Here is a 141,714-nt window from a genome sequence, read left to right as displayed (position 1 = left end):
CAGTGCTTGGGGTGGTGCCTGGGAAGGAGACAGACAGGGCACACTGTGAATCCCTAGATCTGTGCACTCAAGAAATTAGAGGAGGGATGGATCCTCTGCCAGCTCTGTCCTTCATGAGTCCAAGGGGCAGCAACAGTCACCCTCCTCCGCAGAAGAGCTACACTAGGGTGGGGCCCTACACAGGCCTCCTCTCTCCTGCTCTGTTACCCACTGAGTAGGGGCTAGGAAGGTTCCTGGGAAATATATGGAAGCCTCTGGGGGCAAACATGGCTTAGTCTTCCAACAGGCCATACACCTTTATCTCAGGCAGGCCAGCCATTCTTGGAGAGCCTCTTCCCTTCAGTGCAAGCCATGGGGGAAAGAGTGGTACCCACCATGAATGTGAAGATATTCCTCTGCTTAAAGGATGCTGCTCAGGGCTTGGGCGTGGCTCAGTGGAACTCAAAAGGACCTGCTATCCATCCTTGGAAGAAAGAGGGTGGAAGAAGAAAAGAAGGCAGGAGAGGGAAAGGGAGATAGACAGCTAAGTATAAGTACCTGAAATTCTAGTAGTTGGGAGGTAGAAGCATGAGGATTAGGAGTACAAGGCCAGACTAGGCTACAAGAAACCATGCAGAGAAGAAGGAAGAGGGGAAGGGAAGAGAAAAAGGCTATCTTTAAGTCAATATTTATAGGGGCAACTCAGCGATAGAGGACATGCTTCCCATACAAAAGGTCTTAGGTTCCTTCCCCTCTACCAACAAAAAGAAAATGTCACCAGGTAGAGATCTTTAGCAACCGGTGAATACAGACAGACTGCAGTCACATCAGGCAGAACACCAAGACTGCTCCCGAGACAGCAGCAGAAAAGAGACATCGAAGGGATATGAGGGCTTCAGCGAGCTCCACTCTGAGGCTCTTAACTCACTCATCTGCCAGGAGGTGGAGGAACCAGTAGGGTCTGGACCCACGCCCGTTGTGGGAATGCTCATCCTCATTCTGAGCCAGGGCCTGGCCTGTCCTGGCAGCACAATGACTCACACTAGCAGGTCCACCGCCGGAGGAATCCGGGCCAGCAGGAAACAGGTGGCCACCCTGTCGCAAGGGAGACACTGATTCTGCTGGATGGTGGTAACATTTGAGCCAGACCTTAGGACCGAGTGCGTTTCTGCAGAGCCAGGGAGAACCATCAAGCTCCCTGCCCAGGAACTGCAAGACCTCCCTCCTGGGGAGCCTAGGAGATAAAAGAGAGGATGGGAGGCACATAGGGGCTCCCACTGTGTAGCAGTGCAGGCCGAGGGGGCCTTATCATTACCTACTGACTGTTAGAAGCAATATATGTTCATCATTAAAATAAAATGGAGCACAACACGGGGTGAGTTGCAGCTCAGCTGGGAGAGTGGCTGGCTGCTTAGCATGAAGACCTGGGTCTGACCCCCACTGTCACACAAGCTGGCATGGTGACACAGTCTGTGATCACACCTTATAGAAAATGCAAGAGAAACCTAGGGTGCATGAGCTTTTGTCTAAAAGAGGTTGCGGAGGAGGGGGAGAGAAGAAAACAAAAATCACTGTTACTCATGTGCTGCATTCCCATAGTTAATCGTTGCCAGTAGACACCTGTACTCTTTGCTTTCAGACTTTTATAAACATTACACTAAAAAGAATACACAAAATCTGGCTTGGTGGCACAGACCCTCAATCCCAGCACTCAGGAGGCAGACGCAGATGGATCTCTCTGGGAGTTCCAGGCCAGTTAGGACTACGTAGTTAGATCCTGTCTCAGGACAAAACAAACGAACGAACAAACAAAAAAAGAAAACCCACCACAATAAGAGTCTGGAGCGCGCACACCTCCAAGACTCACGGTCGTTCCTGAAGACGAAGTGAAAAATGACAAGAGCCACAAGTAGCAGGCATCTGGTTCCAAACATTATCTGCTGGACCAGCCGGGGCCACTGCATGAGAACAAGCCAGCCCAAATCTCAGCATGAGCAGGGGCAAGGCTCATAACATCCCACCCTAGCTGAGACGATATGGCTGCCCAGGGAGAGAGCGGTAAGTTTTCTTCAGGGGTGTGGCCCTTGGAGGTTTCCCATCCTCTTGTAGATGGCCCCACACCTAGGTACATAGTACAGCACTAAGCAGACTTAGTGGGGGAGAGGAAGAGGGAGAGGGAGAGAGAGAGAGAGAGAAAGAGAGAGAGAGAGAGAGAGAGGAGGGGGGGGAGGGAGGGAGAGGGAAAGAGAGAGAGAGAGAGAGAGAGAGAGAGAGAGAGAGAGGAGGTAACACGGGTGGATTTGATCAAAATGTATTGCCTGTGTGTACGAAAGTCTCAGTTCAAAAAGTGTACGAGGACTGAAAAGATGGCTCAGTGGTTAAGAGCACTTGCTGCTCTTCCCAGAGGAACCAAATGTAGTTCCCAGGTCTCACATCAGATGGCTCACAGCCACCTGTAACTCTGGGTCCAAGAAATCTGATACTATTTGGGTACTGCTTGCACACGGTATGCATATATATATACTAAGGTACACACACACATAAAATAAACAAATAAAAGTTTTCAAATATATGCAAAGGGGGATGGAGAGATTTCTCAGTCTGTAAACCTTGCAGACCTGAGTTTGGATCCCTAGTGCCAGGTAAAAGGGCCAGCATAGTGGTACCCACCTGGAAAGAAAGCCAGGCTACCGCCTCAAAAAACAAGATGAGGAACAACAGAGAATGACATGCATTGTTGACCCCTGACCTCCACACGCATGCTTACACAGTGTATCAGAATGCAGGTGCACACAAACATCAAGACACATATAACACATACACACACAATACATACTGATAAGTGTAATAACGCCCACCTGGAGACCCAGTGACTCCAGAGTTTGAGAAGGCTGAAAGAAAATTTCTCAAGTTTCAAGTCATCCTATGACTCAGTGGTGTGTGTTCCTCAGCATGACACAGGCCCTGGGTTTATCCCTAATACCATATGCTAAATTATAGGCATGTACTATAGGTAGCTAGGGAGATGGCTCCATGGGTAACAACACTTGCTGAGCAAACATACAGACTTGGGTTCAAATCCCCAGGACCCATGTGAGAAGACAGGCATGGCTGTGTGAGTCTGTAACCTCAACACTGGGGATAAAGACAGGTGGATCCTGGGAGCTCAATGGTGCCAGCCTACTTGAATAGGCAAGTTCCCAATCCAGGAAGAGACCCTTGATGCCTCTTGATGCCTATGCACAGATTGTGTAGGTATGTACATATCTTTCTCTCATACACACACACACACACACACACACACACACCACATACACAGAACTAGAACAACATGCATTGCATAGGCAGTGTGTATTTTTATTTGTTTTGTTTTGTGGTGCTGGTGATGAACCCAGGACCTCCCACATGAGAGGCCAGTGCTCTATCACAGAACTGTAACACCTGATCCTATAAGCATATTAGTGTAGCAAAATCCACATTTTATAACCAAGATTATGCTACGCCAGTTGAGCGTCCTTAAACTGCAGCTCCAAAATACTCCACAATCTGGAACTTTGGAAGCCCCGACTGACATTACAAGTAGAAAGAAAAGTCCACACTTGCTCTCATGTGGCAAGTTGCGGTTACATGCAAGTGCGCTAAAACATAAGATTGTCTTCTGGCAAGGAATATAATCCCATGGTGGAACGTGTGCTCAGTGTGCGCAATGCTTTGGGTTCACTCATCATCATCATCATTATCATCGTCATCATCATCACCATCATCACCACCACCACCACCATCATCATCATCACCATCATCACCATCATCACCATCATCATCATCACCATCATCATCATCATCATCACCATCATCATCATCGTCGTCGTCATCATCATCACCATCATCATCATCACCATCATCATCGTCGTCGTCATCATCACCACCATCATCATCATCGTCATCATCATCACCATCATCATCATCGTCGTCATCATCATCACCATCATCACCATCACCATCATCATCATCATCATCGTCGTCACCATCATCACCATCATCACCATCACCATCATCATCATCACCATCATCACCATCATCATCATCACCATCACCATCATCACCATCATCATCACCATCATCATCATCATCATCATCACCATCACCATCATCATCATCATCATCGTCATCATCATCACCATCATCACCATCACCATCATCATCATCGTCATCATCATCATCACCATCATCACCATCACCATCATCATCATCACCCTCATCACCATCATCATCATCACCATCATCACCATCATCACCATCACCATCATCATCATCATCATCATCACCATCATCATCATCATCATCGTCATCATCATCACCATCATCACCATCACCATCATCATCATCATCACCATCACCATCATCACCATCATCATCATCATCATCACCATCATCATCATCATCATCACCATCATCATCATCGTCATCATCATCACCATCATCATCATCATCGTCGTCGTCATCATCATCATCATCATCACCATCATCATCATCATCGTCGTCGTCATCATCATCACCATCATCACCATCACCATCATCACCATCATCATCATCACCATCACCATCATCATCATCACCACCATCATCATCATCATCACCATCATCATCATCATCATCACCATCATCATCATCATCATCATCACCATCACCATCATCACCATCATCATCATCATCATCACCACCATCATCATCATCATCACCATCATCATCATCGTCATCATCATCACCATCATCATCATCATTGTCGTCGTCATCATCATCACCATCATCACCATCACCATCATCATCATCATCGTCGTCGTCATCATCATCACCATCATCACCATCACCATCATCACCATCATCATCATCACCATCACCATCATCATCATCACCACCATCATCATCATCATCACCATCATCATCATCATCACCATCATCATCATCATCATCGTCATCATCATCATCATCATCACCATCATCACCATCACCATCATCACCATCATCATCATCACCATCACCATCATCATCATCACCACCACCATCATCATCATCACCATCATCATCATCATCACCATCATCATCATCATCATCGTCATCATCATCACCATCATCATCATCATCGTCGTCGTCATCGTCATCACCATCATCATCACCACCATGATCATTACCATCATCATCATCGTCATCATCATATTGGTGATAATAGAAGGAAGAGGAGGAGAAACGGCAGCAGCAGCCACCACTGCCTTCAGGCAATGCGTGTAAAGTGTACATTAAACATAAGTAAGCTACAATCCCATCCACAAGACATCCCTTTAGACATGTATGCTGATATCCTAAAATACAGAAACAGCTTAAACTTGAAACTCTTCTGGTTCTCCAAGCATTACCTCTAAGGTATATCCAACCTGTATTAAAATAGTTTCTGAATTCAGGGTGTATATAGATTAACATATGAGTTATTTGAAATATTATACTTAGCAGAATACTGTTCTTTTAAATAGTAACTTAGGAGGGGCTGGAGAGTGGCTCAGGGGTTAAAAGCATTGACTCCTCTTCCAGAACACCCAGGCTTAGTTCTCAGCACCCACATGGTGGCCCACAACTGTCTGTAAACTCCAGTTCCAGGGGATCTGATGCCCCCTTCTGGTCTCCTCAGGCACTGCATGCAGATAGTGCACGACATACATGCAAGCAAAATACTCATGGACACATTTAAAAAAAAAGAAAAGAAAAAGAATTAGCAACTTGGCCTCAGGAGTCTGATTAGAAAAGGCCAGAAAATGCCTTCAGCTTGCTGAGGGCTGCTGTTTTAAACCAAGAGTATTCAGCTGTCCAAACTACCATTCAGGCTGGGTGACACACACCCGCAATCAGCACTCCAGAAGCTGAGCCAGGAGGATGGAGATTTTGAGGGCAGCCAGGGTCATGCAGGGTGATTGTCAAGAATAAAAAATAATTAAAAAATTACCATTTTGGTGTGAGGGTAGAGCAACACCACTTTGAGACCAAAAGGACTCAGAAAACCTGCAGACCACTAACCCTAGAGATGGCAGGGCTACACGAACAAGGCAAAGAACAGAAAAAGGAAGAGAAGGAAAGAGAAGTAGGGGAGCTGGGCCTGAGTGTCAAAAAGTTTGGGGGTATGTCTCAGAGAGTAGGGGAATGTCACAGAGAATGGGGGGTGTCTCAGAGAGTGGGATATATCTCAGAGAGTGGGGGATGTCTCAGAGAGTGGGAGGTGTCTCAGAGAGTAGGGGATGTCTCAGAGAGTGGGGGATGTCTCAGAGAGTGGGGGTGTCTCAGAGAGTGTGGGGGGTGTCACAGAAACTGGGGGGATGTCACAGAAAGTGGGGGGTTATCTTATAGAGTGGGGCGTCTCAGAGAGTGGGGGATGTCTCAGGCAAAGTACAGGGCAGAAAAGCACTGAGCCTAGAGGAAAGGGGAAGGGCAGGGCTCTGTATGCCAAGTTAGGAGAGGGGACCAGCTCAGAGCTCAGACCAAAGTAGTCTGTCTCAGGGGGTGGGACCTCTCGGAAGTAGTTAGGGTTTAGTTCTTGAGGGGATTAATCCAATCATTGAATTAATGGATTAAGGGATTATTTTAGTCACAGACATCATGACCAAGGCAACTCTTATGAAAGAAAACATTTAACTGGAGGTTGGCTTACAGTTTCAGAGGTTTAGTCCATCACCATGGGGGCAGGGGGCATGGCCGTGTGCGGGCAAATGCTGGAGCGGTAGCTGAGAACCACACCCTGATTCACGGGTGGAGAGTAAGACTGGCATGGGCTTCTGAAACCTCAAAGCACAATCAGTGGCACACTTCCTCCGACAAGGACACACCCCCTAATCCTTATAATCTTGTCAAACAGTTCTACTCCCTGATGACTAAACTCTCAAATAAAAGAGCCTATGGGGGCCAGTCTCATTCAGCTGGCCGCAGGGATTCATGGGTTGATAGGATCTCTGGCGATGAAGTCCCCTATAAAAGCTGAAAGACCACAAACAGATGCAGCCCTGACCTTGGACCAGAACTGTGAGCAAAACAAACCCCTCTATTGTATAACCCACCAGCCTGGCAGTCCATTATTAGCAATAAAAGTACTCTAAGACACCGAGCAAAAGGCTGAGGTGCGTAATGAAGGAGAGACAAAGGGAAGGGAGGGAATGGTGTCTGAAACTGTGAAACACTACAGAAACAGAAGAAAGGAAACGGATAACAGACCATTGGGTGGCTCTGCAATAGTCTATAGTTACACAAATATTCACAAAAATGTAAACCTTGTACTGGATTTAATCTTCAAGAACTAATCCATTAATAAAGCATGGAAGACCTGATTATGCTTAGAAAATTAAAATACAAATGTTATTTTTTTAAAAAAGGACAGGGCAGGTGAGACGGGTCCGTGGGTATAGGAACTTGCCATACAAGCCCAACAGCTTGGGCAGATCCCAGGGGGAACTGCGGAACTCAAAAAAATGAGCACTGACCCCCAAAAGTTCTCTCTCCCTCCCTCACCCCTCACACACAATGAGATATATATACTATATATAATATATATAGTATAATGTGTGCATATATATACTTACATAAAATAAAATTTAAAGTGAAAAACCTTTAGGAGTGAGAGTACACATCTGTAATCCCAGAATTTAAGGGGTGGAGGCAGAAGAATGGCAAGTTTAAGGTCATCCTCAGCTACATAGTGAATTGGAGGCCAGCCTGGGCTGTGAGACCCTATCTCAAAAGAGAGAGAGAGATTCAAGTGTATTACTTGAAGTGACAAAGATAATTAACATATTTATTTTAATTTTATTTAGAGGAACTAAATAAAGACAGCCATCTAGTCACATGGTGAGTGGGGGCTGTTGTTTGGACGGTGCGTGTAAGCTCAACCTTCAGTCTCATAGACACAAATCAGTGCAGAATATTTAAGTATGAGAAGACAGGGAACAGCAGCAAGAGCCTGTCTTGGAGACCTGCAAGTCATCACTAGCAGTTACCCCCAATGCTAGACCCTTTAACACAGTTCCACATGTTTCAGTGACCCCCATAAATTATTTTTGTTTCTACATTATTACTGTAATTTTGCTACTGTTGTGAACCATAATGCATATTTCTGTGCTTCCCAATGATCTTAGGTGACCCCTGTGAAAGGGTCGTTTGATCCCCAAAGAGGTTGGGACCCACAGGTTGAGAACAATTGCCCTAACGTAAGCACTGAGAATTGAGAACAGTTGGGAAACAGAGAGGGTGGGCAGGACGGGCGGGACTTGTTTGGTGAGCTCTTCTGTTCTGATATATTTTTAACCATGTGCATGCATGACGTTGATATTAAAATGAAGGAACACTATGAGACAGAGGAGAAGGCGGAGGTGAGAGCTTGGGGCTGTGGCTCAGCCTGGGGGCTAGATTCACATGAATCACACGCCAGACTCAGGAAAGACCAGGCCAGGCGGAAAGGCGATTCAGGAGGACCCTGGGCGAGCAAACGCTCTGGTGGGGGTACTGGGCGAGCAAATGCTCTGGTTTTTACAAGGAGATGGAAGGTATTTCTGGAAACTATAGACCAAGTGGCTCAATATAGAATCCTGGCAAAATTCTCGCACAGATTATTAAACAGATGGTTCGGGAGTTGTTGAGGGTTTATTTTTATTTATACTCTGCCTTATTCCAAAAAGAGACTTTTGCAGTAGCTTATAGAGCTATACACAGTACAACAAGACAGAAAAATTAGTGAGCACAGGGTCTCAAAAAAGCTAAACACGCGCCCACAATGACAACACTGGGGACATAAGGCAGTAGCATAGCCATGAGTTCGAATGTGGCCTAGGCCACATAATGAGAGCCTATTTCAGAGAAGAAAGGAAAGAAAGAAGGAGAGAGGAAGGAAGGAAAAGAGGGAGGGAGGGAGGGACAAGGGAAGAAAGGAAGGAAGGAGGGAGGAAGGGAGAGAGGGAGGGAGGAAGGAAGGAAGGAAGGAAGGAAGGCAGGCAGGCAGGCAGGCAGGCAGGCAGGCCCAGGTGTGGAGCTGCATGCCTGCAACCTCAACAGTTGTGAAGCAAATGCAGTAGGATCACAAGTTCATATCATCCTTGGCTATACAGTGAGTTTGAGGCCAGTCTGGGCTGCATAAAACCCTGTTTCCAAAAGCAGAAAAAAAATGAGGGGTGTAGTTCATGCTATAACATGGAGGAAATGTGGAAACATTAGGCTGAGTAAGATAAACTGGGCCTGAAAAGCTGCGTGCTATTTGGTTCCACTTCTGTGAGACTCTCAGATCAGGGACTGGAGAGATGCTTCTTCAGTCAGTAAAATGATTGCACCTCACGCATAAGGACCTGAGTTCAGATCCCCAGGACCCGGGTAAAAGGCCAGATGCTGTGATGCACACCTGTAATGCCAGTCCTGGGGAGGAAGAGCCAGGAGGATCCCTGGGACTTATCAGCCAGCCAGCCAGCCTAGTCAAATAGGAAGCTCTAGGTATAGCGAGAGGCTCTACCTCAAGAAACAATGTGGAGAGTTACTGAACTGAAGAGCACACCTACCATCAACCTGTGACCTATACACACACACATATTCACACATACACACATACACACACTCACACACACTGTCACACACAGACACATACACACATACTCTCACACACACTCACACACACTGTCACACACAGACACATACACACATACTCTCACACACACATACACACATACTCTCACACACACTCATACACACATGCACACACACTCACACCACATACACTCCAAAATCATGACAGAAAATAAGGCTAGGTAGTGGGAATAGATCACTCAATCTTACAAATATAATCAAACTCATGACTCTAGACACTTTAAAAGGTGAATTTTGTGATGTGTGAATTATCTGAACCCAAAAGAAGCAATCAAACAAACAAAAAAACTACCACTACATTGAAGGGGGGAAAGAAGGGCAGAAATAAGGAGAACTAACTTGATATGCAGGGCATATATCATAAAGTGCTGCGCAAGTGATTGAGAGGGTCCACAGCTTTGACTGTGAGCAGTTACTACACGGTTGGAAAACAGCATGAGTTAAATGATTCCCAGAATCCTTTAGTTAAACACCAACTGGTTGCTCAGGGGACCGCAGTTTTCTCTGGTCCTTATGCCCAATGGAAATCTCTCTATGTGCTTTCCTAAGGAGAACCCATTGCAGTGACATCCCTAGAATTCCAGGAGCCACACAGCTAGCTCTACCCTGGGGACACTCAAGCTAGACATAAATTCCTAGGGTAATTCACTGAAGACATCTAATGTGGGACCTTAATGGTATGAGACCCACAAGCAGGTCTCTCGACATGACTGTGGATCTGAAGCTTAGGTACGGCTCTAACCCCAGCAGCATCGGCTCCTGCCAGTTGTTCTCAACCTGTGGGTCGTGACCCCCTTGGGGTCAACCGCCCTTTCCACAAGGGCCACCTAGGACCATTGGAAACATCAGATATTTACATCACCATTCATAACAGTAGCAAATTACAGTTATGAAGCTGCAATGAGAATAATTTTATGATTGGGAGGGTCACCACGACACGAGGAACTGTGTTAAAGGGTTGCAGCATCAGAAAGGTTGAGAATCACTGGACCTAGACTGTGCAGAGGAGCATTGAAGGGCTCCAAAAGTAACACCCAAGGAGCCTCCGCTGACCTTCACAGTAGAACGGAAAAGGGTAATTTAGAGCCACTTACTCAGTCTGGAACACGCTCAGGTAAAATCCTGGTGTCATACACAGCAGGGGAGCCACACTGAATCAGAGACAGGGCTCTAACAGCCACACCAGCTGTCAACAAAGGATCTATTCAGAGCTGGGAGAACAGCTGACAAATTCTTACAACTTTCAGCCACACCCGTAGCTTCTTAACTGGCAGCCACAGAAGTCCTGATTCCAAGCAGCCCCAGCTCCTGCAGAAGGCATCCAGCAGGTAGTCTCGGCAAACTGCCGTGATGCCATTTCATTGTGCATTCAAGTACATAGATCTCCGAACAAAGATCTGGCTTCTCATGGGGGTGTCTACCTATGGGACAAAAATGCCAGTATAAGTCTAGCCACTAAATGTTGCTTGTTTTGAGCTACAGCCCATCTGGTGTCCTCCCAAACCTTGTACACCGGAGTTACTCAAAGCCAGTCACCGTTATGACGTTCTCTAGGTGTATCAAGTCAAGGCCGGATGCCAGGTCCGTAATCAGGGCTCTAGCAAGCGCAACGCCTAAACAATCCAATAGCCAGATGGTGACACACACACAAAAAGACAGCTTTGTGTGGTTTCCCGTCAAACTGGATACCTGTCTATACTCCTCTCTATGGTTTATAATACTTTCTTATTCCAGGATTAAACGCCGGACCTCTTCTGAAATTGTTTTTATATAAACACCAGTGAAGCAATAAAACAAGGAACCCATAGGCTCTTACAAATACAACCTAAGCCCAAGACGAGAGTAAACTGCCCCACCCAAGTGCACCGGAGCTAGAGAGACCATCAGCTCCCCTCTCTGGGGCAACTCCACAGAGGTCCGTGAAGGAAACAATAGCACAGTGAGTCACTGGCTGGCCTAAGGCTCATTAAGACCCTTGGCCCATGTCTAATTTCATTGACAAAACAGAGAAGGTCTGTCTGTTCCTGTTAACCTCCACTTGTTATGACTGGCTGAAGACCCCTCGCAGACAAAGGTTAACACCAAGGGAGAAATAGAGAAGCTAAAAGTCATTGTACATATAACCAAAAGGGATGCCATAGAAGACGAAAGATTTGTGCCAAACCTTGCTCAAATTCTCTTTGCTGCCACCACTTTGGGAACTGTTAGTCACCATTCTCTAACTTTTGTTTTATGTCTCTTGTCAGTTTGATTGGTCTGTGTATGTCTGGTGTATGGGTTTGCATGTTAGTGTGCACATGTGTGTGTGGTGGATGGATGCGGATATGGAGGCCAGAGATGTTTTGCTTTTGTTTTTTTTAATTTTATTTTTATTTTATATGCACTGGTGTTTTGCCTGCATGTCTGCCTGTGTGAGGATGTCTGATCCCCTGGAACTGGAGTTACAGACAGTGTGAGCTGCCATGTGGGTGCTGGGAATCGAACCTTCTCCTCTGGAGTACTCTTAGCTGATGAACCCTCTCTCCAGCCTCCTCTTTTTGCTTTGTAAGACAAGGCCTCACACTGTAGTTCAGGCTGGCCTAGAACTCATTGTGTAGCCCCAAATTTTCGGCAACCCCACTGCCTCGGCCTCCTGAGTTCCAGGGTTACAGCTGTAAGCCACAACACTCATCCTCTTTCAGTGCTAAAACACTTACAAGTTCATGTCTTCCTGACTCCACCAGTTCCAAGTCAAACTAATGCTCACCGGGGTTTTTATTTATTTATTTCACCTCCCATTTCCCTCCCCTTCCCCCAATCAACTCCCCCTCCCTCATCAGGCCAAAGAGCAGTCTGGGTTCCCTGCCCTGTGGGAAGTCCAAGGACCTCCCACCTTCTTCCAGGTCTAGTAAGGTGAGCATCCAAACAGCCTAGGCTCCCACAAAGCCAAAGCAAAGGACACTGTCACTAAGACAAAAAGGCAACCCACTGACTGGGATAAGATCTTCACCAACCCCACAACTGACAAAGGTCTGATCTCCAAAATATATAAAGAACTCAAGAAACTAGACTGCGAAAGGCTAATCAACCCAATTATAAAATGGGGCACTGAGCTGAACAGAGAATTCTCAACAGAAGAAGTTCCAATGGCCAAAAGACACTTAAAGTCATGCTCAACTCACTGGGGGTTTTCAATGCTTAATGCCGTCAGTCTGGTCCCCAGGTGAAGAGAAATCACTGTCTCCAAGGAAAAATATGGGCAATGTCCATCTATTAACAACATGGACGATGTCCATCTATTAGAGACATGGGTGATATCCATCTATGTTGCTATCCATATATTAGCAACATGGGCAATGTCCATCTGTTAGCGACATGGGCAATGTTTGCTTATTAGCGACATGGACGATGCCCATCTATTCGTGACATGGACGATGTCCATATATTAGCGACATGGGCAATGTCTATCTGTTAGCGACATGGGCAATGTCCATATATTAGCAACATGGACAATGTCCATATATTAGCGACATGGGCAATGTCCATCTGTTAGCGACATGGGCGATGTCCATCTATTTGCGAATGGGCAATGTCTATGTGTTAGCGACATGGGCAATGTCCATCTGTTAGCAACATGGGCGATGTCCACCTATCAGCGACATGGACGATGTCCATCTATTCGCGACAGCCACAAAAGGCTAGAGACCTGCGCTTCTTTGTGTCCTTTAAGATTAAGGAGGAAGAACTCTGAGGTGTGAATGAAGAGGCAAAGATGCTCGCAGGGACCGTTCTAGTTTGAAGTCTACTTCTATGATAAACACCATGACCAAAATCAGTCCTGGGAGGGAAGGGTTTATTGTACCTTTTAGTCTTCTAGTCCTTCACTGAGGGAAGCTGAGGCAAGAACTGAAGTAGAGACCATGAAGGAACGTTGCTTTCTGGCTTGCTCCCTCTAGCTTGCTCAGCTTGCCTACACAGCTAGCTTAGGTCTGACACCACCCATAGTGTGCTGGGCCCTCCTACATCAGTTAGCAATGAAGGAAATGCCCTCCAGACATGCTCAGAGGCAAATGTGATGGAGGCCGTTCCTCACTTCCCAGATGTATAAAGTTGACAACCAAGATTAGCCATCATGGGTGCCTCTGAGTTCTTAACTCATATTCTGTAAAAGGAAGATATGTCTGCCCGCCTCTCCGGTTGACAGTGTATTATGAACTATGTCTTTCCTAGACTCCTGCTCTTATTGTGAGGTCGAAATTCTTCCAGAAGCAGGATGATGCTATTCGGTCCTTAAAGAACTGGTCTGTGTCTTACACAAGCCAATCTTAAAATGTAAGGAAAGAAATGTCTTAAGATGCCATCCTGGGGTCGGAGAGATGGCTCAGTGCTTAAGAATACTGGCTGCTCTTCTAGAGGACCCAGGTTCAATTCCCAGCACCTACATTCCTGTAACTCCAGCTCCAAGTGATTTGACACCCTCACGCAGACACACATGTAGGCAAATCACCAATGCACATAAAAATAAATAAGTCATGTTGAAAAAAATATGCTGGTCTTGTTATTCTTAGAAAAATGTGCGGGACTCCAGGCCATCACAGAAACCTGACAATGGGCCTGTTTTTCTGTTGATGTGCAGCAGACTGAGCCCATCAGACTGATGTGCAGAGGCTAGACCCAAGCCTCTCACCCACTCAGAAAAAAGTGTGCTAGGGTCATACTCTGTAGCCTAGGCTGGTCTAGAACTCACTGTGAAGCCCAGGCTGACCCAGTGATCCTTCTGCCTCAGTTTTCTGAGCATTGAGCCCCCCATGTCAAGCCTCCTTTTTCATTTCTGTTACTACCAGGACAGAAGGTCTTTGTCTCCCTGGATCACCAGGGGCTTTCCAAATACCAACACAGGGCCACACCGAGTGACTGCCGCCAAGTTCTGAGCCTACCAGGTCATAGATAAATGCAGCTCAGCCCACTAAATCCTCCATGATGAATATGGGACCTCACTCTGTTGTCATGGACACAGCAAATGGTCAATACAGGAAAGGGCAGTGAGGGGCTGGAGGGAACACAGGCAGGCATCAAGGCAGCCCTGTGCTGAGGTGGAGGCTCCCAGATCTCCTACATCAGCACAAAAGCAGAGAGGAGAATACACTGCTCTGTTCAGCGTTTCCTCAGAACTTGGATGAGTAACAGTTCCATCCCCCAGGCCTGTGAGGTACCATCCTCACTCCAGAGCAGCTGGAAGGGCACCCACTGATGCATGGCTGACTGGCAGAGGAGAGGAGCCCTAAACTAGACGAGGCTGGAACCGGGCAAGGTGTTAAGGACAGGAGCCGGAGAAGCCGAGTGCTTCCAAAGCACATACTCTTCTTCATCCCCCACCAACGGTCAGAGATGAGCAACTAGGCTCCTGATGCCAAAGTGGCAGCCCCGAGTTGGCACAGCAAGTGTCTGGCCACCCAAACTCCATCCCACCTCATTCCATTGCTCCACATGGGTCAAACCCTGCGCTTTGATTGAAAACATGGGCTGTATATAGACCAGGCAAGAAGGCTGATTCCATGGCAACTCCTGAGGAGGATGTGCTAGCGGCTACCACTTGCTGTAGGTTTGTAAACTGGGGCAGACTGAGAGGCAGACGGGCTCCTGGGAAATATCTAGATTTGGAGGCAGATCTGGTCTCAATACACAGCTTCAGTACTATCTGGTTATGTGACTGCGGGCAAGGCACTCTGCCTTCCTGAGCCTCACTTTCCTTGTCTATGATAGCGATAATGATTGCTACCTCACAGAATCACTGTGAGGATTAAAGATCGTATTTGTGCAGACAAGAAGACATTTGTGATACGTGTGTTCTGGCTGGTTTTAACTGTCAGTTTCACAACCTAGAATCATCTGACAAAATCCTTAATGAGGCATCATCCGGATCAGGTTGGCCTGTAGGCATGTCTTCAGAGAACTGTCTTGATTGTTAATTGATGTAGGAAGACCCAGCCCATTGTGAGTGGCACCATTCCCTAGGCAGGAAGTCCTGACCAGCATAAGAGAGAAAGCTAGCTGGAGCAAGCAAGCAAGCAGCATACTTGGTTCTATTTCTCTCTCTGTTCATGACTGTCAGGGTGCAAGTTAAGTTCCTGCTTTGACTTCGCCACAATGAAGGGTTTATAAGCCAAATAAATCCCTTCTCTCCTGAGTTGCTTTTCCTCAGGGTGTATTATCGTAGAAACAGAAATGAAATTGGAACATGTGAATTTCTCAGAGCAAGAATATATCACAAATTAAAGTAGATATCAAAGGGGCAGGTGCTGTTGACATATATTTGTCGAAGGCTCATGTATTAAGGGCAGTGTTGGAGGCATGGCTTTAGAGACAGGGTTGAGTCATAAGGGTTCTGCCCTTATCAAAGTATTCATCAACTGATAGACTCAAGATTAGAACAGACAATGGGCATGTGTTGGAAATACGGAAAAAAGGTCACTGGGAATGTGCCCTGGACAGACATGTCTTGTTTCCAATCACTGCCTGGCCTTACAAGGTAAAAAAACTTTGCTTTTGCACAACCTTTAGAAATGATGCTCTGCTCCACCTTAGGCTTGAAGCCCCAGAGCCATCTGGCCACAGACAGAGACCTCCAAGACCATGAACCAAGTAATCACAGAGACCCCCAAAATCACGAGCCAGGTGACCACAGACAGAGACCTCCAAGACTGTGAGCCAAGTGATCATAGACAGAGACCTCCAAGACCATGAACCAAGATAAACATTTTCTGTTCTGGATTGTTTCTCTTGGGTGTTTATTACAGCCACAAAAATACAACTAACACATACAGTCTGATTTTAAAACTATGCAAAATGTTTAGCCCAGACTGGCAACACGTATTACAGTCTGAGAATCTGGATGAAGCAGGAGGCTCATGAGGTCAAGTCACTCTGGACTACATAACAAAACCCTGGTTTTTTATTTGCTTGTTTAAAAAAATCAAGCAAGCGGGTGGTGGTGGCTCACACCTTTAATCCCAGCACTTGGGAGGCAGAGGCAGGCGGATCTCTGTGAGTTTGAGGCCAGCCTGGTCTACAAGAGCTAGTTCCAGAACAGGAACCAAAAAGCTACGGAGAAACCTTGCCTTGAAAAATCAAAAAAAAAAAAAATCAAGCAAAAGCAATTTCTATAAAAATACCAATGGCATTCTTTAGAGATATGAAAACACTCCTAAAATTCATATAAAACCATGAAGACCTTCCCAAAGACAAAGCAATCCTGAGCAAAGATAATAAAGGGGAGAATCAAAGCCCGACTTCAAACCATACAGCAGAGGAATGACTTTTCTACCAGCATGTGGAAGCCGGAGCTAAAAGATAATTAGTTTAAGGCTATAAAGCAAGAACCTCTTTCATCAAACACCTCAAAACAAATTACAAAGCCATAAAAAGCCAAACAGCATGACCTTGCCATAAAAATGGGTACGTAAGTGAAGTGTGGTAAACATACGCTTATAACCCTAGCCCTTGGGAGGCTGAAACAGGAGGATTGCCAGAAGTTCAAGATGCCTTTGGATTACCTACACAGTAGTAAGTTCCAGGCCTGCCAGGACTATAGAGAAAAATGAGATCCTGTATCTCTAAATAAAGAAAGAAAAATATTTTTTAAAAGGTTATGCACAGAAATTTCACATGTGTGGCATAGCATGCACACACCAGCATTCTCTCCAACACACAAATAAATAAATATAATATAATATTACCTTTTTAAAAAAGACCAAAGAGCTTATAGTCCATTGTGAAAGGAAGATGGCACAGTCGTTCAACGCAGAGGATTGGAGGTGGGGCCTAGAGCAGAACTGCATAGCACACTGAGCTTGTTTCACTGGACCAGGCTGGCCTCAAACTCATCTCTCGATGCTTGCCTCTGCCTCCTAAATGTGAGGGTTAAAGGTGTGCATTCCTATACACAGCCTCCAGCTTGCTTTTTCATTCAACCCAACATCACCTACCCAGGGGTGGCACCACCCATAGACTGGACTTCTCACATCAATCATCAGTCAGGAAAATGTCCCACAGACTTACCTGCAGACCAACCTGATAGTAGAGGCTCCCTTCTCCCAGATGACCCTACTTTATGATAAGTAAACCAAAAACTATGCAGCACACTACATTGAAATATCACAGCATACCTTATAGCCATGATACTTAAAACAGAAATTGAAGATTCTCACGTGCAAAGAAGAAGTAGGTAGACGTCTTTAAGGAGCATTTCCTAAGAGATGTACAAATAGCTAATATGCACAGAAAGGCACTTAGTCTTATGAGCAGAAGGAAAATGAACACAAAGAGCCCTGAGACTTCAGTGCTCCCCCAGAAAAGCAGCTAATGTTAACATGACTTCAAATGACAAACGTTGAGAAGCCCATGGGGTACCAATAAGCCATGACAATCTTCACATTAGTATAGCCACTTGGAAAAACATGGTGGTATCTGACTAGGCTGAATATTCTGACCTAACAACTCCATTTCTGGGCATACCGTTCTGTTGTAGGAGAGAGGCTGCTAGTTAGTTCCTGGCCACTTAGCCCCAAAATAACCATACAGAAACTGTATCAATTAAATCACTGCTTGGCCCATTAGCTCTAGCTTCTTATTGGCTAACACTGATATATTAATTTAACCCATTTCTGGTAATCAGGGTATTCCCATGTGGCTGTAGCTTACCGGGTAAAGTTCCCAGCATCTGTCTCTGGTGGTGGCTCCATGGCTTCTCTCTGACTCTACCCTTCTTCCGCCCAGCATTCAGCTTAGTTTTCCCCGCCTATCTAAGTTCTGCCCTGCTACAGGTCCAAAGCAGTTTCTTTATTCACTAATGGTAATCATACCATACAGAGGGAAATCCCACATCACCTCCCCTTTTCTATTTAAATAAAAAAGGAAGGTTTTAACTTTAACATAGTAAAATTACATAAAACAAAACAGCTATCAAGCAAGAATTACAGTTACAATATTTATATCTATTTTATCTTTTATCATGAAAACTATAACTATAAATTCTTCAACTCCATCAAAGACTCTAGAAGGATGTAATGTTACTGAAGAAAACAGGAAGTGCATTATAAACAACTTCCAAAACTCTAGAATTGACAGAGACATCTCACTGCCTGGACAGTCACCCAAAGTTCTTCTGTATTGTTGGGGCATCAATCTTCAGCCTACAGGCCCATTGTATCTATCAGACTTTTCCATGAAGCAGGAAATTTTAAAGATAGTTCCGCCTATATTGGCAGTTTGTCAGTCACTTTCTTCTGTGTCCTGCATAATGTCTTGCAGACCCTTTCATGAAGCAGGAACCCTGAAGGATGGTCTCACCTTTAGGCAAGTTCAACAGTCATTTCTCTGTGGGTCCTGCATGTCCAGTTCATCAAACAGTCCAAGCAAGAACACTTTCTTTCCCAAATGGCTAACCAACTCCATAAGGAGCCTCTTTAATGCCCATCATCCTCTTGAAGTAGCTTGGTGCTGCCAGGAACAGATGTGTCTCACTGTCATGAAAAGTCTTAAGTTCCTAAACAATTTAAATGCCATATTCTGTAGACTTTGGAAGGTTTGAAGAATACCTATCTAACTGAAATTTATCTGTATATATCTAGAAAACCTAACTAACATGACTACAAGCTTGACTATTATAGATGACTCTCTATTTACCTGTATTTCTTAATTATACACTATATTTTTTAAATGAGCTGCACAAACACAATACCTTAATCAAGAGCAGAAATATATATATAACAAAATTGACCTTAAGTTTGTATCAATAAACCAAGATCCATACCAATGCAAATCTCTATAGCATATCCTCCTTTAAATGTAAAGAAACATTTACAAACAATATTTGAGAATATGTGCGTAGTTATTCTCCAAACTGCTTCCTGCTGTTTATTGGGAGAAGTAATTTATTAAGGGTGTTCAAGGCAACCTTTCAGGGAGTCTTGGTCCATCAAACCATATTAGTCTAGAAGCAATCCACATGTTCTCATCCTCTGTGGAAACAAAAGAAGAATCTCTTTTCCAAAGCAACATATCCTTAGACTCAAATTTTGAATTCAAAATACCTTTGATATATATATATGTTGGCTTAGTTTAGCAGTCCCCAGAATCAAATGTCTCTCTGCAGTCAAAAAATTCAAATAAAACACAATGGTATACATAATCCAGATTCTCTGTGAATTTTCCATCTTTACATGGCTTGTTTTTACTCTATTACTTTTTCTTTTTTTAAAAAATATTTATTTATTATGTATACAATATTCTGTCTGTGTGTATGTCTGCAGGCCAGAAGAGGGCACCAGACCTCATTACAGATGGTTGTGAGCCACCATGTGGTTGCTGGGAATTGAACTCAGGACCTTAGGAAGAGCAGGCAATGCTCTTAACCACTGAGCCATCTCTCCAGCCCCTCTATTACTTTTTCTACAAGTTTAACATTTATTTTATTATCTTTACTCCTTTAATCTATGACTGTCTGTACTCTGTCTTTCTTTAAAGACTTTGATTTACTTTTAAAACAAAACATTTCCTTCTTTTTATAACCCTCTCGTCTTTTTCTTCTCTCTCCCAAGCCTACGTACATTTATTCAACACTGTGACCCATTTAGATGTCTTTTATGTCTGAATCTGTCCTATTGTGTACCTGTAATTCTTTATTGTCTTGAAGAGCTTTTAAAATGTTAAGCAGCTTGGTTGCAGTGGCCCTATATGCTGGCTCCACCTCTCTCCACTTTCAATATGGTGGAGCTACCAATACTGCCAGCTCTGGGACCACCAGGTAGGAGCCCTGATTCTAAACCTCAGCCACCTCCATGCTCCTGGAAGGCTGCTGAGGCACGACTACTGAGTCCATCCTGTTTCTAACTCAACAAGACCTAGAATCTGCATTTCTGGCAAGTTCTTTGGGCATGCTTCTGCTGCTAGGCCGTGAATGCACTTTGCTAGTCTTTAGTATGCCAAACCAGTAGGGCTGTTTGTGATGCTGTTGACAGTAAGAATTCACAGGGATTGCTGGAGATATAGCCCCAGTAGCAGAGTGCTAGCCTAACACACACAAAGCCTTGAGTTCAGTCCCTAGCATTGTTTAAACCAGGTGCAGTGGTATAAGCTGCAATCTTAGCATTCAGGAGGCGGAGCAGGAAAATCAGAAGGTCAAGGTCATCCTTGGCTAAGTGTTAAAAAAAAAGAAACAAACAAACAAAAAAAAAACTAGAAGGACTGGCTTCTCACAGCAGAGAAAGGATGTCTGCTGTCCAATGACTTACGAAAGAATATTTTCTTCATCTCCTCCTCCAAAAGGAATTCATGGGGACTGGCTGCTATGGTGCATACTGGTGACATTTCCTCTCTGTAGGAGTCACAAGTCTCCCCATTTTAGAGAGGAGTGCACTGAGTCTCCGTTCTTGCAGATGAGACGCCCCTGGCCATAATGCTGGGCATATTCGAGCTGAGACTGAGTGACTCTGCAGGGTGGAAGTTCCACTTTCCCGTGGGAGATTACATGAGACAATTTCAGACCCTCTGGACTCTTCAAGGTGGGCTGTCTACAGCCAGTACGTCTAAACCTGAGCACATACTAAGCACCAACAAAATAGCAGCTCCTGTGCAGTCTCTCCAGAGGGTCTTCAGTTCTCTCTCTGGTGCTTCCTGGCCATCTCACTTCTTCCCACCTTTCCTGTCCTCTGTGGCACCTGCGACCACACCCTCCCCTTTCCAGGCAGGTTGGGTACTTGGACTTCACGTGGATATTTGGTAAAGGAGGCTCTCTGTGCACACACCTGCCTCTGCTCTATTCAAGTTCGTGTGTGGTAAGGTGGCCTAACTACCAGGGTAATGTTCTTGGCACCCAGCTATCTCACCTACCCCCCCCCCCCCACGCACAGCCTATGCACAGCTTGTTCCACGCTGCTGCCAGCAGGGCAGTGATGTGGCATTTGTGATGACAGCATTGAAGGTGTGGACAGGGTGACCGCACGCTCCAGGTTAGCCACAGAACGGCAGAGTGTACTGACTGACCTTGAACTGAGCAGACCTCTTGGTGCTGCTCCACCAGGTAGGGCCCTGCGACTCTACAGGGCTTCAGGATCGTGCAGATGACCCAGCCAAGCATAGTGACAGGTCCAAGCCTGGGCACACAGACCTGTTCTCCTTGTACGTTATTTTTACTTTGAAGAGTTTCAGTTCTAATAGAAGTGGTAGCAAACCCAAGCTGGGCGGTGCGAATTTAGACACTAAGGAATCTGGCAGAAGCGGTGAACATAAAGGAGGGTGGCCAGGGTGTGGTCAGTTTCTCCCCCTCCCACCAACCCCAATCCCACCCCTGTGTAAAGGACTGCAGATTGACGCAGCTTCCCAATGGAGTGCAGGATTTCAGTGTGAAGAATTAGGAGACCGGGCACCCAGCAAGGACCAAACTCCACGTCCTTGTCTCCGAAGAGCAGCAGTGAACAGGTAGTGATGGTGGAGATAGTTTACCAGTCCCGTGAAGGGACCCAGGAAGGTCAGAGGAGCTTTAGGTGACTTTTGAAAACCAACAGGTGTATTTCCAAGTTAGAAACCCTTCACCCCTGAACACTCTTTCCTCCCAGCTTCTTCACATTTGGGGGGAGGGGAGGTATCCTAAATTCCTCCCTGGAGCTTGTGAGGGGTGGGGGCAATTTCCTTCCAATTTATAAGAAAGAGATCACAGGCAAGGTCTTTTGTTTTTGTGATGCTATGGGTCAAACCCAGGACCTCACACATGTCAGGCAATACTCTACCCCAGCCCGAAGAATAGACGTTTAACTACAGAACCGAGAGCTGGTGAGATGGCTCAGCAGATACGGGCTGATAAGCCTGAAGATCTGAGTTCCAGCCTGAAGATCTGAGTTCCATCCCTGGAACCCCCAGGCTCTCCAGGATCAATTAAAAGTTTTAAACACACAACATAATGAAAAATAGATTCAGGTGCACATGCTTGTAATCCTCGTACTTGGGATCCTGAGGCAGAATGGTTGTGGGTTCAAGGGCAGCTGGGTCTGTCTCAAGAGTCATCAAGACCTGTCTTAAATTTAACAAGAAAACGATGACAGCCTCTGTTCTTAAGGAACTTGTTTTAGTTGAGCGATAAGGTATAGAAACATAAAACCAAAAGTTGTAAAGAAGTTGTGCAAATAACAGCTCCTAGCTGTGTATCCAGTACTTGCTGTCCTGCTGGCAGGCAGGGATCCTGGGAAAGGGGAAGGAGCAGGAAGCTGGAACTTAGGGTACTGCCCTGGGGCCCAAGAGATCAAGGGGCAGTTCTGAAGCTCTGAAGACCGCCTGTGCGGTGCAGAGTCTGCAGCAGCTGGAGCGGTCCTGAATGAGAGCAGTAGGAAGAAGTGTAGGGTGGAGGGGAGTTGGGCAGAGTTTATCTGGGAAGGTTCCTAACGGAGCATGAGTCAAAGAGAAAATTACCATGAGACTAAGTTTGGTGGAGATAGGGGTTTCTTTCATTTGCATTTTGTTTCTATTCAATCTTCACGTTTTATGTATTTATATTAGTGTGAGGGACAGTGTGAACACATTTCTGCCACTTATAGGAGCCAGTCTCTCCTTCCACCAAAGGGGCCTAAGGATCGAACCCAGGTCACCAGGCTTGGCAGCGAGTGCCTTTACCCTCGGAGCCATCTCTCCAGCCCCTCAGTCTGTTTCTCTTTAAGGCTTTTCATTTTTATTTTATGTGTATGGATGCTTTGCCTGCGTGTCTATCTGTGCAATGCTTGTGTGCCCATTGCCTGCTGAGGTCAGAAGAGCGACCGGGGTCATAGATGGTTGGGGGCTGCCACGCAGTACTAGAAAACAAACCCCTGGTTCTCTAGAAGAGCGGCCAGTGCCCCTAACCACTGAGCCATCTCTCCAGCCCCCAGTTTGATTTTATTTTAAATGCAGGAGGAGGGCACACCTTCGCATTCTAGGTAACCATCACAGACTAAAACATTATTTTCTCTTTGAAAATAATTTTTATTATCATACATTAGTTGTAGCAATAATGGGTTTCATTATGACATTTTCATATGTGTTCAAAACGCACTTTAACCATGTTCATCCTCCCTATTATTCTCTCATCCCCTCCACTCCCTTAGAACCCTTTCCTCTTCCCTACTAGTCCTCCTGGGACTTTCCTGTGTGTGCGTTTGTGTGCATGCTTGTGTGGTATGTGTTTGTGTAGTGTATATGTGTAATCTATTGCTTGTGTGTGTTTGTGTTTGGTGTGTGTATTTGGTGTGTTTGTATGTAATATGCATATGTGTGCTTGTGTGTGGTATATGTATGTGTGTTTGTGTGGTTTGTGTGTGGTGTGTGTGTTTGTGTCATGTGTGTGGGTGGGTGTTGATCCAATGAATTTAACTAGGGTTACTTACAGGACCCCGGGAGGGGGCTATTTATAGGAACATGAGTGACTTACCAGAAGCCACATCACTGAAGAAAATGTTTCTTCCACCTCCTTAGTTAGCAATCCTCAAGGAAGGATGGGACCTTGTGAGCCTCCCTTCCTTATAAATGCTAACTCTTGAGGAGATTTTAAAATAAAATTGGAACCATAAATCGAATGTGGTGGCACACATCTTTAATCCCGACACTCAGGAGGCAGAGGCAGTCAGATCTCTGTGAGTTTGAGGCCAGCCTGGCTTACAGAGTGAGTTCCAGGACAGCCAGGACTACACAAAGAAACCCTGCCTCAGAACGACAAAAAATAAATAAAAAATAAGATGAAATTGGGGGGACTTTAAGGAACTACTGATCTATGCAAATATTGGGGTGCCGCATAGGGATTGTTTAGTTTTTGAGGTAGCCTAGCCAACTCTCTATGCATCTAGGGTGACCTGGAACTCCTCCCCCTATCCTTCAAGTACTGGGAACAAAGGCATTTGCCTCCTGGCAAGGGAGAGAGAGAATTCTTAAACTGGCCGTGAAAATGGCATGGGAACGAGAACTTTGAGCTGGGTCAAGGCCATGGAAGGTATTAATGTCTTTTATTGGATACGGTAGCTGTAACAGGCTCATAAAAGACTAACGAATTTTATACCTGTGCATACAGCTCAGCCAATCATGTGCAAGCCCGGAACAGTAGCCTGGGGGGTGAGAGGCCTGTGTCTCTGACAGCCGCCCTCCTCCCAGGTACCTGTGGCACTTCCTCTGTCCTTAAGTTCTGCAAGATGAGTCGCTTAGGTGCACTCACAGCTGTGGGATCCGGGCTTTCCCAGCTGCAGTTCTTAGACCCCAGATGAAGTTGCCTGGCTTTTACAGTGTCCGATCTTAAATTCTTTAGGAGGATGTGGAGAATGTGTGAAGTAGAAGACAAGAAAGAAAGAGGATGAGCCTGACCCTGCTGTCCCCAGTTCATCTTCTCGATCTGCTTCCATCACCTCTGCAAGTCCTCTTCCCAGGCAGAGCTCCTCTGGTCTCTAGTTATCCCCCCTGCAGAGTGCATCCCCTAGCTGCCCACCCCCATGCCCCATATCTCCACCCAAAGCCTCGTACAGCAGAGCCTCCAGTGATGTAAGAGGACTGAGCACAGACTCGGTGCAGGGTGTTCCCCTCACTCCTGCTTACTCTCTGACTATTTTACTATAGTACAAATTACATGGGATAAAGTGCCCACTTCGTAAGTGTACAGCCCAGTAAGCCTCTACAGATGTTTCTGATGGGTAATGTGGGGGTAAAGGGAGATTCCCTCTGTCCTTTGAAAGCTTGCTAGAATAAACTGAGGAACATTAAATGGGATAAAAAGTTGAACCCTGACATGGGTGAAATCACAAGGGTGTGATAATTTACCCAAACGACATCACTTGGAAGCTTAGATGTCTCTTTCTATAGAGGAGAAGTGAAGAGACACAGACAATTTTAAGAGCTTCTTAAGGGATTATCAGGAAGTATCTGGTTCTGGAGTTCAAATGGGCACAGGGACAGTTGCTATTCTGTGTGCGTTCTGGTCCCCAGTCTTTTGAGATGGACAGTGGGCTCCCTTTGTAATCTGGCCTTACTGCTGATAAGGGATTTCCACAGAGCTCTCTCTGTGTTCTTAGGGGAGAGGGGCAGGGAAGGGTTCAGGGAAGGCTGGGGGTTAGCTCAGTGACAGAACATGCATGTAGTATGGAGTGGGGATTGCCTTAACAAATCTCAAGGGCCAGCTGTGGAGCGTGAGGCAGAGTGACACACAGATGGACAATGCCCTGAGTTTGGTCCTTAGCACCAAGTGGGGAAACAGACAGGCAGACAAAAACAAAAGAGAAAGAAAAAAGGAAAGGGGTGAAGAGGGGAAGAGAGGGGAAAGGGAAGGGGAGAGTTGAAGGGAAAGGGAGAAGGGAGAAGAAAGGAAAGTACAGGCTACAGGGTCCTGATTTCAAACACTTTAAGACTTTTGCTTTCTGTTTAATTTGAATTGCTCAGCTTGCCAAAAAAAAAAAAAAGCAATATATTGGAGGTATCCTCTAAAAGTCAACAGCAACTTCTATTCAGATCAAACTATAAAATATTTTTATCATCCCAGACACTGGGCTGCTTCCAGTTATCAGGGTCATGGCCGTTGTGGCAGAGAAGCCAGCTGGTAGGTAGGGCAAGGCAGTTGGAATGCACCATCTGGAAAAATCACGAAGAGTTCCAGGTAACCTGGTTGGAGAAGTGAAATCCCCGTGTCCAGGTCACGTGTGAAATCCCTGCATCCAGATCCCATGTTGGAAGAACTAACAGGTGCAGAGCAGGAGGGTCATTCTGTGTGAGGCTTTGGGGAACAGCTAGCTACAAGAAGGACACTTCGGCTCAGTGGAAGACAGCCTACCCGAGAGCTGACTCACGATGGAAGCTGGTCTCCAGGAAGTGACCAGCAGGAGCTGAAAAGATGGCTCGGCAATTCAGAGCACTGGTTGTTCTTCCAGAGGACCCATATCAGATTCCCAGCACCCACACGGTGGCTCACAACCATCTGTAACTCCAGTTCCAGGTGATCTGACACTCTCTTCTGACCTCCACCGACACCAGGCATACACAAGGTGCACAGACATACATGCGGGCAAATCATACATAAAATAAATAAATCTTTTAAAAACATTAAAAATGAGAAGAAAGGGGCTGGAGAGACGGCTCAGTGGTTAAGAGCATTGCCTGCTCTTCCAAAGGTCCTGAGTTCAATTCCCAGCAACCACATGGTGGCTCACAACCATCTGTAAAGAGGTCTGGTGCCCTCTTCTGGCCTGCAGACATGCACACAGACAGAATATTGTATGCATAATAAATAAATAATTTAAAAAAATGAGAAGAAAATGGCAAGCAAAGTCTCCATCAGTAGAAGTGTCAGTCAGGAACAAGGCAATCACGCTATCACTGGGACAACGGGAGGAGGCAGGGGTCTGAACCCGAGGTCACCCTCCCCATTTCTGAGCTTCACTGCTCTAGAATGTTGCAGCAGTGGCTGAGAGGACTCAAAAGCTGGTGATTATGACATTTTTTTCTAAATGGTAACGTTGTACTTTATAACAAGTATTGCAAAGCCCACCCTTATTACCATTAAGTTAGTCCCTGCCATCACCCACACAGAGTGACTGAGACAGCGGGACACTTCCTGGAGCCTTCCTCTGATGAATATAGCCCAGGAAAGGACGTGTCCAGGACAGGATGGAACAGGTATGGGGTAGCATTTTGAGGCAGTGTGCCTGCAAGAGAAACTGATGGTCTCCACTTCATGCCAAGTCGCCATGGCGGTCACTCAGCCAAACGCTGTCTGGGAACTTTCAGTCCTGGTACCCCTAGATACAAGCGGGCAAGATGTATTTACCTCCACCACTATTAGAACACGTGGCAAGAAAGACACCGAAGAGCCTTACTGCTCTGCTCCTAGATTCTGGTACAGGCACATCCTAGCTCCATCAGAGGCGGGACCACACACAACCATCCAGGGTTACTGGGGTCTGCAGCAGGGTCCTGGAGCCTAAACAAGCCCCTCCACCCCGTGCAGACCTTTTCGAGAACGAAAACTCTGGAGGATTATCTCAGAATTACTCTAGAAGTCCTAGGGTTTCTGCCCTCCCTCACTGCACTGGGAAGAAATAGTCTTCCTGCATGTCACATCTGCTATCGGACAGGTGCCAGTGCTGGCCCTCCTATCCCCAAGTTTAGAGTGGAGAAGACCTAAGTTTCTAAGACTGGGGACACTCGCCTACCATGCTGTAGGCCTTAGAATCAATTCCAGAACCTAAAAGCAGCAAAACGATGGTCCAAGTGTCTAGGGGTGGGAAAGGGGGCTCCAAGGACAATATGCTAAACCCCTTGAGGTTACAAATGAAAGCCACAAGAAAACAATGTACACACGAGACTACTTTTTCTCTCGGGTGGGGTAGAGGGAGGCACTGGCAGATCCTCGAAGTCTACCTGCGGCACCCCCAGGATCAACTGAAGAGAATTCAGGTCTCCAAGAGGAAAGGCTGCAGTGTGGGGTTCGTGGAGCGTCTGGCGCTAGACGGCGGGTCGTGCCCGGATGGGTTCCAGCCCAGGTCCCCGGGGACTCGAGGCAAGGCGGGGCGAGGCAGGGCGGTCCCCGCGGCGGGACACGTGCGTCCACGGCGCCCCCGACCGCCGGGCGTCCCCGCGCTGGCCGAGGGCGGGGCAGCCGCTTGGCGCTCCCCTCCTCTCTTCTCCTCCTCCCGCCCGGCCTCCTGTCGACCGCCGCACTCGGCCCTGGGCTCGCTGCGAGCAGCCGGCCGAGTCATGGGCTGCGACGGCCGGGTGTCGGGGCTGCTCCGCCGCAACCTGCAGCCCACGCTCACCTACTGGAGCGTCTTCTTCAGCTTCGGCCTGTGCATCGCCTTCCTGGGGCCCACGCTGCTGGACCTCCGCTGCCAAACGCACAGCTCGCTGCCCCAGATCTCCTGGGTCTTCTTCTCACAGCAGCTCTGCCTCCTGCTGGGCAGCGCCCTCGGGGGCGTCTTCAAAAGGACGTGAGTGTCGCGCCCGCGCGCCCCTCCACTTCCCCGCACCTACGACCACCTGCCCTGCTGGGCTGGGTCTTAGCCCAGGGGCTGCCTCCCTCCCCCACCACAAGCTCTCCCGGAAAACTCTCCCGGGACTGAAGGTGACTTCTGGGCTATGTATTTGCCTTCACTCACCCCTGAGAGAGCTTAAAACCGTTCCGCCCTCGCTCTCCGTGCCCACCAGCCAAGAAGTGATGGAATGTACAGAAATGCGTAGGACCCTTATTTCGCTGCTCCTCTTGAGGTTTTGTAGCCCCAGCACTGGAGGTGGAATTGGAACTGAGATGGGAAGACAGTTGGTGATGCCAGTTCAGGGAGCAGTTCTCGGTGACAGGACTGGCCTGTGGGTTTGAACAGGCACCCATTGTTGGCTCTACTAATAGTAGCTCCGCATCAGTTGGCACAGGTGGTAAGCTCCTGGGGTCTCCTGAGGGAGCCAGCGCTGGTCTGCGGAGGTTGAGCCCTTGGGCCTCTGAGACTGTATAGTGAAAGCCAGGTAGAGAAATAAAAAGCTTCTCATCCATCCTCTATCTCTGGTGCCCAGGGTCCCCCCTCTCTACCCCTCTACCTTGTTACTCCTCCCTGGCCTCTGCCAGGACAGGGCTCTGATCTCTCTCTGGCACTCGGAATGACACCCTTTGGGTGCTACGCAGAGTGTTATTCTCCTGGCTAACTGTATAGGAGTCCCTCTTCCAGAAGGGCAGCAGCCTTCCTTCTCTGTTCAGTCAGGAACAGAGAGAGACCTAGAGCTGAGGCTGCTATGTGGTCCTCCAAATTCCACCTGGACCATAAAACCACGGTTGGGAGGTCTATCGCAAAATAAGTAATTAAAATATCCGGGTGTAGAGACCATTCTGGGCCTGAAGGCTCTAAGTGCTTAATCCTCCAGCTGTGTGTGCAGCAGCGGTGGGAAGATGCAGTACAGATGTCCACAGAAAGTGGACCCCAGTCAAAGCAATCCAGAGCCTGCCATACCTCAGAATTGGAAAGTGACGATTTTCATTTCCCCCATATTCTCTTGCAAATGCAAGAATTTTCCAAAGCAAGTCTTGTACCTATCAGTGGTTTTTGTTGTTGTTGTTGTTTTATTTTGTTTTGTTTTTTGTTGTTGCTTTTTGATTTTTTTTGGGTTTTTTTTTTTTTGTGGGTTTGGGATAGGGTCAGATATACAGGAATTTTAAAGACCTGTTCAACCTAGAAAATTAATGAAGAGAAAGAGGGAATATCTCTGACTGTCAGAGGAGGGGAGTCTGTCGTTGTGTGGGGGTGCTGGGCATGAAACCCATGGATGCATGTGTGTCAGGCAAGCTCCCTGCTGCTGGGCCGCACTCCTAATCCTCACGGATGTGACTTGGAGAAGCTCTCCTTCCTAGGACTTTTTAGGAACACATGTAGTGCAAACAGGAAGGCGAATGAGGATCATTCTAAGCCTGTCTTTCTGAAATGGGAAGACATACACACTCAACTGGGCCACCTCTCCCTGGCTTTGCTCCTGTCTCTAGGTTCCTTATCCACCAGGACTCGGAATAGGCAAGAGAGAGAGAGCCCTGCAGCAGGAAACCACGGCCATGTCAACAATAGTTACTAAACCATTGTGCAGAAGGCCTGTGCCAGGGCTATTCTTAGTTCTTGTATCAACCTATTTCATTTTCACTACAGCCCTGCAAAGTAATAATATTGTCTCTGTTTTATACACGAGGAAGTAGAGGCATAGAGTGGTTATGAAATTCACCTAGGTGTGGTAATCCCAGCTCTCCAGAGGCTGAGTCAGGAGAACCTTGAGTTGAAGGCCAGCCTGGGCTACATAGCAAGACCTTGTCTCAAGCAGCCAAAACAAAAAACAAAGGAAAAAGGAAAAGGGAAGAAAGAAAGAAAGAAAGAAAGAGAAGGAAGGAAGGAAGGGAGGGAGGGAAAGGAAGGGGGACTTTGTCCCACATTGCACAGTTCCAGGGTTTGCATGTGGGCGTTTGTCCATAGTCCCAGGTGCCTTGGAAGGGGCTCCCGCTCTGTTGTGACTGCTCCGTTGCTAAGGTCTGTGCAGGAGATGGAGATGCATAGATATCCTGTTGGTCTTCATGAGCTGAGTTTTCTTGAGCTCTGACAGTCCCTGGGAAGGTAGTGTGGACCTCTGGGCTCTTCCAGAGCCAGGCAGGGCTCTCGGGGTTAGCCTTTAAATTCTAAGTCTCGGCCCTCACAGCTTCAAGACCAAGAACTGTTTTCTTTGGTACAGAGCAAAGCAGGGTTCTGGTGGGGAAGAGGTGGAAATTCTGGGTGTCTGCAATGATGGCCCCCACCTGGCTAAGTCTGAGCAGTCTCCCCATTCCCACCCCGGAAGTGAACAGAAGCCCAGCCAATCCTGACGTGGCCTCTAAAGTGGGGAGCACAACCTCCCCGTCTGTTGAAATGCTAATGTCCCTGCAAGGAAGTGCTTTTCAGCTTAAGTGATTACCAGTCAGTGCGCCAGGCTGGCACTCAGAATGGGGGATTGCCTTAACCAATCTCAGGGGCCAGCTGTAGAGAGGGGGGCGGGAGAGACACACAGATGCTTTGCTTTAGGGTTGTGCTTAGATCCTATCTCCTGCCTAATCTGAGGGCCCTGGGCCACAGGGAGCCTTCTAGATGCCTCTGTAGGGCAAGTGTTGGAGTGGGACCCCAGGGCAACCCAGCCTTCCTCCGCTCCCCTTAGCAGAGACAAAGGGCTTGGCCTTTAAAGAAGGCCATCTGCAGGGCCAGCAGAGGAGGAACAGCCACTGGATCCTGAACTGGAGCCTCCCTAGGAAAATCTTGTTGAGCGCAAAGAGGAAATCTAGAGAAGAGACATAGAAAGCCACGTGACTGGCAGGCTGAGGAGGCATGTGATTGACAGGACAGATAAGGGGTATTTAGACAAAAGGGTTTTTTTCTAGTTTTGTGGTACCTGTCTAATCACCCCGGTCAGCTGGGAAACCCCCTTATCTCAGGACATCAGTAGATTGACAATCTAAAATCGCCAGCATCTCCTTGGCTTCTCCCCTGCACTAAGTGGTCGAGGGCTGGATAGCTACACATGCCAATTGTCACCTTCCTTATCTATCTTTTTAAATCTTAAGTCCCTCTTATCATCAAGTCTCCTGCTGCCTAGACCCAGCTAAAAAATCCCTCCTGCAAACCCTTAGAGCTAACTGAGTCTTCACACCTTCCTCATAGCCAGCTCCAAGTCCACTTGCATCTCGAGTCACTGGCCCCTTGCAGACCCTGGACCGCAACACCTCCAGTTCCCCTCTCTGGGCTGGGCTCTGACTGACATCACTTCCAGAAGCCTCTGTTTTTCCCGTCAACAGCTTGTCCACCATGTGCCAGAGTCCTACTGGGAGTTCAGCACCAGAAAGGTTCTTGTGTAAAAACATCTGAAAGCCAGGCATAGGGGTGTAAGCCTGTAGTCCCAGTCCGTGGGAGACGGAGACAGGAGGATGGAGATTCATAGCTATCCTTCACTACATAAGGCCTCTAAGGCCAGCCTAGACTACCTGAGAACCTGTCTCAATCAAAATAAGACAAGCAAAGCTTCAGCATGGAGTTAGCATGAAACCGACAGTTCTGCTCCTCAGTCTACGCTCAAGAGAAGGGAAAACATTTGCCCACACCAAAATGTGTGCCTGGATGTGCACATTACTCGTCATAAATAAGTGGAAATAACCAGATTTTCACAAGTAGGCGATCAGGTAAATGAAACGATGCATAAAAAAGGGGCAGGCAAGCCTATGGGGCTGTCTTTACAAGGGTGTCCGATACAGCAAAAGAACCTGCCTCTTGAGAAACAGGTCAGGTATGTCAGGAACTGGGGGAGAGGTGTCTGGGCAGACAGACCTAAGGTTTGGCTCTAAGGCACTTCGCAAATGTTCAGCACCCAGAGAGACACTGGGGCAGGGTGCAGCCACAGCCTGGGTCAAACAGGGCAGTCCTGCCTCCCCAACATGGGGCCATGAACATCCATACGGAGGCTTGAGGTGACTGCGGTATAGGGAGCCCTTCTTGCCCCCACCAGCCTGGCTTCAGAGAAAATTGCCAACTGATCCTAGTTCCTGAAAGGACTTTCTTTCCCTCAAGTAGGTAGGTGAGGCTTCTCCTGGGACTCCCACCAATCTGTCCCCATCCCTTCCCTGGGTCTTCTATAGAAAGAGATGGGTCCATTGGAACTGGGAAAAAAAAGAGGCCCCGAGCATCTTGCCACGGAGAGGGAGTTCCTGAGGAGAACAGCAGTATCCCAGACCCTGGGGTGACTCCAGCAGCGTGGAATGAGGCCTCCGCAGAGTTCTCCCCAGCTGCAGACGGAGAGCAGGAGTGGCCCTGCCTGTCTTTTCACGGCACCAGGTGCCCAAGGCAGGGACACACCAAGGTGGTCACATGTACACCTGGCAACCAGTGCTGAGAGGGGTTAGAGCAGCTCACTCAAGGTCACAGAGCCAAGTGGCCCAGCAGGCAATCTCAGCCAACTTGAAGGAGGATGCTGGCCCCTCCTTCTCTCCACTCCCATTTACGGCTTCCTGTGAAGTCATTAATAAGTAACTTGACCATTTATCAGGCTTTCTGGCATATGTTTCTTAGGCCCTGGAGGAAAGAGATTCATTTAACATTCATGTCTGAGTTCCAGTGGAGGGCAGGTCAGTGGCGCTCTGCTGGATGTTGGCCTCAGTTGGGCGTCAAGCCCCTGGGATCAGTTCCACACTACTGCCTTCCCATCTAGACCTCAGCTTCCTGGTCTGTAAGGTGAGAAGGTCCCTAGGTGCTAGCTGAGCTGCTCTCACTGGTACACACCGTGTGGCCAGGAGGTGGGCTCTTGGGGCATTCCCGGATCGGCCTACAAGGATCACTCACGAGAAAGGAGAGGAAGACACCTAGAGCTGGCACTGGTCCCGGCCTTCTTCTCGCTGGCACATATCCTGGGCCCTGCTGAGGAAGCCCAGCGCTGCAAGGAGGGATGAGAACTGGAGAGGGAACCACATGAGGCCTTAAGATGGAGCACTTAGCTATCCTCAGTTAGAGGGGAGGAAACCGAGGCTCAAGAGGAGAGAGGTAGTGACTTGCCACGGGTCAAACTTTGGGCAAAATCAGAGGGGAGCCTCGAACCAAGTGTTTTCATCACACAGTCTACTGTATCTTTGATGTCAAAATCTTTTTAACATTACTCTGTAATCTCCAGTTACCCACCTTCCTGAAAGGGATTTAAAATCGGCAGTGCATATACTTTAGCCTGGCCCTGGGAGCCACGCTCCATTCTGAAGGATTTCTGGAATGTCTACTCGCAGCCGCTGCAACACCTGCAAGACTGAACGGCTGGTCTACTCTCAGGACAAATGTGTGGGTCAGCCTTCCAGACTCTGGTAGCCAGCTTAGACTCCAACTACAGCCCAAGTCCTGGCAGGAGACAGAGGGAAGGGATTTTCCATTTCCGCTTCCTCCTAGCCTGGGTTCACTCATGAGTCAAATGGGCACAGGCGTGAGGTCCACCTCCCAGTATGCTCAGCTCACGTGTACTAAAAGTCTGTACCACTGTGGATGAATGTCGGTGGCTTCTGCACACATGGCAACACCAGGCCTTACCCTTCCTCCCCTTCCCTACCTCCCCGTGGTTTCTTCTGTCACAGCTTGTTGGTCTTAGATTCCATGCCCTCAGGGTTTTGCGAGAAGCCTGAGGGCTGTCCTGGACCACTTCCACACAAGCTGTACCCCAGGACACCTGATAGACACACACTAGACACACAGTATGGCCACTCCTCCAGGTCTCATCCAATTGTTTGGTTTCTTTTGCATTTTTGATAAATGGTCTCGCTGTGTAGCCCAGGCTGTGCTGAACTCTCTGTCTTCCTCCTTCTACCTCAGAGTGCTAGGAGAGCTGCCATACATAATGGGTTAATTCCTCAGAGAGTATTTGTACTTGGCCTGTGAGTGAGGTCATGGTAATGGGTCGGTGAAGGTACATATAGAAGTGACTCTTGCTATTCCCAAAGTTGGTCTGCAAGAGGTTGCCTGCCTGTCTTAGACAAGGAAAGAAAGTGTGGAAGGAGATAGAGAGGGTGGAAAGTTAAGGTCTACCATTTTCGTCAGGCCTGTGTGCATAGGCATCCCCTCTGAACTGGGTTCGGAGGAAGAGGCCAGTGAGATGTGGTATCACAGAGCAGGAAGCAGGAACACAAGCAAGCACTGGAGTAAGGTTAGCTGGGTGGTCAGGGCTGGGGACTGTCAGAGCAGGGACCAAGGGACAGCTGTAAGACTGCAGCCACGTTGTAGCCACCTTCCCTCTACCCTCTTCAGTCGGGCCTTGAAGCAAGTCTACCCCCAGGTTCTGAGTGGGAACAGACAGGGGTCATGAACAGTGATCTCCTCAGCAGATCAGCCTGGAAATGAGAAAATAACAAAATAATGAACCGCTGCTATCAACAGAACTCCTCTGATAAAGGCTTTAATCGGATGCAAGGAGATGAGGTGGCTGAGTGCCCGGGAGACCAGAGTTGAGTGCTGGCGAAAAACAGTCTGCTCCACCTCTGGGGGTCCCCTCTGCCCTTCCAGTGTTCTGGAATCACCCCTCTCCCTTTTCATAATCTGAGGACATTCTTCCACAGCCTCCAGAACCTTCTTGCTGCCCAAGCTCTTCCCCCAACCCAGCCTATAGAGTGGTCCTAAACACACAAGCCTGATCCTGTCGCTAGGCACTTGGTTCTCCCTGCTAAAAGGATCTTGACATCCATCTCTCATGGGGATAGCCCTCCGCATGTTCTGATGTCTGTCTAAACCAGGAACTGCTCACACTGGTCTCCGTGGGGATAGCCCCTGACCTCTGTCCTTGAAGAGGCATACTGAATAAACCAGATTCTGTGCTGTAGCTTTGCTCCTGGCAGCTTGGCTCTGCCTGGAAAGACAGCCCTTGTCAATTCCTGTGTGAAGGGTACACGTAGCTTACCTGGCCCTACTCTTGCCCAGCTGAGGACTTCCAGGCTCAGGCTCATCCTGGGTCCCCAACCCTTATCTGTAGATGTCCCTTGAAGATGCTCAAAGGAGCCTCCCTGGGGGGGACAGGAATATTGTCTCACAGAATTGCTTAAAGTGGATAATTTAAGGTTTTGGCAACATAACGTAGTAGCTTGAGCTTAGTGAGCACCAGGATGACATCCGGAGTACTCGTGGCAGCCATGAGAAGCTATTGCTGCACTTAGGACGCGCTTACTCATGCACCTGCCTGCAGCCCACAGCTTGTGAGCAGTTCCCTTCCCACTGGTAGCAGAGCAATGGGGAGGAGCAGGGGCCTTCCAGGGAGGCTCTGGGCTCCTCTGCTGACTCCAGCTCTCCCCTGCCCAGCCTGGCCCAATCGTTATGGGCCCTCTTCACCTCTACCCTGGCCATCTCCCTGGTATTTGCTGTCATCCCCTTCTGCCATGATGTGAAGGTATTGGCCTCGGTCATAGCGCTGGCGGGCCTAGCCATGGGCTGCATCGACACCGTGGCCAACATGCAGCTGGTGAGGATATACCAGAAGGACTCAGCCTTCTTCCTTCAGGTGAGCTGCACAGGGGGAGGCTGGGTGCTGGGCAGAGCGTAGGGAGCTCCCAGGCTGTTCCCAGGGATGGTGGTGGCTCAGCCCGTCCTGATCACTTACTAGCTGGGCCACACACCATCAGTAACCTAATACCTGGGTTTGGCTTTCTCCCTCTCTCCAGGGGTGATCTCTGCCTGCCTTGTTGGCCTCTCCCAGGAATCCCGGTGTTAACTAAAGTTCTCTAACGAGGAAAGGCAGTGTTACTGAGGGCTCGCTGTCCGTTCTCACATCTCTCTCCTCCTCTCCTCTTTCCTTCCAGTCACCCAGCATTTGTGGCTGTTACCAAGTACCCAAGGAAGCAAGTTAAGGGAATAGAGTTAATTTTGGCTCACAGTTTAGGGGGATGCAGTCCATGATGGGGGGTGGAGGAACGGTGTGGTCAGGAATGGCTCAGTCCTTGGCACCAACCAGGGAACAGACAGGGGAATGCCAGGTTTCAGCTGTCTCCTTTTCCTTTTGTGACTCAGCCTCAGCCCCCAGCTGATGGAATGGGGTCACCCATATTTGGGGTGGGTCTTCCCTCATTAGTTAAGCCTCCCTGGAAATGCCTTCACAGACATCCCCCGAGGGGTGCTTTCCTAGTGCCCCAGCTGTGTCTTAGTCCAATCAAGCTGGTGAAACTGACCACCATAACGGGCACAGCACCAATGCCAATAGAGTTGGGGAAGGGAGAGGGGGAGGAAGGGTTGACTCCTGCCACACCAGTTACCCCAGGTATCGAGTGTGGCGCAAGGGGGCTTTTCTCGACGTTCTTCCTTCTCTCTCCTGCTTCCTGAGTCTTCCTCCCAACTCTCGGGCCAGGCAGGGGGACCCTGGCTGGGACACCAGGTAAAAGGTGAGGGGAGGTTGCACCCTCTGGAAGCAAGTCCTGAAGCAGGCTGAGTGGTACCCACCCCCCACCCAGGTCCTCCATTTCTTCGTGGGCTTTGGTGCTCTGCTGAGCCCCCTGATTGCTGATCCCTTCCTGTCAGAGGCCAACTGCTTTCCTGCTAATAGCACAGCCAATGCCACCTCCAGAAGCCACCTGTTCCATGCATCCCCGGTCCTGGGCCAGCATCATGCAGCAACCCAACCTTGGTCAAACCAGACGATCCCTAGGCTGCCCCCAAAGGATTCGACAGAGAACCACGTATCCTATGCCTTCTGGATCATGGCTCTCATCAACGTAAGTGTCCCTGGTACAGGTAGGGTAAGGAGCTGGGGACAATGCAGGCCTCCCAGTCCAGCTTCCCAGCACAGAATCTTCAGACCCAGGAAACATGCCTGGCCCCAGTCAGGGGAGAGAAGTGACCTGTAGGGATCATCTCCAAAGTCCCTCACTGTGACTCTGTGTTGGCAGTTCTCAAGAAAGGAAGGCTGTGGCTATGTTTACACAGTGAAAATCAGGGTCAGCTTCCAAGTTCTCTGAGGCTTGTGGAAAATCGTTTCTGTTCCTCCATAACCAAGAGGCCATTCATGGCAGATAGTGGCTTCTTCTCTGGGGTCCTTCATCACTGATGGGGATCTCCTGGGCCCTGCGCCTTGAGTTCTTGCTTCCTGTGGTAGAAACGACAGAGAGACTGTCCTCGTTTGGTTTGTTCTGTGACCATAACAGCTAAAGGGGAAAAGGGTTTATTTTGGCTTTCGCTTTATAGCCCATGATGGAGGGAAGCCAGGGTGGGAACCTGGAGGCAGGAACTGAAGCGGAAGCCATGGAGGAACACTGCTTGCTGCCTTGCTCCCCGTGGCTTATTGCTTGCTTTTTTTTTAATAATTTATTTTTATTTTATGTTCTGTGGTGTTTCACCTGCATGTATGTCTGTGTGAGGGTGTCAGAACCCCTGGAACTGGAGTTACAGACGTGTGTAAGCTGCTATGTGGGTGCTAGGAATTGAACCGGGGTTCTCTGGAAGAGCAGCCAGTGCACTCAACTGCTGAGCCATCATCTACCCAGTTCCCCGCTCCCCCCAGCTCGCTTTTATAAAGCAACCCAAGACTACCTGCTTAGGGGCAACACCACTCACGCCAAGCATAAATCAAGAAAATGCCCGACAGACGTGACCTCGGGCCAATCTGATGGGGCATTTTCTCAATTTAGGTTCCCTGTTTCCATGTGACTCCAGTTTGGGTCACTAACAAGACACTAGACAACACAGATACCACTGACCCCGACCAGCTTAGCCGCTCAGGCCCCTTTCGTGCACATGGCCAAGTCAGCATTGATTCTGGCTTCCACCTAGAACCCTCCAGTGCTCTGCACTTCAAGAGGATCCCCTGGGAACCCAGGGGAGATTGTTGGTCCCCAACCCACCAGGCTTGGGAGTGACCCAAGGCCATCTTAATGACCGGCCTCATCATGGGCCGGAAGTGAAGATATTCCAGGTGGCCAATAGCCTGGCTGTGGGAGAGAGTCCCTGTGTGAGCCTCCTCACTTTCGCCCAGGGCCTCTCTGCCGTAGGCTACTGCACTGCTTCAGAGGAATGCCTGCATAAAGGACTGAAAGGGCCCTAAGCCCCGACCAGATCAGTGCTGGGCATACAGAGGGGTGTCACACCTCCCTGGCCTGAGGCCCTGATAGGGAACTGAGAAGGCCTAGTCTGCTCCTTTTCCTGGGCTGGAAGGTCAGTGATGCCCTCAACAAGGTACCACTTTTCCTCTCTTCTGTCCCTTTTATACCCGTGGCCACCATTTTGGATCAAGGCAGATTTGAACCTGCATCCCTGCTTAGGGAAGGATCCCTGCTATGACTCTGCACGCAGGAAGCCCTGCATAGGCCCAGGGTCTGTTCTCCCCACAAAGATGCAGACTGGTGAGGCTGCTTGCTACAAGATTTCTGGGAATTTCCCTATTTGTGTGTGTCTGAACATAAATAGCCCGCGGCCGAGGGAATTACAGCAGTAGATGGACTGGCTTCCTTATGCTCACACACATACACACCTGCCCGGCACTGGCTGGTCTTCAGGGTGGCACCGGTGTCCCTGAATGAGATTCCTGTAAAAACGAGGTATGTTCCTGCCAGCTAATCTGTCGTGAAGCCGTTCCCTTCACCCACCTCCTCAGGCCTCCCAAGTGCCAGGCCTGGGGTTCAGCTGCTTCCCTTTGGCTTTCTGTCAGGCTTTCTGCTGCTGAGGCCTCCATGCCTGCTTCCTGCTTCCCCAGTTGCTGGAGGGAGGGCTGAGTCTCCCCAGCACAGAGACACAGGTCTCTTGCCATGCAGGTCTCCGTGTGTGGCTTTATAACCTCCAAGGGCTGTTTGAACTTGTTTGTTGTTGTAAATTGTGAGTTGGGGTTACACTTGGGGTGCCCTGGGCTGATCTTCAGCTCCTGCCTTCTGAGTAGCAGAGACTGCAGGTGTGTGGCAACACACCTAACTGTGACCTTGGCTGCCTTTCGAGTGTTGAAATAGGCTCTCAAGAGCACCACAGGGAGGTGTCGGCATGGGGTTGGGTGGCTTTTTGTCTTCAGACTGGTGTGAGCATCTTTACAGCCAGACCAGGAAGAACAGCAGTTAGATTTCATAAAGTTTCCTGGTAGTGAGGGTGATTGGGCCTGGGCAGGAACACTTGTGGGAGGCAGTGGCTGCTTCTCCAGGCAACCTCAGAAGTAGGAGGAGTTTCCTACTGGGTTAGGGAGCACCTTTGGGACTAAATGGCTCCGTGTGGAGAGCATAGAGCTGGGCAGGGGGAGGGGAAACAGGCACTTTTCCCGTGCCGGTGTTTTCTGGCTTAGTCATCTAGCGCCTAACAGAGCTCAGTACCCTCCAAGGATACAGCATCACTTGAGCAGCCCAGAGGTAGGAACATGCATGTAGGCTGGAATCCGAAAACCAGTGCTGGCCATGTGGGGGAACCCTGCACTCTCTGTGTCTAGTCGACCTCCCAGGTCTCCTCCAGTCCTAACAGTTTGTGGCTGTATAATAATTTTGAACCTCGATTGTCCCATCTGGGAAATGTGATAACAAATCTTTTCAGCACATTTTTCTCACCCCTTGATAGTACCAGAGACAAACCCAGGGGCCTTATGCTTGGTACACAGGTACCGTCCATTGAGCCGCATCCTCTGCCCCCTGATGGCACTTTCAAAAATGACATGATGCGTATGAGTATTTTGCCTGCGTGTCAGTGTATCTCAGGTGCATCTAGTGACTGCGAAGGCCAGAGAACGGTGTCGGATGCCCGGGAACTAGAGTTATAGACAGTGGTGAAGCACCATGTGGGTACTGGGAACTAAATCTAAGCCCGCTGCAAGAACAGTGAGTGCTCTTTCCAGACTGCCACCCCCAGTCACATTTTATCGGGCTGTGACACACAGAAACAAGAGGCACTGTGCTGTAGCAGTATTGGGAGTAAGGATGTTAGTAAGCCGGTCACCGGCACCTGGCCTAAGTAGTCAGGACCCTTGTTAGTCCAGGCTTTGAAAGGCTTCCCTATCTCCTGTGAGAAATAGGTGTGGCCAAGGCCAGCAGTGCTCACACCAAGCCTAGATGGCACCCAGATGCCTGGCTCATGGGTTGGCAAAGGCTCTTTGGTGAGGTGGGCACCTTGGACTGTGAGCCTGCCTCATGGACCACATGTAGCAAGCCAGACCCTCCTGCCCCCTCTACCGCCCTCAGCTCCCAGTGCCCCTGGCTGTTCTCTTCCTGCTGTCCAAGGAGCGGCTGCTGACCTGCCCCCAGCGGAAGCCACTGCTCCTGTCTGCAGACGAGCTGGCACTGGAGACCCGGCCCGCTGAGAAGGACGACACCTCCTCACTGGCCCCCAGGTTTCAGTCACACTCAGGTGCGGGCTCTTGTAATCTATTCTGGCAGCCCTAGAAACCCCACACCCAGAAGATGAACCTAGAGCGCAGGGCTAGGGGTCAGAAACAATCTTTGGTCCTGGCAGTTTTTGTAAGGTAAGTAAGAGATGGAGCTACCTGGCAGGAAGAATGAAAAGGGAAGATTGTCTCCATCCTCTCTACTCTCTCCCGGGTTACCTTAGGGGAGTTAGTTAACCTCTGTGAGCCTGAGTTCTACCAGGAGTGGGCAAAGAATAGTGGCTGCTCCTCACAGGTACCTGAAAGCTGGGGAGGTGGAGGCGGCAAGCAGCCCCTGCTGATGCCCCTAACTAGGCGAGCAGAGGGGTTGGAGCAAGGGTTGACTCTCCCCACCCTTCTGTGCCTCCTTCAGGGCAGGAAGACCTGTTCAGCTGCTGTCAGAGGAGGAACTTCCAGGGTGCCCCATGCTCTTTCTTCGCCATCCACATCACAGCCGCTCTGGTCCTCTTCATGACCGACGGGATGATGGTGAGCCTTCATCTTAGCATGCTCTGCTGAGAGGCCTCTACCGTGGTACCCAGCCTGGACTGGGAAGAAGATAAAAAAGCACAAGGGGTCCGCAGAACTTCGCCTACAGAGCAATGAACTGGTGTCCTGCCCATCTTCTACAGTGGCCACAACCCGTGAGGACCAGGAATCTGTTCTGTTCTCACCATTCCGTTTTATTGGTGAATTCTAGAAAGAGCCCTGTCTGGTGTTTTGTTTGTTTTATTTCCAATTCTATGTGACCCAAGATTTTTTCAGTTCTAGTTGCTTTGCTCTGTTTTGATCAAATGTAGCCTAGGCTGGCTTTGAACTCTTAGTCCTTCTCCCAAAAGCACCATGCCTGGCTGTGACCCACAGTTTTGACAGCTCACAGCCCTGTTGCCCTGTGAGAGGCGACACTATATAAACTCTGGTGTGCTGTCAATGGGGCTTCACAAGCTCGTGTCATAAACAAGCCACATTCCAGCCTATCTGTCCATCCAGTGGGTGACTCTGTCAACTCTATTTAGTGCCCTTTCGAGAAGTCTTCTAGGTTAGGGACGTCCTGATTGGCTGTGATTGACTGCTGTAGGAGGGACTTTCCTAAGAGAAGGCCCTATTCACAAGCCCCAGGCCACAGCAGACCGCTCTAGGGTGAATATGGACCCTTCTCCTCTCTTTCTTTCATTTGTAAAGCAAGAGGCTAAGCCCTTTTCCTTCTAGCCAGGCCTGTCTGCCCAAGCCTTGTAGGGATTCCCCATGGGGACCTATGTGGCACCATTTCTGTCCTCAGCTTGGGTGTGAGTGTACCACATGATCTTAGCTCCCAGGGCATCTTGGGCTGAGCCACCAGGGACAAGACCAGATGGCCTCTGCCCGCCCTCCCCAGCCTGTCCCAGCTGAGGCCCTGGCGTGCTCAGTGAGGCTCACTCTCTCCGCTCTTCACACAGGGTGCGTATTCCGCCTTTGTGTATAGCTATGCTGTGGAGAAGCCACTGTCTGTCGGACACAAGACGGCTGGTTACCTCCCCAGCCTCTTCTGGGGCTTCATCACCCTGGGCCGGCTCATCTCCATCCCTGTCTCCTCCAGGATGAGGCCAGCCACCATGGTGTTCATCAACGTGGTAAGTGTTCTTAGGAGTACAGACTTTGTTTATTCCTGCCCTTACCACTGCCCGAGACATTTGTTCAGGACTATATTCTGCTGGAACGGTGAGGAGGTAGAAATGGAGGAGGGGAATGCTGGCAAGGGAGGGTGGAGATCAAGGAAGAGGAACCTGCTGTGTATCCTTGGCAGAGTTCCTTCCCCTGCCTGGGCCACTGACTTTACATCCTTAAACACCTCAACAGAAGAGACAGTGGGTGATTACTATGGCATGGAAAGTGGTCCCTAGCTGACGTCTGCCAGGATTATGAGGGATGTAGATCTCAGCCTTGGTCCTCCTGCACTTCTCACCGTGCCCGGCTGTTCGGAGCCTTCTCACCAGTGGAGCAAGGCTTTGGAGTCAATGCTTCTGGCCTGACCTAGGATTTGCCTTTGGCAACTCTCCAGGAGAGTCTTGGATGGCCAGACTACCATGTAGCCAGGCAAAGGAACTAGCTTGGCTGGGAACAGGGTCTGGGCCAAGCAATAGATAAAGGTTTGTGTCCTGATGTACGTCCATGTCACCATCTATGACAAAGGACTTCAGATTACAGAACCCTTAGGGTACATCTCTGTCAAACTTCCCCTGAGTCTTGGATCACTTCTGCGACATCCCTGCCAGTCTCTGTTTTAAAACCTCCAGGGATTGGGAACTCACGGCTTTTCCAGGAAATCCACTGAAAGAAAGCACTTCCCAAGCTGCAGTGATGGCTCGGTGGTTAAGGGTACTGGCTGCCCTTCCAGGACCAGGTTCGATTTCTAGTACCCATGGGATGACTAAGCTCTGTAAATCCAAGTCCGGGGATCTGATGCCCTCTTGTGTCCTCCTCTGGCATTGCACACAATTGGTGCACAGACATATATGCAAGCAAAACACCCATACACATAACATTAAAAAAAGATGGGGGCAGGGCGGTGGTGGCGCACGCCTTTAATCCCAGCACTCGGGAGGCAGAGGCAGGCGGATCTGTGTGAGTTCGAGGCCAGCCTGGTCTAGAAGAGCTAGTGCCAGGACAGGTTCCAAAGCTACAGAGAAACCCTGTCTCAAAAAACTAAAAAAAAAAAAAAAAAAAAAAAAGATGGGGGCTGGAGAGATGGCTCAGAGGTTAAGAGCACTGACTGTTCTTCCAAAGGTCCTGAGTTCAATTCTTAGCAACCATATGGTGGCTCACAACCATCTGTAATGGGGTCTGGTGCCCTCTTCTGGCCTGCAGACATACATGGAAGGAATGCTGCATACATAATAAATAAATAAATATTTTTTTTTAAAAAAAAAAAAAAGAAAGAAAGAAACAAAGAAAGACTTCCCAGCTAGGTGTGGTGATGGTGCATCCCTACAGTCCCAGCACTTGGGAGGTGACAGAAGGGTTAAGTTCAAGGTCAGCCTGGGCAACAGAGAGAACTCACCTATGAATAAACAAGCAGCAATTAAAACGCTTCTGACGGTAGTCAGGGAGAGGTCGTCCATTCCTGCAGAATAGCTGAGAGAGGGCAGAACTAGGCAGAAAGGTTCTCTGACGTTTCGTGGGGCAGGGGGGACAGGACTTTTCTGAGTGAAGGAGGAAGAAAACAGGACTCAAGGAGGGGGCTAGAGCGATCACATGGATGGGGCCCTTCCATCACTACAGTGACATGTGTACGGTAACTATAAAGAGAAAGGGGTTAGTCTGGCTCTCACTTTGGGGTGTTCTAGTCTATGATCTAGTCTATGGGGTGCTGGATGGCAAAGGCTGGAGTAGGCCTGGGCATATTGTTAGTGTCATAAGCCGGGGAAAAGGGCAGAAGGGAAGGGTAGGATTGCCACAGTCCCTTCCAATGACATGCCTCCAGTGACCTAGGGAGTCCCACCGGGTCAGGGTCCTACCACCTGTAAGTTCAAGCTACAAAAATACCCTAAAGACCCAGCCTGTACCTGTGGGTCTTCTGAAATCCAAACGACGACACGGAAGTGTTCCCCCGCCCCTCAGAGCTAAGTATTTCCTTTGCTCATTTCCTGTGCGGAAAGTCATCTTTGGTGGCATCTTGAGGTTACTCTTTGCGCTAGTCTTTAACCAGTACACGGCAGCAGCTGACCACCCTGGGGGTTTCCCCAGCCCACCAATCATCTCCTATCTCCTAGTCACCAGGTTGATGTGCCCAGCCTCAAAGGCTTCACCACCTTGACAAACGCAGCTCCTCACAGTTAGGTGCAGGCGCACAAAAAAAAGGCACTTGGCGCTAGTCAGAGGCTTTCACAGCTTCATGAGTTCCAAGTGTTGGGCCACCAGGGGTCAGGATGGTTTTCAGCACCTCTTGTTCAGCACCTCCTCCAATGTTCAGCAGACTCCAGAACAATGTCCTCTTTGTTTCTGGGTTACAGGTGTGTGGAGTCTTGTTTTTTCAGGGGGTGGGGTGCTAAGGATGTGCTAGATTGCTGAGCTATACCAGCCCCTAGAGCCAACTCCTAAACACGACTGGTGGACAGCAGAGAATGAATAGGGTTTTCAGTTAGCTGCTGGTCAGGGACAGACAGGTAGTGGAAAGTCCGAGTTCAGTGGGGATCACACTGTCGGTGGTCCAGGGGATGGCTGTGTCTGTGGAGCAGTTTCTTACGTGTGTCTGGCTTTTCTGGACCAGCATCATGGTTGTAAGGATAGTAAGTGTCCCTAGCATGGAGACATTTGAATCTTGTGACTGCAGCAAAGGAGATGTGGATGGAGACCCCACAATAGAATTCTGGTCACGCCCAGGAACTGAGCAGAGAGGAAGAAAGAATAAACAGAGCTGTGGGGTCATCGAGCCAAAGAAATGTGTTATATTTGGAATCATAGATATACCTGTGACTTCTGCTTTGTTTTTTTTCCTTTGACAGGGTTTCTCTCTGTTGCTTTGGAGCCTGTTCTGGAACTAGCTCTTATAGACCAGGCTGATCTCAAACTCACAGAGGCCTGCCTGCCTCTTGAGTGCTGGAATTAAAGGCGTGCGCCACTGCCGCCCAGCAACTTCTGCTCTTTTAACTTAATTTAGTAGCAGTAGGGGTGTGTGTGTGTGTGTGTGTGTGTGTGTGTGTGTGAGAGAGAGAGAGAGAGAGAGAGAGAGAGAGAGAGAGAGAGATATGTCAGGAGGTATACCTGGACCATGCTAAGTGTGTGGAGGCCACAGGACAACCCTGAAGAGCTGGTTTTCTCTTTCCACCTTTATGAGGATTCCGGGGTGTTGTGTGTGGGTGCTTTCCCTGAATATATGTCTGTGCAGGTCCCTTGCCTGCCTGGTGCCCGCAGAGGCAGAGGCAGGGAGCGGGGAACATCAGACTCCCTGGAACTGAAGTTACTGCTGCCTGTGAGTCATCATGTAGGTGCTGGGACTCAAACCCAGGTCCTGGGAAAGAGAAGCCAGTGCTCTTTAACTGCTGAGTGATCACTCCAGTGCCTGCTTTTCTGGTTTTGTTTGGTTTGTTTGAGACAAGGTCTTACTGTGTAGCCCAAGCTGCTTCTAATTCATAATTCTTCTGCCTCAGACTCCTAAACCCTGGGATTACAGGTGTGCACTGCCATAGCCCGCTGCCTTTGTGTTTTTACCACATGAAAGAGGCCTTGAAGTTGCCTCTCCATGGTGAAGGGACATGTTCATCTTCAGCCTCAATTTCCTGATGGCTTTCTCTCGGGCAGGAGCGGGGAGGGTGATTCTAGAACACCTCACTTCTGAGAGATCTTGAGGCCGAGCTAATGGGGTTCATGTGCTGGGGTCACTCGCTTCCCTCTCCCCAAGGTCTTTTGTGACTCTGTGAAGGTCCCTTCCTCTCCGCCTGTCCAGTCCTTCTTCTGCAAGTGGAGGAATGGGTTCGGGACTGGCTGTGATTTTTTTTAGGTCTGTGTATTTATTCTCCTAGAAACAGGCATACAGGCACATCCTAGGATACGATTTGCTTTGTGGTGCTGAGGATCAAACCCAGGGCCTTGGGCGCCCAGGCTGAATTCTCTAACACTGATCTACATGTACAGCCCCCAATCCAGGGACATTTTCCCATCAAAGCTAGGACTTGGCACAGAACATGGAGTTTCTAGAGCGCAGAGCTGGGGCTGTAGCTTGGGGGTGCAGGACTTGCCAAGTGGGTACCAAGTTGTGGGTTTGTCTCCCAGCCTTCAGGGTAGGGAAACCACACAGAAATCCTAGAGTAATCGAACATTCATTGGAAGCTCAACACTTCCAGTCTCAAATCATTTCACCAACAGCCTCGCCATCCCCTTGCTAGCGCCTGGTGTAAAGATGAAGACTATAGGGTTCCACACTGGGAGACACTCAGCGTGGACCCGCTCCTGGGGCTTTGGACTCCCATTGTGCTGCTCTGCTTTCCTCCCAGTTGGGTTTCGCATAGAAATCACCCAACACTTACATAAAAAACATTTTTGAAGAGCATAGAAACTGGGTTATTTTCGTGAAACTCTGCCTGTAGGGCAGAGACTTGGCTGAGCCACAAAGATGTCTGGGCATGCAACCTGAGCTATCCATTTCTCAGCTCCACCCATGGGATTTAAGAGAAATCTAAGAGGCACCAAGCTGGTTGCCACCACCATTGGTCCTCCTGGGTGCTTGTGTTGATTCCCAGAGGGTGGGGACCCAATGTCCACCACCCATACTGCTGGCTCATGGCTTCCTCACTCTGGACCCTGGAACTCAGGTGTCAGGGGACAAGAAACCATGCTTCATGGAAGAGTGGGGTGTTACCCCCTCCACCAGTGGGAAGGAGAATATTGATGACCCAGATTTATGGAATACACTGGGGACCAGCAGTGCTTAGTCCCAGTGTTCACTGTATGCTGGGCGTAGGAGTGCGTGATTGTCCAGGTGGCAGTCTTTCCCGGACCCTGCACTAGCGATGTTGCAGGTATCAATGAGACCACAGGGTGGCGCGTGGGCTACACCATTCTCCTGGGGCCAGCGAGGATGCGCCTGCCTTTCTCTAAGGTACGCAGCCTTGTGCCCTCTCTAAACTGCCTCTGCCTCCGCTGTGACAGGTGGGAGTGGTGGTGACATTCCTGTTGCTGCTTATTTTTTCCTACAATGTCATCTTCCTGTTCGTGGGGACCGCAAGCCTGGGGCTGTTTCTGAGTAGCACCTTCCCCAGTATGCTGGCCTACACCGAGGACATCCTTCAGTACAAAGGTGAGTGGCAGAGGAACACAGAAGCATGTTCTCTGCAGCTGATGGCCACCTCCTCTCCTGCTCCCAACTTGCTGTGGTATTCTAGGCCTGGACTTTCTTTTACCAGGAAAATTAAAACGCCCCCTGGCCTGTGAGAGCAAGCATGTTTGATCACGGCTGTCCAGTCTGTGACTTTCTGTGTCTCCTGTGTCTGGTCTGTGGCTTTCTGTGTCTCCTGTGTGGAACTGAGGGCAGAGTCAGCACCCATTCTGGGAACACGCCTGTGTGCTACTGAGGACATCATGAAGAACAGGGGACATGCCCAGGAGACACAGTCCCTTCCCCCAGCTCATCGTGGCAGCAGGGAGGGCAACTCTCCGGGAGACCAAAGTTCTCAGACTGTAACTCAGGAGAGTAAATTAAGTGATGGAACAACATCCCATGTCAATTTTGAGAGATGAACTGATGTGCCAGTATGGCAGTAACAGGCTCTGCCGGATGACACTCAGCCCCATGGCGGTAACAGGCTCTGCCGGATGACACTCAGCCCCATCTGCCTGTCACTTCCCATGGTCCGCGCTTAAATTCAGCCTGTCTCATCATTTACTTGTTTGATATATTTAATAGTGCTGCCCTTTCCAGTCACCTCCTCTGCCTTTGTAAGTCTGGACTTGCTTGTTGCCCCTCAATCTTGCCCCCATCTGACCCACTGGCTCAGCACTGGGATTCCCTGGAGTTCTAATCGACAACCAGAGCCCAGGCTCCTCTGAGTGGGATGTCACAGAGCAGGAGGTGGCCTGCTCTGACAGCATCTAGGTGTGGGAATGTCACAAGGCCACTCTCTGTGCCGCAGTAGGGCCTGCAGTCTAGCCACACCAAGTACTTAGAGTTTCTTGATGACACAGCAGTCACTTTGACCCATCATGCTTTGGCCATAACCACTCTCCATCTGGACCGCCTCCATCAACTCCCCCACCCTGTGCCCTTCCAGGAAGTATCTCTGATCTCCACGGAGAGGAATGGTCGCCTTCTTTGTGGACCACTGACTCAGGCCCATCCCTGCTGTGTGGCCTGTCTCACAGCTTCTGTACCTAGGCTGTGTCCTCTCCAACACAGTCCCAGAAAGGGACAACAGAAAGTCTAGGCTTTAGGGACATTGCAGACGCAAGCATCAGTCCCACCTCTGTATTTTCAGGTCAATGACCTCCAGTGATCTCATTTCTTTTTTCTCACTGAGGCTCTGTTTTCTTGTCTGTCATATGGTGGTGGCTTCTTTGTCATATGGTGGCTCACACCTGTAATTCTAACACTTGGGAAACAGAAGCTGGCAGAGCTACGTAAGTTCTAGGCCAGTCAGTGCTACATAGTAAGACCTAATCTCTAAAAAGGAGGAGGAGGAAGGGGGAGGAGGAAGAGGGAGGAGGAAGAGAAAGGAGGAGGAAGAGGAGAGAGGAGGAAGAAGAAAGAAGAGGAAAGAGAAGGAAGAGGAAAGAAGAAGAAAGAGGAAGAGGAGGGAGGAGGAAGAAGAAGGAAGAGAAGAGAGGGGGAAGAAGAAGGAAGAGAAGAGAGGAGGAAGAAGAAGGAAGAAGAGAGGAGGAAGAGGACGGAGGAAGTAGCAGCAGCAGCAGCCTTCCTCCGCTGGGCTGCTTGCACCTCAATAGCAGAGCACTTGCCTTGCATGTGGAAGCCCTGGCTTTGCTCCCCAGCACCACAAAAACAACCCAGAGACAGATGCTGATCCCATAGGAATGCGCTGCATGGTAGAAAATGGAAAGCTCTTGGTTGATTGGCATCACTGACGGCTCACAGGGCTCCCTAGCTGCACGTTTATGACACTGATGCTGATGTGCAGAAGGGTCCCAGGGTGACTCAAAAGAACACACACAACAGTGGGGAGCCCTTGGAAAGCAGAGAGGGGAGTGAGCAGCGTGCAGTTTAGAAATCTGACGGGATGTGAGCTGCCCTGCACGGAGAACAGGATGGGAAATAAAGTAAGATGCGGAGGAAGGATGATCAGGCACAAGCAGGACAGGGATTGATTTGAGGGAGAAAGGGCTGGAAGAAGGTAGAGCCCTCAGGAGATGTGTCATCATTGGCCATAGTGCCACTGATGAGCTCTGGCATGTGTCAGGGAACCAGAGAGGCAGTCACCCTCCTGGAATAAATAGTGTCTGGTAGCTAAGAAAGACCATCAGCTAGTGGGGTCAGAATGTGCTGGGAACAGGCACTCAGGGCTAGAGAAGAAGCTGCCATCCTATGCATAGGGACTGTGGAAGATGTACGTAAAGGAAATCTAAACTCAGGCGCAACACATGAGCTGGCGGAGGGAGAGGAATCTTCTGTGGGTCAGTAAAGGATCGAGACAGGCCGCAATACAGGTCATGAAGTCAGTTTATCCTGGTTGAAGGATGGCTGGGGAGCAGAAAGTGTGAGAGACGGTCTTACAAACCACATAAAGCATTCAGACTTGTCCTGAAGTGGAGGGAGCTGGCCTCAAGTGTCTGTCCTAGACCAGCATTCTAGAGAAAACACACAAACCTGGCGAGGGGTATTATAACTGGCCTTGGACTTCAGGTTCTGACGCTACGCTGGTGCTCTGAAGGTCTTGATCTCTCTGGAAGGGCGGGCAGTGGTCAGGCTGAGAAGAGTCCCGAATGCCAGGCTACACAACTATGAACGGTTGAAGGTTTGAGAACAAGAAAGAGACATAGGAATAACCGGAGGGAGACCATCCTGAGGTAGTCACAGATCGGAGCCCTAGATGTCTTAACCCACAGTCCTCTCTTAGACCTTCCAGAGGCGTCCCAGGATTCTCTGGATTCGGATAGCTTCACTTCTGCATCCTTGGCTTGCTCTCACCCAACCTCCCCTTCCCGTTTGGCTAGGCTGTGCGACTACAGTGCTGGTGACCGGGGCAGGAATTGGCGAGATGGTCCTGCAGATGCTGGTTGGTTTGGTAAGTGGGGTCCTCTCGGGGTGGGAGGGGCAGCGGTTGGGGAGCACTCCCCCAAGTAGATGAGAAGATTCAGCCAACCGCCTTTAAGTCCAAGCTCTCACTTCCTGAATCCGACCAGGCTGGAGCTAGCCGTTTCCCATTTCCACGCCAGCCAGACTCAAAAGCCAGGCCTCTGGATGTGGGATGCGGAGACCTTAATGACCGAATGCATGAATCCAAAGCAAACACGGCTGTCTGGGCCTGAGGCCAGGGGGGCCCCATGAGAATGCTGTTGGCCCTCAGAGTCCAGATGGTGTGCCCTGAGTCTGGCAGTGTTGTTTATCCATCTGCCCAGGTCCATGTCCCCAATCTGTGGCCCTGCTAACCAGGACCACCGCTCACGTCCAGCGCCTGCCCTAGCTTTCCTTCAACACGCCCAGGTTACATTTGTTTCCCCGGAAATCAAATGTTAAAATCAACACTGCTTTCTTTGACTACCATACAGAGAGGCCAGGCTTTTCACAGCACAGGACCCCGAAACATAAACAAACAGAGCAGCTTTCCCTAGGTCAGTTGGCTCTTAGTAACAGCCAGCAGGGGTGTGTAGCCTAGGTTGTATCCCTCCAAAATTCCTGCCAGCTCCTGGAGCCAACTTTCTCTTCCCTCCATCCCGATGAACGCGAAGAATTGATTTTGTTGTTCTCTGCATTGAAATGCCATGTCTGGGGTCTGATTTGGTATGGTTTCTTTCTTCCTTTCTCACTCTCTCTTTTTTTGAAATCTTAGTTTCTCTATGTAGTCCTGGAACTTGCTAGGTAGACAAGGCTGACCTTGAACTCACAGAGATCCACCTGCCTCTAGCTCCCAAGTGCTGGGATTAAAGGTGTGCACCACCATACTGGTCGTGGTGTGGTTTCTTAAATTGGTGGCCTAGGAAAGCTCTATTTGCTACTTTGACATGTTCTAAATTTCCATAATAAAAAATTAAAAGATCCCCTCCCTCTCTCTCTCTCTCTCTCTCTCTCTCTCTCTCTCTCTCACACACACACACACACACACACACACCCCTTCAGCAAAGTTTCAGTTAGACCCATGGGTATAGAAACATCTCATGTGTTTGGAATTTCAGTTATCATATGGAGTTTTCCAGAAAGTTCTAGAAGATGGAACTGAAAGAGTATATGGGGTATAGACAGGTCCAACCCTGGCTTTAGAGCAGAGCTTTTGTCTTCACCAGACCTGTAACCTTGGGAAGACTTCCCCTACATTCTTGTGTCTGGTAGGATGGCCCCAACTTGACTGAGAAGCCTCCCAGGGCCCAATGCGTCCATTTTATTTTCTGGTGCACGGTCACGTGGGAATTTAATGGCCACTCTTCTGTTCCTCTCTGGCAGATCTTCCAGGCCCAGGGCAGTTACAGTTTCCTGGTCTGTGGGGTGATCTTTGGCTGCCTGGCTTTTATCTTCTACATCTCGCTCCTGTTTTTCCACAGGATACACCCTGAATTCTCATCAGGTAAGGAGAAAACTTGTTTCTGCGTAGAGGGGGGAAACAGCGGGGGCGGGGAAAGAATGTGATTTTAACAGTCAGAAGAGCTGTTCTGTCCCAAGTGAAATGCAAGGAAGTGTTTATTTTCCTACCGCTGCCCTTTCCCCTCTTCCTGCTTTCCTTGATTGTTCACACTAGAGACTGAAGGCAGCCGAGAGTGGAACAGGCTGACTCACGGCTTCCCTGTTAGCAGAGGGGCATGGACCGTGAACCTGTCTTCCTGCAGTTCCTTTCACAGCGAGTCCTGGGGCCAAAAGTCGAGAGCAGGAGAGGACAGAGCTTGCCTCCCTGGCTGGAGCTTGGCCCAGTGGCCTAACTGACCACTTCCTTGCAGTTTGAGGTTTTGACTCTTGTCCAAATTGCTTCTTCAAAAAGAAATCATTTTGGCCAAATGGCAGGGAAGAGTTCCTTTGGGACAGAGACACTCCTAAGAATAGTCTCCCTCCTGAAGACCCCAGGCCAGGGTAGTACGAAGGCTATTTTTGTAACTCCGTATGTCCCTTGCCCAGGGACATCAGCCATGCATTGTGCTGTTCTTAGCAGAAGGTGCCCAAGCAGAACCAGTGTTCTTTCTGTGAAAGCAGAATAATACACACAACACACACACACACACACACAAAAAAAAAAAAACCCTGAAGAACTACTACCCTTTCTTGCTAAGTAGCCATGTCCACTCTCCACTCTACATACTAAGCACTGAGCCAGGCATGGTAGCATATGCCTTTAATCCCAGCACTTGGGAGGCAGAGGCAGGTGGTTCTCTGTGAGTTCAAGGCCAGCCTGGTCTACAGAGTGAGTTTCAGGTCAGATGGGACTACATAGTGAGACTCTGCCTCAACAAAACAAAACAAAACAAAACAAAAACCAACAAAACTTAACTATACAGGCCCAACAGGAGAGCAGACACCCTCACCCCCAGAACTATAGAGGCCCCAGCAAGAGAGAGGACTGCCCACCCCGCAAGAACTATAGAGGCCCAGCAGGAGAGAGGCCAACACACACAAATATCCCAATAAAGACAGTGCAGAAGAAGGAGGAGGAGGAGAACAAGAGGAGGAAGGAAGAAGGAAAAAGAGGCACGCCATTCTGTCAAACATCCAGTGACTGACAGCCCCTGTGTCTCCCCCTGCCCCAGGCACTAGTCTCGCTAGCTGCCCCTATCAGCACTTCACCAGAACTTGGTCTGACTTCCCTCTGTGTGTGCCACAGAGCCCCAGAACAGCAGAGAAGCAAAAACCTAGTTCACTCTCTAGAGCGAGCTGTTGCGGAGCAAGCTGGGGCCACCCACATCTGCTACCTGTGCTGTTTATGTTTTCTTTCGTAGTCCTTACCCAAGACAAACCCCTTGGCGTGGAGAACCCTGAGAGCTACCAGAGGTGAAGACCTCAGCCTCCTGAGCGACAGGGTGACCAAACTGACACAGGAGGCCAAGGGTCACAGAGGAGGTCTCCCCTGCCACCTCTCTTTTTATCTTTTCCTTTCACACTTAGCCAAGAAGTTGGGTCCTGTTCCCTGAGTGTTCCCTGGACAAATCAAGCACCTGCCTGGCACTTTAGTGTTTTCTTCTCTGGTTCAGACTTACAGCCCACGGTAACCAGATGGGAGGGCAAAAGACAGCGCTCACACCTCCCCGTCTCATCACCCTGTGCATGGGCTACACTCTGGGCTTGAGATCACTTTTAGTTGAGGTTTAACAAAAATGCCGAAATCATAAAGCTGAATCATTGCTAGGTGTAGATATATTTAGATATATTTTAAATGAATCAAAACCCTCTGGCATGTTGAAAAGGACTTATGTGTTCTTCCCTTACCCATGGTCCAAAGTCCCTCGCATTACTCCTGCAGAAACCAAGAGGTCACTTGTGTCCTAAGACAACAAAGGAAATGCTGTATCTTGTTTGAGACCCTAGGTCAGCGACACACGGGGCTAACTCGGACCAGCTTTATACAAGCCGACTGTTAAATTTTCATTTTGAGAGCTAATCGTGTAGCCATGATTTTTAAGTAAATTAATTTGCAGCTAAATGGAGGTAATACTCAAGACACCACTTTCTAATTTTACATGGCCAATGCCCCTGAGGTCACTGTGTCTGGGACACAGAAGGGGTGGTATTTCTATGTGACAGAATGCTGCCGCTCCTCTCAGCTGCTCAGTGACAGTCCGAGGTCAGCCACGGCACAGAAATGGCAAAACCTACACATCGCGACGGTGTCCCCCCTCCCCGGGAACAGATGGTTTTACCAGCATCTCACTGCTAATAAGCAAAGTTTAATTGGTTCAGAAAGCACAAGGAGAATGAAATGGACGTCCTGTTTTTCCTTACTGACATCTACACGGTGCAGAAGCAGTGCTGAGAATTTTTAAAAAACAGCTCATTGATGTTTTGTACCTTTTATAGAGGAAGATTTTATATGGTGTCAAAGCCTTTTTTTTTTTTCATAGAAATCTAGGCCTACTGAATAATTCAAGCCATGCAGTATACAGAGAGCGGTGTCTGTCAGGAGTCCGCAGTTCTATACAGAACACAGAGGGTTAGTAAGGCAGAGAATGCAAGAATGCAGGCTCACCAGCCTGGACAAGGCTGAGCGCAAGGTTTCTGGAATCACTGGTGTGGCTGTTACAGACTTCTGGAAGGAATGAAACATTCCGTTACAGTCATGTATTTACCTGTACATTCTATGTGTGTAGACATGTGTTTATGTGAAAGCCCCAAGGGCTGTTCACACACCAGACACCAACAGAGCAGAGATCTGGATCAAGTACCAGCCTCACCTTCGAGCTGTGAGCCTGACTCCGCCCCCGCCCGGCCCCGCCCCAGGCATTACCGGTATGGTGGCGTTTCTAAAAGCACCCTACCTCACAGGAGTTCTGAGAGAATTAAGTGTGTATGGAGTATTTGCTACATGCCCAACGTGGGAACTACCTTCCGAGTGCTCAAGTTTTCACGTTTATTATAAGCCTCATGAGCAGCTTAGACGCCATTCACGTTTGGTACAAACTGTAACGCGAGGAGCAAAGGCCACTTTGAAACGCTGATGGCCTAGCAAATCCTTTTAACTCTATTTATAAATCCTTTCCGAAGCACCTGATGCTAGCCAAGTTGAAATGTGCAATCCAACTGTAGTAACTGACCTGGGCGAGGAGAAAAGCAGTTGTATTTTTTCTTGTAGTTTTTCAAGAAAACATCCTTTTTATACAGATTTAGAAAGAAAAATCACTGGTTATATCTACATTGGTGACGATTGATGTATTAACAGAGAAGATTAAACAAATCTAATACTTTCCTAAAATAAACTATTTTAAAATTAGGTGTGTGATCCATCATGAAAGGCAGGTGACCCTTTTTACAGAAGCTCGACTGGTCTAATGCTCCCTGGAGACAGGTCTCTCTTATAGGTTCACACGGTGCACACACATGCACACACCTCCTATCTGCGACACATACATGACAAGTGCGTATGTATGTATGTAAACACTGGGATTTCTATGCAAGCACTATTCTATTCTAGGCATGCACTTACCCATGAGCCACACTTCTAGCTCTCAAAACTTTTGTCATTTCAGAGTGCTATGGAGTCTCCCTGTTCCCAGATTCCTTTTGCAGACATGAGAATCTAACCCGCCAGCACACCTTGTTCCCTAGAGGAAGGCACAGTAACATAAATGAGGGTTATTATTATTATTCATATATTTATTTTTTCTTTCATATATGTTTTTTTCAAAGTGTGTTTCTTAGGATGGTACCGACTCATCTTGAATCAGGTGTTTTCAGTGCTGCGTCCTCCTGAAGGAGCATCTCTTCTGTCAGCCTTCTCTTCCGCCTGTAGGCTGACAGGACAGTGGGGCAGCCAACACCACCATTTGTGCATGGCTAAATACCAAGGTGATTTTATAGCATCCTGGGCAGTTCACATCCGTAAACTAGGAGCTGGGGCTCTGCTCCAGGCACGTTTTCTTGTGTTTCCTCTTCTCTTCTTCTGGAGAGGGATGAAGGAGATCTTTGCAAGAGGCAAGATCTAGGGAGGTTGTCTCCACTGGAAAGGGTCTTTCTGTTGAAAGCAGTCTTACATAGCCTAAGATAGACTAGATCCTGCTATGTAGTTCAGATTATCTTGAACTCTGGACTTTTCTGTATCTACACCCTGAGTGCTAGGATTACTGACATGCCTCACCACAGTCAGTTTACATGGGTGTGGGAACCAAACTCAGATTGCACGAGAGGAGAGAGGTAGGTGATCTACCAGAGGGTACCAGAGGGGTTTAGTTTCTTAGAGACTGCATTTATGAAAGAAAGAAAGAAAGAAAGAAAGAAAGAAAGAAAGAAAGAGAGAGAAAGAAAGAAAGAGAGAAAGAGAGAAAGAAAGAAAGAGAGAGAAGACTGAGCACCCACCATGGCAAAGCAGAAGCTGTTACCCAATGAAAGGAAGGAAGGAAGGAAGGAAGGAAGGAAGGAAGGAAGGGAGGGAAGACGAGCACCCACCACAGCAAAGCAGAAGCTGAAGTGCGGGTTCAGCAGTGGATGAGGAAAGTCCCTGCCTCACAAAGACTGAAGGTCAAAGCCACAGAAACCCCAGATAAATAGATAACCATGTGGATGGTGGAGTAAAGAAAAAGCAGGGAAGGCGTAGGCACGGAGATGCCTAGAGATGCTCAGGCTACCTTGCAAAGAGGACAGCATTTGTGCTACACAGGAGCAAGCCAGCTGGGTACCTGGGGATAATCCTGCCAGGCAGGGGCTACAGCAGGGGAAAGAAAGGGCTTTGAGTTGGAATATGCTTCATAGAATGTGAGAAGTTACCAGCAGGCCGGTGTGGACCAGCTGCGAAGAAGACAGACGGTGGCAAGAAACGGGATGGCATGCTAGTTGGGGCCCAGATCACACATACCAGGCTAAGAATGTTGGTTCTTCTGGGGGACATGTGGGGATCGGCAGAAGGTGACATGGCATGATTTCCGTGTTTAAAACGGTGACTTTGGTTGTCTGACGACTGCGGGGCTGAGTTGAGATCAGCTCAGGTACAGCCCAGCTAGAGAAGTGACAGTGACCGCGTAGGTAGCAGGAGTGGTGAGAGTGGATTCAGTCTGAAGGTCAAGCTGGCAGAATCTGCTGATGGGCTGGGTGTGTCTGAGGAAGGTGGCAGTCCCAGATAAGCCCCAGGTGTCTGGCCTGTGCCCGGGTATGAGCCCATTTATTTTTAAGTTTAAGTTCCATTTTATTTTTCCAAGGTGTTTTCTTCTATCTTTATGAAGCCACTTTACATGGGCTTTGGTGGAGGTCACGGTGCAGCACCAGCAGGTCTAAATCGTGGTGGGGGTGTTCGGTCCTTCCGAGCTTCCCGAGATCGAATCCTGACTACCTTGCTATGAATAGCACAGCTCATACAGTAATGCAGCTTGACATAGAGTTTGGGGAGCACATAGGCATCGAAGACACTCGCTTCGGATATGTCCCTAACGGCAGCCGCCTCTACGATGTTCTGAATGACGAACTTCTTAATGGCCTTGTCCTTGGGCACACAGCGGGCGCAGTTAGTGCACATGGCCGCGGCCCTTTTTGGCATGACCGTTGTTTCTCCTTTTCTTGGTCATCTTGGAGCCAAGTCCCCATGAGCCCATTTTGAGGCAGGCACGCAAAGGGAAAACTCCACTTAGCTTGAACTATACACGCGGCACTTACCAATGAGAGCCTGCCAACATAGAGCTGCACACCCCTCCCTAAATAAAGTACCTAGAAACACTGACCTGGAGTCTGCTAGCAATGCTTAGTAACCCCCCTTCTGTGGCCACACAGTCTGAAACATGTCTGGCTGGGAACGTGAGGCAGCCTGGACTGGTTTGGAGTACATGTAGGAAAAAGCCCTACTTACCGTCATCATACCTATCCATGAGATTAAAATCAGATGCATCATGGGAAAGGCATGTACAGTGCATGCATCCACACACGCCTGTGAAGGTCAGAAAGCAGCCTTCAGGTGCTGGTCCCTGCCTTTCCATCCTGTCTGAGAAGGGAGGGCTCTTTGCTGCTGCATAGGCCAAGCTATCGGACCCAAAACTTATAGTGGATTCTCTGGCCTTAGCTTCCCATCTCTGGGCAGAGCAGTTCTCAACCTGGGGATCACAACCCCTTTGGGGTCACCTATGACTACTGGAAAACACAATTTCTGATGGCCTTAGGAACTGGGACACTGCTCCTCTCCAGGTGGGTCAACCCTCATGCAGACACACCCACGTGTGAGTACCAGGAAACGTATCAAAGGGTTGCAGTGATAGGTTGAGAACCACTGGGGTAGAGGAAGCTAGGATTGTAAATGTGGCTTTTCTTTGTATTCCGGGGATCTGAACTGAGGTTGCCAGGCTTGTGCAGGAAGCACTGCTACCCACTGAGCCATCTCCCTGGCTCCGTATATCTAGGTGTATCTACTCCACGCTCACTTAGCTCCCCAACACACTCACTGCCTCACTTGAACTCTCTGAAGGATGCCATGGAGCTAGAAAACGCTCCGTCCAGACAGAGACCACTGGTAACAGTTCCAACACTGGAAAGCCCAGGAACACCCAAGAGCTGTTAGGTCCAGAGAGAGGTCAGCAGTTGAGGACACTTGCTCTTCCAGAGGACTCAGGTTCAATTCCCAGCACCACCTGACAACCCGCTGTCAGTTCTAACTCCTCCCAGGGGATCTGATTATCGCTTCCGGTCTCCACAGGCAGCAGGCACCTGTGTGCTACATTTATACACACACAAGCTAAACACTTCTACACATAAAAAGTGGAAATATGTATCTTTCAAGAATAGCTACCAGAAGTCAGATTAGCTGGTATGTGTGGTGGTGCAACACTCAAGAGAGAGAGAGGTTGGCAGATCTGTGAGTTTGAAGCCAGCTTGGCTTACATAATTGAGTCAGGCCAGCCAGAGTGAGGCCATGTCTTTTTAAAAACAGTTTTGCAAATGGATGGAGCTAGAAAACATCATATTGAGTGAGGTAACCCAGATACAGAAAGACAATTATCACAAGTACTCACTTGAACTCTCTGAAGGATGCCATGGAGCTAGAAACGCTCCGTTATGGTTTTTAAACATAAAGCAAAGAAAACCAGCCCACAAATCACAATCCCAGAGAACTTAGACAACAATGAGGACCCTAAGAGAGACAGACATAGATCTAATCTACAAGGGAAGTAGAAAAAGACAAGATCTCCTGAGTAAATAGGGAGCATGGGTACCTTGGGAGAGAGTTGAACGGGAGAGGAGAGGCAGGGAGGGGAGCAGAGAAAAATGTAGAGCTCAATAAAAAAAATCTATTAAAAAATTTAACCCCCCCCAAAAAAAGTTTTACACATCCGTTTATGATGTTTTATATACGTCATATAACTTATAGTGTTCAAAGCCAAGGACCAAATGAAATCACCTAGATAGTGGTTGTAGGGACTGGGAGAGTTTGAACCTTGGCAGTTCTCCCAAAACTAGAGAGTTAGATGCAGTAGAATAAAAATGAGAAACCAGGGGTAGGGACATTTCAGGGTCAAAGTGGTTTCCTGGTAGGTATGCAAAGAGCATCTCAAGGAGAGGTCATTAGAAGGACCAAGCCACCACTGGGCCAGATGAGGGCGCTTTAGTAAATGACAGCAGTGTGTTCAAATAGGTGGGATCAACACACTTCCGCTCCAGCAGCACCGCCAGCCTCTGCCAGGCACCTACACTGCTGTTGAAATGCCCACTCCTGGGCAGTCTCGCTGACACACCACTGTACTTCCGTTCAGGTGTACCCTGGTCTGTTGTAATAGGAGTGGCGGGACTGCGTCCCCAGCACCCCGGCCGCCCACATGGCTAGCTCTAGCTTATGCCCCGAAATAGTTACACGACTGTATTCTTTTAATCACTGCTTGGCCCTTTAGCTCTAGCCCTTACTGGCTAATTCTGATATACCGATCAACCCATCTCTAATAATCTGTGAGCACCGGTCTTACCGGGAAGATTCTAGCCTACGTCCATCCTGGGTTGGAGCTTCATCTCGTGTGTCTGCCCGGAAGCGGGGCATGGCGTCTCTTCTGAGGCGTCTGCTCCCGAGAGGAGAGCTGTCGAGTCTCTGAGCTTACTTCCTCTTCCTCCCAGCATTCTGTTCTGTTTACTCCACCCACCTATGTTCTAAGCTATGAGCCCAAGCAGTTTATTACTTAACCAATGAAATCAACAGATTGATATATGACACTCCCACATCACTGGTCGGCGAATCGCTCGGTAGTAACGATGAATGTGTGATCTTATGACTCTCAAGCATCGTCTCTATCGTGGTTTGAAAGAAAATGGACCCCAAAGGGGGTGGCACTGTTAGGAGGTGTGGCTTTGCTGGCAGAGGTGTGTCACTGTGGAGGTGGCCCCCAACCCATCTGTTCCATGCCAACAATCATTTTGCCATCTTCCCTTCTCACTACCTCTTCTGACCTGGGCTTTAAACACTTCCACAGAGACGTGTCAAGCAGCCGGAGAGCAGGTTTCAACAGCACCCACTGAATTCAGTCTTTACCCAGTCAGTGTGATGAAAATATCAGCGATACTGTGATGGATGTGAGGCAGGGGAAGGAATGATCAACTCATGTCATTTTGTTAAAAATATTTATTTTAAAAAAATACGTTGTCCATATCTAGTTGCACATATATCTATAAACAGATCTCTACAGCTCTGGACTTACAGTAAACACGCCAGAGTGCTTCCTCAAAGCCAGCTTCCCACAAACAAGTAAATCCCTCTGTCAGTTCTTACATAAAAGTTTTTTAAAAAATGTATCATTTTTCTCAAAATACACATGATCTTTATAGAAGTTAACAAAGCTTTTGCATAAAGCTTAGAAGCAACAGAAGTAAGGTCCCTAGCAATGCCTGCAGATGGCACCCAGTGGACCGCCATCTTGTTTTTGAACAGCAGTGCGTTAGAAAGCCCTCAAAGTGCGCATGCGTCCTTCACCCCCCTCCCTCAACTCCATGACATTTCTGTCACCCCAAGGCAGAATTCCAGACTCCACACCGGCTTCACCAGCCTGAAAACAACACCCCTTTATCTCTGCAGTTAAGTGTTACTACTCTGTAGCTGGGTGAGATGACGCAGTCTGTCCGGGTCTAAGAACCACCAGTGTTAATTTTAAGGACTGTTAGCAGTTACCATTTCAACTGCTTTTCCTGAAAAGAACAAAAAGTGATTTAATACTCTGCAGATCTCTTTAATATAAACTAAACTAAGTTAAGACATGTTACTAGTATCGCCCTGACAGTTCTTCTTTTGGGCAGGTGTTGCTTACACCCACCTAAGATCTACTTATACCAAGTGGTGACATTGAGTAATATGAGATATAGATTTCAATAAAATAAGCAAGGAGGGGTGGACACACAGGCAACAGATCCTCTAAGGAGCTGAGTGCCCTGCCAAGTCCTTTACTACCCACCCCAAACTCACACACACAGGAACCTGTCCCCACCCACCATCCTGTGCAAACACTGGTGGGTATACATTGCAATCGCTCTATGGCAGAACACATGCTTTTTACTAAATTACAGATGAACTGAATGGAAAGTAAGAGTTTGTTATTTAATGTCATTTACCTTTTAACTCACGTTCACTCCTTATACTGCAGCAACTGCCAGGTTCACTGGGACTCAACCACCTGTCACACGTCATTTAAAATAACCTGTGGTTATTTCCCATTAGTCATAAGGATCTTGTACCCCAGGTTGGCCTCGAACTCGCCACTTGACCTTGGACTCTACATTCCTAGTGCTAGGATTACAGGCTTTGCCTCTGCTCCCAGTTTATGACATAACGGGGATCAAACTTTGGGCTAGTGTGTCAGGCAGGCACTCTACCAACTGAGTTGAAGTCCCAGCTTAGGAGGTCCTCTTTACAGAGAAGTTCTAGTAGGACTCGCGGGAAATCATTAGGTTGTTCTTAATGCAGACTTAAGACAGATGTGGTAGCATGTACCTGTAGTCCCAGCTACTCAGGATGTTGACTGAAGAGACTGTTGTAACCAGACAAGCAAGACAAGACCCAGCACATAAAAACAAAATCTACTTTTTAAAAAAGTCAATTTAATTATTTGGTGAATAAAGGACTTAATTCTAATAAACTAATTTTAACCCAGAATTTTATGTTTAGACCCAAACTAATCAGTATCAAAATGAACCAAGGCTTCTTAAACAAAAAAAAAAAAAGGTGGCGTGTGTTCAATATGTGTGCAGATGCCCACGGAGGCTGTAAGAGGGTGTCAGATCCTCTAGCACGGGAGTACAGCAGTTTTGAGCCACCTGCCATGGGTGCTGAGAATCGCACTCTGCTCCTCTACACGAGCACCCAGTGCTGTGAACCACTGAACCCCCGCCTCGTCTTTTTAAATGTATTTTTAGGCAGGCTGTCACATGACTCAGGCTGCCCACGCACTCTGACCTCTAGAATCCTCTTCCTGCACCTCCCAAGCACTGCCCACAAAGATACATGAAACCACCAGAAGCAAAGGAAAGAACCTCGGCCACACTGGTAAGCAGGCCTCCAGGAACTCAAAGACCTGCTAGGTGTGCTTTTGAGCTGATCCCCGGAACGCCCGACGGGGAGGGCTGGACACGCTGTTCCATCGCACATGCCAGCAACGGCAGCAGCAACTGCTGTCACACAGAGCCCACTGGTAATACTGTCCTCAAGCAAACAACGAAATGTCTCAGAAGGGACTGTGTTCCCTACCTAACAGGAATAAACAAGGAAGGAAAGCAACAACTAGAATCCCTTGCAGCCGTATACTTTTTGAATTTAAGTGCAATCTACCAATGCAAATCTTTCAAAATCATTAAATTTCTACAAAGAACAATATTAAAAGTCTGTGAGTCATTTACATCCTAGCTGGAAGAGGCTGCCTTACGGAGCCTGGAAGAAGACACATCAGGTAATCCATTTCTCCTTCTCCAGACACACCTAGGTTCCCAAAACTAGAAATGAGAAATGAACCATAGTTCCCTGACCCTCAATGTCCTGAAGCTGAAATCAAGCAAAAATAACCATTAACTGCTTCCAGTTATTAAAAACAAAAACAGCTGGCATGATGGTGCATGCCTTTAATCCCAGCACTTCGAGGCAGAGGATTGAGGATCTATGTGAGTTCAAGGCCAGCCTGGTTCACATAGCAAGTTTCTCAGAGCTACACAGTGAGACACTGTCTCAAAAGCCAACCAACAAAAAACAACAAATAAGCAAACAGTGCTAATATAAATTCCAAGAAAGTGCCAAGTGATTTAATAGCAGTCCACAGAATTCCCACTCCTGAAACTGGCAGAGTGAATGACTCTATTGGTAGGACTCGTGGGCCAGCCCCAGGCACACCATCTCCCTCTCACCTTATCAAGAAGATTCCAGACTCTGTGGACACAGCTCACATCCCTAGAGGGATGGGAATCGGTGGACCTTACTAAGATGGGAACAAGGCAGAGCTGAGGCTATTCAGCCTGACCCCCTGGGAGGTTTCTGCTAATGCTAATATAGGGTTTAAAGGGTTCTTTATGCCAACAAGCCAGGAGTCCTCCCTCCACTTATACCCTGGACTCCTCATGAAAAACTTCCCAGACGACCTAGGAGCAAACAGACGTGCAGAGAGCTTTAGGAAAGATGTCCTTACACTTACTGATGAAGAGAAGCGTGCAGGGTAAGATGACTGTTGAGAGTAGTCTAAGATTGGGGTCTCAACACAGCGGCAACTGGTCTGTAAGGCCTATGATTCTGTGCACTAAAAACTGAACAGAACAAGGCACTGTCTTTAGAAGTGACACCTGTAGGATGGCAGTAAGGGGTTTCCATCCTAGGGGAGAAATATGCCTCTCCTGGAAAAAGATTCACATAGCCCGATCAACACGGTAGTATAAAGATGCACACAGCCAGTACCTCGGCAGGACCTAGAAATGTGCTTGGTTCCCAGGTTCATACTTCAAGGTCAAGTTAACTTCCTGAAACTTCCCTAAGTGCAGGTGTGCAGTACACTTGACCTTCAGGAGACTGCTGTGTTCCGCAGGAATTTCCTGGTGAAGCTGCCAGTTAGTTAAGGGGGGTAGGTGTTGCTAGGACGCAGCCCAGCAGGGTCACTTCTTTAGCGTGTGTGAGGGCCAGGTTCTGTCCCCAGCACCACAGCATCTATCACGCAGAGTAACTCTCCCACGAGCCACCTGCATTTCCACCTTTCACAAGGGCTAACTACAAACAGCAGCACCTAAGAAATGGCTTCCTTTTGGCAAGCTAGCCACATGTCACTTTCTGTTTCAGCAACGGCAAGGCAGCTTGAAGGCCTGCCAGCTCGAGATGGAGCACTTGCTGGACCTGCAGTCTGATGACAACTGACGTTTCCCATCTGCTGTTTATAGGTGAAGACATGACCCTGATAGTGACCAGTTCCACCGAGCACAAGACACACCATCACCCCTAAGAGCCTGCTCAGAGACGGAGCCCACGCCTGCAGTAAGTAGCTCTGATAATGTAAGAGAAGACGGGGCAGCACCACCACTGACAACAGCAGACCTAGAAAGAAAAGGAAGAAAGCGCTTCCCACAGAAGCCAGTGTCTGGGAGAGTCTGCTGGAGACAGACCATGTGTCTGTCCCTTCCCAGTGCTGTGTGTCGAAGACCCCGCCCCCACCCGATAACAGACTACAGCATCAACACTCTCAATCTTGTTGGTTTGGAAACCACTCCGAGCCTTGGGTTTCTGCTCAGGCCTGCACTTGTCTCCATACCTTCCCAAGCCAAAGAATGGCACCATGGCATGACTCCCAGTTCTCGGCACAGGCTAATGACACGTATGTAGTAAATAAGTGATAAACAGAGCAAGCCATTGAGTAAACTATTCCTTCAGATGCTTAATGTTCCAAATAAAAAGACACAACAAAAACAGCACTTTCTAATCCAGCAAGAGCTGAAGCTGGCACACACTTTAGCATAAATGTCCTAACGTAATCGTGAGGCTGCTGATAAAATACAACACAATGCCAAAGAAATCTGTAAGAAGACTATACAAATAAAAATGTCAGTCATGCGTAACACAGAGATGAAAAGGAAGAGCTGTCAGGACATGCACGGAATCCAGAAAGCATTTGGGAATGAATCCCCACGAGAAAGAATTACTGGGAAATTTGAAAAGCTATGACAAAGCTCCAGAAAATCTCAAGCTGGAATTTCTCCACATTAAAAGAAAAAAATCTGTATTGAGAACCAAATGAGTACCTGCATGTTGAGTCGATGATTTAGGAAATTGTTTGATTCTAGGTGTAGAGGCATCTGCTGGGTACAGGAAGGGCTCAGAGGCCTGGATGCTTTATAGAATTTCCTTCTTATGCTAAACCTCCATTTTGTATGTACAGTAGAGTGGGACTGTGACTTTAATAGAGTGAGATATGTATATATATTTTTTGAGAGAAATTTCTATGTTGACAAACTTCTACTGTGCCAAACAGTAGCTCACTTTCATAATCTCAGTACTTGGGATGTCCAGGCAGGAGAATTGCTGAGAGTTTGAGGTCAGCCTAGACTAAAGACTTAGACCCAGTCCCAAAAATCAAAAAAGAAAATAAACCAAAAAGAAAACCTTTTCCTAATCAAGGTGTGTGTCCAGAAGACTGCTGACTGCTCTGCACCTCCACTGAGGGCCTGCAGGGTGCTGAAGACTTCACACACAAAGCTGCCTTTCAGATGCTAAAACCACAGGCCTCAGAAAGAGTACCTGACCTCACACGGCACAAGGCCAAGGTGAACGAAATAACACTGGCAATATCAACAGCTGGCATTAAGCCATGAACACCAAGCCTCCAGTATCGGGCCAGCTACTCTGCCCCTTTTGATCTCTAGTATAGTACACATCTGAAAGGAATTTTCCAGGGTAAGAAGAAAAATCCAGTACTCTATGCAAGTTCATGGCCTTACTTTCTCCACCAAAATTTGAAAAAACAGGCCTGGTGGTGGACACTTGTGCATTTGGGATTCGGTTCACAGTCAGCCAGGGTGATAAAGAACGATCCTATCTCAAAAACAAAACAAAACAAAAAAACACAGTGAAAAAAATTATATTTTAACTGTTAAAATGTAAGGGAAAATAAACTTATATTTTAACTTGATGAAGCTTAAGGTCGGCCTTTCAAGGGCTTTTAGATTCAATTATATATTATATACTTTTTTAATCAGTGGAAATTTCTACCCTTATTCAAACACACAGACTATGGCACAGAGACTGTAACATCACAATAATACTCTAAGAAATCATTAAAAGATTATTTAAGTTAGACCTGACATTTTCATTTTGTATTTTAAGAAAAATCAGCATGAGTAAGAGCAAAAGTAAAGGCCAAGTGAAAACACACCCAGAGACATATACACAGGGGTGTGTGGCACCACCGCACTGAGCCACAGAAAACCAAGGAAACCAGCAGATCCTTCAAACCCAGGCATTCCCAGGACCTAGAGACCACGCTCAGGCTACTGAAGGTCAGCACCATTCGCCTGGCAAGGTGGCTGGGTGGACACCAGATGTGAGCCGAAGGTCCAGAATTCTCCCTGAATACTGATCTTTTGACACTAAGAATTCTATTGCTATTCCATTATACAAAGCTCAAACTTTTTCAGGAAGGAGGTAGTCTACAGAAAGAAATGTCTGCCTCACACACACAGCAAGGCGGAAACGCACACGCACAGAGATCAAGCACACGCTTCCTGGAATTCACTCATTTCAAGAAGAGAGCAGGTCCATCTACCCCCCAAGGCCTCATGGTTTCTTATTAACTTGCTCTGAGTTTTTTGCTTCTGTTTTTTTTAAGACAAGGTCTCATGTAGTCCAAGCTAGTGTCAAATTCATTATGTAGCTGAGGCTATCCCTGATTCTTGATCCTCCAGCTTCCACTTCCCAAGTGCTGGGATCACAGACCTCGCTACCACACCCAGCCAGAGTTTAAATGGTGCCCTTGGGCCCTTGGCACCCTGTGCTAAAACAGTAAATTATCAAATCTATCATCTGTCAAAACAAACCAATGGCTTTTCTCCTTTACCTCAAGAAGATAAAACTGGATGTTTTCAGAACTGCAAACATCTAGTTAGGTCAACTCTCAATATTTACTTAGTACACAAAATGAAAACCCACTAAGTTACTACAAAGTGCTGCCGCGGGTAATCCCAAATATGCATGCAAACTAAATATTCCGCCATGGGAGGGAAGCCCACTGCAGTGCCTGCTCCCCACACTCTGAGCACCACCTTTCGGCCCTACTATTGCACATCATGGGAACAGGACACTTAGATAACCACAATGAACCAGTAACAGGTCTCCAACTGCCGCCCTTCACCCAGCCAGCACACACTTCCATACGTAAGCATCTCTGCACTGGACAGCCAATGCTGTGCACCTGAAAGATGTCACTCTGCATCCGTGTCATTCTGAGCCTGCAGGTCCCTACGTCATTCCACTCTGGTCATGTCTGGGGTTTAATGGGTGGAGGGCAGGGCATGTAATTTAATTCAGTTCTGGACTGTAGAGTCGAAATTTTCAAGATTCTGTCGTGATATGGCCCTCAATTCAGACTGAGAGATCAATGTACCTGTGTGCACCTGACTCTGACTTACACACAGCATTTTATAGATGACAATCTGCAGATGAAGGTCCTAGTAATGAAAAGTAGTTCTCACTACTAATTTAACAGCCATATTCCTATGTATGAGAATGCCCAAATGCAATCTAATCTTCCTTCATTTAAAACATTTTTGGAAACAAGTAAGCACATCTTTATTTCCTGACCAGAATATTTCACTTTCAAGTCCACCTTCCTGACTGCACCTGAATGAATGCTGCTTCATCCTCTGACCTTAGGTTTAGAAGGAAGCCTGTAAAGTGCAGAGCAGAGTGGGTAAAATTAGCAAGAAGAAGAAGAGGGAGTCTGTCACTCTAGGTGTCTTCTAGCTGGAAAATGCCCCCACCTGTGTCTCAGGGTATTCAACTGAACTTTTTTTGCTTGCTTCTAATATTTAATTTTCAAACCCCAACTCTACTTCGGAAAAGTCATCATTTTCCAAGACGTGCTGCACAGAACCACACCACTCAGAGCAGACGAGAACGCTGTGCCCCAGGTGGGGTCCTGTGATTCCTACCGAAACCCACATTAAAACTGAGCTTTAAAGCCTTGCGTTTAAAAAGCTCAGGGCCAGGATCCATTGACAGGTTCAGACGAGATCAAGGGTAGAGCACAGACAGCCTCCCATGTGGGTAATGCTCTAATCCTCCTCAGAATAGGAATGATTCTCTCTCCCACTGTTAGGGAGTGGCCCCTTTTAGTCATTCAACAGAGCACACTTACTACTAAACATAGCATCAACTTCGTTTAAGTAGTATTTTTATCCTTTTGAGACAGTCTCACTTTATTTATAGCCCGGGCTGGCCCTCAACTCTTGGTGTTCTCCTCCTGCCTCAGCTTCCCAAGTGCTGGAATCACAGAAGCGGGTCATTATACACAGCTAACAAGTATTTCTTTAAATAACAGATTCTAAGCATACTTTTCCCCCTGGCCAAAGAGTCCTAACATCCAGGACCAGTAACTTTGTTCTGCGGCTTTCTTGCAAAACACAGCTGCTGAACCCCAAGAGACTAATTTTTTTGCACAAAGCTTAAACAAACAAAAAACAGCAGCAACAACAAAACACCTTTTTAAAAAAGAAGTGAGGCGGAGTTTGAACTCCAATTAAGGCATTTTTATACAGTCCAACTTTTGAGAATCCTGAAAAGGTTTTCAACAGGCAATGGGAAAATTATGACAGTCTATAAGAGCACTGCAGAACTATCCCTCATTTCAAACCATCCTGCTGGACATCTCTGTTTCTTAGTTCCTTGGTCTCTTAGTTCCCAACTGCACGGGTTATGTCTTCTGCAGGTCTGGAGAAAATGGGCCAGGAGTGGAAGGTCCATCCAGGCTAGACAGAGTGAATGGTCCATGACTGTTGAGCACAGAAGGAAACTGAGGAGACAAAAGCAGATCAGCATCCTATTACAACCTCTGCTTCCACTTTCTGTCCCTCCTATTCCCCAACGGCAGGACGAACACAAGACACGTCCTCTCACAGAAGACTACAATGCATTTCACGTGTGGGGCAGGGTGGGGTGGTACACACACAGGCACCATGGCAACAGTGTGATGTCAGAGACCACACTGTAAAGGCTGTTCTCTCCTTCCACCTCTACATGAGTTCCCGGGATCAGACAGGCTGCCAGACTTGCACAGCGAGTACTTTACCCACTGAGATATCTTGCAGGCCCAAAATATTATTGTGGCAAAGACATACAAACAAAAATTTCTTTGTCCTCCCAGAAGCTATTTGCAATCGATATCCCCGCTGGCAAAGGGAAAATCAGTCTTCTCCATGAACCGTTCCTGGGTACACCAACCATACTCCAGACCCCATGACAAGGAGTAATTGGCCAATACAAAACAGACTCCCTGGTTTTTGTTGTTGAGTTTTTTTCTTCTGTCTTATTGATCTATTTTTAGTTTTGTCTATTTGATTAACGTTTTTTTGGTTGGTTTTTTTTTTTGGTTGTTTTCCAGACAGAGTCTCACTCTGTAGACCAGACTGGCCTCGAACTCACAGAGATCCACCTGCCTCAGCCTCCTGAGTGCTGAGATTAAAAGCGTATGCCACCACCATTCAGCTTTCTGTTGGTTTTTAAGAGATAAACAGGCCATGTATTTATTAGATAGCGAGAGGTGGGGGAGAGAGAGAACATGTAGTTGTGTGGGTAAGGAAGTGAGAAGGACGTTGGAGGAGTTGGGGGAGCAGAAAGAATATGATCAAACTATATTGCATAAAAAATGTTTTTAATAATTTAAAAAAAAAACTGTGTTTGTCCTAACAATGTATAGACTAACTCTTTCTAATCTACCTTTACCCTAATGATCCTGATATAGACCTTCACATCTAACCTCAAAGGGTTAAGAAATTCATTAAATGACAATACTCATTACAGGGGATAGTAACAGGGTCAACCCTGAACTTTCAACAAGAAGTCCAGAGAGGCACAGTGATTACCAGATGCTAATCCTAGAAATAAGAGGCCCAACATTCTTAGAGCGCCTGCACAGCACAGGAGCAGCTTAAGGTTTCAGACTGCTCCACACTCCGCTTCTGGGGAGAACCACTCCCCAAATACAGAGAACTAAAAACAGGGAAAAAAAACCTCTCGATGCTCTTCCCATACAGTAACATCCAATAATTTAGGAATTGGGGGTGGGGGCAGAGGACACCGGTGATGCATATTCCACACAAGGCTCCAAACCCAATCCCCAGTATCACACCAAAAAACAAACAAACAAATCAGGCAGAAACGGACCGGCCTCAGGGTGGAATCTGGTGCTGGGACCAAATCCACAGCCTAACTACCACTGAGCTACTCAGACCCCAGTCCCTAAGATGTTGAAGTTTTTTTTTGTTTTTTTGTTTTTTGCTTTGTTTTGTTTTTCCTTTTTGTTTTGTCTTGCTTGTTTTTCGAGACAGGGTTTCTCTGTAGCCTCTCCTGGAACTTGCTCTGTAGACCAGGCTGGCCTCCAACTCACAGAGATATGCTTTTTTCTGCCTCCTGACTGCTGTTGTTTTCCTTTCTTAAAACAGGTGTCTGGCCAGGTAGTGGTGGTACACACCTTTAATTCTAGCACTCAAGAGGCAGAGACAGGTGGATCTCAGTGAGTTCAAAGCCAGCCTGGTCTACAAAGCAACTTCCAGGAGAGTCAGGAATGTTATACAGAAAAACCCTGTCTCAAAATAAATAAATCCCAGTGTCTGATTCTGTAGCCTAGTATCCCCTGCCGTTCAACATCCACTTTCTACGTCCCTCTCAGGTGCTGCCGTCATAGGCTTGTGCCATCACACCCAGCTCTCCTTATGATATTTCTATTTTTTACAGTATCAGGAACACGTGCCAGGCAAGGATGTCATCACTGAGCTATATATCCACATTCTTCCTTTATAATATTGAGATCAAGTCTCAAGAAGCTACCCAGGCTGGCCTTGAACTCTGCCTTTGAAGTACGTGAGATTACAGGCAGATGGCAGCAGATGTGGCCTTATTTTATTCTTGAAAGAACAAATGATTAATTATAAAACATAAGAAAAGTGCCCAGAGCCAATCACCCCAGAAGTAAATAAGCCAGCCAGAAGAAGGCCTGCCGTTTATAATCTAAATGCTTGGGGCAGGACAAAGGTGAGATCAGATTACTAAATGTTACTGAATGAGAAGAGCATTAAGTTTTGCAATATTTCATTTTTAATTTTCTTGTATATGAGGAGTGGTTCTCCCTGGGTGAGGGGGAGCATTAAGAGTGATCTGAAACCTCAATACAAGACCCTTCCTAATACCTTGGTGGGGAGATAATACAAAATTCAGTTCCTAAACTTCATAGTTAAAGTGCTGATACAGGCTGGGAGGATGGCTCAGCAGGAAAATGCTGGCATATATCAACTCTGAGAGGTAACTGATACAAGAGTCTCAAGATTTCCTCTTTAAAAAAAAGGGGGGGGGGCTGGAGAGATGGCTCAGTGGTTAAAAACACTGGCTGCTCTTCCAGAGGACCCAGTTCAATTCCCAGCACCCAAATGGCAGCTCACAACTGTCTGTAACCCCAGTTCCTAAGGGACCCAACACTCTCTCACAGATAAACATGCAGGTAAAACACCAACACAAATAAAATAAAAAGGAATAAATTACTTAAAAATTTTCAAAATGAAAATTATATTAAATGTAATTAAAAGTGGGAACCTACAAACAACTAATTAAATTTTAAAGAGAGAAATCTACGGGCAGAATCTACCCCTAGCATTGTACCAGAGTCAGGCAGAGCACATTTCTGTGAAGCTGAAATTTTCTATCAGCTAGTAACGTTATAGCTATCCTCGAGTCTTTGTGTAACACACTGCTCAGGTGCTTGTGTCAATCAGCCACTGCAGGGCTCCTTGCAGGAGAGTACCAGTGCAGCACACAGGGTTGTGAACTTAGTAGTGAAAACATCACTGGTTGATATATTTACTGTTCGCCATTATTACTTTAGTGTTCTCTTAGCACCAGCAGCCTTGGACTTAAATCTCAGTTTCCACTGTGTTTTTAGACAGGGTCACATTATCTTAGGGTGGCTTGGAACTATGTAGCTCAAGCTCACCGTGACCCTCCTCCCTAGTCTCCCAAGTGCTGGGATTACTCTGGGATTACAGGCGTGAGGTCCAGAATTATTCCTCACCTTGCACCTCACATACACACAGCATCACAGGCTATTCCATCATACATAAGTACAACATGATGACACAAAACAAAAACTACTCAATGATTCCTTTCTCAGAATATGTCCCTGTCAACAGTGGAACACGTGTGCTGCGGGGGACGAGGGGTACTGAGAATGAAAAAGTTTAAGCAGGAATGGGAATGGGAAGGAAGGAGGAGAAAGAAGGGAGTAGAAGATAAACCAAAACCGAAGTACTTTAAAATTCTTAATGGAATTTACTACTTTGTAAGATAATTAAAAAAATATTTTTTAAAAAAAAGTAGTTTGAATGAAGATACCTTGCATGGGTGAATAATGCTGTGCCCAGAAGTCATGGGCAATTAAACAAATTGCAGTGCCAAGCACAGGATACCTCCTTATGAGCTGTTGGCCAGGGAGTCCTCAGGAACAATGTAGGCTATTGCTACTGCTCTTGGTTGCCCACCTGTTGCTAAGACCTATTGCTAAAGACACCACGCACTTTGGTTGCAGGTCAGAGAAATCAAGCTGGCTAGCTTTCATAGTGCAGGAACATGGTATGTAGGCCTCTGGAAGAGAAGAGCCACCAGTGATATTATCTGGCAATGGATCTTACATGCTGAAATACTGACCTGCCAGACAACATGTGTACTGGTGCTACTGTACCATCAATATTATGAGAGTCACCAACCACTTTTGTTAATTAGACTTAAAGCCCACTTCACAGCTGAGAGTCCATGCCTAGTACTATAAATCTGGTCAAAGCCCATGGCTGGGGTGTTCATAGGCCTTAAAGGGACATAGTATTATTGTTTTGCTAAATGGACATGTTGTCAACCAGCCTTCTAAATACTTAACATTTTCAGCAAGTGATGAATGCAGCTCTCAACCCCCATAAGAGAAGCTTTTTCTTAAAAAAAAATTATATGTCTGTGTATAGGTTTGTATATGTGAGTGCAGGTGCCCAAAAGGGGGCTGGGAACTGAACTCCAGTCCACAGCAAGAGCAATGCACTCTCTTAAGCGCTGAGCCACTTCTCCAGCTCTAGAAAGGCTTCTTTTTGCAATAAATGATGGTTAATATTGACCCACACCAGAAAAGTGCAGCAAGTAAGTGTCTGTGGCATGGGATATCTATAGTAAACACACACATGCACGCACACACCCCAAGACTCAGGAAGCATTGTGATGGAGCGGACAGAGGATGGGAACAGTGCTGTGATGTACTTTTTTCTCAGTGTGACACGGTGTTTCAGTCATTAACTCACAGCAGCTCCAATTACTCACACTAGATCAAGCAAAATCAAGCAAGTCAACATTCCAGCACGGAGAGGAGAGGAGCTGTGACAGTTAAGAGCTGTTGACTGAGGAGGAGTCACTTTTCTTCAGGGGTGTAGCCCCAGATCCAGTAATAAGCCCAAACCCACTCATGCAAGGCAAGTAACCAAAAAACAAAACAAAACCAAAACCAAAAGACATAAACATAGGATGATGTGTTGTGAAGATGGATGAAGAAGGGTTCCAAAGAGAACAGAAGAAGGATAGATAAGCAAGGTTCTGTAGGTGTGTAGGTATGCAATTCCAATCAAAACTGCATTAAATGTGACCTCATACTGGCTTTGTATGTACACACATTAGTAGTATATGTACACAGACTGCCTGATTTACAGTGGTTTAACTTAACAGAGCACAAAAAATGCCATATGCATTCAATAGAAACTATACCTTGAACATCAGTATTTTTCTGGGCTAGCAATTTTCAGTATGAAAGTTTCTTGCTATGCTGGGCAGCAACTGAGAGCCACAGTCCCCCAATCACATACTGTACCACAAGGAAAAGCAAAGTACTCTGCAGTCGTGTGTGACAATGACATTGAGCACAACCCTTGCCCATTTCTGCAGTACACATCCCCCAATGACAAGAGGCACACCGTGTAATTTACCTGGAAAAGCGTATTAGCACCTTGCAGTCTGGCTGGGCTCAGGGGAGCAAATGGGCTGAGGGTACTCCAGAAGTGGATACTGGAGAGCAAGGGGCTCGGAGTCAGCAAGATGGGTGTCTGCAACACACAAGAAGATTGCTCAAGGACTTGATAGGATTGCTCAACCATTCCAAAGATACAAACAGAATCCACAGAATATGTCCTCCTCCCCAAACATCTCTAAAGCCCAAAATTTTATCATGATGAAAAGCTCAGAAATCCCTTTATAACATAGGAAAGGTAAAGGCCACAAAATCACTTTATAACCTAACTTTTACCTGGTCTTTCCAAACTAGAAAGCAAACCTAAATCCGGTACAAAAGAACAACAACCAAGTCCCTATAATATCAGACCATCTGGGGTGATCTTCTCCAAGAGCTCCCCAAGGTGACCAAGTTAATACATAATGTAACTAGGTAAGCACAAAGCCACACATTCCTTCTCTCAAGGCTCTCAGTCACTTGTTTTCTCTCTCCTAAGACAGCAACAGTTTTAAGGGAGTCTCAGATTTTGCTTTCTTTAGAAGGAGACGGAAAGCCTTGCAGATCAATGACTTCTGCTTATTTAAGCTCATGTAGCCCAGGCTGCTCTCAAACTGGCTATGTAGTCAAAGATGACCTTTAACCTCTGATCTTCCTGCCTCTACCTCCTGAGTACTGGGATTGCAGGTATGCAGCCCATGTCTGGTTTATTCAATGCTGGGGATGGAGCCCAGGGATCTGTGCATGCTAGGCAAGCAGTCCACCATCTGGGCTACATCCTCGGCCCAAGAACAATGAATTTTAAAAGATGAAATGGCAAATCTTTTTTGTTTTGCAGATTCTAGCTAAGGTAAAGTAATGAATTTCCCAGTTTATATATAACCTTTCTAAGACAGCCCTAATTAGCAGAAATTGAATTTTACAGGTATAAACTCTCAAGACAATTTAAAAAGTGAATAAACACAGTCCTGCTTTAAGAGGAAGAGCAAATTACCTGTGAGAAAAGTGCTGGTGTAAGAGACGCTGTTGGGAGCGATGGACTTAAGATCCCCAGAGGGCTGGGGTCACTGCCTGTGACCACAAGGGCAGGCGTCAGTTCTAACCCTTTGGGCTTCTTGGATCTTGATGAGTTATTTGTTTTGTCCTTTTCTGGCAAAGCTGAATCCTCATTTTTAGTCTCCAGTGACAAGTTCTCTGGAAGTTCCATTGGCTGAGAAGCCACTGAGTCGATGTCTGTGTCAATGTCTGGGTTAGAACTCAATGGCGGAGAAGGCGTCCTAGGAGGGGGTGCGGAGGGAACAGGAGAAGTGGGGTTAAAGGTGGTAGCCAGAATGGATGCAGAGGCTGGAGCTTCCAGAGAAGGTAGTGTGGGAGGAACCAGTGTCTCCAAAGCTTGGATAGTTTCTTCAGAAGACGGAGAAATGCTTGGGCTTGCTGAGAAGGTGATGGCAACAGGGTCGATGGGTGGCTTTTTAGCAGGTGTTGTTACAAATTTGATGACAGTTGGTGTTGGCTCCTGAGGTTTTTTCTCTGCCAGTTTTTCAGCTGGATTTTCTATCTTTATTGACTTGAAAAGCTTCTTATTGGAGGTGTTCAAAGAGTTGAGAGTAAATGAAGAATACAAACCAGAGTGTATGTAGTCATTCCGACTAGATGTCTTGGCTGTAGGTTGAGGTGCCCGTTCCTTTACCCCGCTCTCAGCATCTTTAGAACTGCTGGCTTCAATGGAAGTTAGAGTTTCACAGTCTCCCTCAATCCTGCCTACTGTCAGTGGATCCATTTTCAAAATCTCTGGATAAGAGACAAACTTGTACACAAACTTCTGACCATTCACTTTTTTAATGATGTTCTGTAGACAGAAAAGATAAACACACTTAAACTTACTAATAAATTTACATCTCACAATTCATGCAAAAGGGAACCTAATGAGTGCCCTATTTGAGAACTATGCATAGCTTTAAAAAAGCTTCAAAAGCATCAATATTCATCTACCCATGCCAAACACAGTACCTGCTCAGAGAAATTAAAGCAGTTCAAAGCCTCCTGAGCAACTGGATTAAGACAGCACATAGGAGCTGAGGCTGTGATTGTCTGACTCTCTCCATCAAACACCTGTATTAAATCAGAACTCACTGAACTCCAATCTCAAACGGGTCCAGTGGAGTAAACCATAAGCATTCTGAGGAAGCTAAGGGGTCTCAGAGCATGACCTTACCTCAGGAAGGCCAAAAAGGTCAGCTCCTGCAAGACGGAGGAAGCAACAGCTCAGACTTTTACTCTAAGTCCATTCTTTGGAGGTGTGTATTTTTCTCCAAGAAAATATTCAAAAGTCACAAGATAGTAAAAAATAAAATTCTGGGCTAGAGAGATGGCCCAGTGGTTAAGAGCATGAACCTGAGCTCAGTTCCCAGACCCACGTCAGGTAGCTAACAACTGTTGGTAACTCCAGTTCCAATGGGGGGCGATGCCCTCTTCTGGCACCTGGGGGCACTGTATGTACATGACACACAGACATTCAAGCCTGATTACCTGGATTTGATCCCTGGGACACCCATGATGGGAGGAGAGAACTAACAAGTAGTCCTCTGACCTCCACATGGGTACCGATGAAGATAATATTTAAAAACTTTTAAGGAATCTGTCGGAATATAATCAAAATCACTTAAGTTGTTAAATAAACTGAGCTAAGTAAGCCACAGTAGTACTCAACACCTTGTTTTGAGGTTCTCTGTATAGTGTCAGGGTCAGGGCAGGTGCTTACCTTTACATAGTAGTATCTCAGGGCTCTGCTGAGCTTATCATAATTCATATTAGGCTTGTTCTTGCGAATTCCCCAGAGACGAGCCACCTCCTCAGCCTGCAGAAGCTTGAACTCCCCATTGTTAGATGTCCAGCAGATCATGTGCTCATTCTGAGGTTCCTGCAGGAGCTGAAGAAGGAACTGCCACAGAGTGATGGCACTGTCCATAGCAATGGGCTGGAAGAGCATACAAATAGGGGAGACAGTTACTTAATGCCAACAGGCATCGTGTTAAGTGTTCTAAGTGCCCTGCACAACACTCCTGCAAGATACATACTACTCCACCATCATTCCACACGTCAAAAGGGAGATTAACACTGGGCTAAGTATCTTGTCCAAGGACACACAGCAAATGCTAACACTAAGACTTATGCCTAGGAAACCTGAATCCAGAGCTCACATTCTTAGATAAGCTATGCTACTTAGGTTTTGTTTCAACAGTGTCTCCTGTATGGCCTTGGCTGGCCTTAAACTCACAGTTCTCCTGTCTCAGTCAGTCAAGCACTAGGATTAAATTATGTACCAGCTCCCTTAAGAATCTTTTTAAAAATATTTTATTTTGAATTATGTGCATTATGCGTGTGTCTGTGTGTGTCTGTGTGTGCATTTGTGGACATGACAGTGTCCCACAGGGGCCAAAAGGGGTTGTCAGAGCCCCTAGAGCTGGATGGAGTGCTTGACATGAGTGTTGGGAACCAAACAAGTTCCCAAAAGCAGTATACACTCTTAACAGCTGAGCCATCTCTCCAGCCCTCAGCTTCACAGGTCTTAAGCATGGCTGGGTATGGCTCAGCAGCATACCCAGTGCATGCAGGAGGCCTTGGGTTCCATCTCCAGCATGACAGGAAAAAAAAGTTACCTCCAAACAAGCAGCTTCCAAGGAAAATAAAACTGGTTGCATAAATGATAGGAGTGAGCTAAAGACTGGAAGTCAACAGAGGGTCAGTTCTTAACTTTTACCTTCAGAGTCTCAGAAGACCACCATTTCAGTGTCTAGCTAAAAGCTCACTGCGCTTATCTGACAAGATGTGTGTCTAGGAGGCTGAGGTGGAGGGAACAATTTGTTCCTAGTCCAACTGGTATTTCTCCTCTAAACAGTAAGCACCATGGCAGGGTAGTTTACATATAAATTGGCAATGCTGAGAAGTCAACAAAATGTTCCCCAATTCAATCTGCAAGGTCTGTTACCACAGCCTACAGAGTTTCTTCTATTTAATTAGTGATCAGGACAGGAACAGAAGGAAAAGCCTTCAATGTTGGGGTCTTCAGTTGCACCGTTCTCAATTCCAGCTAGCCTGCACTGGAGCCGGTTAACGCTGTGCTGTGGGACTGTCCAGCACACTGCAGCTGGCTCCACAGCTCCCTGGCTTCTGCCCACGAGACATTAGTCCCCTTGCCACTGAGACTGCAATCAAATCATCCCAGCTGACAACCACTCTCCTAGACAGCACTCAGAAAGGTGGTGCTCTCACAGGGACATTTTCCAGACAGAACTTCAAGGGAAGAATTCCTTACACAGCAGCTCTGACCAGATCAACATACGATTACTCACATGAGACAAAGTGACTGAACATCTTCATAATAAAATCAGAAAAAAACCTCGTTCTCTAGGAATGAAATCCCAGCAGGTCAGAAGAGGGTTTGAAGACAGGCGAGTTCTACTGAAACACTACACAGACAGGCAAATTGAACTACATCAAAACTGCAAACTGTGCTGTGCCAGCAAACAATCCCCCCTGTATGTTCTAACCCCAAAACACTCTCACAAATCATGTGTCATAAAAGGAATTTGAACCCGAAGCAGGTAAACAATTCTTATAGCATAAAAAGAAAAGCCGGGTACTGGAATCTCTCCACAGAAAAGCTGGAAATAGCCAATAAGCTCTCGGAAAGATCTCCCCATCATTAAGAATAGGGACTGGAACTCAAAAACAAGCAAAACCCACCGTATGCCTCCTGTAACCAGAAAGAGCAACAATAAGCTGACGAAGATAGAAACTGAAACTCACACGTTGCTGGTAGAAATATTAAATGCAATTCCGCTATAGCTAAGTTTACCACATGACCAGGTACACGTCTAGATGGAAACAAATGTCCACAGAAGAGCTACATGGTAGCACATACCTTTAAGTCCAACTCTAGGAGGCAGAAGCAGGCAGAGTTCTGTGAGCTCAATGCCAGTCTGTTAACATAGCAAGTTCTAAGCAGCCAGAAATGCATTGCAAAACTGTCTCAAAACAAAAAACAAAACCAGAAATGTTCATAGCAGATTTTAATCATAAATCATAAGCATAGAATCAATTCAAATGTTTATCCAACTTATGATTGGAATAATAAAATACAATATAGTACATAGGTTGCAGTATTATTCAGCCATTAAAAGAAACCAAGAGTACAAGATTAACTCAAAAAAATCCGTAGCCCTCTTTTACACAGATGATAAATGGGATGAGAAAGAAATCAGAGAAACATCACCCTTCACAATAGCCACAAATAACATAAAATATCTTGGAGTAACTCTAACCAAACAAGTGGAAGACCTGTATGACAAGAACTTAAAATCTTTGAAGAAATTGAAGAAGACACCAGAAAATGGAGATTTCCCATGCTCTTGTATAGGTAAAATTAACATAGTAAAAACGGCAATCTTACCAAAAGTAATCTACAAATTCAATGCAATACTCATCAAAATCCCAGCAAAATTCTTCACAGACCTCGAAAGAACAATACTCAACTTCATATGAAAAAGAAAAAAACCCAGGATAGCCAAAACAATCCTGTATAATAAAGGAACTTCTGGAGGCATCACAATCCCTGACTTCAAACTCTACTACAAAGCAACAGTACTGAAAACAGCCTAGTATTGGCAGAAGAACAGACAGGAGGACCAATGGAACCGAACAAAAGACCCAGATATCAATCCACACATCTTCGAACACCTGATTTTTGACAAAGAAGCAAACATATATATATATATATATATGGAAAAAAGAAAGCATATTCAACAAATGGTACTGGTATAACTGGATATCACATGTAGAAGAATGAAAATAGACCCATATCTATCATCATGCACAAAACTCAAGTCCAAACGGATCAAAGACCTCAACATAAAACCAACCACATTGAACCTCAAAGAAGAGAAAGTGGGAAGTACACTTGAAAGCATTGGCACAGGACACTAATTCCTAAATATAATCCAGTAGCACAGTCACTGAGAAAAAACAATAAATGGACCTCTTGAAACTGAGAAGCTTAATTTAAAGCAAAGGACACGGTCAACAAGATAAAACGGCAACCTACAGAATGGGAAAAAAATCTTCAACAACCCCACATCGGACAGAGGGCTGATCTCCAAAATATACAAAGAACTCAAGAAATTGATTATCAAAAGAACAAATAATCCAATAAAAAAAAATGGGGTACAGACCTAAATAGAGAACTCTCAACAGAGGACTCTAAAATGGCTGAAAGAGACTTAAGGAAATGCTCAACATCCTTAGCCATCAGAGAAATGCAAATCAAAACAACTCTGAGATTTCATACACCTGTAAGAATGGCCAAGATCAAAAACACTGATGACAACTTATGCTGGAGAGGATGTGGGGGTAAAGGGAACACTCCTCTATTGCTGGTGGGAATGCAAGCTGGTACAGGCCCTTTGGATGTCAGTGTGGCGATTTCTCAGAAAATTAGGAAACAACCTTCCTCAAGATCCAGCAATACCACTTTTGGGTATATATCCAAAGGATGCTCAAATGTACTACAAGGACGTGTGCTCAACTATGTTCATAACAGCATTGTTTGTCATAGCCAGAACCTGGAAACAACCTAAACACCCCTCGACCGAAGAATAGATAAAGAAAATGTGGTACATTTACACAGCGGAGGGTGGGGGTGGAATCTTGAAATTTGCAGGCAAATGGATGGATCTAGAAAACATCATATTGAGTGAGGTAACACAGACCCAGAAAGACAAATATCATATGTTCTCACTCATAAGTGGCTTTTAGACATAAAGCAAAGGAAAACCAGCGTACAATTCACAATTCCAGAGAAAATAAACAAAGAGGACCCTAAAAGAGACATGCATGGATCTAATCTATATGGGAAGTAGAAAAAGACAAGTCTCCTGAGTGAATTGGAAGTGTGGGGATCATAGGAGAGGGTAGAAGAGTAGCGGGGAGGAAGAGAGGAGAGTGGAGAAAAATATATAGCTCAATAAAAACAATTAAAAAGAAAAGATTTGTCTCATATGATCAGAAAACACTGCAGATGTTTAGTAAAGCCAGGTCTGGATGCAGAAAAACCTCTAAAAAGGTACAGTATGAGCCAGGTGGTGGTGGCGCACGCCTTTAATACTAACACTCGGGAGGCAGAGGCAGGCGGATCTCTGTGAGTTCGAGGCCAGCCTGGTCTTCAAGAGCTAGTTCCAAGACAGGCTCCAAAGCTATAGAGAAACCCTGTCTCAAAAAAAAAAAAAAAAGTACAGTATGTTTAAAAATGTGCTTTAGTTGCTGAAGAAAATGCATATAGACTGTCATTGAAAAAAAGTAAATAGTTTATAAATAGCAAAATAAAGTCTTTAAAGAGAGTAAAGTAATAAAAAAACATAGCCATGTAAAGATGGGAAATACAGTATGTCTGGATCCTGTATGGTGCTTTGTTGACTTTCAATTTTTTAAATGGTAATGTACAAAAACAATAGCTGCTGTGAGACACTGGATTGTAGAAACTGCTAAATTAAACACACATATATATATTTTTTTTTTAAACGAATCAAGAGGGGCAGAAAGATGGCTCAGTTATTAAAGCACTTGCTCTACAAGCATAAGGGCTGAGTTCAAATTCCCAGAATCTACATAAAGCAGCAATGAACATCTGTAACCCCAGTGTCCAGGGAAATGTGAGTAGACAGGAGAATCCCTACAAGCTCAGGGCAGTTGGCTGGAATACATGGTGGCAGAACAACGAGACACTGTCTCATACTGTCTCATATGGAAGGGGACAGCTAACACTGGAGGCTGTCCTGGTACATTATGTTACACACATACACACAACACACACAAAACATGAACTCACATACAAAGATAAAAACACTATTAAGTTAATAAATGACTCTGAATAAAAGCACTTGCTATACAAACATGATGCCTTAGGGTTTCTATTGCTGTGAAGAGACACTATGACCACAGCAACTCTTATGAAGGAAATATTTCATTAGGTGGCTCGCTTACAGTTTCAGTTTGGCCCATTATCATCAGAACAGGGAGTATGGTGGTGTGCAGGCAGATGTGGAGCTCGTAGCTGAGAGGCCTACACCTTGCAGGTAGCAGGAAGTTGACTGACTCACTGAGCAGTATCCCAAGCATAGGAAACCTCAAAGCCCTCCCCCATAATGACACACTTCCTCCAACAAGGCCATACCACTCCAACAAAACCACACCTCCTAATAGTGCTACTCCCTATGAGATTACAGGGGCAGTTACATTTGGACAACCACATCTGACAACCCGAGTTTGTTGTGAAGAACGCACAGTGGAAGAAAGGAACTGGTTCCTCATAGTAGTACACACACACACACAACACACACATACACACACACAAAACACTTTTCAAAAAAAAAAAAAGGAAAGGGAAGGGAAGGAAAGAAGGAAGGAAGAAACCAAGTACTGACACAGCACAGACGAACCTTGAAAACATCACAGAAGTGAAAAGCACCAGCCACAGAGGGCCAATGAGTGGCTCCAGTGATATGAAATGTTCAGACCAGACCATTCCACAGACCAAAGGGAGATCAATGTGGCTGAGCCAGCTGAGGGAGACGGAGAAGCATCAAGTGGAAGGAGCAGTGGGGAGAAAATTGGAGAATGAAAGCTGATGAGCACAGGCTTCTTTTTGGGTGGCTGAAAACGTTCTCAGCCAAGATTGTAGAGATTCCGTTCTGTGTGGATTAAAAAGCACTCAACTAAATGCTCTCGGCAGGTGATGCCACTCTCAATGAAGATGTTTAAAACAAACAAACCTAACGTAACCAACATTACAAAATCTGGGCATGAGAAGACCAAGCCAAACAATACATAACTCAGAGGACGGATGAGTGAGCAGCAACCAGGAAAATGTCTGGGTTTTTAGAACTGCTCTCTAGCACGAAAGCGCCTTTCTTTCATCCTTAGCTACCAGTTTTGATGCTGTCTGTGCAGGCACTGCGATCCAAAAGTAGAGACAGTAAAATAGAAGAGAGATGCCTCCCACAGTCAGATCTGATGAAGTGAGACAGGAATCCCAGGCTCCTGCATCAGTCAAGCACTCCTCCAGGCCTGAGAAAAGCTGCTTCTCCATCCAGCCACAGCCTTGCCAGCATTAAACACCAGAGACTACAATACCAACCCACAACGAGCTCCTTTCATGCTAAGTAACCAGCCCACTAGACACGGTCCCCACAGCTTCACTTGAGCAAGAGTTGAAATAGTCATTATCCATTAAGAGTGGCAGGGAAGGGCATGATCCGTCATTGTTTTGAGTTTCCCAAACAGACCTTTATTTTTTTTTATTTTGATGTCTATTCTTATAACAATTCTTATATCTATTCTTGTTCTTTTTATTAGTAGTTTCCCAATTTGGGCAATTATATTCTAGTCCAGCCAATTAAAACTACGCCAATAAATAGGAGCCTAAAGGAAAAACATATTTCAGACATTACCATCACATCAAGAATGTCTGTAGGAGCCTTGCCTGGTGGTGCATGCCTTTAATTCCAGCACTCAGGAGGCAGAGGCAGGTAGATCTCTGTGAGTTCAGGGCCAACATGTTCCAGGACAGCTGATCTATTACAATAAACTTGTACGCCTCACCATTTGGGAAGCAGAGACTCAAGAGATCAAGGCCACCCTGACCTGTATGAGACCATGCCTCAAGACAGTAAAAACACAACACCAAAAATGTGTAGTGCTGGGGATCAAACCCAAGATTTCACACAGGAAACATGGGCTTGACTACTGAGCTACAATTCTCAACCCATAATTCAATTTCTGTGTCAAGTTCTTCTTTTAATGAACTCCTAACTAGACAGTAGAAATTCTTCACTTTAGTTCCTACAAGTATGATATTAATTATGAACTTCAATGATTTCCTCAACTGTAATAGGAAACCGGGCTTGGCATGCCGACATACACCTTTAATCCCAGCACTCTGAGGCAAAGGCAGTTGGACCTCTGTGAGTTCTTAGCTAGCAGTCTATACAGCGAGTTCCAGGCCAGCTAGGGCTACATGAGATGCTGTCTCCACGTGAAACAGGCCAGGTGCATGATTATAATCCTGGCTCTCCTGACCATGAAGGAAGCATGGAGGGCTGTGTGTATGGCATATCGACAGACAGGAACAGATACACAATTCATGAACAAAGACAGAGTCTAATTAACAACAGTTAATGCTTTAAAGGTTGTTTGCTGTTGTTGTTGTTGTTTTTCGAGACAAGGTTCCTCTGTAAAACAGCCCTGGCTGTCCTGGAACTCACTTTGTAGATCAGGCTGGCCTGGAACTCTCAGAGATCTACCAATAAAGGCGTGCGCCCCCAGAGACCGGCCAAAGGTTTTTTAGAAATATAACAAAGGCAGACTTAAATGGATCCAACTGAAGGAATCTGATCGTTGACAGGTTAAATGCTAGAGAAGGTTTAACACTCAAAGACCAAGCTCTAAGCTACACGCAAAGAAAGGACTGGAGGGGGGCTGGAGAGCAGCCCAGCAATGGAGCGCCTGTCTAGCATTCTTGAGAACAAGGGTTAGATGGTTAGCACCGCACATAGGCAATGAAAGCTGCTGCTAACTTCACCAAGGAGTGCAAGGAAAAAGAACAGGTGACCCTGGGGTGCAGATCAGCTGATGAACACCTGATACAGGCTGGGGTTTGGGTACCCAACACAAGGAAGGGAGGGAGAGAGAGCACAAAGATGAGTGCGAGTCACAGGATCCTACGGAGAGGATATTAAATGTAGATTTCCCTCCTTTTGGGGGGGGGGGGCTGGTGATTGAGTAGCTATCACTCAGGACATTCCCAGACTCAAATATATAATGGTATCCCAAAACTTAAAGTATTTCCCAAAAAATATAATGAACTCCACGTAAGCAGTTCCCACTTTTAAATAAAACCAAGGATCAAGGAACAAAGAGTCCCTACGGGGGAAAGTTGAACCATACTGTTTTAACGAAAATACCACCGCCCGCTGGGAATACAGAAGCTTCAAGTTCTGTGCGCGGGGAGAAAGGAAAAGATTTCTGACCCTAGAACGACACACAGGCAGCCGTTCTGCTGAAGGAATCTTACTTAAAATGACCTAACCTTCAAATTGCAACAGCTCGAGAAAAAAAAGCCAACTGTGTCTTCTGACTTCACCCAAGAAATTCCCCTTATTTCCTGTGGATGCTTGTTAAGGTTCCTCGCCCAAAAGATGTTTCCAATGCTGTTCGGAGGAAAGGCTTGCCACAGCTGTACAGTAAGCGAGGAGGGTTGCTGAAAAGGAAAGAAAGAAAAAGCCGTGGCCGGATAGACAGCGGGCTTGGGGAAGGAAAGAACGAGGGTGAGGCGGCACATCCAGAGATCAAAGTGCGGGGAGACGCAAACCTCCGGCCCGTGGGCGAGCCAAGAAAGTACTTTCACTTTCCAACTTCCTGCCACTGCAACAAGTTAAAACTGTTCCCCTCCACCCCACCCAGGCAACAAAAACCGCTGCCTTCCGCCTAAGGGACTTCTCACAACCCACCGTGGTGCGGGAAGGGCGGAGGGGGGCGCTCCGGCGAGCACCTGAGCGCCGCGGAGCAGCTCCCTAGGCGAGCGCACCACCAGGCCCCGCCCGCAACAGCCAAGCCCCGCCCTCTCCGCCGCCCGGTCCCGCCCCCACCGCCACCGCCGCCGCCGGGCGCATTTCCTGCCGCGCCCGCAGCCCCCGCCCGGCCCGCGCAGAACCGGGCTGAGGGGCGGTGGTGCGAGACCCCGGCGGGGAGTGGGTGTGCCGCTCACCAGGCCGTGCGCGCGGGAATCCTCCACGGCCTCGAACGCGGTGCTCGACTCCGACCGCTCCTCACGCTAGGAACTCAAGGACGGCGCAGCAACCGCGGCGACCCCCGCGCCGGGGCCCGAGAAGGCGGCGGCGGCCGAGCCGAGCCAGCCGCGTGCCTGCAGCCGCCCGCATCTCCAGCCGCCGCTGGTCTCGAGCCCCGCCCTCCGCCCCCGCACACGCGGCTGGGGCGGCGATGTGGTTAGTTGGGCTGCCACTCGCCAGACCCGCGCTCTACGGCCCGGATCCCCCGTCACTCCGCGGCCGCCGCCACTCTCAAACCCCCCCGGCACTGCCGGGGCCCTTCCTCGACGCCGTCGCCTCGCGTCACTTCCGGGGGAGGGGCCGAGCCCCGAAGCCCGTATTTTGTTTCTGGCCCTGGGCTCGCGTTTGCACCCTATTAGGCCGTCCGGTGCCCTCGCTCTGGGGCCTCCAGCTCGGCGGGACGTTCGTCCTTCCCCGCAAGCCCAAAGTCGGGCCTGGGACGTCAGGGTCGCAGCTTGCAGAGAGCTCGGTGACAGCGGAATTGACGTGTGAGGGCGACGCCCTCCGCGGAGCCTCCACCACCCCTTGATCATTATCATTGACAAACAGCCTCTCTAGTGCTGTGGGAAAAGCTTTCCGGTTTACCAACTGTGCTAGTTCCAGGACTTCAAGTGACTTTATTTTTATTTTTGTTGAGAGAGCGTTTCAACACGTAACTCTTGCCGGCTTACACGCACAAAAGATTCGCCGCCCTCTACCTCCTGAGTGCCAGGATTACAAATGTGTACCACCTTGCCTGGCCTAAGTGACTTTCATTAACGAATATAAATAAGGCCTGGCGGAGGTGGCGCAGGCCATTAATCTTAGCACTCAGGAGGCACAAGCAGGTGAATCTCTGAGTTCCGGAACTGCCAAGGCCACACAAAGAAACCCTGTCAAAAAAAAAAAAGAAAGAAATTGAAACGCCAGTTAATCGTCTGTAAGGTGACTGAGAGAACCGAGTCTTAAAGTTGTAACTACTAAAGAAGGGGTGCAAAAGTCACTGCCGAATTCACAGGTTTGCAATATGGGTCTCAATATGTTCGAATTCTAAAGGCTGAGGCGGTTAAGAGCTCCAGGCTAGCCGGGCTGCACACTGAGACCAAGTCTCCCCTACCCACCAAACAAATGAGTGTGTCTGTTATTTACTTAGGCTTTTTGAGACAGGGCTTCTGTAGTTCACACCTTGAACTCTCAGCAATTCTGTCTCTGCATCTTCAGTGCTAGGATGATAAGGGCAAGCAACCAAGCCGGTTCATAGAAATTTGCTTTGTTTTTGGAAACAAGATTTCATGAAGTCCATGCTAAGGTTGACATTGAACTCCTGATCCCGTGTTTTCTACCTCCCAAGTGATGAGATTATGGACTTTCAACACCATGCCCAGTTTCATGTGTATATTTTTAAAAATATATCAACGTGATTTTATTTTATTATTTTATCTTTGAGAATTTCATACATGCACACAGTGTATTTCAATCATATTCACCTTCCCTCACCATCCAACTCCTCCCAGATACCCCATGTGCCCCTTTCAACTTGATGTCTTCTTTTTCTTGTTGCTTGTTAAATAACCCTGAGTCCAGTTAGTGTTGCTCATGTATGTACAGGTGTGAGGCCATCCACTGGGACACCGTCATCAACCAGGGACCCATTCCTAAAGAAAACTGACTCTTTCTCCAAGCAATCATCAGGAGCCAAGAGCTCTTCAGCTGGGGGCAGGATTTCTATTGCTATTCGTACTGGAATGTTGGCTGCTAGCTCTTGTACCGATCTTTTCACAGGCGACCATGGCCACTGTGGATTCATGAGTGCAGAGGCAAAGGTCATGCTCAAGAGTACAGTCATCCCAGATGTCTGGCTCTTACATCATTCCACCTCCTCTTCCTCAGTGCTCCCTGAGCCTCACTCGGGTGGAGGTGACCTGATAGAGATGTCCCGTTTATGACTGAGCACTTTGACCAGTTGTGACTCTATATATAACCTGCTGTGCGTGGCAAAAAAAGAAGCTTCTCTGATGAGGGCCAAGAGTTGCATTAATATCTTGGTTTAATGATAAGTATTTACAGGGCAGTTTGATACTGTGTGCATTTAGCAAAATTCCCATAGAAGCAGATTCACTTCTAGACCTATGATCTCTCTAGCTACTGGATCTTGGCCAAATTTACAGTACCAGACTGTCGAGTTACCTCCTGTAGAGTGGCACTTAAACCAGAAAGTAGTTGGTTGCTTCCATAATATTCATGGCACTATTGCACCATTGGTGCGTCTGGCAAAGCCAGTTGTCACTGTAGCTCACAGGGCTCACTGCTGGGTAAGACTTGATTACTTTTCATTCACTGCTGGGTAAGACTTGATTACTTTTCTTCCCCAGACACCTGCACAGCCCCTCCCAGTATTGTGAAAGCTAATCAACAAAGAGGAAACTTCCGAGTCAGTACCTGCCCAAGGAAACCGGAAGAGAGTGTCCGATCCTGGATCCCCTGGAGCTGGACTTACCAGCTGTTGTGAACCACCCACATGGGTGCTGAGAACTAGCTAGGTCCACTCTTAACCACTGAGCCATCTCTCCAACACGCCATAGCTATTCCTAAGGAGCCAAGTCACACTTGTTTCAGGAAACCACTTGAAATAGCAGCCAAAGAAATGTAGGGCCATTAATAAACTGTGACTGCTGAAAAACTCTGAAGAAATAGATTGTGATCTTATGTTTAATGGGTTGCCAGACAGGTCAGTGTCTGCATTACTGGTTTTCCTGGCTGTTTGCTAGCTGGGTTGCTTTTGATAAGCTGCTCAACTTGTCTGATCTTTTTAGTTCATGCATATTGTCAAGAGATGGTAATGTGCAGCATCAGAGAGGGTTAAATGAAGACCATGACTTCTCGATGCTACAAAGTGGACACTCCGTAAATGGTGACATCATTTCTTTCTCCCTATCATTTCTCTCCCACGGTTGAACTCAGGATAAAGTTAATTGAGCATACCGCATGACTGCAACCCTATCATCCCTCTAAATTTTTGGAAGATAATCATTCCTGTCTCTCCAACCTTTCCCATAACACCTGGTAACTAAGCCTGTAAGACCAACTTGACCAAAAACTGTGAGTTTTTCAAAAACTAATTTTGGAGTTGAGTATGGTGGCACACGCCTGTGATCCCAGCACTCAGGAGCAGAGGCAGGAGACCCACAAACGAGACCAGCCTGTTCTGTATAATGAGGTCCAGACCAACCAGGGCCGCATAGGGAATCTCTGTCTCAAAACAACAAAACCGAAACAAACCCAAAGCCTAACTTGGGCAAGCTAGGCATGATGGTGCATGTCTGTAACCCCAGAGGCACAGGAGAAGGTCTGCAAAACTGAGGTAATCCTGGGCTTCAGAGAGAGTTCTTAGTCCACTCTGGTCTACACAGCAAGACTTCTCTAAACAGACCTAAAAAAAATTCCCCAAAGGATGTAAAATATTTTAATTCAGAAATACTTGTTTAAGCCTAGTGTGGTACACAGTCATAACACCAACTACTTGTAAACCTGAGGCAGGAGGATGACAATTTAGAGGCTTGCTTAGGAGATTTAGTTGAGACACTGTCTCAAAATAAATTTTCCACAAAGGGAATATAGCTCAATGGTAGAGCACACATTTAATGTGAGTGAGGTCTTGAATTCTGTCCCAGGTATTGAGAGAGAGAGAAGCCAGGCGGTGGTGGCGCACACCTTTAATCCCAGCACTCAGGAGGCAGAGGCAGGTGGATCTCCATGAGTTCGAGGCCAGCCTGGTCTATAAGAGCTAGTTCCAGGACAGGCATCAAAAAACTACAGAGAAACCCTGTCTTGAAAGTCCAAAGAGAGAGAGAGAGAGAGAGAGAAACACAATATCTGAAAAGCATTGTCATCTTGACCTCTATTCTAATTTTTTCCCTCTAACAACTTCTTAGAAACTAAAAGGAAAACTACGGATCATGAAGGTAGAGGACAGTTTGAATATACCCATTGGGAACATTCACTTCTGGAAAAGTGTGACTTAATTCACTTAAAGCACCACAGCGGGGGCTGGAGAGATGGCTCAGTGGTTAAGAGCATTGCCTGCTCTTCCAAAGATCCTGAGTTCAATTCCCAGCAACCACATGGTGGCTCACAACCATCTGTAATGAGGCCTGGTGCCCTCTTCTGGCCTGCAGGGGTACGTGTAGGCAGAACATTGTATACATAATAAATAAATAAATAAATAAATAAATAAATATTTAAAAAAAAAAAAAAAGCACCACAGCAAGAGCAGTGAAGGAGGATGGAGACCTGCAGATGTCCCTGTTGCTCCTGGACCAACAGGAAGCATCTGGTTCAGCCCGAGGCCAGAAGCTGTGTCACAGCCCTTTTATACCGAGTTTATAGTGCTATCAATTACAATGTATTTTATACCGAGTTTGTAGTGCTATCAATTACAATGTAGTTTTGGAGAAAGCCTACTTTGGGAGTTCTGACATTAGTCATAGCAAGCCTGTCTGCTTTTAAATCAACTTTTTTTTAAATATTTATTTTATTTATTTATTATGTATACAATATTCTGTCTGTGTGTATGCCTGCAGGCTGAAAGAGGGCACCAGACCTCTTTACAGATAGTTGTGAGCCACCATGTGGTTGCCGGGAATTGAACTCAGGACCTTTGGAAGAGCAGGCAATGCTCTTAACCACTGAGCCATCTCTCCAGCCCCTCAACTTTTTTTTTTTTTAATGCTGTACATGTTGACAGAAACTGGGGAAAGTGAATTTCCAATCAGAGAACTAGACACTGGAGGACTCAGCAATGCACCTGGCTTCCACCTCAGGAATCTGCAGATAGTGGCCCTCTACTGTTTCTTACAGAGCACATGGGTCTGTTTTTGCCAAACCTCATGGTGATTGGTCAACCAAAACTACTGCTGCTTTGTTATCTGTCTCTTCATTTTCCACTGTAGATGTAGGTCCAGTCTTACCCTACCTTCTCAGGGCCACCTCAGTGCACATGAGTGGATGTTACTAGAACACACCATGTCTCCCCGTCCCTCAGTTGTTTGTCCTGGCACCCATCTCAGCCCAGGGAGCACCGCTTGATTGACCTTTGCTATCCCAGAAACACCTGGTCAGGATCATTCTTCTTGAGATGGTGTTCCTCCCTTCGTTTCTATTTCACTGCCCTGTTGTGACCCCAGTTAGTTTCCTTCTTCTCTAAAGTCATGTCTCCTTGAGTCTAGCTGACAGAAGTAAACAGGGAGGCCGGGTGTGGTGGCACACTCCTTCAGTCCCAGCACTGAGGAGACAAGCAGGTGAACCTCTTCCGGTTCAAGGGCAGCCTGATCAACAAAGAGCTTGGAGCCAGCCAGAGCTACACAGTGAGACCCTGTTTCAAAAAACCAACAACAAAATAACCATCTCATCACCCGCAATGTCTTCAAGTCAGAGGAGGTACCAACACCAGCAGGAGAGAAGTTCAAAGCAGATTAAATTCAACATGAGGCACACATAAGAATGAAGACCAGAGATTGCTAGTTCATGCCTCTGGGGCCTCCCTAAACTCAAGAGCTTGATTCTTCTGAGAGAATGCGTGTGATGGCATTTCTGGATATCACTTTCTACTTCTTTAAAAATAAGAGACTCAAGCCGGGCGGTGGTGGCGCACGCCTTTAATCCCAGCACTCGGGAGGCAGAGGCAGGCGGATCTCAGTGAGTTCGAGACCAGCCTGGTCTACAAGAGCTAGTTCCAGGACAGGCTCCAAAACCACAGAGAAACCCTGTCTCGAAAAACCAAAAAAATAAAAAAATAAAAAAAAAATAAGAGACTCAGAACTGGGTGTGGTGGTTCACAACTGTAATGGCAGCACTTGGGAGGTAGAGGCAGAAGGATCAGAAGTTCCAGGCCAGCCTCAGCTACATAGTGAGTTGGAGGCCAGCCTGGGCATCATGAAATTCTGAAAAAGAAGGGAGAGAGGGAAGGAAGGGAGGCTCACAGCTTTCACTTCTTGGTTGTGATAGAGTAAAAGGAAAAGTTAGTTCATCAAACTGTGCTTCCAGCCCGTATTAAACTACCTTACAGATACCGTGTGTGTGTGTGTGTGTGTGTGTGTGTGTGTGTGAAATAACATCTTTGAAGAGAAGTTGTTATTGAAAATAAGTGCTGAGTAGTTGTAAATTGAACCTGGTGGGTGGCATCTGTAAACTCCATAGCCAGGTCAAAAACTTTGCCAAGTAAAACCAATAAAATGATGTTTAGCGATATCTTTCACCAACAATATTACTCTCGGCAAAGAAGTTTCCTCCTTGTTAAGATAATTCAAAAAGTATTCAGGGCTCAGAGACAATCCCCATAGACAGGTTCTTTAGCACAGTACCGTGGCCTCTAGACTATGAGGTAAGCTCAGACACCATCTGCCAGCCCACAGCATGCATCATTTGCAGAGGGCTTGACAAGACATGAATTACCACAGTTACGTGCCTGGGGCATAGCCATGACCTAAGACTAATTGCTTCACAAACACAGCCAGGAATAGAACATCATATGATTTGAATCTTGGTCTCTACACCCAGTCTGCTTACTTCTTCCTCCACTAATACCTCTGATGAAAAATAAATTTATTAGTCTGATAAATGCACTTTTCTGGGCTTATAAAAACTGAAGTGGCAAAGGGAACCTATACTTTGTTTCTAATTGGACCTTGGAAAAATGCTCCTTGATTTGGCTAAAAACTCTTGAATTCCAGTCTTGGATCACAGTTGAAGATGCTGGCTAGAAGGTGCAACTCCTTGCAGAGTTTGTATTCCTCTGAATTAAGCTAGAAGGGTTTCTCCTCTGTGAATTTTTTTTATTTATTACTTATTTATTTATTGGCTTTTTAAGACAGGGTTTCTCTGTAGCTTTGGAGCCTGTCCTAGAACTAGCTCTTGTACACCAGGCTGGACTCGAACTCACAGAGATCTGTCTCCCTCTACCTCCTGAGTGCTGGGATTAAAGGCATGCACCACCACCGCCCAGCTGTGAATATTTTTTTAAAGAAAAGATTTATTCATTTTATGTGTATGAGTGTTGTATGTCCATGCACCATGTGCAATGACTGGTACCCAAGGAAGCCAAGAGAGGGTATTGGGTCCCCTGGGAAGAGCCATCATGGAAGTACTGGGAATTGAACCACGGTGCTCTGTAAAAGCAGTCAATGCTTTTAACCACAGAGCCAGCTCCCATCTTGTATGTCTTTTTTTTTAGATATTTATTTATTATGTATACAATATTCTGTCTGTGTATATGCCTGCAGGCCAGAAGAGGGCACCAGACCTCATTACAGATGGTTGTGAGCCACCATGTGGTTGCTGGGAATTGAACTCAGGACCTTTGGAAGAGCAGGCAATGCTCTTAACCTCTGAACCATCTCTCCAGCCTCCCCATCTTGTATGTCTTAAAAGCATTGAGTATAAAGTTTTTCTTCTTCAGTTAGAATTAATTTGAAGGGCTGGAGAAATGGCTCAGGGGTTAAGAGCAACTGCTTCTCTTCCAGAGGACCACAGGCTTGAGCTCCTAGGCTCAGCTAGTCCTGTATAAATTGTTTTTAAGCAAAGTCTTGATGTGGTACCCTGGCTGTCCTGAAACTTACTATGTAGACCAGGCTAGCCTCAAATGCACAGATATTTCTTGCCTCTGCTTCTTATGTGCTATCACACCTGGATTCTACCTAATTTAAAACCAAACAGAAACAAAAACAGGCACAAGTGATAAAATAGTAACTTCTCCTGCACCAGCCTCTAGTCCTTCAAGCTCTACCAACTGCGCTGTCCCCAGCTCCCAAAATGTTATTTTTAAAAGGAGGCAGATGTTAATGCAAGAAGTCCATTTTCAGAAAGTTTCTGAATTAAGCTTCGAGCCATTCACTCCCCAAGACGTATACCGTTTAAATTCTCAGGGACTGCAGCGCCCCACAGACAAGGAGCTGGGGTCATGATCTGCCCTGCTCCTCCCTAGGCACCATCACAGGAGCCTCTTCTTTTCCTTTCTGAGGAAGCACATGCTGTGTGGAGTCTGCTTGTACACCTTCTGAAACCCACTGCATGGACGGCTGAGTGGCTCTTCATGACTGGAGGGGCGGCTCAAGGGGAGAGAATGTCTGCCATGTGTGAAGTTTGGAGTTCAGTGCTCAGAACTGAAAATAAAAAATTTGAGGGGGAAACCTTTCATCCAGTTGTTTAAGTTTTCATAAAAAGCAATGCCAACATATTATTTTCCCATGAATTCTGGTGTTCAAAGTCTTTTGTTTTGTTTTGTTTTTGAGACAGGGCTTCTCTATGTAGCTTTGGATCCTGACCTGGAACTTGCGCTGTAGACCAGACTGGCCTCAAACTCACAGAGATCTACCCCCCCCCCCCCGCCCCGCCTCCTGAGTACTGGGACTAAAGGCATGAGCCACCACTGCCCGATAAAGCCATTTTTTAAAAAATTGTATGTGTATGTACATCTGAGTGCAGGTGCCTGAGGAGGCCAGAAGAGACTGTCAGATCCCCTAGAGCTGGAGGTACAGGTGGTTGGGAGCCACCTCATATGGGTGCTGGGAACTGAATTCAAGTCCTCTGCAAGAGTAGCAAGGACTCAACTCCTGAGCCATCTCTGCAGCCCCTGCACTTACAGTCCTGTTTCTGAGTATGGTCTCCAGGTAAGGTCAGGGATAAGACTGGTTCTAGAGCCCCTGTCATTCACTGAGAGTCTGTCTAGCTTTAGCATCCAGAGTTCACAGCTTACTTGGTGTTAGTAAACACAGGAACGACTCCCTCTGCACTACCCAGCCCTGGGCTTCCTACACAGCTATGCCACATAATCAGGGCTCTCCAGAGAAATGGAACGAGTAGAGGGAGTGTGTGTGTGTGTATGTGTGTTAGTTATATGCTGGCTGTGTTGGTTCATGTCTGTTATTCCACAGCACTTAAGAAGCAGGGTGAAGGGAGTCACTACAATTTCCTGGCCCAATGGCTACATAGTGAAAAAATTGTATCAAAGGGGCTGGAGAGATGGCTCAGTGGTTAAGAGCATTGCCTGCTCTTCCAAAGGTCCTGAGTTCAATTCCCGGCAACCACATGGTGGCTCACAACTATCTGTAAAGAGGTCTGGTGCCCTCTTCCAGCCTGCAGGCATACACACAGACAGAATATTGTATGCATAATAAATGAATAAATATTTTTTAAAAATTGTATCAAAAACACCAAAAAAGAAGGAAGAGAGGGAAGGAGGGAGGGAAGAAATTACAATAAAGAATGGGGCAGGTAAGGAGATGGCTCAGAGGTGAAGAGCCTTTGCTGCTCTTTCAGGAGACTTACCAACCTTAACTTCAGTTCCCATGGATCTGATGCCTTCTTCTGACCTTCATGGGGCACTGCATACATATAGTACACACACACACACACGCACATGCACACCACACAGGCAAAACACTCAAATGCATCAAATAAAAATAAATAATTTTTAAAATTGAAGGAACTGGATCATTAGGAACCTGGGAAGATGGTTTAGTTGTTGAAATGCCTGCTGTTCAAGAATAAAGATCTGAGGGCTGGAGAGATGGCTCAGCGGTTAAGAGCATTGCCTGCTCTTCCAAAGGTCCTGAGTTCAATTCCGAGCAACCACATGGTGGCTCACAACCATCTGTAATGAGGTCTGGTGCCCTCTTCTGGCCTGCAGACATACACACACACAGAGAACATTGTATACATAATAAATAAATAAATATTTAAAAAAAAAGAATAAAGATCTGAGTTCAGATACCTCACAGCGGATAAAAATAGGGTGTAGTGTAGACATCTCTAATTCCAGCATTGCAGAGCAGGGTCTGGGTAGAGACAGGTGGATCCTTGGAGCTCAATGGCCATCTAGTCCGGCCAAACCAATGAATTCAAGGTTCAATAAGAAATGCTTTCTCAAAAAAACAAAAATAAAATAGAGAGTAATAGATGGTAGATGAAGACACTCGTATTGACCTCTGTCCACTTCATGCACATGGTTACACACGAACACAAGGACAGACATATACACACGATGGGGGAAGGGAGAGAGAAATCAGATTACAAAATTATAGAGGCTGCCAAATCCTCAGATCTGCACTTTTCCAAAGCTGGAGCCTCAGGAGAGCAGTGGTGTGGTTCCATTGACGTCCCACAGCTCAAGATGCAAGACATCAATGACCAGCTAAAGGCAGACAGGCAGGAGGAGTTCATTTGTGCTTAGTGGATGGCTCAGCCTCTGTGTTCCAGTCAGGCTGTTAGCTGATTAGCTGAGACTCGCTCACATACAGAAGGGCAATCAGCTCTACTTAGCTGCTAGGTAGATGTTAGTCTCACCTAAAATAGGTTCACTGTAACACTGAAAAAGTATCTAGGTACTTCATCCAGACACATAAATCATCATATTTGTGTGTATGTATGTGTGTATATGTGTGTGCGCATACATGCATGCATGTGTGTTTATAGTGCAGATGCATGAGTTTGTGGATGTGGGCACCTATGCCCTGTGTGCTCAGTCAGAGGCCAACGGAGGACATCAGTGTCCTTCTCTAGTGCTCTCCACTGTGTTGCTTTGAGGCAGGGTCTCTCACTAAACCTGCAGCTCACCATTTAGTCTATGCTGGCTGGCCAGTGAGTGCTTGTCATGGGCCTATCTGTGCCTCCTGGTGCTGCAGTTACAGGCATGTGCGGTCATGCCTGGCTTTTACATCAGGTCATCACACTTACGGAGCACGTGCTCTTACTCACGGATACACCCCCAACTCACCAGCATATTCTTAGAGGCAGGTGATGGTCACTTATGAGGTCTGATCTTGGCTGCAAACAGGGCACTTCCAGGTGAGTAGGTTCCTGGGACTCAGGTTACAAAGTCAAGGCTAGCTCAGTTATCTGGATGGCTTCTCCCAACCTCTTCCCATATCCCATGTTTCCTTCCTATTACTCTTTACAACCTTTTCTTTTTCTCCCCCTTCCCTCCAAGACAGGATTTCTTACTGTGTAGCCCTGGCTGTCCTGGAACTCATTCTGTAGACCAGGCTGGCCTTGAACTCACAGAGACCCACCTGTCTCTGCTCCCAAGTGCTGAGATTAAAGGCCTGTGACTCACTCACCAGCAAAAGATGGTGTTACTCTTTGGGGAGAGGACTTTTTTATGTTAAGGAAAACACAAGGTAGTTTAGGAAAGCATCACTCATCCTCACAAGTGCTTCTAAAATAAGCGGCTCTGGCTCCATACACCAAAACAGAAGCCACAAATTCTTCTTCAGAACTGTGAAACCACTGATCACTCCCACAGCACAATGGTTCCCCATTCTCCCTGGTTTCATTTTCTGTGGTTTGTCTCCCACAGTCACCCACAATTCAAAAACATGAGTGGAAAATTCTAGAAGCAGACAATTCATAAGAGTTTCGCCTGCTTTTCTGATGAGCGTGAAAAAGTCTGCGTTACCCTGCCCCATCTTACCTAAGACATAAGCCATCGTTCAGAGTTTCCACAAAGTATAACTTGCCTGTGGGAGCTGAGACCGCATCCACACAACTTCCATTGTGGGATATAGCTACAATTGTCTGATTTCATTAGTTACTCTTGTTAGTGTCCCTGTGTCTAACTTAGGATTTAAACACTTCCTATGTTATATATGGGGAAAGAGTATCTATTTATTACAGTGGACTGGCTGAGCCCTATCTGCCGTCTCAGGAATGCACTGGGGTTTTAGGATGCAGACAGCTGTTGTATCACTGAACTCAGCGCAAAGGTCAGGAAAATCCACAATAAACTATGGGTTATGCAAAGGCCAAGGCGGCCTCAGTGTCAGTTTGGGCGGTTAACGGGAGTGTCAGGCTGAGGTCACCCTCTTGCTCAGCATTTCACCTGGCCATGCACTGCATTTGCTCGCTCGTGCATTTAACCGAGCACATACACACTAAGAGCCTCGTGCCAGAAACCCTGAGCTGACATGGAGCAACGCAGCCATGACTAAGATGCAGGCTTCTCGCTGGAAGAGCTTGGCAGGGAGCAGGTGGGAGATCCCTGCTTGGGCGTCTGCGCTCATTTTCGTGTTACTTCCCCAAGAAGCCCGTCCTGATCCCCACGGCCTCATCTCAGGCGGTCTCGGGACCCTCTACCCACTCGACTAGTGCTAAGCCAGTTGCCCACCACCATCACGTCTTCTGGAATGGTGTCTGTGAACACTCTTGGCTGCAGACATCCAAGGAAGTAGAAACTACATCCCCGTCTTCAACCTCTCACGTGGTGGTGGCTTAATGAATGTTTGTATTAAAGATAGATGATTATGCCCAGAAGTGGTGGCATGTGTCTTTAATCCCAGCACCTGGGAGACAGAGGCAGGCGGATCTCTGTGAGTTCGAGGCCAGCCTAGTCTAAAAGAGCTAGTTCCAGGAAAGGCTCCAAAGCTACACAGAGAAACCCTATCTCAGAAAAAAAAATAGACCGATGATTATGATTATGTCAGGTAAGTTGAAGCTGCAACCTAATTTTCATGAATTCCATAGTAGTACACGATATAGGCACACAAAGGAGAGAGGGAACAGCCTCAGGGAGCCATGAAAGAAAAAGGTGCAGTGGAGAGTTGGAGAATAAACACAGCCTCAGGGGCAGAGACAAGGCGGAGGCTTTTCCACAGAGGAGATGCAGCAGGCGCAAAGGCACGGAGTCACCCATGAGCAAAATTTGCTTGGGTGCCAGGAAACAGCTCATTGTGGTTAGGCCAGGCTTTGAGCTGGGGTAGCAGGATTAGTGTGTGAAAGCGGTGGATGGAGCAATATGAGCAGCACCTGGCTCGTGTGCTATGTGCAGAAGTGTGCGTCTCTAGCCAGGCACGAGGGTATATTATATGCCTGTGAGCCCTGCACTAGAAAGGTAGGGGCAGCATGGTTGCAACTGCAAAGTCATCTTTGGTTGCAAACTGAACTTGCAGCCAGCCTGGGGTAGATGAAAGATGCTGACTCAAGAGGAAGAGAAGGAAGGAGGGAGGGAAGGAGAGGAGGGAAGGGAGAGAGAGGGAGAGTAGTGTGAAGTCTCTTAAGAGTCCTTGACTCACCATAGTCAACCAGCCATCAGACAATCCTTGTGAGGGATATTGGGATGCAGAATTGAGGTCTTGCTATGTATGTAACCCAGGCTGCCCCAGAAGTTTTTAAATTTTATCTTATATGTATGAGTATTCTGCTTGCATACATGCCTATGTATGATTTATATGACTGGTGCCCATGGAAGCCTGCAGAGGGCATCAGATGTCCTGGAACTGAAGTTACAGACCATTATGAGCCACAATGTGTTTGCTAGGATTTGAACCTGTATCCTCTGGAAGAGCATCCAGTGCTTTTAACCTCTGGGCCTTCTCTCTTCAGTCCTGTTAGACTGGGATTTTACTAATGCATGAAGGCTGAGTGAATACATACACTATCCACTGAAGCACACACATCTTTCTCAGTTCATTAAGTGGGGAAAAAAAGCTCTAAACTAGTTTCCTAAGGGAAATTACTTATTTTTGTTGTTCTTTTTTCAAAACAGGGTCTCTCTGTGTAGCCCTGGCTGTCCTGGAACTTGTTCTGTAAACCAGGCTGTAAACAGAGATCCCCTAAGAGCTTATGGGGGCCATAGGAAGTTATATCAATCTGGACTTCCCTCCTCCGTCCACGAGAAATCACATCCTCCCCGCTTCTGAACTCAGTCTGCATTTGCTACTCAACTGTCTGACACGTCTCTGCATTAGAGTTAGCCCAGCTTTTTCCTCTCCACCCCCATGAAAAGCACCCTCAGGGCCCAGGCTGCACTAGCCTGCCAGCCACAGTGAGAGGGCTAGTTAGCTCCTGTAGGAGACCACATCCTACCAGCTTTCCATAGCCCCCTTCTTCCTGCTTCCCTGCCCTTCTGATTTCTCAGTAAGTCGGGAGTTAGTTTGAGGAATGTGGCTCAAACCTACAGAAGACCTAGTCACCTGTGGGGACGGTAACACATCCCAGTTACTCAGAATTTATAGAATTTATGCAGAAATGCTACTCTGTGCCTAAGCTTCCTGGTTCCTAAGGATCCATCCTTTGTAAATCCTGTGGAGAAGAAAAGATAAAACAACCATTGGCTCTAGGGGTCAGGTTCTGAGCTGATGGCCAGTCACAGTGATAACCTGACAGTGGGCTTTTCACACACACACACACACACACACACACACACACACACACACACGTACGTGCTCTGGACCAGGCCTTCAGTTCTTTGCCAGTGTGGGGAAAATTAGATAAGATACATGTGGAAATAAAAGCTGTCATCTTGAGTTTGAATCAGAAGTCCTGATGTGTCTGTTTAATAAACTGTTCCTGAGGGGTCAGGACATACCTCTGGGGACAGTGTGCTTACCTACCACGTGAAAGACAATGAGTTTAATCCCCAATGCTAACAAAAACATTTACTATATGGGGTTGTAGAGAGAGCTCAACAGTTAAGAACGCTGGCTGCTCTTCAAGAGGAGCCGGGTTTGATTCCCAGAATGGACAGAATATAATGGTTCACAATTAACTGTAACTTCAGTTCCAAAAGATCTGACGCCATCTTCTGGCCTCTGCTGGTACAGCAGGCACATAGAGGACAGAGAAACGTACGGTAAAACACCTAAGCCTTTGTTTGTTTGTTTGTTTTGTGACAAGGGTTTTTTGTGTGTAGCTTTGTCTGTCTTGGAATTCACTCAGCAGACCAGGATGACCTCAAACTCAGAGATCCTCCTGACCCTGCCTCCAAAGTACTGGGATTAAAGGTGTGCACCACCACACCTGGCTGACACATAAACCTTAAAAATAAATTAAATATATATACATATTATATATATTAATAATATATATATAATTAGTATATATATTAGTCAGTCATGGTGGCTACCTCGATCCCATAAATTAGAACATGGAGGCAGGAGGATCAAGAATCCAAGGGTAACCTTGAATACATAGTTAGACCTTGTCTCAAGCAAACAGAAACATTTTTAGCTTTGTCCACTGAAAAAGGCCCTAAACCAAAGACCAATTTAGTCATAGCAAACATCTCCAATACCTGTGGTGGTATTTATGGTCCCAGTGGCAACTATAGCTACCATTTCCATGAAAAGAAGAATTAGCTCATCCCAGGTCCGCAAGCTGGGCTTGCATGCTAGTGTGGGCTTGAATGCAAATAAACGTCCAAAGCCTACTTGGGACTGAGTCTTAAGGGCTATGACACTAATTTAAAGAGGTTCCTACTAGCCTAGAAGGAGACAGTGTGTACTTGAATAAGAATCAAAACACAATAAACTGGTTTAAACCCATGGAAAGAAAAATACTTGCTGGGGAATCTGGTTTTTTAATAACAAAACAATAGACACAAGGAGGGAGTCAGGGACGTGTTGAAGAAAGGACAGGTGATCGATGTTAGTATTCAGGCATCTATACTGGCCTGACCTTGGGGTACACGTCTTCAGCTGTAGCCACTATGTGTACATTCACTGTGTTCCCCTTTAAAAGGATCCCACCCACTCCCTGTGTCTCTGTCTCTGTCTCTGTCTCTCTCTCTCTCTCTCAGTCTCTCTCTCTCTCTCTCTTCTGCTACTCCTGTCCCCAGAGGCTGGTCTCCCCTTTCTCCTCCCCCTTTTCCCATTTACTCTCCCCCAATTAAAAAAAAAACCCTCCACCTGAGCTCTGTGGCATGGCATCTTTCTCTGGCACAGCTTTTTCTAAATTACAGCAATCACCCTTTTTCCGTCATGGCAAATATGAGCTGTGTATACCTAAACTAAAATATTTCAGTTCCCCAGATTCAAAACCCCGAGTGCCAACATGATGCCACACCATGCTCACAATGAAAATATGATATAAAATTACCTCAAGGAACATAGGAAGCATAAAGACATTTTGTGTTTAGGTCTGTATCTCATCTCTAAGAGAGATTTTAAATATCCAAATATTCTAAAATCTAAAAAAAAAAACTCCAAATATTCTAAAATCTAAAAAAATAAAAAAGAAGTCAGGAACACTGTGGCAAACATACCCGATAAAAGCACTCAAACTACAGCAATTTTAAGTAAAAGCTGTCAGTGATTCCTGAACGCCCGACAAGAGAGGCAGCTGAGGCGTCTCTCAGACAGTACCTGCAGGTGCAGAAATCAATTCAGTGTTCCAACACAAACAAGCCAAATCTTATCTAATCTGACTTTAAACAGCAGCTTGCAGAAAACACAAGGACAATGAGAACACGTAAGGGCTGGAAATGCAGCTGCGCTGCTAGCGTGTATGCCAAGCAGGCACCGATCCCCATCACTGCAGAAGCGGCCTCAGTGGCGAAGGTCTATAATCCCAGCACTCAAGAGGCAGAGAAAGATCAGTTCATTGTTGGCATAGCAGGATGGCTTAGTCAGTGCGGCTGCCTTGCCCAGGACCCATATAAAAGGATTACCCTGGAGTATACCTGCCCCGTGTACACATAGTTAATAAATGTAAAAAGGTTCAAGTCATCCCTACCCTACATACTGAGTTTGAGGCCAGCTTGAGCTACATGAGATTCTGTCCAAGAGAAAACATGAGTCACTATGGGAATGCAGATGTCTCCAGCATAAGCCTCCCGGTTTAACACATTTCAAAGAAAAAAAAAACAGAAGCAGTAACCATGGATTATGAGACTTAAAGATACAGAACCCATTGCAACATATGAGATTTACTTAGGCCCCAACATGAAAGAAAAAAGTCGTGTGTGTGTGTGTGTGTGTGTGTGTGTATGTATTCTTCCCCGGGGCTAAGGAGATGGCTCAGTGGGTAAGAGTTCTGCAAGCATCAAGACCTGAGTTCAAATCCCTGACACCCACAAAAAAAGTCAGGCAGGCTGTCTGTGACTGAAAGCCCAGAACTGGGAAACAGAGACAAGCAGATATGGGAAGTTCAACGGCCAGCCAGACCCGGGTTCACTAAAAGACCCTACCTAACCTATGCCATGGTAGCACACAATTTTAATCCCAGCACTCCAAACTCAGAGGGTCTCTGAGTTAAAGGTCAGCCTGGTCTACAGCAGGAATTCCAGGACAGGCTCCAAAGCTACACAGAGAAATTCTGTCTCAAACAAAAAAACAAAAACAAAAACCAAACAAACAAAAACAAAGAGAGAGGCCAGCCAAAAAAACATCCTGCATCCTGTTCAAACACTTGTCTAAATTTTGAAACTGTGTAGTGTTCACTAAAAGAAGGAATAACAAAGAATGAATTAAGGTCACAAACTTTGGTGAAACCCTTAAAGTCCAAATCTTCTTGATGTTGTGAATTGTCCCCCTTCAGGTTTAGTTTCTTCTGGGCTCTCCCTACTTAACTGACAGTTACCTTCTAAAATTTGCACACATTGAGATGAAAATTGGGCCTCTACTGTGATGATCCCTATTTCCTCTCGCGTCCTAAGTGCAAACTAACCTTTAAGTAACAGTAGCATCAAGCAGTGCAGACTTGTGCGTCGGCTTGATTCAGTTTGCCGTGACCTTACCAGGCCTGAATTGGAATCGCACCATTTCGTAGACAAAGGAACTGAGTGTATTGCTGCACTTTTAAGTTTTCAAAACAGTGTTTTAAAATTGCATTGTTTTTATTTTTTTTAAACTCAGTTTAAAAATAACTAAAATGTTCTTTCAAAAGAGGCATCTAAACGTGTTCCTAATTTTGTATATGGGCTTAGGTTTTTGTAACCAATAAAAAAGCTGCTATCAAATATGATAAAAAAAAACAAAAAACAAAAAACAAAACAACAACAACAACAAAGACAGACCTTCCCTGAAGGAATAAGGCAGGCAGTGTTAGCGGAAGATGCCTCACGTCCTGCTCTGGCCTCTTCATGTGCAATAGGCATTATTAGTACCTGCACACTAATGTGCAGACAACACACACCCACGCACACACAAAGTTTAAAAGACAGGGAAATACAGTGGCTAGGTATTTGCTTATATGAATTATTATTGTGATAGAAGGAATTTTTTATTTTTTATTTTTTGGAGGATTGAAACAGGGTTTCTCTGTGTAGTCCTGGCTATCCTGGAACTCACTCTGTAGACCATACTGGCCTCCAACTCAGAGATTCGCCTGCCTCTGCCTCCCAAGTGCTGGGACTAAAGGTGTGCACCACCATACCCAGTCTGGGATTATTTTTATCTTTATCACAGAGGTTTGCTTGCCTCTGCCTCCCAAGTGCTGGAATTAAAGGCCTGTACCACCATGCTCAGTTTCTACATGACTTTTTTTTTAATTATCTTTATTTATGTGTATTTTATTTATGTATATTTATTTCTCTGTATGTGAACTGTGTGGATACAGTGTCCATGGAAGCCAGGAATTAGGTACTGGATCCCCTGGAACTGGAGTTATAGTGGCCGTGAGCCACCTGATGAGGTCGCTGGGACAGAGTCCAAGTCCTCTACAAGAGCTTGCGAGCCCCTATCTGTGACTTTTTAAATGATGTTCTCTTTTATAAATGCTTGCTGCTAGACAGCACTTGGGAGGCAGAGGCAGGTGGATCTCTAAATTCAAGGCCAGCCTGGTCTACAAACTGAGTTCCAGGACAGCCAGACTGCACAGAGAAACCCTGTCTTGGAAAAGGAAGAAGGGAGGGAGGGGGAAGGAAGGGAGGGAAGAAGGAAGAAAAGAGACAGACAGGCTGACTTCCTAATGAAATGGATGTCTGAGATCTGCTTCCACATTACATGGAGAAGTGCTGGGAGGCACTGGTTAAACGACATTGCTCAAGGGCTGGGAACTGAAGCTGAAGAGTGGTTTCTTCTCATTCAACATATTCTCTGTCTGCTTTTGTATGTACTCAACATTACCCATGGTAAAAAGTTTAAAAATATCTGGGTTATGGTGGTGTACACCTTCAGTCCCAGCACTCAGGCAGATCTCTTTAAGTTTGAAGCCATCTTGGTCTGCATAGTGAGTTCCATGCCAGCCAGGACTGCATGCTGAGATCCTGTCTCCAAAAAATGTTTTGGGGCCTGGCAGTGGTGGCACACACCTTTACTCCTGTCACTTACTTCTGTCACTCAGGAGACAGAAGAAGGCGGATCTCTGTGAGTTCAAGGCCAGCCTGGTCTAGAGAGTGAGTTCCAGGACAGCTGAGGCTACACAGAGACCTTGTCTTAAATAACAAAGAAGCTACCCTAAAAATTGAAAATTATGGGCAGGGTGTGGTAGTAAATACTTATAATTCCAGTGTTGAGAGGCTGAGGCAGGAGAGTTGAGAGAATAAGGCTAGGCTAGGCTTCAGAGTGAGTTCCAGGTCAGGCTGGGATACAAAATGATATCCTGTCTCAAAAAGCTACACACACACACACACACACACACACACACACACACACACACACGAATATGAAAAGAAATAAAAAGGAGAGAAAAGGACAAGGCTGCTCCTAGGTAAGGTGGAGAAGGAAGTTTATCGTAGATATGGAGGAGAGCATAGCCAGAGGCAGGGACATCTGGGAGAGCCCAGAGCGGACATGACCAGACTGAGCTGGCAAAGGGGGAGGGTTAGGGAGAGGAGAAAGTAGAGAGGGGTACCAGGTACAGCAGCCAAGAGCCAAAGGTCCAAAAGAGAAGAGTAACCACAATGTCCCCTGGGCTGGGGAGTTCAGGGTACAGGGTGTGCAGCCCTACCCTGTAACAGGTAGTGACTGAAAGATGCTGGGGGAACCAGGCAGCCAGGGCCAGCTTTGGTGTGTTAAATACGCACCTCAGCTATGGTTTGAAACTTCTCTCTTCCTCCCCCCGTTCTCTCTTATACACACACACACACGGGAGGAACAAAAGATAGAATGAAAGTAGAAAGAGACAGCCAGACACGGAGAGAGGCAGAAGTGTGTAATTTTACATCTAATGAAATGAGATCCAGGCAATGATCACCAATGGCCTAGATGCAAGGTTGGTGGGAAAGTCTATCAGATAGATCAGCTGACACCACCCATCCACTAATCAATATCAACAGCAAAAAATCTAGGGCAGCAAGGCACTGTATACCTATGAAGGATGCTACAGGAAGGACGCAGCCCTGCCTGTGATATGGTCTTACTGAAATAAACCCCGAGTCTAACCAAGTCTCTCTATCTTATTAGCAGCTTACGGGGCTGGGGGTGTAGCACAGTAATAGAGCATTTGCCCTGAATGCCCAAGGCCCTGGGTTCAATTCCCAGCACCACAAAAAAAAAAAAAAAAGAGGGTCATCTTAAGTTTAAACACCACCAAAGGAACAGCCAGCCCAAGGAAATGTGGACAGTACTTCAGGAAAAGCTCACTGATCTTAAGTAGATGGCAATTTAAAAAGAGGTGACACTCAGGAACGCAGTAAACAAGATAAAGTAAACAAGATAAACTGAGGCCTTATTCAAACTAACTGCCTTGGTCAGTGTTCTCTTGCTGTGAAGACACCATGACCACAGCAACTCTTACAAAGAAAAGCACTTAATGGGGCTGGCTTACAGGTTCAGAGGTTTAGTCCATTATCACCATCGCGGGAAGCAGGGTGGCATGCAGGCAGACCTGGTGCTGGAGAAGCTGAGAGTTCTACATCCAGATTCCCAGGCAGCAGGAGGAGAGCAACACCAGGCCTGGCTTGAGCTTCTGAAACCTCAAGCCCCTACCCCACTCCCTCACCCTCGCACCCCCAGTGAGACAATTCCACCAACAAGGCAGACAAGCAGCTGAAGGGCCTATTCAACACATCACAGCTGGGCCTGGCTGCCAGGTTCTCCCAGCATCCTTCAGCCTACAGGGGATGCATGAGCTGAATACTTAGCAATTATTCTATACTTCACTGGATAACATGGCATTATGGTCAAGTGGTTAAACAGTCTATTTTTAAATTGTGTGTGCGTACATGTGTGTGGGTGGGTGTCTGCAGAGGTGGGAAAAGTGTTTGGCCCCCCCTAGAGCTGGAGTTTCAGGAGCTGCACGCTGGGGAATGGGGGTGTGATTCTCTGCAAGAGCAGTGAGGAGCCACTGAGCAATCTCTCTGGCTGAAGTCCTATTTCTTAGAGCTACCTACCCAAGGTTCACAGGTGAACAAAATGGTCTGGCATATGATTTTTAAAAATAACCCCTGGAGAGGAGCTGAAACAAACAGTGTGGTCTGTGTTGTTGAAGCTGGGCTCTGGTTATACCAACATACCCCTCAGGACTGTTTGGCAAGTCTCAGAATTAACTTAAATAATACGGAGAACATTTATTTGGATTTTATTATGTGTACTACATGTGTATGTCTTTGTAGAGGGGAAGTCTGAGGGGTATCAGATCCCCTGGAACTGGAGTTTACAGGCAGTTTTAGGTGATATAGGTGCTGGGAACTGAACTCGGGTTCTCTGCAAGAACAGTATGTGCTCTTAACCATCGAGCCATCTCTTCTCCAGCCCTATAAGAAACATTTTCAGAAGTCACATGGGCCCTTTTGTGGGTATTAATGTACTGACCACTCTAGAGTGTCAGGGGCAGGAAGGCTAATCAGGATTGGAGCGTTCAGAGAGAAAGCAAGGCAGGAAGGACTGAATTTGACCAGAGCTGGAGAGAAGAATGTGATGTAAAAAGGGGGTCGTCGCTGCACCCTACTGCTGAAATCCGGCCTCTATATGCCAGCTACACTTTCGTGTCCTGGAAATGTTCCATCTTCTGTGACCCTTTTGAGAAAGAAAAGTGTACCTTGATGCACTTAAAAGACGTCTCTATCCCAGTCACCTGGGTGATGGTCTATGGCGCCATCTGCTGTCTACAAATGGAACTGAAGCTGCCAAAGCTGAGTCCCCAGGAACCAAATCAGGCTGATTTTAGCATGGACCCTTCTCAACCAGAAAAGACAAACACGCACCAAGTAAACATATAAGAAGCTTTTAATTTTGTCACCATAAACATTATACTCTGATTTTTCACATACAGTATAAAATATTTACTCTGCTAAATAAATAAGACACAACATTATTGCAATCAGCACTGAAATCCACCCCCTAGACAAGAGCTCCTTGGCTCTGGCAGGGAGTAACTCCTGAGTTTGTGTGAGATTCCCCAGGCTGTGACAGATATGCCCCCGAGGCTGCGACGGGCAGAGGCCTTAGGAACCACACTTGTGCTTCGGGTTCATAAAGTCCCACATAGAGGTCATGGAGCCAGTGGACAGAGTTGGAAGGGCAATTGCTTCATGGGTTAAGTCCTATAGAGGGGAAGTGGGGGAGTCAGGGAGCCAAGCTGGGGCGAGAGAAAAGTGGGACTTGGCATGTTGTGAAGAGCCTGGGCCCCATTCCACTTTCCCTCAACTCGAGTGGGGACATCTCATGGCTCTCAGTCAGGGTGAAGAGGACTGCCCAAGGTACTGGGCTAGGCAGTTTGGGGGACCGTATCTACCACCCTAGGAGTCTGGCAGTATCGGCTATTTTAGGGGAACCAATCCTTGGGGATCCCATCCTACTCAACTCCTAGGCACACAAAATGGGAATGAATTTTACTTCTAATGTGTTAAATAAATAAATTAAATATTTAAAGGCCTGTGCCTCCCTGATGGCAACACAAGGGCCAACGAAAGGGCCAACAAGCTGAGCCATTTCCCGGAACAGGTGGGGTGGGAGACTCAGCAGAAAAGCGGTGTTGTGGACTGTGGGGTCTCATCATGCCTCTTAGGGCTCCTCCTTTCTCCTTCCATCCTGTCAAACCCTATGGAGAAAGGCCCATGCACGAGCAACGGGGGCAGAATCTGGACAAGAGACTTAAGAGGGAAGTTCATCCAGGTCCCCAACAACTTCGTGATGACTCAAGCAGGAGGTTAACTCTGAGCCTTGGTAATGCACCGGAACTAGCACTTGCATCCCTGCGAAACCTCAGCAGGGCACCCAGTGGGCCGGCTTCTATCTGTGCAACTACACACCTCACAGCCTTCGGGGGGCAGCAGAGAGCTACACCACTTAGGCAACAACAGACCTGGAGAGGCCAGCTTAGCAGCACTCTAGGCCGGGACTCCTGAGGCAGACCCTTCCTCGATGCCTCACAGCATCTACACAGAGTATTTGGACAAGTCATTCTTGTCAAACACTACCTGTGTAGCGAAATAAATGGCGACCAGGCCCAAGCCTGCAGCTGACACCATATAGGCGGTGACAGAGTGGCTCAGCTGGACAATGGAGCCCATCAACAGGGATGGAGCCACCTGGGACAGCAGGAACGCACTGTCCAGGATGGCAAGGTCCAGGCAAATGCCCCGTCCAGTCACAACCTTGGCCTCGGGTGGCTCACCCACCACCACTCGCATGGAGACATCGCAAGCGGAGGCCCCGCAGAGCGCAGGTGGAGGCACCAGGATGCTGCCGCTGCTGCCAGGGTTCACATGTCCATTGGGGAAGGGAGCTCCTGGCTTAGGGCCTGACAAGAAGCTGGTTGTCTGGCTGTCCTCACTGTTACCACCACCTCCAGCGTCCCCTCGGTATTTGGGCAGGAACACCTGAGGGTGGGGGGCAAAAAGGAAACAAAGGTGTGTATCCAGGTGCAGGGATCCCCAGATAAGAGGAGAGTTCCTCACTGCCTCTGACTCAGAGGCTCTAAGAAACCAGGCAACTGGCCTTCAAAAAAAAAAAAATAAAAAAAAAATCCGAAAACTGAGAAGACTCTACTTGCTGTGGATCTAAACAGAAACCCGGAATTGGAAGCCTGAAGTCTACTCTAGCTTTTCTTAGAATAGATAAGAAGCCAACAAACTCAGGTCTGCAGGTTGAGAGAGGCACAGAACTCTCTAGAAAAGACAGAAAGAATGGGACAGACAGAAGCGAGACACAGAACAGAGAAACAAAACCCAAAGGAGGCACTCCAAAAGTCCCCAGTCCCACACAGGCTACCTCACCCCCTGTACACCCGTTCTTCTACTGGGCCACAAGAAGTATTCACTGTCTTTGTCTCTCCTCTAGGGTCCAGGCTCTGGCTGGAGATACTGCCCAAGGTGAGGTCATCACTGTCCTGGCCTTTGACCAAAGAGAGCCCAGAAATTGGGCCTGCAGAAGAGAGAGGCAGCAGGAAGGCCATTATAGTGACCTCCACAGCCCAGCTGCCTGACCCCACCAACCCTAGGCCCCGATGGCCTGCGGCCTCCTACTGCAGGACAAGACGAGGTCTTATCCCACACTGGTCTTCGTGCCAGGCAGAGTCGAGCACGGAAGCCTGACGGGGCTGCCTGCACCAGAGAACTGGGAGCTGGTGGCCAAGGCTGGGGAGGCTCACGACTCATCCCATAGCTCAGAGAGTGGTAAAGGACAGACAGACAGACAGGATGCAGGACCAAGCCTGTCTGCAGCTGCTGCTGGAGTCAAGCCTCTACAGACCCTGTCCTCAAGCCTGGTCTTTGGACAGCAGCTTTTCTGTTTTTGTTTGTTCGAGACAGGGTTTCTCTGTGTAGCTTTGGTGTCTGTCCTGGAACTATCTCTGTACACCAGGCTGGCCTCAAACTCACAGAGAGCTCACCTGCCTCTGCCTCTGCCTCTGCCTCTGGAGAGCTGGAATTAAAGGCATGTACCACCCAGCAGATAGCAGCTTTTAGAGCCCAGCCCAGAGCTCCAAGAGAGCCAATAGAAGCCCAAGGGACCAGGTTTCCATTCCCAGCCCACCTCTCCACGCCTCTGCAAATTACTGTGATGCAAACTGGCTGTGGCCAGGGCCGTTTCCTTCCTAACTCTGAAAACTACGAGGGAGGTCTGTAGTCTCTCCCCCAAGCTACACCAACATGTGCTCCTTAGGGTAGAGTTCTGAATCCAGGTCTTTAAACTCAGTGAGGACAGGGCAGGGGTCAAGGTGAGCATGCTGTTTAGGTCAGGAGACCTCCCACAGAAGGGGCCTTCTGCAGGGGCTGGTTAGTGCAGGCCGAACAAGGAACCAGGACCTCAGTTTATTGCTTAGGCAAACAAAGTCAGTATATCAGGATCAGGTATGTGCTGAGGGGACTGAGAGAGGGGATGGAGGCAAAGGGGGAAACAGGAGAGGTGGGGGGTGGGCGACAGAGACACGGGGAGGATTAGAAGGAAAACCAGAAAGAGGGGCAAGAAGAAGCCTTCTCCATCTTGCAGCAAGCAAGATACAGATTGATCAAATTCCTCTCTGAAAGAATAGCTAAGGCCAGGCTATTCCCGTGCCATCTGCTGCAGCCACACGCCAGGAACCCGTGCCCTACCTCTGGATACAGCCCGGAGTAGAGGGCTTCCGTTGCTTATTCTCCAGGACTCCCAGTGACAGACTCTGCACTTCCTGCAATCATCCACTCAAGTGCTCTCTAGTTCTAAAGCCAGGAAGTCATTCCTAGAATCTAATCTACACTTCTTCAGCAGCTGGAGCCTCTGGCCCCAGCTGTCCTCTCTGGTCAGAGAAAGCCAAGCCTCTTCTAACATCTTTGGTCAGACACCCCATTCAGAACAGCTCAGCCCGCCCCACTCTGTGCCTGGCCAATGAGAATACCTGTTTCTCGCGATGGTAGAGGGAGGCCAGTGTGTAAGGCAGGATCTGCAAGGCCGAGAAGGTGAAGCCGGTGAGGGCAGCTGAGGCTGTTACTACGACCACGCTGTGCGACAGGCAGGTGGCACCAGCAGCCAGAGGAAAGGTCATCACACTAGCCAGATAGACTGCCCGGGTGCCAAACCGCTGTACCAGCCTGTCCATGACCAGGGAGAAGAAGAGGGAGATGGCGCACTGCAGGAAGAGCCCCAGGCTGCCCATTCGGATGCCTGGGGGTAGGGAAAAAGTGGGGTAAGGACCCTACAAAGTCTGGGAGAGCCAGAAACTAGTGGCCATGGGCACCTGCTGCCCAGGGCCCTCCCCGCCTGCTCACAACAATGGGATCTAGATTGTGGCCAGAGCTGTCAGATACACTAAGGAAGAGGTACAAGCTGTGTAAAGGAGAAGGGCTGAGGAGCACAAGAGGGCCCCACACTGGTTCTAAGACAGCTCTGTGGAATGCCTGAAGTAGAAGGCATGGTGAGTTCCTGGGAAAGTAAGCAGGGAGCAGAAGGCCCGGTGGAAATGGAGCCATACAGACTTAGATGCCCTGCTGAGAGACCACAAGGATAGCGGCCTCATTCATGAGCACATAGATGAATCCTTTTTCTTTCACTGACAGGGAGCTGGGGCCCAGGGTATTGTCACCAGGCAGGGCAGTACCCACAGCAGCCTCCCCTGGTGCCAAAGGCTTACCTTCATCATAGTGTCTCCGGGCCTCAGTGCCTGGCTCGGCTCTGGGTACGCCCTGGTACAGCCCCTCTCCCACAAAGTCTGTGTAGAATAGTGTGAAAGTCATGAGTGCCATCCAGCTGCACAGCTCAGCCACGAAGAGCCGGCGCAGGGTGCGAGGCATGCGGCAGCACAGCTGGTGCAGCCGGGGAAACAGGGCGCCCAGATTCCGGAAAGCCAGGCCCACACGGCACGGGCAGCGGCGGCGGGGAGACGCGGAGGGGACCAACAGCCCTTCTGCTGGCTCGGGTGGGCCCAGGACTGCCTCCTCGGCCACAAACAGAGTGGCTGCCATGCAGGCGAGAAAGATGAGGCTGAGGAGGCCAAAGAGGCATTCTTCCTGAGTGCCCAGGTAGGGGGCCAGGGCACTGGTGTCCCAGTCAATGGCAGGTAAGAGGTAGCCCAGGCAGCCCCCGAGGCTGATCATGAAGGCATAGACAGAGAAGGCTTGACGGCAGTGGTCTGGGTCCCGAAAGAGGTCGGAGAGTAAGGCCTCCAGCGGAGTGAAGCACACCTGGCCGCAGAAGTCCAGCAGCCCCACCCCCAAGATCAGCAGGGCCAACTCCAGGGGCCTGGTATCCGGGCACAGCAGCTCTGCCAGCCAGCCAGCCCTTGGGATGAGAAAGAGGCTTAGCAAGACACCCAGGGACAGAGCCCAGATGAAGGGCCTCCGGCGGCCATAGCGCCCACGCCACTGGTCACTGGCTGAGCCAAGGAGTGGAACAGAGACCAGGCCCAGCACTGGGCCAATGCCTGCAAGGACAAACAGCACAAATCAGTGGTTGGGACAAGAGGGACAAGGGGGAAAAGTTCTAGCTCCTTGGCATGACAACATGTCATACTGTGGCAAGACCCCACACTCAGCGTGGCAGGGACTCTGCTCCTCTCAGTATGGTGTATCACAGACACCGTGTTTTCAGGTGAGGAAACTGTGGCAGACATGTAACACCTGAGAGGCAATGACACGGGTCTGCTGCGGGTTAGAAGCAGGGTTTCAACAACAGCAGAACCCAGAGCCTGCACCCCTGCATCCTCACAAGGCATTCTTGCAGGAGGGAAGCCACAAGAGTAACCACCTCTTGTCTGTGGCTCTTGCCAAGCTTTTTCACACCATCAGAAGCCCACTCCACCTGTCCTGTGCCCGGGAAGGAGAATCCTGACTGGGAAACCATGGTGAAGTCCCAATCCTATTGAGCAAGACACACCAGCCAGGCTAAAGAAGACAGACCTAGTCTCCCCTAAGCTTCCCTTTCCTTCTGTGTAAAGTGGATTGCCCCCAAGGGCTGGTGTGAATGGGAACAGGTAATGCCCCCACCCCCTCCCAGGCAGATCTGCTGCCTACAGTCCAGAAGTATGTACTAGAACAGATGGCAAGGAGGGCGGAGTGACTCACCCAAAACCATGGTCATGAACTTCTCCTCTACCCCGACTTCCAGCAGAAGGGGCGGCACATAGGTAATGCCAGCAGCCAGACACACCTCCAGTCCAAAGGTCAGCAGGTTGACCAGCAGAAGCTGGGCTTTCCGATGCCGTAGCAGGCGGCTGGCCCACAGCCTCTGGATCATGATGGACAGGGCAGTTAGGGCTTCAGGGGCTGTTCATATACTCCACAGCTGCTTTGGCTCAGCCCTGCCATGGCGTCTCCTCGCTACCACCAACTTCCTAGGGTTCAGCCGGACTCCCATTTCCGTCAGCCCTTTGGTACCAGTGCAGCAGCATTTCATCCCACGCTAAACACATGACATCACGCAGTGCCTTGATGGGGACACATCTCATCAGTCAGATCCTAGAAGGGCAAGACAGTCACAGTCACGTGAAATGTTGGGACCCTGGCACCAGATCTCCGGCGTTTGCTTCACATTCTCTGAAGCCTACTCTGCCTTTGCAGGCCAGTGAGGTAGCCCTATGCTCGGCTGCCCCCAACCCAGCCACTCTGTCAGGAAAGCCATGTGAATTTTAGTCTAGCATTGATAGAAGAGAAAATGACAATTGACCGTCAGCACGCCAAGGCCAAGCAGATGTCATTTCCTCTCTTCTGAAGCATCTCCACAATTGCCCTTTTTGGAGAAACTCAGGACTGATTCCCAAGGTGGTGCTGGACACCCTCTGCCAGACCCAACTCATTTGCTTTTCTCTCCAACTTCCCAAGATGGGGTCACTCAATTCTTGTTCGAAGTGACAGTTCTGGAGCTGAGGGGTGGCTCAGTCAAGTGTCTACTGTGCAAGCAAGAGGCACTGAGTTGAGATTCCCAGCAGATTCTTAGCTGGGCACGGTAATGCATATCTGTAACCCTCAGGCTGGGAGGTAGAATTAGCTGGACACAGTAATGTATATCTGTAACTCTTAGGCTGGGAGGTAGAAACAGGACGATCCCAGGGTCATCCAGATGAGTCGGTGACCCCCAGCTCCAGTGAAGACCTGGTCCCAGAAAATAACTCGGAGAGCAATAGGAGAGGACATTTGATTATCAATCTCTGGCCTTTGCACACACTGATACACATGCATATGAACACATACCACACACACACACAAATACTTCCAGGCGAGGACGGGGGTGGAGGCTCAGTTGGCAAAGTGCCTGATACAAAAACAAAGATCTAAATTCCGATCTCCAGCACCATCTAAGAGCCAGTGTGGCCTCACTCGGCTACAGTCCCAGTGCTGGGGCGGAGCCTGGCAGGTGGCTCTAACTCATCGGCCAGCCAGCCTAGCCAATTGGTGAGCTCCAAGTTCAGTGACCGATCCTGCCTCAAAAAAATAAAGCGTCAAGGAAGACATCCACTAGCTAACCTCTGGCCTCCACTCACACAAACAAGAACACACAGCACACACATAATTATGCTCGTGTAACCTGTTAAAAAGCAAAACAATAAAGTGGCACTTCCTCTTCTCTACCCGAGGCCCTGAGCCATGCATGTCAGTCACACTGTAACCCCCACGCCCCAGGCCAGAGACATGAGGGAAGAAGAAAGGGGACAGTTCCTCACGTGGGGTTTCAACCTGTCACTGAGACACAGAGTTCCTCTTGGAGCCCAAGGATCTCTTGAGTTTTCCCTTGAGTTCATTGTTCCCAAGAGGTGGGGGACAGTACAATCCATACATGACTGCCCATCTGTCCCAACCAGCTGGGACCACTCCTTAACCCCAGCCTCACAGCACAGGATCCTAGATCTCAGCCCTATGTATTGATTGGTACCATCTGAGATGATGCCGATGAGCCCTGAGCTAGTGGGATGCCATCGCTTCCTGGCTGACCTCTGGCCTCCATTCACACAGTCCCTCCATAGTTACTGGGTTCACTGGGTGAGTAACTGCCAGGTCTTGCTTCCCGACAGGCACTACTGCTGCCTGTTATGCAAACTATGAAAGAAGGGCATGGTGGGTAAGCAGTCCTACATACAGTTCCCTCACTTGGAATACTGAAGCAGGAGGATCATCAGTCTGAGGCCAGCCTGAACTACATAGTGAGCCCCAATATTAAAGGAGGGGTTGCGTGTAACTAAGAGGTAGAGAAACTGCCTAGCATGTGCAAAGCCTTGGGTTTAACCCTGCAGTAGCGCCACACACCCATGCATACACACACACACACACACACACACACACACACACACACACACACGTTTCTAAAGGCTGAAAGGGGAAATTTCAACTCAGCACAAAAATGTACTAAAAGACGGGGGGGGGGGGGGGGGTTAGGCCCTGTGAGAAAAGCTAAGAGCCTGCCAACCTGCATTTACCCCAAAAGAGGAACAGGAAACAAAACTTGCCACTACACCCCACCTTTCCACTCCTCACCAATCAACCCTATAAATGTTGCTGAAGAGAGGCTGCTCCTGATGGGAGGGCTGAGGCGGCTGCAGCTCCCTCCACACGTCCCCTCTGCCAACAACCAACTCCTGATAAAAGACACTCCTTTTATCCTCTCCACTAACACCAGGCCCCATGCCCCCACCCCAGGGGACCCTGTGTCAAAAAGCTTGTAGTAGGTGCTAAGCTGCGCCTCAGAGAGACCAGACACTATCTAGCTGAGGAAGGTCTGTCTACTCCATAGAGGCCCCCTGGGGTTCAGCTGCTGGAAAACCAGGAAATACAGAATTTGAGATAAATCTGGGCACTTGGCAGCTCCCTCCCCAAAGTCCTTACATGTTGGTAAGGGTTTATGAAAGGTTTATGGTAAGGTTTATGAAAGGGCAGCATGAAAAAGGAAGATAAAATACTGACCCACACATTCCTGAAGTGGAAGCAGCGACAGTCATCAGCGTTAGCTGGGCTACTTGGGTTCAACTTGACCCCTGCCCTTTCCCTAGTGATACAGAGGGAAAGTTCCCCAGCCCAGAGGGGCAGATTCTGGGGTAAAAGACTTCTAGCCATTCTACTTCCCACCCTTGCTCGGCCTGGGAGGGACTGGGCACTCTCCTGCACTGGGTTTAAGAGACCAGGTCCTCCTTGAGCAAACAGAGACTTTGCCAGACCCAACCTCACCCATAAACCTGCCCTTATTCTCCAAGTCCTGCTTTCTCCATTAGTCAGGTCACTCCACCTGCCTGCCTTCAGGTAAGGCAGTTCTCCCTCAGTCCTCTGGGCACTTCTGGGAGTGGGGAGTTCTTAGGCCACCGGAAAAATAGGAACACAAGCATTCCCCCATCCTCCTGCAGTCCAGGCAGCTTCTGAGCTAGGGTGCTTCTCTGCACCCCACAGAGATCCTCTACCTGGTATCTGGGGTCCGGGCCAGGGGCTCACACAAATGATTCATGGAAATGAGTGGGGTGTAAGGCAGGCAGGCTCCCAGGCCTCAGGCTCCCAGGCCTCTGCGCTTTGGTTGCTGAGTCTGCCCTCCCTCTTTTTATACCTTCTCTGCCCTGGAAGGAGAAACATTCTCAATGGCCCAACTTTTCTGAGTCCAGAATTATCCAAGGAATTCTAAGCCCCAAAGAACACGCCCCCCCAAAGTCCTACTTTCTTACCTCATTGCCCTACCCTTCTCAACTGCCACCCTGATAAGGGTCTGCCAACCCCATTGCAGGCCCCCATGCCCTGACTCCAGCTGACAGAATTACCCACAGGGCCCTCTGCCCCGGGTACCACTCTGGCGGCAGCACCAGAGTGTGCTCTCATCAAAGCCGTGAAAGGACAGATCACAGTTGCCCCTTTCAATCCGGGCTCCCTCATCCTCCTGGGTTAAGGAACACCGGCAGGGCGACAGGGTCTAACTCTCCCCATTTTCTTCTCGTCAGAGACTTTCAGATTCAGGTGCTTTCCCCACGACTTCTGGAGCGCTTGGTCTGCCAAACAGGAGATCAACCCGCAGAGCTAGCTGCTCACCTGGAGAGGGGGTGGCAGGAAGAGAAAGGCGGAGGAAGACTGACCAGGTCAGGGGAGGACGGATAAGCATGAGCAGCCTTGCGGGTGCGGATGTTCCTCTCAAGCTTCAGACTCCTCCCTCCTCCTCTGTGGGTCCTCATAGCCAGACAGCAAAACAGCCAGGAGAAACCACTCGGACCCTTCACGGAGCTTTCCCTAAACCATCCTTCCTCATCCCTATCAGGATCAGAATTAAAGCCTATGAAGGTGGAATGGGGGCGTCAGTGAACCTGGACTCTTAACAATTCTATGAACCTCAAGATGCAGCACCAAGCCCCAGGGCAGGCAACTCTTTGACATGCTTCCCAGCAAGACTAGGGACCTGAGAAACGTGTGTGCAAAGGGATGAACAACAGGTTCAGCAGAGGTGTGGGTTTAAAGGATCGAAAACATAGTCTTCCTCCCAAACACACCTATAACATGCCCAGCCACAAACCCAGTGAGAGCCAAGACAGATCCTGCTGGCCCAGAATGCCCCCACTTCACCCCCAGCAGGCAGCCTAGGGAAGCGAAACTGAGTCACAGGAACAAACTTGGCCTGAACTTTGTCCAAAACTCAAAAGACAAGAGTGGAGGCCAGCATAAGAAAGTGACCCAAGTGAGCCCTGTCCTTCATGGCTCCATAGGGGAAGGGCGGATCAGAGGCAACATAAAGAGGCCTTTGAGGGCTTTCAAAGGGGCTCCTGCCACCCCGCATGGCTGAAGTGGCCCGGCGGAGCAGATACCCTCTGCTGACAGAGGCCACAGCCAGCAGAGTCTGGGACAGGCCCCGCCCCGCCACTGTCACACAGAAATTCTATGGCCTCTTTATGCATGCCGGAGTCCCCACACCCTGCCCAGGCACATCAAACAGCCTCGGCCCTCACATTGACCCCGCAGGCTCTGCGACCCTGTGTCCTCCCCTCCACACTCACAAAGAGGGCTGCTTTCTCACAGACGGGGTCCGCTGGAGACTCAGAACACACTTCTCTAGCCGGCACCACAACCCACCGTTCTTCCCGGAGAGAGAAACCTGGTAGGGACTGTCTCGCACCAGGCACAGCCAAAGAAAGGGGTTGAGCATCCCAGTTCAACTTCTCTGGTCCACTCCAGGCAAGGCCAGAGGGAAAGGAGGTGGGGACCCCTGCTCCTCCACAGTGAACGGGATTCAATGCTTTGTTCCACACTGGGCAGCTCCTTGAGGCTGGCAGCAAGAAGATGACTCTCTGGGGTCTGAGTGTTTCCCAGCGCAACACCCCTACTGCCCATACCCTTGCCTCAGTCCCAGGAGACCAGTGCCCTGAGCCTTGCCTAATAGAATTTGGTACACAGCACTCTAAAGTGCAGCTGCATCCTCATGGTAGCTTCTTCATAAGGAAACTTAGAGACACCTTGAGGCACGGAGCTTGCAGACCTCACGCAGGTGCTGTGGAAATGTCTACCTGGGCTCCTGGGACAGGGGACGCAGCATGGAACCACTAAGTCCCCATACCTCCCAGCCCATCACTCACTGGTCTTTGGCTTTCTGGGACCCGCTATTTCCAAATATCCACTCAAGAAAAACTCCACAGTGACTACTCAAGCAACACCACCTCACAGGCATCCGAGGACCCCCTCGTAAGGCAGGCTCGCCACTCTGAGGGAACCCTAACAAAGAACAAGGACTGGGCAGAGGGAAGGGGGACCCGGCCCCACCCCAGGCAGGTTCCCCAGCTCCTGCCTTCCCCGTGGCTGGGAGGCCAGGGATTTAGAGTTCACCCTGCTGAGCTGTCTTTTCTTCCTTCAGACTAGAAGCCTTCTGCTCAGCAGCTTGTCAGAGAGAGTGAGGGGCTGCAGGCCGGGACACAAAGGGGGATTAGGGAGAAACCTCTGGGCCTGTGGAGTAATCCATCAAACTCTCCCCCGCTGCCAGCTCTGGCCCCTTCCCACTCAGTTCCCCTTCCAGCTGCTGCTGGCCCCCCACCTCCTCCTGCTCCAGAGTCCTGTCACAACCAGGCAGCAAAGAGAATCCCAGGCCCTGGGGGGGCAGCGGGGGCACACTAGAGACACTGGGAAAAGGGCAACGGCTCCCTCCCCCCACCTCCTCGAAATGTGTGAAAACCCAACAGGTGGCAGTGGCTTGGAGGAAAGTGGCCTTTGTTGCGGTGTCTAAGAGCCCAGTGCAGCTTCGGAAGGAAACAAATGCTAGAGCCTGGGGGAAGGGGAGGGGAAGGGGTAACAAGCCAGCCCTGGAGGCCGTGCGGATCTCCCCTCCCCTCCCCTCTCCAAACTAATGACAGGGACTCTGGGGCTCGCCTGAACCTCACCTTGGCCAGCAGTCAGTCCTGGCCAGCCCAGGCTGAGGCTGCAGTACCCTTAGGTCTCCTGGTCGGCCCTGGTGACAGCCAGCACACACGTGTGTCTGTTTCCAGGCTTCACTGCTGACAACAGCTGCCACCCACGGTCACACTGTATGTGTTCTCCATACCAGGACAAGCAGCAGTCTTCTACCAGAAGGAACCCTCTTCCATCCCTGGGGCTCTCCTGCACCCTGGCAGGTTCCACAGTAACCCAGCTTTTGGGGGATGCCACTTTCAGCCTGCTTGTAACTTGACCTACTGACCCTTAGTTTCCACATCTATAGCTCTTAATTGCAGTTAGCCCGTGTGACTGCTGGCTACGTGCACGCCAGCCCCACTTCCAATCAGTTTTCTCCGCCAGCCACTGGGTGATAGGGGTGCAACTAGCATGCCTGTTTCACAGAAGGAACTTCATGCCGCTGACTTCAGGCTGCAGGTATGGCTCAGTGATAGGGTGCTAGCATGCAGAATGTTCCGGAGTTCCAGCCTGAGCACCACGAAGCCAAAATCCTACAAGCCAACAACTTCAAAGCCACGTGAGAAAAAGGCTAAGAAGGGCCTTCGGTGGAGGGAACCTGGGAGGGGCTTTCTCATGACCTAACACAGAGGTTGAAAAGATCCTTTCTCCTCAGCTTCCCCTCTTCCCCCATCTACAAGGCCTCTCACCAGATCCCAGCAGCCCCCAGTGGCAAGAGGAATGCCAAGAATGTAAACGCCTTCCCAGGTGCTGGCCCCAACAGGTGAGGCGAGGCCAGTGCCACAGATCTGCTGCCGAGAGAAGGCTGTCCCATGGTGACCAGACAGTTGTTTCCATCCACAGGACATGGATGACAATAGCTGACCCGACCAACTGCCCAGCGGACATTTAGTACATGCCAGGAGCGTGGTAGGTCTCGTAATAAAGGTCTACCACACAGACTTGCTATTTCATAGTCCTAGTTCCCAAGAAACAAACTTCAGTTTCAGAGAACCTCCAAGGTTGAAAAACTAAAACCAGGAAATCTGCAACCATTCAAAAAAATTCTGGAAGACACTTTGAACTGCGAGCCAGAAAGATGTAGTCCTATTTCGGCAGCACTGATAGCTGTGTAACACAGAAAGCCATTTCACCGCCCTAGGACTCGGTTTCCACACCTGTAAAACGAGAGCTAATCTAATGCCTCCGGTGCACAGTGAGGTGACCTAGCACCTGTCCTGAGTCTCCTCTAGGGTGATCTCATGGGCAGGTGTCCCCTGACAAGGCCACAGGGCATCAGGGAGGGGCTGGCCACAGCCGGTCTCCCATGAGTCAGGGAGATGCAGTGGGGAAGAGCTCCCCAGCAGCACTTACCCCTTCAGGCCCCGAGCACACACTGCACAGATCCCAGCACTAGGTCAAGGTCAGAAGTCACCTGAAATGCAGCCGAGTAAGCAGGGCGCTGGGACAGAACTGCCCTTTTTGCTCCTCTCTCCTGGAGCTGGACTCTGTTCCTGGCAGAAATCAGTAACTAAATTCTTTCTATTCTTGGTCCACAATAAAAGAGTGCCAAAAAGTTCTGAAGTCCTCTACAGAGGAGGAAGAGAACCAAGGGAGTAACGGGGGTCTCGGCACAGTCCCCAGGCCACTCAGAAGTTCCCTCCCACTCTTTCAGAGCCTCTGCAAAGTGAAACTTCAACAGCCTTTCTCTCAGTGAACTTGACACCTGTCCGTCAGCCAGGCCAGCCTGGGCAGCTCTTCCCATGGTGCACACAGCCAATCGGAGTCCTCTCCCTTAGCCTGGCCTCTTTCTAGAGGTGAGGAACGCAAGAAAGAGGCCAGGGCTGAGCAATTTGAGCCAAATTCAGGGCTGAGGAGAGCCCAGGGCAGAGGCTCTGGATGTCCTACCTCCAGGGTCGTAAGTCTGGTGGCCTCTCTCTACCCTGACATACTCAGGTCTGTGATCAGTCTATCTGTATGAGAAGGATCTGGGGCAGTCAGTTCTGTGGAAGTGTAGTCCCAAAGACGAGGAACACACCTGTAATCCTAGCATTAGTGAGGCTGAGACAAGAGGACTATAGATTTGAGGTCAGCCAGGTCTTCATGGTGAATTCTAGGCCAGCCAGGGCTACACAGTGAGATTATGTCTCAAAAACAAAGGAGGCTGATGATCTAGTTCAGTGGAATAGCTTATATAGCTTATAGTTGATCCCAAGTCCAGAAAAAACAGTCAAGCAGGTGAACAAGGTTAAGAACAGATCCCAAAAGAAAACATGAAGAAGCTGGTTTACCCATCCTTGGAGGAAGTACACCTCAACATGCAACCTAAGGACCCCTAAAGAAATGTCGAAGAGAGTGGTTGTGGCATGCACCTTTAATCCCACACTCGGGAGGTAGAGGCAGGCAGATTTCTGTGAGTTCGAAGCCATCCTGGTCTACACACAGTAGTTCCAGGACAGCGAGGGCTACGCAGAGAAACCTGATGTCGAGGAGAAAAAAAAAAGTGTCTAAGAGCCCTAAAACGTGCCCATCAGTACTCACACAGCCGAGTTCTTTACCATCCCCCCACACCAGTGAAAGTGATGGAGGCACAGAAATAATTGATTAGAGCCCTACTTAGCAGGAAGTGCGATCCGTGTGCAGGTCAGGCAGTGTAAGAGCTAAGACACAGGCCAGCGAGTAGGGGGCACGGCAGTGTCAAAGTCAAAGCTTCCTGGAGGAAGTGGACCTGTGGCTGAGTCACGAAAGGTAAGCAGGTGCTGCACACAAAGGGCACAGAGCCTCTGGAGCCTGGGATTTCCAAACACAGCCAGGCCTCCTCCTGGCCCCTCTCCAGTGAGGTATACAGGAAAGAACATGAGAACCAAAGCCACACCACTGGGTTCTGATCTCAGATCCGGCTCTCAGATCGGTGTATCCTAGATGGTCACACCTCCTTGGGCCCAAGACAGGGGAATTCACTGGCACTTGGCTTGTTTTTGCTTTCAGCTATTTCCCCTTTCTGAGCAGCCTCTGCCCTTCACCTGAACCCTTTAGCTCAAGTCCTACACCTAATCCTTCAGGACCCCCTGTACCCCAAGATGTCATGTTCTTTCTCTTCCCCCGACTCTTTGCCACAACTAAGGCACGAGGCTGGATTCTGCATTTGCTCCTCAGTCTCTGGTTTGCCCCTTTCCCATGGCACCCACCCTGTGCAGTCCAGACAGCAAGAAGCAGAACAGCCCAGGCCCTGGGAGTCCAGAGGGCAGACCAAGACAGGAATCTTTTGATTGGATGAGAGAACCCAAGAGTCAGCCAGGGCACTCTCAGGCATCTGGGTGCACAGATCTCCAGCAACAGGGGCTGAGATTCTACATGGCTATACCCCTAAGTGATGAAGTGTTCCTAGCTTGGATACTATTTGCTAGCTCCAAGTACACGTGAGATTAGATGCTTGGGGGTGCTGAAGGCCCTCTAGGGAGAGGAACTGCTGTTGGGGGCTGGCTGGTCCTGAGGGTACCCCATCTGGCTGGCCATTTAGCCTGGCCTGGGTTTGATGACCAGTGACAGCGAGGATAGGAATTTCTTCTGACCTTCTTCATTCTGGCTTGTCCCAGCACCCCAGCAAAAGTGATGTCCAGAGTTTGGGGAAGGCGAACAAACATTTTTTTGAGTATCTGGTTTACACAGATTTTGCCAATATATGTCACATCTAATTCCCACCACAGCCTTGCAGGGTGACTAGAACCTCCACCTTACAGAAAAAGCAAGCCAACAGTGTAGGCAGGATGACATCTTCAACCTCAGAATTAAAAAGGCTCCCCCATTCCAGTCCCTCAGCGAAGGAGGAAGAAACACAGACCCTGTAGCAGAAAATGGGATTGATCAGGTAATTCTGGCCAAAGATGCCCTGTTCCCCCTCCCACCCCCATCCCAAGCTACACTCAATACACTAGACAAAGCTCAGTACTCCAGCTCTGCTGCTGGGAGTCAAGTGGCATCAGCATTTGAGACGCTGGGCCTGGCACCAACTGGTCCAGCCTCCGCGCAAACTGTCCAGCAAGCAGGGCCACTGGCTTTTCATAGGAAGTTAGGACTGCAATCTAACCCGGTGATGGAATGAAAGCCTAGAAAGCTAGGCTGGGCTTTCCTCGTGGATACCAGAGGGTAGCGTGAAAGACCCCAAAGGCTGGAGAGAGAAGACAGATAGATGCTCTCACTTCAGGGCACCCTCCCCACAGTCTTCCTAAAAGAACTCGTAACCGATCCACACATTCACTCCCTTACCTCGCAGTGCCCTCCTCCAGACTGTGAGTATACTCCTGGGAGGGAGGCAGGCAGTGGTTTCTGCACTAATCATAGAACACGTCAGAAAGTACAGAGATGTCCACCCAGTCTTGGTTTGTTCGTGGCACCGGACTCAAAATTCAACTGCAAATGTGTTCCTCGTGGCTTATGTATGGTTATATATGGTGACAGTCCCTGGCTAAGAAACCAGTTTCCAAGTTAATCCACCATGATAGCCTGCACACAGCAGCAGCTGACATTTCTCTCCATAAGCAGCCACTCTGCACAGAGGTTTACCTGCAGCCGTCTCCTTAATCCCGAAATCCTGGAGGGCAGGTCCTCCTATGCTTGCTTGCTTTGTGGAGGAGAAAGCACAGTCAGGAGCCAGTAACTCACTCTGGAGGAAATGGGATCTGAGCCACTTGCTAGGGCCAAGTCTCTTAGTGACTTGAACAAACTTCCCAAACGGACAGGAGTCTAAAGAAGTCTAAAACAGTAGCCTTTAAAAAAAAATAAGTATAAAAAGAGCAGGGCCCAAGTTGGACATGATGATATACACCTATAATCCCAGCACTAGAGCGCTCAAGATAGTTGTGAGTTCAAGAGCAGCCTGAGCTCCACAGACACTGTCACAACAAACAGCAGGGCCCCCAAAGAGTCTCAAACCAGTTGCTGCAGAACACCCAGACACGAGTGATAAATATAACAGCTCAGGCTAGCGTGCATTGAGCATTTACTACATTTTCAGACAACAAAATGGGTTTACTTGTTTTGCTGGGGGGGGGGTTATTTATTGTTATTTTAGTCTCACAGAATTCAGGCCATCCTGGAACTCATCAAGTAGACGAGACTGGCCTTGAACTCCTAATCCTCTTGCTTCTGCTTCCCAAGTGTGCTGAGCTTACAGGTGTAGGCCATTAGGCTGGGCTAAAGACACACAGTTAAATTCTATATATGTTATTTGATGAAGTTATATGTTTAGACTGTGTATCTTTTTAGTGCTATTTGTGTGCTGTAATGAACTTAAATGACAAAGCTGTACAGAGGGCATGGTCATTATCATCATCGTCCCCATTCGCAGCAAGGCTGAAAAGTTACCACAACTAGCAGGCTAGTGGAGCGCAGCCGGTGGAGCGGAACAGGCGTTGACGGAAAAGCCACCTCTCCTGGCAGTCTGTGTCCTCACCATCCCCCAACCCCCCAGTGCAGTAAGAGGTCAACGGTTCCCACCTGAAGTCAGTCTTACTTCCGGTGACCTTGAACCAGTCATTCCTCCCCACCTTCCAGCTGTTCTGTCCCCACGGCTCTGTTCCAGCTTGGGACCAGTACCCAGAAGCCTGAAGGGCATAGTGACCACCCAGGGACCTTGTCCAGTTCCTCTTCCAGCTCCTCCAGGGTTACTCAGAGAACCAGGAGGACAGTGGATTTCACCCTCCACCCCAAAAGTGCATAGGAAAGCTCGCTTGGAAAAAGACCCTACCTGGGGCCCTTGTGTCCAGAGCGGTATCGTTATCTTTAGACTCATCCAGTGAGTCAAGCTCCTTTTACTAAAAGTCTGGGCACTTTTAGTACAGTCTTGCTTCCAGGACAGCCCTGGAGCTGGGGCTGGCGGGAGATAAGGGAGGAATGAGGGGATGAAATGGATCCAACAGAAGGACCAGAGGCTTCAAACACGTCCCTCTTACTCCCTAGGACATGGAGCTGTGTGGGGTTCTGAGGTTTCCTGTCCAGCATATAGTTCTTGGGCCCCTCCTCTTCCCAGATCCATATGTCAACCTGTTCCCCACGCCTTAGGCACGTGGGCCCACACCGAAGCTGTCATTCTGGGAAAGGAATTGTGCTTCACGCTAAGGAAACAGAGGTCAGAAACTCCAAGAGTCTCACCCTCCCTACCGAGAGAGCCCAGCAAGAGTCATTCTGAACCCCGTGTCTACGTCTATGCCATGCCCGCCTGCAAGGCCCCAACTGGGCTATTCAAAGTTCAACTTAGCTGGGGTAGGGTCTGCCACAGCTGGCATCAAGTTCTCTCCAAGTACCCACCGGACCAAACTCCTCCTACCTCCAACTCAAGACTCCTGAGGAAAGAGGAAGCACCGGGTACCCCGTGGCCTTGGACGAGTCAAGTGTGTGTCACGAAGGAGTGGGCTGAGTCGTAGGTCAAGGGAGAGAGCAGTCACAGGGCTCCCTGGAGGGGTGCGGAGACCAGCGGAGGGCTGAACCTGCAGGCTCCTGGGGTTTCTTCAACGGGCGTGCTGCCGCCCGCCTAGCGCTCTCTAGAACCGCAGAGTACTCCCCATCCCTACCTGAGCCTTGGGACACAGGAGCTACAGACGGCGCTGCTTTCCCCTCCGTAGGAGAATAACCGAGGCAGAGAGAAGGGGCACAGAACGCGCGTGTACACATACACTCACCAATCCAGCCTCAACTCCACCAAAGCCTAGCCCCAATTCTACCGCCAAGAAAGTTAAGTCCCCCTTCTGTCCCGAACCACGGCGCCCAGCTGGAGGTCCCTTCTCGGACTCCCCCTAAGTGTGAACTGTGCACGCCGCGGTGACTCATCTGCCCCTTTCGGGAGAAGCCCAGACAAGGGAAGAAATAAACGCAACTTTCCAAAGAAAACTCTGCAGCGGGAGGCTGCAGCAGGGCCGGCCTGGCCCGGGACTCCACGGCCCCGATCCCGCCCTCGGCGCGCGGCCCCGGACAGCAGGCGCCGCAGCTCAGAGCTCCCGGAGGAAGCGCACTCCGCGCGGACGCGAGCGGGCGCCCGCCCTGGGCACCGGGCCGCCAGGGGCCGCGCCCTCCCCACGAGCCTCCTCTCGCGCAGGGCCGGGACGCCACGGCGCGGCCCCATCCCGCGGGAAGCAGAACGCCAACCGCCGAGCGTGGCCACCCGCGCGCTCCTTTTCCACCGGGACCGGCCCCTCCCCTACCTGGCCCGGCGCGCGGCTGTCACCTGGGGCTGGCGCGTGCAAGCTCGGACCCCTGCTTCTCCAACGCGCGCCAGCGGGCGGCTTTTAAATCTCCAGGTTACTCGGTGGGGGGAGAGAGCATGCGCGCTGGGGCTGCCAGGAGGGGGGCGGGGCGAGGCGGGTCGGAGGTGGGGGGTGCTGGGAGGGGATGGAGGGGTGGGGCCGGTCCCCAAGGGAAGAAAGCGGGAGGTGGAAAAGCAGTCTCCTTTCTGGTCGCGGCCGGACGGGCAGCCCCCGCGTGGCTCCTAGACTGCCCTATCATTACCTAGGGCCGTGCACCGCCCCCTCTGCCGCTCGCCACCAAAACATTTTGGTAAAAACTACCCGGCTCCACGGGGTACCTCCCCTCCGCTCCCGAGCCAGTCTGCGACCATTACCCGCGCGTGCCATTCTGGACATCCTGCTGTCCAGGCACAGCCACGACTCGGGTACCCGCCCTGGCCCATGCCTTGAAAGGATCTGTGACATTCTGCGAGTTACTCTCCCTGCTCTCAGAAAGCTAACTCAGTGCCTCCTGCAACTCAAAGACAAACTCCCAATTCTTTTTTTTTTTCTACCGTGATTATGTATACGGAAGGAGAGGTGATAAATTGCCACCCAAATGTTCCCAGTCAATGTTTCTAAAAGTCCCTTGGCTAGCAGGAAGCCAGTGCAGGTGAGAGGCAGATCGCTGCGGTTCTGGCCTGACCTCGGGGTGGAGGACGGGGGCTTTATTGCGTCTCTTTCATCCATGGGATTTTATAAAGAGAGGAGAAATTCATTTAGGCGACTTGTTGATTTCAATACAGGCCAGGGATTTCTGCGAATTTTTGTGGTGCACGAGACTCAACTGATTACAAAATATTAGAGGAAAATGTTACATTGATATGTGTTGTGTGTTAGGCTGAGGATTATTTTGATTGTCTCGGTATGAACATGAATAGACCTTTTTTTCTTGTGATTCTCTGAGCAAGATAGACATAACAAGTTCTTACCTGTGTGAGCATTTATATCATATTAAGTGTGTGTAATCTGTCAATGAAATGAAGTCTTCAGGAAGATGTGTGTAGGTTTGTGTTCAAATACACCATGCTACACCACGAGATCTTGAGATGGATCCTGTATCCATAGGGTCCTGGAACCATCTGCACTACAAACTCCCAGGAGATGCTTTTGATGGGAAGGACCTGGCTGGCCTTGGGTCGAAACTGGCCTCTGTGGTGCTGGATTGCAGTGCTAGCCTGGTGTTAACCAGCTGTGCACCACGGGGCAAGTCCTTCCCATGTTCTGGGTTCTGTTAGAAGAGGCAGCTAGTCAGCTGATCTTTAAAGGCACCCCCGGGTGGGAGGATGGGGGCAGAATAGAAAGGGAGATATCAAAGGGAGAAGTGGGGTAGTGGGGAAGAGAGTGTGTGTGTGCAGGGGCAAGCAGAGGACAAAAATGTCAAGAGCTTACATTTTGAGTCATTAAGTTCAATTTGAAAACCATCTGGGCATGGCCTCTCTGGGAGCACATGAGCCTCCATCCCTAGCCAAGACCCTGGCTTTCCAACATTTTTGGCATAGTTATTTGTGGCCAGCAGAGAGCCCAGGAGTCCTGGGTCCCTGAGCGAGTGTCCCCTTTGCCCCAGGATAAAGGGCAGGAGTCAGGGGGAATGCTCAGTCAGGTGGTCAGGTGGAAAATTACAGAGCCTGGAAGAATGGACAGTGGTATTTTCCAGGCTTGGGAAAGAACAGCGGGAGCAAGAGTGTTGTCCTACCTCAGAGGACTGGGAGTGCTCTCTCTTGTCTGGGCTTCATTCCTTGCTCCAGGGAAGAGGGGGAAGGGTTCCAGAGAGTGAGGGAACAGCTTGGTAGGAGACCCGGCAGTCTGCCTGCCACCTGAACAACTGCCTGAGACTGTGTTTTCCACAAAGGTGCTTCCTTCCCAAGCCACAGGGAGACTTTAGTGCCTTAGGCCATCCTGCTCTAATAGCTCTTCCTCCTTGTGCAGCCTTCTGCCATAATCCTGGGTAACCAGTATGCCAGGAACTGTTTCTGAGTGCTTAAGACTACCTAGGCCACGAATATTACTTAAAGACACTGAGGCAGTTTCTCAGTTTCATTCTTTCCCCCACAACTCCCAGATCACAGTCTGTGGCTGCAGAAGCCTCTCATCTAGCTCTGCCTGTAACTTCGGAGCACAGAGAAATTGTCACACCTGTGTTCCTCCCTGCCATGCTGAGGCCCTTCTGCACAAATAGCTTCTCTGGGTCTCAGTTCTCCACCAAGTAGGAAAACCACCAGGAGCCTTGCCTTCCTCTCCTGTCCCTCCCCCATTGTTCACATGTGCACACACATACTAAAGCCCTACTCCCTAGTCATTTCCCATTTATAGGAAATGGGGGATGATGTGAGGAATAAGGCCATCCTTGGGGACCTGCTAATAGTCTGGCTGGATATTGGAGAAACCAAAGATGCTGGCAAAATGCATTAGCAGATTCTGCCCCACCCCCTCCCCATCTTCTCCCCATTATCCTTGGGCTCAGAGCAGGCAGCCTCCTTTCTAAGAGATAGATGTCTAGCTGAGAGTGGGCTTTGCAGAAGGCCGGGAAGCCAGGAAGGACCCACAGATCCTTTAATGTCTTCTCCCTGTCTGCACTGGCCATTTCACCATCTCTTCCTTCTCCTGCCTGCCTCAGGGTGAGAGTCAGCAGTCTCTTGAAATCAGAAGGACCAGCAACAGGGTCAAATCCATGCTGGCATATTGGAAGAAAGAATGGGTCCCCTGGACACAGCAGTTCTATTCCTGGTAGTAGCCAGGGATGTGTCTTTCAGAAGCGCGTGTCTCATTATTCTCCAGAGCTGGGGAAAGCTAGAAACAAAGCAGTAGAACAAGGCCCTGATTCAGCAAATTATGGTGAATCCACACAAGGGAAAGCTCTGCTACTATTAAAAATGGTGACAGGCAGGTAGTGGGTGCCTGTAACCACTTCATTCCAGAGGGAAAGCACGAGCATCGTGATTTGAGGCAGCCTGGGCTACAGCAGTGAGATCCATCTCAAAACCGTAAGGAGGAGAAGTACGGCTCAGCTAAAGACAGAAGATGTCTTTAGCATGGTCCTAGGTTCCAGGCCAGTCAGAAAAAAAAAATCGAATTATGATTACAATTGGAGAAGGGTTTGTGATGTGTTATCAAGTGAGCAGAGCTGGTAACAAAATAGCATGCACAACAAGTTATAGCTTTGTGTAAAAAATGATGCCTTGGGCTGGAGAGATGGCTCAGAGGTTAAGAGCACTGGCTGTTCTTCCAGAGGTCCTGAGTTCAATTCCCAGCAATCACTTGGGGGCTCACAACCATCTGTAATGAGATCTGGTGCCCTCTTCTGACCTACAGACAGAACACTGTATACATAATAAACAAATCTTTAAAAAAATTATTAAAAATTACTTAAAAATTATTTTTTTAAAAATGATGTTTCTACTCATATAATAGGATTGAATCTTGGAATGAACAAGGGTGTTAACGGAAAGAGTAGACTTGGAATAAAATCTCATTCTTGTAAACAGCACTTCGCTAGTATTAATTTCTCAGTTTTGATTACTGCGCTGTGGAAAACTGGCCCAACAGTAGACAGGAATTCACTGTTATTTTTGTGATCTAGAATTAGTCCAAGGTTTAAAACATGGTTTTAAAGTGAGAGCCCCAGGACCCTTCTGTCTCTTTGCCTACAAATGCTTTGGGACTACAAGTCATTCTCCGCAATGCCTGGTTTTTTTTTTTTTTTTTTGACATTTATTTAGTGTGCGTGTATGTGTAGGTCAGAGGACAACTTGCAGGACTTGGGTCTCTTCTTCCATCATGGGGGTTCTGGGGATCAAACTCAGAGTATTAAGTGTGACAGCACATGCCTTTATTCTATAGCCATCTTGCTAGCTCAATATATGTTATTTTTAAATAGCAAAAATGAAATAAAGGAAGGGGAAAGAAAGAGAATTGAGTGGTCACCACTGTGGCTGTCTTTGCCACCTGTGCCCAGTGGGCTAGAGGTGGGCAGGCCAGAAACAGGACAGCCACGGTTGAGCAATACTCCTGACAAAGGCTCTATGGTGTGAGGAAGAATCCAGGAGGAACCGTGTGGAAAGGGTGAATAAGGAATAACCTGGAAGATTGCACAGCCGCAGCTGGGCCAGGCCTGCCAGTGCTGAGCATGCCAAGCTCCAGGATGTTCTGGGAGTGAAAGAGTAGGAAATCGAAAGCACTGACAGAACCAGATGGCTCATCTCCCCTCTCCAGCTCAGGGATGCTTGTGGCCTCTGGGTCGTGGGGTCACTGTGCTCGTCAGAGGCCAGAGAACCTCACAGTTGTTGACAAATGAGGTCCTCACCACATAGCTTAGGACACAACAGTCCCGCTCTTCCAGGCACTTTCTGGGAAAAGCTTCCCTCAGAGAATGTTCTGGAAGCCTTTTATGAGGGACCGGTCTCTTGCATTCAGACTTCCTTGTTGAGGCTATTGCACGGCACCACTCCTTACTCCCCCACCCTCCCACCGCCCCCACCACCCTCACTACTTCCCTGACCCGGCCCAGGGAATCTTTGAGAACCAGGTGCCTCTCGGCTGCAGCTTCAACAAGCAGAGGTAAAGCGTAGAGGGTGGGAGCAAGCAAACTGGAATAGAACTGGAACACTGAGCCCATTCCTGCTGCAGGAAGGTCTTGGCTTTTGAATGGGCGAAAGCAATATCTAGAAATGGCTTCAGAGAGCAAACTAAGAGCAGAGTTATGGGGAGCCAAGCAGAGCAAGCTTCAAAGAAATAGAGAGGGTTAGAGAGGAGATACACCTAGAGGGAAGGCCCAAATGACTTCAAGTGGGCATTAAGCAAAGTAGGGACGGGGGTGGGGTGGGGTGGTGGATGAACTGCTCTCTCTCTCTCTCTCTCTCTCTCTCTCTCTCTCTCTCTCTCTTTCTCTCCCCACATGTGTTGCAAGTACAGCCTACTCTTGTAGAAGCCTAAGTAGGAGGCTACATTGGGATGTGGTTAGACACCTGATGAAGGTGTCTTAAGTCAAGTCTGTGAGATCAAGGCATATGTAAAGCCGTCTCCTTCCTCATGGAGGAAAGTGAACCCCATACCGTCAGTCATTCACCCAGCTGTGTGACAGCTCCCAATGCCGCGGAGGTGCTGTGCCTTCATGAACACTTGAACACTGAGCTTCCATGAGAGCTCCGGCTGCGTGCGGGGCTACCTTCCTGGGTCAAGAGAATGGGGAAGAGCCAGAGACCACACAGAGCTCTAACAATTCCATTCCCCCAGGGAAATGGAAATCCTTCGCCAATGAGTCTGTCACAGGAGACTGCTACAGTGTAGCAAGTGTGGGCTGTGGTGTCCCACAGAGGAGTGCTACTCAATGGACATCAGAGCCATCATTTCTCGACCCACTAACATCTGTTAAGTAACAAGTAAAAGTCATGCTGTACCTAGGGTTAGATCACTCTGCCTGCCTGCAAGGGTCAGGTGAAGGCTGCTTTTTTTTCTTTTTTCTCTTTCTTTCTTTCTTTCTTTCTTCCTTCCTTCCTTTCCTTTCCTTTCCTTTCCTTTCTTTTTCCAGGGTTTTCCTGTAGCTTTGGAGTCTGTCATGGAACTCGCTTTGTAGATCACGCTGGCCTCGAATTCACAGAGATCCACCAGGAAGGACACTTTCAAACAAGTTAAACATACTTGGGATCAAAGCCGTCATACCCATCTGTCTTTGATACAGAACCCTAAATTGAATGCCATGCTGAGATGGAGAACACCTTGGATAGTTTCTGCCCCAGGGAGATAACAGTTGGCCCCAGGATCTGAAGGTGGCACCCAGAGGTGGCTCAGCCATATGTCTACAACCACAAACTCGACAGGTTCTGCACCAAGTCTCGAGGTAAAGATAATCCTGGCTCAGTGGGCCAGTCAGGGAAGTGGGCAGAATGGGGCAGCACTGGGCTTATAGGATGCTGGAGACAGGACCCGATGGCTGCTTGGTCCTTTGCTGAGATTCACAGCTCCTGGGTGCTTCTCAAAACATCTGGGGGTGGTTCCCATAGCTATTTCTACAGGAGGTAGGTGCCACTTTTACAGTGGGGGAAACTAAGGGCAAACAACTTGCCTAAGGTGGTAGAGCCGAGGAAAGTGAGTGCCCAGGCAGGGCTTGAGTGTGGCTGGAAAGGCTTGAGTGTCTTGTCCTGCAGCGTGGGGGCTGACTCAGATGGCCTCAGTACCAGCCCTGTACCCAGCCATGCGAGAGCAGCAGCAGGCCCGGACAGAGCTCACACCAGCTGAGGATCACAGAGGGACTCGATTTGGCTGTGAGCTATGACTGCAGTCTACAGAGTCTACAGAGGGGTCAAGCAAGGGGTAGGAGGATGCAAGGAGAAGTCCTGGGCTCACACTGCACAACAGAGACAGAGGATGAAATGTCACCTACGCTAATCAGTGTTTCCATAGCGTTTGCTCAACCAGTGTACTAAATGGAAGCTGAAAGCCAGGAAAACATTGGAACCACGGCGAGGAGGACTGCCTATAGTGTTTGAGCAAGGTATAACATCTAACCTTGTTCTCGTAAGTGCCTGCTCAACCGAATCCAGTGCAAGTTAATCCAAGGGTATCAGGCAGGTGAGATGAGCTGGCTCCTTCTTGGGTATCCGAGGATGCTGAGAACTGGGGTGGCTAACAAGGACCCGGAGCTGTGTGTGCTGGGCCTGGAGCTCTGTGAGCTAAGTCCGGAGCCATGTGAGCTAGGCCGGGAATGGCTTTGGTGGTATTCCCTGCTGCAGCTAGTCCTGTGTGGCTGAGGGAGCCAGCGGGACTGATACCAAGTTACGTGGCAATAAAGTGATTCTCACGGTGCTGACGCAATGCTCAAGATAACAAGTGAGCAAGTCATTAATAACCAGGTTCTGAAGTAGCAGGGAACACACAATCTATCCAGCCTCTGGGAAGGAGTGGCAACCTGGGTCCAGGTATCTGGTCAGGGACATCGGCTCCAGAAATAGTAGTGTAGAAACCTAAGGGTTCCAGGGCAAAAGAAGGGAGCAGGGACAGTCACTTTAGTTCAGTGGGATGTGGGAAGGGAGATGCCAGACCAGCACGTGAGATCACACGGACGAATGTCATGGCAGTCATGGGCAAATGGGCTCACCAGGGGCACCGAGAGGGTGCTGAGACCAGAGGGCACACAGCAGACACAGGGTCAGATGTGAGGCCGCTGTACCTCCGCCTCCCTCCACACTTCTTCCAGTTGGCTTCTCTCCTACCCCAGCTTAATCTCATAGCCATAACCAAGACAGGTACTCTACATCCCTGGTGGGCATGAAGACCAGGGCAAACGGCAGGCCGACTCGAGCTGGCCCGTCCACAGCCCATACTGTGTGCTAGGGACCTGGCTGCTGAAGGTAGATTCTTCTGTAAGATTCAAATGGGGTAGCTGTCTCGCAGGATGAAGGTCAGATGCCAGTGGAGTGCAGGATGGAGTACTCAGTGGGAACCCCACTTTTCTGTCCCCACCCCTCATCTGCAGTTCCGTGCCATGGTTGGCCTGGGTCATGGCCCTGCTATGCTTGTTCACACGGCACCAAGTTCAGCTCTCCTCTGTGAGCACTTGCCACTGGTCCCTCGCAGCTCTGGAAGGGGACAGAAGGGTGCCCGTTCTGGTTTACAGAGTGAGACTTGTTAAGGGCTGTGTGGACAGAGCGGCAGCAATGGCTGGAACTCCCAGCGCTCCTGTTGCCCTGGTCTCCCCTGAGTTACTCGGGCATTTCTAGAACCTTCACGACCTTCCCAAGCATCAAAGCTGAGAGAGGTGCCACCTGCAGCCCACGTAGTCACTGCCGCTCCACCTGCCCAGGGTTGGGAAGCAAAGCGCTAGTTTTGTGGAAACCAAAACCCACCCTATCTCATTCTTTCTTAACGGCCTTTGGGCTTAAACAGGAAGCCAGGGCCTTATCAGAGATGCAAGCACACCACCCTGGGGGAGGGGGAACTGTGTGAGCCTGCACGGCCTGGCATGTGCCAGCACCACCCTCAGCCTCTTGGGGACAGAAATCTGTCCTGTTGGGAAAATATTCTGCTTTTTCTCTACAGTCTGGTGGGACCCGACTCATGCTAGTGTAATAAGCAAGGTCCCCTTTGTCTGCCCAGACAGCGTAAGCAGAAAGGCTGAAGCTCATTTAGTGAATGCTCCTGTCTGGGCTTCCTGGTTTTCATAGTGGCTTTTGTGTGCAACCTGTCATTTGGTTTTTACAGTGACCTTGAGAGACAGGTGTTATTATGGGGCGGAAATGTGAGCTCAGAGAAGCAATGAATTACTTGCCTGGGCCATGGAGCCTTAAGTGCAGGAGCCTGACCTTGTCCTATTCTCTTCAAACTAAGTCCCTCTCTAAGGAAGGCACCCCAGAGTGAGGCGGGAGACATATACTCTATCTCTGTTTTCCGAAAGGCATTTAGGAAAAGGAACCTTTCTCTTCCTTAGAGGAAGCAATGCTGTGGGCATGCCAGACTGGTGCTCCAGATTCCCCAGGTCTGGTGGAAGATCAGAGAAGAAGAAGGAGGCACCGGTGGGCATGCAGCTGCCCAAGTCACACTGCCACCCTGCGTCCTCACCTCCTAGGCAGCTAGTCTCTTCCTGCTCTCTCACTCTGTCCCCTCACCTTAGCTTAAGCCAGGCTGGAACCACTTCCCACTGTAGCCCTGAGTGTGTACCGCCCATGCCCCAACAAGGCCACAAAGCAACTTCCCTCGATGTCTTGGTCTCCGTCAGGCCTGGCATCTCTGTCACACGGAGGATTATTATACACTCCCCAGAGACAGAGACAGAGGCCTGTTATTAGGAGCTGACTTCCCACCTTCCAGAAGCCACCATTTCTCCTCTCCTCTCTAAGAATAATTCAACAGACTCTTGCAGGCTGTCTCCCACACAGACTACAGAGCGGATGTGGGTGGGATAGTCTCCAGGACAGAGGGCACACAGGGTAACTCCCTGGGCAAGGTCACCTGTATCTTAAAGAGCTGATGTCTCAAAGAAGTGGAGCCACTTCAACGATCCCACTCCCTACCTACCAGGGAGGGGGCAAACAGTGATGGGCAGGTCACCCCAGCGATTGCTGAGGAACTCCTCCCCAAAAGTCCTCGGGGGGGGGGGGCTGGAGAGATGGCTCAGAGGTTAAGAGCACTAGCTGCTCTTCCAGAGGTCCTGAGTTCAATTCCCAGCAACCACATGGTGGCTCACAACCATCTATAATGAGATCTGGTGCCTGTTCTGGTGTATATATGTTAACAGAACATTGTATGCATAATAAATAAATAGATCTTTAAAAAAAAAGTCCTCTAGGCTCCAGGAGGTGGGTAGTGCCTCTGGGGACATAGGTGAAGCAAGGCCTTTCTAATTCTTCTTCTCCTCCTCCTCGTCCTCTCCCTCCTTCTTTACGTTTTTCAAGACAGGGTTTCTCTGTGTAGCCCTGGCTGTCCTGGAACTCTATCTGTAGACCAGGCTGGCCTCAGAATCAGACCTCTGCCTGCCTTTGCCCCTTGAGTGCTTGCAGCTGGAGCTCTGGACAGGGACGGGTCCCCTGGGAGCCATCTTTACCCCTCAGTAGCATCACACAGACTTCAGACAGGCCCTTGACTTTTGCCAAGGCCCACGTACCTTTTCTGAAACGGGCCAGACAGAAGTTATTTGGGGCCCTCATGGTCTCCATAGCTCTTCTTGCCTCTGCTTATGGCACAAAAGCAGCCATAGGTATCAGTGAAGGAGATGTTGAGTCTAATGAGAAGCTGTTACCTGTGGACAATGAAGTTTGACTTTCATGTGTCCCAAAAGGAATCTGTCCCCCTAGTACTGCAAATGAACGAAGGGCCTTGTCCTAGCCAGGAAGGGCTTGGACCCATCAGCTACACACCGGGCCCTACACTCCTTTGATTTTCTTTTTAACCATTTAGAAATGTGGAAAATCAGAGCTGAATCAGACGGTTTAACAGTTAAGAGCCCTTAGCCGGGCGGTGGTGGTGCATGCCTTTAATCCCAGCACTCGCGAGGCAGAGGCAGAAGGATCTCTGTGAGTTCGAGGCCAGCCAGGTCTACAAGAGCTAGTTCCAGGACAGGAACCAAAAGCTACAAAACCCTGTCTCGAAAATTCATTAAAAAAAAAAAAAAACAGTTAAGAGCCCTGACTGCTCTTGCAGAGGACCAAGGTTCAGTTCCCAGCACCCACATGGTTGCTCAAAACTGTCTATAACCAGGCGGCGATGGTGGCACACACCTTTAAACCCAGCACTCAGGAGGCAGGGGCAGGTAGATCCCTGTGAGTTAGAGACCAAACTGGTCTACACAGTTAGTTCCAGGATGGCCAGGGCTACAGAGAGAAACCCTGTCTCAAAAAACCAAACCAAACCAAACTAAAACCAAACCAAACAAATAAAAAAACAACCTGTCTGTAACTTTATGTAATTAGTTCTAGGAATCCAATGTCTTCTGGTCTCCATGGGCACCAGACATGCTTATGGTGAACATACATACATTCTGGCAACAAAACACTCATACACACAAAATAAATAAATCTGGGAAAAAAAAAAGAAATATGAACACTATTTTTTCCCTGTGAACCACAGGACCTCAGTAGTAGCCTGGCCTCGGACTGCGGGGAGTAGTTTCTGGGTCCCCACCCTGCCACCACCCTCTCAGGATGCCAGAGGCCAGCTTCCTTTCGTCAGTGGAAAGTGTGACAGCCCTGACTGCAGGTATGAAGACGAGCTCCCGAGCCAGCAACCCCGAAACCGTTTCACTCTCTTTAGATAAGCACGTGGCCTGAGGTTGAAGCCAGAGCGTATTCATACCGATTTTGGTCTTTCACATACTCCGCTCATCCTTCCCACGCTCCCCTCAAAACCGCAAGGTAGCAACATCTACCTTCCAGAGGAGGAAAAGTAACTGCAGAGAAGTCCAGCCCCTGCCTGGGCTTCTGGGCTTCTGGGCTCCAAGCCCATATTCTTCTCATAATGTGGGCTTTTCTCAGTCCCAATGAAATCTCAGGCTGTTCCCTTTGTCACCCAGTGCAATATTTCTTAGGCCCTTTTGCAATCTGGGGGCACACAGGTGAATGGGACAGATAAAGCCTCTACTGACTTGGAGAATACAAAAAGCAAAACAACACACACAAAAAAAAACCCACACTCCTGACTTCATCTGGTATGGAGAAAGTCTAATAATGTGATGATAGGGGTGGGTGGGGGAAGAGAGAGGAAGCCCTTGGGGTAATGTTGGAGCTGATCCTTCGAGGCTCCTCCCCTGGGAGATCTAGGAGGAGAGCACTAGGAAGACGGAATGACAGGTGCAGAGGCCCGGAGGCAGGACTGTTTACTAGGTGGGTGAGCTCCAGGAAGAAAGCCAGTCCGAGCAAGAGGAAACAGAAGTGGGGTCAGGTAAACTGGCAGAAACCAGATGGTGTGGATCTCATTCCTCTGTAACAGGAAGTCCTTCAAAAGGACACGGAGGAGTGACAGGGTTTAATTTATAGTTTTCAAGATCACGTGGGGAATTGGGTATTTGGCAGTGAAAAAGATGCTGGCGGTGATGCTGGTAGGGGTGGTGATGAAGATGATGATAAGGTGGTGGTGTGAATGAGAATGGTCCCCAGAGGATCTAGATTTCATTGCTTGGTCACCAGGGAGGGGCGCTGTTTGAAAGAATTCGGAGGCGTGGCCTTGTTGGGAAAAAGTGTGTCACTGGTGGTGGTGGGCTTTGAGGTTTTCAAAGTCCAAGCCAGGCCCAGTGTCACTCTCTCTTCCCGCCACCTGAAGATCTGGATGTAGCTACGCAGCTACTTTCTCCAAGCACCATGTCTGCTTGCGTACCTCTGTGTTTCCGGCCACGATGATAATGAACTAAACCTCTGAAACTGTAAGCCAGCCCCAGTTAAATGCTTTCTTTTGTAAGAGTTGCCATGGTCACGGCGTCTCTTCACAGCAATAGGACACTGACTAAGACAGGAGGCAATAGGGATAGGTGCCCAGCCGAATGGTAGATGGATCCATTGGGTCTAATCCCGACTTGTGAATTTCTACTCTGTTTGAAACACGGCCTGGACTTAGAGAAATGCCTACATCCACCTAGCACTCACTGCTTAAGCAGCCTAGGCGCCCGTGTTGTCCCTGTTGTCTGTGCTCCAGGCCCAGCTCCTTTCCCAGTCCCTTTCAACTCGCCTGCCTCAGCATCTGTGTGACTGGGATGGAGGCCGATAGAACACTAACAGCTGCTCTGGGGCTTGGTGGGAGTCCAAAACTACATACACACTATCTTATTTATTCCCTTTGACCCTTAGGACAGAGATCTGCTCTCCATATTACGGCTAGGAAGTGGTGCCTCAGAGAGAGTGTCTCTCTAGAATGTGAGTGAGCAAGAGTCAGGCCTGGCCCCAGCCTACTCTTACCTCCATCAGTGATCTGGCATCTGCAGGCCATCTTCACCTTGCCACACATATCAAACTACGCTTTGTTCTCTTATAGTACGAACCACTTTGTGCTAATGATGGCCCCTATCTTTAGGTCAGACCGTTTTCAAACTGGGCCTTGATTTTTTGGTCATTGTTTTTTGCAATTCCCATTTTTCACTTTCTCCCTTCCCCTTACTGGGACTGAACTCTATCTACAATCACTACAAAGGACTAGTGACTGAGGGTCCATGGTGTGCCCAGGAGGATGCTGTAACTGGATAAAAAGCTCAAGGTTGCCAGGCGGTGGTGGCGCACGCCTGTAATCCCAGCACTTGGGAGGCAGAGGTAGGTGAATCTCTGTGAGTTCGAAGCCAGCCTGGTCTTTAAGAGCTAGTTCCAGGACAGGCTCCAAAGCTACAGAGAAACCCTGTCTCAGGAAAAACAAACAAACAAACAAACCAAAAACCAAAAACCTCAAGGTTACACCACTAAGGTTGGCACAGGTAAGCACATAGTAACCTATAGTAACCTTATCTTGCCTATCACTAAGGCCTATCACAACAGGTGAGTGGCAAAGCAGATTTGGGTACTCTGTTAGTTAGGATTTAGTTAGAAGAGACACAATGACCTCAGCAATTCTTAAAAGAAAAACATTTAATTGGGGTGGCTCATTTACAGTTTCAGAGGTTCGGTCCGTTATCATCGTGACAGAGAGCATGGCTACAACTTGATCACAAGGCAACAGGAAGTCAACAGAGACACTAGATGGTACGCTGAGAATAGGAAAATGCAAAGCCTACTTCCACAGTGACACGACACACTTTCTCCAGCAAGGCCATACCTGGTCCCATAAAGCCACAGCTCCTAACAGTGCCACTCTTTGTGAGACTGTGGGGGCCAATTACATTCAAATTACTACAAGTACTAAGAGATCAGGAATAAAAGGAAATGAACTACTGATGATTGGTTAGCTATGCAAGGGACTGCGTTGAAAGACAAGCATTCCCAGAATCACACAAAACATTTCGTTTAAAAGATTTGTTTTTAGCTGGGTGGTGGTGGTGCACACCTTTAATTACAGCCCTCGGAGAGGCAGATGCAGTCAGATCTCTGTGAGTTCGAGGCCAGCCTGGTCTACAGAATGAGTTCCAGGACAGCTAGGGCTGTTAGACAGAGAAACCCTGTCTTGAAAAGCAAACACACAAAAACAACATTTGTTTTTTATTTATTTATTTATTTGTGTGTGTGTGTGAGCATGCCAATGCCCATAGAGTCCTGAAGAGGGCATCAGATCCCAAGAAGTTATAGATGATTCTGTGCCACCCATTTTGGGTGCTGGGATCTAAACCTAGGTCCTCTGGAAAAGCAATCCCTCCAGCCCCTTTGAAACACTTTGAAACAAAACTTCAGCACTGGAGGCATAGGAGGGAATGGAAGGTCACAGTGTGTTGATAAAAGGGCAATATGGGAAATCCTTGGAATGTGTAACATTCAGAGCTTGATTCTAGTGATGGATATTCACATTTACATTGTATAGAATTAGACAGACAGACAGACAGACAGACACACACACAAGCCCACTCATCTGTCTGAGTGGGAGTGGTGGGTACATCTGCATCAGAGCTGATATCTTGGCTCTGGAATCATATTGTATTCCCGCAAACTGTTATCTTTGGAGACACAGGGCAAAGTGCGTGAGTGAGCTTTCTAAATAGGTTCTTTTTTCTTTTCTTCCTCTGTACACCTTGGTATTAGGGAATCAAACCCCAAGACCAGTGCATGCTAGGTAAGTGCTCTAGTTAATACTGAGCTAGATTCCAGCTTTCTACATCTTTATTGGTTTTCTGAGGAGCCCCCCCACCCCCATGTACTACAGA

At 48.2% G+C, this 141,714-nt stretch overlaps 5 protein-coding genes across 11 annotated transcripts; 2 read left to right on the top strand and 3 right to left on the bottom strand.

The window, feature by feature from the left end:
* The first annotated feature begins 28,246 nt into the window (after positions 1 to 28,246).
* Mfsd4a (major facilitator superfamily domain containing 4A) lies at positions 28,247 to 64,861 on the top strand. 2 transcript variants are annotated; one of them, XM_041647060.1, is made up of 10 exons: positions 28,247 to 28,592; positions 35,958 to 36,156; positions 37,100 to 37,360; positions 40,787 to 40,952; positions 41,342 to 41,457; positions 42,405 to 42,578; positions 47,593 to 47,740; positions 50,605 to 50,675; positions 52,049 to 52,169; positions 64,589 to 64,861. In XM_041647060.1, the coding sequence occupies exons 1-10, from the start codon at positions 28,363 to 28,365 to the stop codon at positions 64,648 to 64,650; spliced, it is 1,548 nt and encodes a 515-aa protein (XP_041502994.1). In that variant the 5' UTR covers positions 28,247 to 28,362; the 3' UTR covers positions 64,651 to 64,861. The 2 variants fall into 2 exon arrangements, with proteins under 2 accessions (XP_041502994.1, XP_041502998.1); XM_041647064.1 differs by lacking the exon at positions 64,589 to 64,861 and adding an exon at positions 53,527 to 55,511 and having other exon boundaries at positions 28,248 to 28,592.
* On the bottom strand, positions 55,620 to 57,937 carry LOC121445091 (40S ribosomal protein S26-like). The gene has a single exon (XM_041647095.1). It carries the CDS (start codon positions 57,762 to 57,764, stop codon positions 57,480 to 57,482), a length of 285 nt encoding a protein of 94 aa, XP_041503029.1. The 5' UTR covers positions 57,765 to 57,937; the 3' UTR covers positions 55,620 to 57,479.
* On the bottom strand, positions 60,801 to 86,629 carry Elk4 (ETS transcription factor ELK4). Of its 3 annotated transcripts, XR_005973872.1 has the most exons (6): positions 85,577 to 85,823; positions 77,198 to 77,413; positions 75,431 to 76,285; positions 74,417 to 74,533; positions 61,796 to 69,207; positions 60,801 to 61,375 (listed from the first exon to the last, which is right to left on the bottom strand). XR_005973872.1 is itself a non-coding variant. In XM_041647088.1 (5 exons), exons 2-5 carry the CDS (start codon positions 77,402 to 77,404, stop codon positions 69,109 to 69,111), a joined length of 1,278 nt encoding a protein of 425 aa, XP_041503022.1. In that variant the 5' UTR covers positions 77,405 to 77,413; positions 86,255 to 86,629; the 3' UTR covers positions 60,801 to 69,108. The 3 variants fall into 3 exon arrangements, 2 of the variants coding, with proteins under 2 accessions (XP_041503022.1, XP_041503010.1); XM_041647088.1 differs by lacking the exon at positions 85,577 to 85,823 and adding an exon at positions 86,255 to 86,629 and having other exon boundaries at positions 60,801 to 69,207; XM_041647076.1 differs by having other exon boundaries at positions 60,801 to 69,207.
* Positions 86,630 to 108,172: 21,543 nt separating this feature from the next.
* Slc45a3 (solute carrier family 45 member 3) lies at positions 108,173 to 127,474 on the bottom strand. Of its 4 annotated transcripts, none has more exons than XM_041649202.1 (5): positions 127,380 to 127,474; positions 113,941 to 114,333; positions 112,512 to 113,300; positions 111,780 to 112,045; positions 108,173 to 109,785 (listed from the first exon to the last, which is right to left on the bottom strand). In XM_041649202.1, exons 2-5 carry the CDS (start codon positions 114,110 to 114,112, stop codon positions 109,342 to 109,344), a joined length of 1,671 nt encoding a protein of 556 aa, XP_041505136.1. In that variant the 5' UTR covers positions 114,113 to 114,333; positions 127,380 to 127,474; the 3' UTR covers positions 108,173 to 109,341. The 4 variants fall into 4 exon arrangements, with proteins under 4 accessions (XP_041505136.1, XP_041505137.1, XP_041505138.1 ...); XM_041649203.1 differs by having other exon boundaries at positions 127,403 to 127,426; XM_041649204.1 differs by lacking the exon at positions 127,380 to 127,474 and adding an exon at positions 121,558 to 121,576.
* Positions 120,690 to 127,467, top strand: LOC121446204 (translation initiation factor IF-2-like). Its single transcript, XM_041648678.1, has 3 exons — positions 120,690 to 120,763; positions 120,860 to 120,967; positions 126,984 to 127,467. Exons 1-3 carry the CDS (start codon positions 120,690 to 120,692, stop codon positions 127,465 to 127,467), a joined length of 666 nt encoding a protein of 221 aa, XP_041504612.1.
* Positions 127,475 to 141,714: the final 14,240 nt, after the last annotated feature.

The sequence above is a fragment of the Microtus oregoni genome, unplaced genomic scaffold (assembly GCF_018167655.1).
Source record: "Microtus oregoni isolate MIOR12 unplaced genomic scaffold, Mior012 000003F_ref0000135, whole genome shotgun sequence".
Taxonomy (NCBI): Eukaryota; Metazoa; Chordata; class Mammalia; order Rodentia; family Cricetidae; genus Microtus; species Microtus oregoni.
Note: the sequence above shows the minus strand (reverse complement) of the source record. Positions and strands in the feature narration are given on the sequence as shown.

What these genes read in the sequence shown, in the direction of transcription:
- Mfsd4a (XM_041647060.1), top strand. Translation starts at nt 28,363, where the DNA reads ATGGGCTGCGACGGCCGGGTGTCGGGGCTGCTCCGCCGCAACCTGCAG. An exon ending in GGGGGCGTCTTCAAAAGGAC is followed by an intron (nt 28,593 to 35,957) that starts GTGAGTGTCGCG and finishes TCCCCTGCCCAG; the next exon opens with CCTGGCCCAATCGTTATGGG. An exon ending in CAGGTTTCAGTCACACTCAG is followed by an intron (nt 40,953 to 41,341) that starts GTGCGGGCTCTT and finishes TGCCTCCTTCAG; the next exon opens with GGCAGGAAGACCTGTTCAGC.
- LOC121445091 (XM_041647095.1), bottom strand. Translation starts at nt 57,764, where the DNA reads ATGCCAAAAAGGGCCGCGGCCATGTGCACTAACTGCGCCCGCTGTGTG.
- Elk4 (XM_041647088.1), bottom strand. Translation starts at nt 77,404, where the DNA reads ATGGACAGTGCCATCACTCTGTGGCAGTTCCTTCTTCAGCTCCTGCAG. An exon ending in TGAGATACTACTATGTAAAG is followed by an intron (nt 76,286 to 77,197) that starts GTAAGCACCTGC and finishes TTCTGTCTACAG; the next exon opens with AACATCATTAAAAAAGTGAA. An exon ending in CACCAGCACTTTTCTCACAG is followed by an intron (nt 74,534 to 75,430) that starts GTAATTTGCTCT and finishes TGTGTGTTGCAG; the next exon opens with ACACCCATCTTGCTGACTCC.
- Slc45a3 (XM_041649202.1), bottom strand. Translation starts at nt 114,112, where the DNA reads ATGATCCAGAGGCTGTGGGCCAGCCGCCTGCTACGGCATCGGAAAGCC. An exon ending in GTTCATGACCATGGTTTTGG is followed by an intron (nt 113,301 to 113,940) that starts GTGAGTCACTCC and finishes TTGTCCTTGCAG; the next exon opens with GCATTGGCCCAGTGCTGGGC. An exon ending in TCTACCATCGCGAGAAACAG is followed by an intron (nt 109,786 to 111,779) that starts GTATTCTCATTG and finishes CCCCACCCTCAG; the next exon opens with GTGTTCCTGCCCAAATACCG.
- LOC121446204 (XM_041648678.1), top strand. Translation starts at nt 120,690, where the DNA reads ATGCAGAATGTTCCGGAGTTCCAGCCTGAGCACCACGAAGCCAAAATC. An exon ending in GCCAACAACTTCAAAGCCAC is followed by an intron (nt 120,764 to 120,859) that starts GTGAGAAAAAGG and finishes CTTTCTCCTCAG; the next exon opens with CTTCCCCTCTTCCCCCATCT. An exon ending in CCAGGTGCTGGCCCCAACAG is followed by an intron (nt 120,968 to 126,983) that starts GTGAGGCGAGGC and finishes CCCCTAAGTGTG; the next exon opens with AACTGTGCACGCCGCGGTGA.